Source organism: Chiloscyllium plagiosum, unplaced genomic scaffold, assembly GCF_037043375.1.
Source record: "Chiloscyllium plagiosum isolate Xiang-an unplaced genomic scaffold, Cpla_swu_hap1 HiC_scaffold_14, whole genome shotgun sequence".
Classification (NCBI taxonomy): domain Eukaryota; kingdom Metazoa; phylum Chordata; class Chondrichthyes; order Orectolobiformes; family Hemiscylliidae; genus Chiloscyllium; species Chiloscyllium plagiosum.
In genome coordinates, this window is record NW_028270152.1 from 28323820 (window position 1) to 28467998 (window position 144179).

General features: G+C 41.6%; 1 long non-coding RNA gene across 3 annotated transcripts; it reads left to right on the top strand.

The window, feature by feature from the left end:
• The first annotated feature begins 13567 nt into the window (after positions 1-13567).
• On the top strand, positions 13568-77618 carry LOC148147939 (uncharacterized). Of its 3 annotated transcripts, none has more exons than XR_015759384.1 (7): positions 13568-13639; positions 14509-14574; positions 59979-60041; positions 61867-62103; positions 66941-67026; positions 73465-73533; positions 76257-77618. It is a non-coding gene; the product is annotated as an uncharacterized LOC148147939 (long non-coding RNA). The 3 variants fall into 3 exon arrangements; XR_015759382.1 differs by having other exon boundaries at positions 61867-62018; XR_015759383.1 differs by lacking the exon at positions 14509-14574 and having other exon boundaries at positions 13602-13639; positions 61867-62018.
• The last annotated feature ends 66561 nt before the right edge of the window (positions 77619-144179 follow it).

Sequence of the window (144179 nt, forward strand, 5' to 3'; positions counted from 1 at the left end):
TCAACTGGGCCTCTGTTAATATATGGCATTTTGGATGGTAGCATGAATTTCAGCCCCTCAAAAGTAATATCCATGAATTAGTTGAGCCCATAAATTTAACTTTAAAATGTAGTCAAAACAATTTGATTAATATTCGAGTATATACAGTATATTCAATGACCAATCCTATTTTCCCTGAATTAGGAAATTACAAAGGTTGATCACCCTCTGAGAGAATAAATTTCTGAAGGAAAGAGTCATTGATAATTAAGTGGCACCTACTCAGCAGTAATCTGTTCATTGACGTTCATTTTGGGTTCCACCAGAACCACACAGTTCCTGATCTCATTACAACCTTGTTTGAGACTTGAGCAAAAGAGCTGATCTTCAGAGTGAAGTGAGGTTAGCTGCCGTTCACAACTAAGCAAAAGCCCTAACAAGGTTGGAGCAAGTCGGAATCGGAAAAACTCTCTGGGGTTTGGAGTCTACCAAGATCAATAGAAGGTGTTTGAGGTTGTTGGAGGTCAGACATCTCAGTCCCAGGTTATCACTGCAGACATTCCTCAAGGAAGTGTCCAAGGCTCAATCATCTTCAGCTGCTTCATCATGAACCAATAACCTTTCCTCCATTGTGCAGTTAGAAGGAGGAATGTTCACTGATGATTGCACAATGTTCAGCACCAGCAACCACTCCTCAAATATTGGACAAGCCTGTTTCAAGATGATATTCAGGCTTGGTTTGATAAGTGGCATGCAAGATTCATGCAATGTAAGTGCAAGGAAATGACCATCTCCAACAAAAGAAAATCTGACCATTTTATTTTGATATTCCGTGATACTACCATCAATGAATTCCCTATTGTCAACATCCTGGAGGGGGGAGGTGGTTCTAATTGACCAGAAACTCAACTGGAGCAGCCATATAAATACTGTGGCTACAAGAGTAAGCTAGGTGTTCTGTGGTGAGTAATTCACCTTGCATCTCTCCAGAACCTGTACACCATCTATACGACACAAGATAGGAGTGTGATAGATGAGTGCTGTTTCAACAAATTTCAAGAAGCTCAAAATCATCCAAGACAAAGCAGCCTGCTCAATCAGCATGTATAAAACATAGAACAGTACAGCACAGGAACAGGCCCCTTAGCCCACAATGTTGTGCCAAACAGGACACCAAATTAAACTTCTTCCTGCGCTTGGTCCATATCCCTCCATTTCTTGCATATTCATGTGCTTACCTAAAAGTCCCTATACTGCCTCTATCATATCTGTTTCAACCACCACCCAGACTCCTACCACTCTTTGTGTAAAAAACTTGCTTCTCATATCTCCTTTGAACTTCCCCCCTCCCACCTTAAATGCATGCTGCCCAGTATGAGACATTTCAACTCTGGGAAAAAGACTCTGACCGTCAATCCTATCTATGCATCTCATAGTTTTATTGACTTCTATTAAATCTCTCCTCAGCCTTTGCCACTCCAGAGAAAACAACCAGAGTTTTTCTAGCCTGTCCTTATACCTAATACCCTCTAATCCAGGCAGCATCCTTAGTAAACCTCTTCTGCACCCTTTTCAAAGCCTCCGCATTCTTCCTGTAATGTGGCGATCAGAAGTGAACGCAATACTCAAAGTGTGGCCTAACCAAAGTCTTATAAAGCTGTAACATGACACCCTGACTCGTGTACTCAATTTCCCGATCATTCCTGAAGAAGGGCTTATGCCCGAAACGTCGATTCTCCTGTTCCCTGGATGCTGCCTGACCTGCTGCGCTGTTCCAGCAACACATTTTCAGCTTTGATCTCCAGCATCTGCAGACCTCACTTTTTCCTCCCCGATCAATAAAGACAAGCATGCCATAAATCTTTTTTTAACACCCTGACTACTTTCAAGGAGCTATGGACTTGAACCCCAAGATCCTTCTGTACAACAATTTTGTTCAGAGTCCTGCCACTAACTGTATAAGTTTCTTGAACATGTGAGGAAAGAGATCAATCTGAGACTGGTACAGCCGAGAACAGAAATGAGTCAAACAGTCAGGGCAGGCAGGGACAAGGTAGGACGAATAAATTAAACTGCATTTGTTTCAATGCAAGGGGCCTAACAGGGAAGGCAGATGAACTCAGGGCATGGTTAGAAACATGGGACTGGGATATCATAGCAATTACAGAAACATGGCTCAGGGATGGGCAGGACTGGCAGCTTAATGTTCCAGGTTACAAATGCTACAGGAAGGATAGAAAGGGAGGCAAGAGAGGAGGGGGAGCGATGTTTTTGATAAGGGATAACATTACAGCTGTGCTGAGGGAGGATATTCCCGGAAATACATCCAGGGAAGTTATTTGGGTGGAACTGAGAAATAAGAAAGGGATGATCACCTTATTGGGATTGTATTATAGACCTCCTAATAGTCAGAGGGAAATTGAGGAACAAACTTGTAAGGAGATCTCAGCTATCTGTAAGAATAATAGGGTAGTTATGGTAGGGGATTTTAACTTTCTAAACATAGACTGGGACTGCCATAGTGTTAAGGGTTTAGATGGAGAGGAATTTCTTTAGTGTGTACAAGACAATTTTCTGATTCAGTATGTGGATGTGTCTCCTTGAGAAGGTGTAAAACATGACCTATTTTTGGGAAATAAGGCAGGGCAGGTGACTGAGGTGTCAGTGGGGGAGCACTTTGGGCTCACGACCATAATTCTATTAGATTTAAAATAGTGATGAAAAAGGATAGACCAGATCTAAAAGTTGAAGTTCTAAATTGGAGAAAGGTCAATTTTGACGGTATTAGGCAGGAACTTTCGAAAGTCGATTGGCGGCAGATGTTCGCAGGTAAAGGGACTGCTGGAAAATGGGAAGCCTTCAGAAATGAGATAACGAGAATCCAGAGAAAGTATATTCCTGTCAGGGTGAAAGGAAAGGCTGGTAGGTATAGGGAATGCTGGATGACTAAAGAAATTGAGGGTTTGGTTAAGAAAAAGAAGGAAGCAGAAGCAATGTAAAGACAGGATAGATCGAGTGACTCCTTAGAAGAGTATAAAGAAAGTAGAAGTATACTTAAGAGGGAAATCAGCAGGGCAAAAAGGAGACATGAGATAGCTTTGGCAAATAGAATTAAGGAGAATCCAAAGGGTTTTTATAAATACATTAAGGACAAAAGGGTAACTAGGGAGAGAAAAGGACCCCTCAAAGATCAGCAAGTCGGCCTTTGTGTGGAGCCACAGAAAATGGGGGAGATACTAAATGAGTATGTTGCATTAGTATTTATTGTGGAAAAAGATATGGAAGATATAGACTGTAGGGAAATAGATGACGACATCTTGCAAAATGTCCAGATTACAGAGGAGGAAGTGCTGGATGTCTTGAAACGGGTAAAGGTGGATAAATCTCCCGGACTGATCAGGTGTACCCGAGAACTCTGTGGGAAGCTGGAGAAGTGATTGCTGGGCCTCTTGCTGAGATATTTGTATCATCGATAGTCGCAGGTGAGGTGCCAGAAGACTGGGGGTTGGCAAACTTGGTGCCACTGTTTAAGAAGGGTGGTAAAGACAAGGATCCATTGGGGCCTTGGAGATAGGTGAGGAGGAGGTGTGGGTGTAAAGTTTGCACTTCTTCGGTTGCAGGGGAAGGTGCCAGGAGTGGAGGTTGGGTTGGTGGGGAGTGTGGACCTGACGAGGGAGCTGCGGAGGGAGTGGTCTCTCCGGAATGCTGATAGGGGTGGGGAGGGAAATATATCCCTGGTGGTGGGGCCTGTTTGGAGGTGGCGGAAATGACAGAGGATGATATGATGTATCTGGAGGTTGGTGGGGTGGTAGGTGAGGACCAGTGGGGTTCTGTCCTGGTGGCGATTGGAGAGACGGGGTTCAAGGGCGGATATGCGGGAAGTGGAGGAGATGCGGTGGAGAGCATCGTCGACCAAGTCTGAGGGGAAATTGCGGTCTTTGAAGAAGGAGGCCATTTTGGCTGTTTGGTATTGGAATTGGTCCTCCTGGGAGCAGATGCGGTGGAGACGAAGGAATTAGGAATATGGAATGGCATTTTTACAGGGGGCAGGGTGGGAGGAGGTGTAATCTAGGTAGCTGTGGGAGTCGGTCGGTTTGTAGTAAATGTCTGTGTTGAGTCGGTCGCCCGAGATAGAAATGGACAGGTCTAGGAAGGGGACGGAGGAGTCTGAGACGGTCCACGTAAATTTGAGGTCGGGGTGGAAGGTGTTAGTAAAGTGGATGAACTGTTCAACCTCCTCATGGGAGCACGAGGTAGCGCCAATACAGTCATCGATGTAGCGGAGGACAGGGTGGGGGGTGGTGCCAATGTAGCTGCAGAAGATGGACTGTTCCACATATCCGATGAAGAGGCAGGCATAGCTGGGGCCCATGCGGGTGCCCATGGCTACTCCTTTGGTTTGGAGGAAGTGGGAGGATTGGAAGGAGAAGTTGTTAAGAGTGAGGACCAGTTCTGTCAGTCAAAGGAGGGTGTCAGTGGAAGGGTACTGGTTGGTACGGCGGGAGAGGAAGAAGTGGAGGGCTTTGAGGCCTTTGTGATGGGGGATGGAAGTGTATAGGGACTGGATGTCCATCGTGAAGATAAGGTGTTGGGGGCCGGGGAAGCGAAAATCATGGAGGAGGTGGAGGGCGTGGGTGGTGTCCCGAACATAGGTGGGGAGTTCTTGGACTAAGGGGGACAGGACCGTGTCGAGGTATGCAGAGATGAGTTCGGTGGGGCAGGAGCAGGCTGAGACAATGTGTCGGCTGGGGCAGTCGGGTTTATGAATTTTGGGCAGGAGGTAGAAACGGGCGGTGCGGGTTTGTGGGACAATGAGGTTGGAGGCAGTGGATGGGAGATCCCCTGAGGTGATGAGGTTATGGATGGTCTGGGAGATGATGGTTTGGTGGTGGGAGGTGGGATTATGGTCAAGGGGGCAGTAGGAGGAGGTGTCCACGAGTTGGTGTCTAGCTTCGGTGCGCCAAACTATCACCACGCCTCCGTTGTCTGCCAGTTTGATGGTGAGGTTGGGGTTGGAGCAGAGGGAGCGGAGGGCTGCGCATTATGAGGGTGAGAGGTTGGAGTGGGTGAGAGGGGTGGACAGATTGAGGCGGTCAAAGTCACGGCAGCAGTTGGATATGAAGAGATCGAGAGTGGGTAAGAGGCCAGCATGGGGTGTCCAGGTGGATGGGGTGTGTTGGAGGCGGGAGAAGGGGTCGTTCCATTGGGGCCTTGGAGGGAGGTGTGGGCACAAGTTTTGCATTTCTTGCAGTTGCAGGGGAAGGTGCCGGGAGTGGAGGTTGGGTTGGTGGGGGGTGTGGACCTGATGAGGGAGTCGCGGAGGGAGTGGTCTCTCTAGAACGCTGATAGGGGTGCTTTTCAACTCTGGTCTCCAGCATCTGCAGTCCTCACTTTGTCCTGGTAAAGACAAGCCAGGGAACTATAGACCAGTGAGCCTGACGTCCATGGTGAGCAAGTTGTTGGAGGGAATCCTGAGGGACAGGATGTACATGTATTTGGAAAGGCAAGGACTGATTAGAGATAGTCAACATGGCTTCGTGTATGGGAAATCATGTCTCACAAACTTGATTGAATTTTTTTGAGAAGTAACAAAGAGGATTGATGAGGGCAGAGCGGTAGATGTGATCTATATGGGCTTCAGTAAGGCATTTGACAAGATTCCCCATGGGAGACTGGTTAGCAAGGTTAGATCTCACGGAATGTAGGGAGATCTAGCCATTTGGATACAGAACTGGCTCAAAGGTAGAAGACAGAGGGTGGTAGTGGAGGGTTGTTTTTCAGACTGGAGGCCTGTGATCAGTGGAGTGCCACAAGGATCGGTGCTGGGTCCTCTACTTTTTGTCATTTACATAAATGATTTGGATGCGAGCGTGAGAGATACAGTTAGTAAGTTTGCAGATGACACCAAAATTGGAGGTGTAGTAGACAGCGAAGTGAGTTACCTCAGATTACAACAGGATCTGGACAAGATGGGCTAATGGGTTGAGAAGTGGCGGATGGAGTTTAATTCAGATAAATGTGAGGTGCTGCATTTTGGGAAAGCAAATCTTAGCAGGACTTTTACACTTAATGGTAAGGTCCTCTGGAGTGTTGCTGAACAAAGAGACCTTGGAGTGCAGGTTCATAGCTCCTTGAAAGTGGAGTCGCAGGTAGATAGGATAGTGAAGAAGGTGTTTGGTATGCTTTCCTTCATTGGTCAGAGTATTGAGTACAGGAATTGGGAGGTCATATTGCGGCTGTACAGGACATTGGTTAGGCCACTGTTGGAATATTGCGTGCAATTCTGGTCTCCTTCCTATTGGAAAGATGTTGTGAAACTTGAAAGGGTTCAGAAAAGATTGACAAGGATGTTGCCAGGGTTGGAGGATTTGAGCTATAGGGAGAGGCTGAACAGGCTGGGGCTGTTTTCCCTGGAGGATCGGAGGCTGAGGGGTGACCTTATAGAGGTTTACAAAATTATGAGGGGCATAGATAGGGTAAATAGGCAAAATCTTTTCCCTGGGGGTGGTGGAGTCCAGAACTAGAGGGCGTAGGTTTAGGGTGAGAGGGGAAAGATATAAAAGAGACTTACGGGGCAACATTTTCACGCAGAGGGTGGTACGTGTATGGAATAAGCTGCCAGAGGATGCAGTGGAGGCTGGTACAATTGCAACATTTAAGAGGCATTTGGATGGGTATATGAATAGGAAGGGTTTGGAGGGATATGGGCCGGATGCTGGCTGGTGGGACTAGATTGGGCTGGGATATCTGGTCGGCATGGATGGGTTGGACCGAAGGGTCTGTTTCCATGCTGTGCATCTCTATGACTCAATGACTATGATTTGATCTCCCAAAGTTCATCACCTCACAGTTACCCGGGTTAAAGTCCAACTGCCATTTCTTTGCCCATATCTAAAACTGATCTATATCCTGCTGTATCCTTTGACAACCCTTTACACTATCCATAACTTCACCGATCTTTGTAACATCAGCAAACTTACTAACCTGCCGATTCACATTTTCATTCAAGTTGTGTATATATTTATCACAAACAGCAGAGAGCCAAGTACAGATCCCTGTGGAACCCCACTAGTCATGGACCTCCAGTCTGAAAAACACTGTTCCACCATTACCCTCTGCCATCCATGGGCAAGCCAATTCTGAATCCACATGGCCAAGTCACTATGGGATGCCATGCATCTTAATCTTCTGGATGAGCTTACCATAACAAACCTTGTTAAAAGTCAATGCAGACAACATCCACTGCTCTACCCTCACCTTTGTCACTTCCTCAAAAAATTCCATCCAGCAACTTCAATGTTCACTTTCTTCACCACCACGGATCCATGGCTACAGTGTGCATCATCTACAAGATGCTTTGCAGCAACTCATCAAGGTTCCTCCAATAACACTTTCCAAGTCTGCAACCTTTACCATGTAGAAGGATAAAGGCAGCAGGTTTGTGGGAACAATCTCAATGTTCACTTCCAAACTGTAAACCATCCTGAGTTGGAATTTTTCCGTCTTTTCTTCACTGACTCAGGGTCAGAACCCTGGGACAGTGCTTACTGATCCTTGATGTGATGTAAGTAGACAGCTCACCACCACCTCCTCCAGGGTAGTTGGGGATAACCAATAAATGCTGACCCAGCCGGCAATGCCCCAACACTGGCATTTAAACTCCATACAGAACTGCCCTCAAGAAGGTTTGGTGAATCATCTCTCTGAATCCTTGATTTAGCTGGAGTATTTTGATGGAATTGAACAGCTTGTTAGGCCATTTCAGAGAATGCATAAGAATCAATCATGTTGCTATGCATCTAGAGTGACAATTGTGTGGTCAATTTTCTTCCCTGACAGATTTGGTCTTACCAACCAAGACTGGTAATTTCATGATGATCATAAATGAATCTTACATTTCATGCCAAATTTATTATGATTCTCCAAAGGACACGGGCAGGGAGTATTTTGCTTGGTTAATTAAATTCCGGATAATCTAATGCTGGATAACATAGTTTAGGCAAGCATCAGGACCTTGCGATCTTGCCAGATAATCCAAATTTGGATAATCGGATGCTAGATAATTAAGTTTCCTCTGTAACGGAATTTAAGCTCCACATGTGCTACAGTGGGATTATGAACTTGCATCTCTAGGTTACTCGTTGAGGCTGCTGGATTACAAGTTTAAAAGTATTACTATTATTCTGCCAATACAAAAGGATGGAAATAACTAATCTGTTAGCTTCTCTCAGTTGTTATGTATCTAAGTGGCAAACTCAACCATTGAAAGCTAACCTGATGCTTGAGTATCAAACATATGTTTAACTAATGTGTAGAGCTCTGACTCTCCCATTGGACTATGCCTGTTCATTCTGCAGAACCAATCATTGAAAGCAGATATCAGGGAATGCTACAAGGGCTTATTTTGGGAGACTGGGCATAAGCACAAAGATGTGAGTCAACCAGAGGGTAACTCACTGTGAGAAATAAACCCAAGCAAAGCTAAAATACTCAAACAAAATACAGGCATTTTAATTAAAAACAATAATCACATTATTTGGTGTCAGTGTTGAAACTAACTCATAAAAAGAGTGTGGGATTTATTTCATTGTTGAGGTTACTTCCTGTTTCAGCAGAAATCCATCTTTGAGAACTATAATTAAGTATAATTAAATGGAAGTAGAGAATGTTACAAATGCATGAGATGAGTCAGCAACCCTAAAGGTCAAAGCTTTCAGTGAGCCCGGCAACACCTTGATTTTAAGAAATTCAAACTTATTTTTGTATCTTACCTTTCTGGTCTCAACCCTCCCTATAATTCTAAACTTCTTTAGTCCAGCCAGTTTGGAGATTACTGCTCACGATAATACTGGCTTTTTCCACAATGCTGTGTTTTAGTCCTCAAACATTAGTGTTTCCGCATTCAGTTATTTCAACCCTAAGCTCTGATAGTCCCTTTGTAAGCCTTTCAACTCCTCTATCTCATTTTCCATGATGCTCTTTAAAACCTTTTTCCTTGATTGGGATTTTGGCCATTTCTCCAAATATCTCATTATATGATTTGGTGACAGATTTTATTTCCTGCCCTGGGGTGTTGACCACCTTAAATGTGCGATATAGGTACTAGCTGTTTCTAATATTTTCTATTTTTACATTGAATTTTCAGGTTTTCTTGTTTTCCTCATGATTTTTCTTTCAGTTTCACAAAGGCATTGATATCTGGTTGTTAGATACTTCAAATGTTTCCAGTAATTATTATCAGTTTGGACAGTGAGAGTTAGAGACAAAAGAAAAGCTGCAGATGCTGGAATTCAAAGTATACAAGCAGGAGGCTGGAAGAACACAGCAAGCCAAATAGCTTGGACAGGACCGTGAGAGTTAGCAGTCCAATTCCATGACAGATTCAGCAGACAACTTGGTTCCAAGAAACTCAGCAGGTCTGTGGAGTAATGGCAGAGTCAACGTTTCAAGTCCAGTAACCCTTCCAGAGAAAGGTAGTACTGTACATATACTGAAAATGAGGGTGAGGTGGGGGTGGGGGGAAAGGGGTGGGAGGGTGTGATGTTGGGAGGAGTTAACAATAGGTGCACATAGAGCCCAGAGAAAGAGCACAGCAGTTGGAGAAACAAAGGAATAGATAATGGTGAGCTGGGGAGAAAGAAAAACTGTTGATGGGGCCCATTAGTGGGTAAAAATGAGTCAGTTGTGATGAAAGCAGACCATGTGATGACAAGGCCTGGTATGTGGAGATTCGGGTAAGGGCATGGGAGAAGGGGCTGAGGCTCTAGGATTATTGAACTCAATGTTGAGTCTTGAGGCTGTAGACTCTCCAAGCAGAAGATGAGATGCTGTTCTTTCAGCTTGTGCTGAGCTTTGCTGGAGCACGCAGTAAACCTGAGACAGAGATGTTGGCCAGGGAACACAGGTGGTGTGTTGAAGTGATAGGTAACAGGAAGCTCAAGGTCACTTTTACAGACAGAGCTTGGGTATTCTACAAACTGGTGGCCAACGTTTCATCTCCCTAGTGTGCAGCAGAGCACACTGTGAGCAGCGAGTACAGAAGACTAGATCGAGTGAATACAGGTCAATCACTGTTTCACCTGGAAGGTGTGGCTGGGGCCTTGGATAGTGAGGAGGGAAGAAGTAAATGAGTAGCTGTTACATTTTCTACAGTGGCGAGGGAAGATGCCATGGCGCTATGGGAATATGTTGGGAGTGGAGGAGTGGATCAGGGTGTCCTGAAGGGAATGGTCCCTGCAGAAGGCTGGAAAGGTAGGGGAGGGAGATATGTGTCTGGTAGTGGCATCTCACTGGAGGTGGTGGAAATGACAGCTAATGATCCCATGGATGTAGATGCTGGTGGGATGGTAAGTGAGGACCACAGAGATCCTATTGCTGTTGCGGGAGAGAAGAGTAGGAGTGAGGGTAAAAGTGCTGGAAATGGACCAGAAAGTCACCCTTGGTGGTGGGGAAGCCTCAGTTGACGAAGCAGGTGCACATTTCAGAGGTGCCCTTGTCAAAATTGGCATCATCAGAACAAATGAGATAGAAACAGAAGAACTGGGAGATTGGAATATAGTCTTTACAGGAAGCAGGGTGTGAGGATGTATTGTCCAGGTAACTGGGAGTTGGTGGGTTTGTAGTGGAATTTGGTGGCCAGACTGTCTTCGGAAATGGAAACAGATGTCGGAGAAGGGAAGAAAGGAGTCAAACATGAATCAGGTGAAGATATACAAAATTAAAAATCACACAACACCAGGTTATAGTCCAACAGGATTATTTGGAAGCACTAGCTTTTGGAGCACTGCTCCTTCATCAGGTAGCTGTGGAGAATAAGATTGTAAGACACAGAATTTATAACACCTGATGAAGGACCAGCACTCTGAAAGCCAGTGCTTCCAAATAAATCTGTTGGACTATAACCTGGTATTGTGTGACTTTTAATTTCTGCACCCCAGTCCAATACTGGCGTCTCCAAATTAGGTGAAGGTGAGAGCAGGGTGGAAATTGGAAGTGAAATAAATGATCTTTTCCAATTCTGGATGGAGAAAGGGAAGCAGCACTAATGATGTCATCAATGTACTGGAGAAAGAATTGTGGGAGGGACCTGAGTGGGATTGGAACAAGGAATGTTTCAAATACCCAGCAAAGTGATAGGGATAACTGAGCCCATGCGCGTGGTTCCCATTTGCAGCTGATTTTTCTCTCCAGCTCACCATTATCTATTCCTTTGTTTGTCCAACTGCTGTTCTGTCTCTGGACTCTATCTGTACCTACTGTTAACTTGTCTCAACACCGTCCCCCATCTTCAGCATACACACCACCTTTTCCTAGAAGGGTCATTGGATCCGAAACATTGACTTTGCTTTCCTACCACAGATACTGCCAGACCCTCCGAGTTTCTCCAGCTTTTTGTTTATTTAACATATTCACCATCTTTAATTCTTTGTTTTCTGTTCAACTTGGTTATGATTTTTGGAAATGGGGATACATGGAGCCAGTACTGATTCTATCTCCACATTTGATCTTTATATGTTTTTTTCTAGCAGAGACAGTTGACTAGTACTTAGAAGCAAGTATCACAGGCAAAACTTTCTACTTTAGAGAGGGCTGAAGTTGAATTTCTGTCATATAATTATCACAGAATAGACAGTAGCTTTTGGCTGAGACAGTAATCAGATCATGGAGGTAACTAGTCAGAATTGTGCAGTTACAATGCTTCTCCCAGTATATTTTAACCTTGCCTGAGTTCTTGAATTTTGATGAAATTGATAAGAATTTAATACACTTTGTTGAACAAATGTGCTATTATACACGACTTTATAGTAGTCATGGATAAAAATAATACTTCAGCAACTACATAGCACTCTTAAGTAGAAAGATTGGGCAGATTTGTCATCTTGACTAATCCCTACAAACACAGTCAACGTATCTGTAGCATGGCTTTTCTTCCTGCCCTGCACTGCCCCCTCTAGATTCCAGCATGTTTTATCCCTTAGCCCCCTACGGTATCCCTCATTTATATGCTGCTTAGCAATGCCATCCATTGGCATTATTCCTATATACCAGATGATGACACACATTTCTACCTCTTCATCGCTTTCCAGATTTCCACAACTGCTGCCATGCTCACAGCTGAGTCAAACTTTTCATTTGAACACCATTGATCATTGGGAAACTTGTCTTTACCATTTTCAATCCCTGCCATTAACTCTGCCCCTTTGTCACTGATTAATCCTCTCCACGAGTAATCACTCAAACTGAATCTGGATTTCCTTTTCTTCATGGAACTTATCTATCACCAAGATGTCTTGGCCTTCATTTTCTACTGTTACCCAGCCTCAAATAATGATATCTATACCCTATCATGACTATAGCACTCCTGCCGTTTCACAGTTGGATGCATGTTATTGAATGGGGAGATCAGACTTGCTGGGCTCTTTTCTCTCCTTGGAGGTGGTGAGAAAGGTGGAGAGATGGCAAATAATTTGGCAACAGACACAATCCAGGGAGATGCTTGCCCACTTCTTACTAATTCAGCAATTAAAGCTGGAGATGAAGGTCCATTATAAACCACCTCAACTTGCCTGCAATGAAGTCCCTAAATTGGTCAACTAACAGCTCTCAAGGGCCATCAGCTAGTTTAGCTGCCAAATTGATTGGCTTCCCCACTGGAACCTGCCTCCTGGGTTAGGGGGAAGGGACCTCATTTATTCCAATTTGGTGCCAAATAAGGGCAGCAAAGGGGAGCAAGTGTGTATCTGCTGAAAGCTAGCCCTTCCCTCACACACCCTACCTTGTGAGGCCTGAAAGAAAAGGACCTACCTTCTGGCCATCTGATCCTCTGAAGACTAGGCCTCCAACTCTTGTACCCTTTAGCTATCAGACTCAGATTAGCTGAGTTTCTTGCATGGTGGGACTCCAATGTCAAGCCAGTGATTTGCTGAGAAGCTCACCAGTCAGTTTCTAATTAGCTGTTCGGAACTCAATTTGGTGATCTTTTGGTGGAGGTGAAGACCCAGTCACCAATGAACATACCACTGCATACTCAGAAACTGTAGAATTAAGAATGGCCGAAGTTCCTCATATAATTTTCAATGCTTACCTGTTTTTGAGCCAAATGTTAAATTGATGATAAGGAGAGGGAATAGAATCAATACGGTAGTGATTGTAATGGGTCAGCCAGCTGGACCTTATAGACTATGAGTTCCCTAATTGGGGCTGTTGGTCTACTCCAAACAGAGAGAACTGTCTGACATAAAAGGGTGTATGTTAGGGATATTGGGCCCCCTGAATGCCTGATTCAGTGAGAGGCAGTGCAATTGTCAAAGGCTATGTATTTGAAAATAAGGGGAATTTATGCCAGGTTGCTGGCCTCTGAAGAACTCTTGCAAATACAATGTTCCTAGAACATGGAAAACATTCCATCCTTTTCTGATGTGCACTGCCAAAGAGGAAGTAAGTATACCTTGGTTGGTGATAAAGTCTGATTTGTTTTAACCAAAAGATCCTTCTTGCACTTTATTAACTTTTAAGACCTGTTGTGTCAATCAGATTGCGTGAGTCAATAGAAAGTACGTTAAGCATTATCAATTTCAGTTAATCATTTTAATAACAGTGTTTTCCTGTTTCCTGCTCTTCTGGTTTTGCAGCTTTATCCAAATCTTCTGTGAAGTCACCGGTAAGTTCTGTTTGGTGTTAAAAATTCCATTCAAGGACTGTCATAACCCCACACCTAATCCCACTGATATCTCCCACTTCTGGTTTTTCTAAGTGTTTATTCTCATTTTTAATTTCTCAGGCAAAAAATAATCTTCCCTCCCCATAACCTTAAGCTCATCCAAAATGTCACTTGCCATATCCTAAACCTCTAAGTCTCATTTAGCGCTACCCCTGTCCTTCTTGTCTTACTTATGGCCTGACAACATTTCAAGTTTAACATCCTGTGTTTTCAGATCCTTCCATTTTCTCTTTCTCTCCTTTGATATAGCCTGCAGTTCTACAAGCTTCTGAGACCTCTACACTCTCCACTGCTAGCTTTTGCACGTCCTCCATTGTAATTGCTTCATCCCTGGCTGCTCAGCCAACAGCTGCTTAGGCCTCAAAAGCCTTATTTCTCATCTGAAACCATACCTCCTCTCCAGCTCCCTCAAAGTTTACAAACAAGCTGCTGGTCACATTTTGTGGCAGGATGTCAAATTTTGCTTGATAGCAATCTTGTGCAATGCACTGGAACAGTTTATTATGTTAAAAATGCCTCTTAAAGTGTGTTGTTGTGGAACATTTCAATTGAGCCTCTAAACACACCCTTTAGGGGAAGGAAGTTGTACCTTTTCATTTTTTTGAAGGAGTGTTTCCTGATTTCACTCCTAAGTGACAAAGCTCTCAGTTGAACAACTAAATATTAAATCTATTTTAAACTGGCTGAAGGACAATTAAAGTGCGAGGGTGGGGAGGTTAAAAACGATTTATCTTCCTGCAACTGTTTAAGAGCAACTTTCAGAAAAATCTTCTTTAAACTGACAAAAAATTTTTTGAATTCTTTCAAAGGCAACATTGTAAATGTGGATTATGACCATCAAACTTAACAACTTCCTGGTCTGACAAGTCACACTGGTAACAGCTGTTTTTTCTACAAACTAGCCATTCAACTCATCAGTGTTAATACATTGTTAATTGCCTTTAGATCTTTTGCTAACTTAAAGGCACTGTAATAATTTCAAATTGTAGGTGTTAAATTGAGTCAGATATAATCGTGGGAGAAATTTTAGAACATTTTGCATTCAGTCTTGGCTCTTATAACACATACAATTGACAAACCTCTGCTAGTGGGCAAAGAAGAGGAGTGCATTAGGACTCTGTGACACCAGCTAGTATGACGGACAGGGTCTGGCAAGGTGAGAACCCCATGACAAGGGTGAGGTAATGTCATAGAGTCATAGAGATGCATGGCAAGGAAACAGACCCTTCAATCCAACTTGTCCATGCCGACCAGATATCCTGAATTAATCTAGTCCCATTGCTAGCACCTGACCCATACCCCTCTAAGCCCTTCCTATTCATATACCCATCCAGATGCCTTTTAAATGCTGTAATTGTATCAGCTTCCATCACTTCCTCTGGTAGCCTCATTCAAAACTCGCACCACGCTCTGCGTGAAAAAGTTACCTCTTAGGTTCCTTTTATATCTTTACTCTCTTACCCTAAACCTATACCCTCTAGTTAAGTAAAGCAAACAGAAAGATACTATTTTAAGGAAAAGGCATGACAGGACAGCTCAGCATGTGGAATGCTCCACTTGTGCAATGTGGGGAGACAGGGACAGTTCGAGTTTCCAAGGTGACGACATCAGCTGTGTCTCGAATTCTGTGTTTCAGATCTGGAATTAGCTGAAATCACTGTGGCATATCTACAAATTTGAGATTTTTGTGGGTAACACATGGTGTGGTGGTCACTTCGCAGGTAAAGAGTACAAAGTCAGAAATAGAATAGGTGATTATCAGAGTGTAAGCACTAAGCAGGCAGTGCAAGAATCCCTTGGGTCATCATTGTCATGCTAATGTATTTCCATTTCAGTTATGCTAGAAGACAGGATTTCTCAAGGGAAAGTAGTGAGAGTAGTGAGAGCTGGTAGGTATAGGGAATGCTGGATGACTAAAGAAATTAAGGGGTTGGTTAAGAAAAAGAAGGAAGCATATGTCAGGTATAGACAGGATATTTTGAGTGAATCCTTAGAAGAGTATAAAGAAAGTAGGACTATACTTAAGAGGGAAATCAGGAGGGCAAAACGGGGACATGAGATAGCTTTGGCAAATAGAATTAAGGAGAAGCCAAACGGTCTTTACAAATATATTAAGGACAAAAGGGTAACGAGAGAGAGAATAGGGCCCCTCAAAGATCAGCAAGGCGGCCTTTGTGTGGAGTCACAGAAAATGGGGGAGATACTAAGTGAATATTTTGCATCAGTATTTACTGTGGAAAAGGATATGGAAGATATAGACTGCAGGGAAATAGATGGTGACATCTTGCAAAATGTCCATATTACAGAGGAGGAAGTGGTGGATGTCTTGAAACGGTTAAAAGTGGATAAATCTCCAGGACCTGATCAGGTGTATCGGAGAACTCTGTGGGAAGCTAGAGAAGTGATTGCTGGGCCTCTTGCTGAGATATTTGTATCATTGATGGTCACTGGTGAGGTGCTGGAAGACTGGAGGTTGGCAAACTTGGTGCCACTGTTTAAGAAGGGCGGTAAAGACAAGCCAGGGAACTATTGACCTGTGAGCCTGACCTCGGTGCTGGGCAGGTTGTCGGAGGGAATCCTGAGGGACAGGATGTCCATGTATTTGGAAAGGCAAGAACTGATTAGGGATAGTCAACATGGCTTTGTGCATGGGAAATCATGTCTCACAAACTTGATTGAGTTTTTTGAAGAAGTAACAAAGAAGATTGATGAGGGCAGAGCAGTAGATGTGATCTATATGGACTTCAGTAAGGCGTTCAACAAGGTTCCCCATGGGAGACTGATTAGCAAGGTTTGATCTCATGGAATAAAGGCAGAACTAGCCATTTGAATACAGAACTGGCTCAAAGGTAGAATACAGAGGGTGGTGGTGGAGGGTTGTTTTTCAGACTGGAGGCCTGTGACCAATGGAGTGCCACAAGGATCGGTGCTGGGTCCTCTACTTTTTGTCATTTACATAAGTGACTTGGATGCGAGCATAAGAGGCACAGTTAGTAAGTTTGCAGATGACACCAAAATTGGAGGTGTAGTGGACAGCGAAGAGGGTTACCACAGATTACAACAGGATCTGGACCAGATGGGCCAATGGGCTGAGAAGTGGCAGATGCAGTTTAATTCAGATAAATGCGAGATGCTTCTTTTTGGGAAAGCAAATCTTAGCAGGACTTATACACTTAATGGTAAGGTCCTAGGGAGTGTTGCTGAACAAAGAGACCTTGGAGTGCAGGTTCATAGCTCCTTGAGAGTGGAGTCGCAGGTAGATAGGATAGTGAAGAAGGCGTTTGGTATGCTTTCCTTTATTGGTCAGAGTATTGAGTAGAGGAGTTGGGAGGTCATGTTGCAGCTGTACAGGACATTGGTTAGGCCACTGTTGGAATATTGCATGCAATTCTGGTCTCCTTCCTATTGGAAATATGTTGTGAAACTTGAAAGGGTTCAGAAAAGAAATACAAGGATGTTGCCAGAGTTGGAGGATCTGAGCTACAGGGAGAGGCTGAACAGGCTGGGGCTGTTTTCCCTGGAGCATTGGAGGCTGAGGGGTGATCTTATAGAGGTTTACAAAATTATGAGGGGCATGGATAGGATAAATAGACAAAGTCTTTTCCCTGGGGTCGGGGAGTCCAGAACTAGAGGGCGTAGGTTTAGGGTGAGAGGGGAAAGATATAAAAGAGACCTAAGGGGCAACTTTTTCACGCAGAGGATGGTACATGTATGGAATGAGCTGCCAGAGGATGTGGTGGAGGCTGGTACAATTGCAACATTTAAGAGGCTTTTGGATGGGTATATGAATAGGAAGGGTTTGGAGGGATATGGGCCGGGTGCTGGCAGGTGGGACTAGATTGGGTTGGGATATCTGGTCGGCATGGACAGGCTGGACCGAAGAGTCTGTTTCCATGCTGTACATCTCTATGACTCTATGACTCCATGACTCTGTGAGTCAAGTCTGTGGCACCTGGAGTGGAGAACGCATGCGAGTTGGGAAAAACAAAGGACAAGATCAAAATTGATATAGAATTCTATTGCAAAAGGAACAGATGGATGTTTTCATGGCTGCTGAGGTGACACCAGGCTGGTATGTTCTTTCCTTATTTCCATGTTCAAGGATGTTACTCAGCAACTACATGACATTCTAAAGTTGGAGGAAAGACGGTCAAGGGTCATGGTCATGTCGTTACCAACTGCATTGAGGGAAAACAAGGGATGAGGCCCAGCAAGCCAAATATAGGGAGCAAGAGAATATTTTAGAAAGGAGAAGCTCAAAAGACATAGTCTCAGGACTATTCCCAATGCCCCATGTTAGCAAAATCAGGATTAGGAGAATTACTTGGATGAATGCTTGACTGGAAGATTGGGTTGAGAGGGATTTAGGTTTTTCCAGTTTTGGGATCAATCCTGGGGAAGATGGGACCTATACAAGCTGGATGGTTTGCACCCCAGAATGACCAGAACCAACATATTCACCATGTGTTTGCTAGTACAGTGAGGGATGGTTTAAACTAGAGTGACAGGGGAATGGGAACCTAAGCATGGAGGCAAGAGTGACAGAAACAAAGATGGAAATGAAAGCCAGAAAAGTAGAAAGCAGAAGTGGAAGAGAGATGAAGAAAGGTATTGCAGCAAATAGGGGTGGAGTAGAAAAAATATATTAAACATCAAAAAGACATCTAAAGTTCTGAATATACTGCACATTCACAATGAGATAGATGAATTAACAACACAAATATTTGCAAACAACTATGATTAGATTGTGGTGTGGTGAAAGCTGGGAACTGAACATTCAACAGTATTCAATCATTAGATAGAGCAGGTGAAACAGAACAAAGGTAGTATGGTACTGTTAGTAATAGACAGTCAAAAGGCAATGTTAAGATTTAAATAACAAATGCATGCATTTCAGCAGCAGTGCATTCCTTTTGTTGAAAGAAGGCAATTGGAAAAGCGGTCCCACTATTTTTAACAAAATAAGTTATGGATAGTATTAGATCCAAAGAAGAGTTGCTCAAAAAAAGTAGTAATCCTGATTATTGGCAACAGTTTAGAATTCCAAAAAGAAGAACCATAAAGGTAATGAAGAATAGAAAAAAATAGAACAGAGGAGTAAACATGCAAGGAACATAAAAGCAGATGGTAAGAGCTTCTATATGTATGTGTGAAGAAAGATTTGTGAAGACAACTATAGGTCCCTTACAGACTGAAACATGAGAGTTGATGATAGAGAACAAGAAAATGACAGAAAGTAAACAATTACTTTCATTGCATCTTCATTGATGAAGACACAAAAACTTTCCAGAAGTTCTTGGGAAGCAACAATCTCTTAGGAAGAAGGAACTGAAATAAATTAATACTCATTTAAAAAGAAATGTGTGGCAAAAAAATGAATAATCCAAGGGTCTGCTAATCTACATCTTTGAGTAATGAGCTGGGCAAGGAAATAATGAATATTTGTTGTCATCTTCCAAAATCCTGTATATTCTGGAACATTCCTGCAGATTACTGGATAGCAAATGTCACCCACTGTTTAAAAATGGAGGGAGGGAGGAAACTGGAAACTATAGACTGGTCAGCTTAAAATGAGTATTAGGGAAAATGATTTCAGTGTATTATAAAGGATATGATAATTGGACACTTAAAATTACCAATGGTATAACATAAAGTCAACATGGATCTATGAAAAGAAAATCATATTTGACAAACTTAGTAAGATTTTTGAGAATGTAAGTAATAGAATAGATGAGGGAGAACTATTGGACATGGTGTATTTATGGATGCTTATAGAAGTTTTGATAAAGTCCCACATAAAATATTATTACACAGAATCAAAGGAGATGGGATTGGTGGTAATATACTGGCATGAATTCAAAAAATTGTGAGCAGATCAGAAACTGCAAGTAGGAATAACAAGTCTTTTTTGAAGTGGACAGAGGTGACAAATTGGATAGTGCAGTTGTTCAGATCTTTGACGTCAGCTTTTCACAGCAAAGATAAATGATTTGGATGAGGGAGTCAACGCTAATATTTCCAATGTTTGCTGACAACACAAAACCAGACAGGAGTATGATTACTAAAGAGGTTTCAGGGTGAGGTGGACACGTTGAGTGGACAAGTATATGACATGTGCAGTTTTACAAGGATAAATGTGAAGTTGCCTAGTTTGGTCAGAAAAAACAGAATGGCAAGTTTATTATTTAAATAGTGAGAGATTGGGAATAATTAGTGTGCAAAGGGATCTGGCTGTCCTTGTACCCAGTCATTGAAAGTAAGTATATAGTTGCAGCAAGCAGCGAGGAAGAAAAATAGTATGTTGGCTTTCATTGCAAGATAATATGAGTAAGATGCTATGCATGTGAACTGATTTTATTTTTAACCATCAGCTCTTAAGCAGTTTCAGGTTAGCCTAAATTGCTCTTTACAATTTCCCTGCACAATGTCTGTTTTTCTGATGTTTGAGCTGAGTGGGATGCTCTGGTTTAAGGAGTAAGACAGAGACTGGATTTTTTTCAGGGTCTCTGGTTAGCTGTTGATTGAGAGCTCAACTGGCAAGGTGTTACTGAAGGAAGGCAGCAGGTGAGGAGTGGAGTTCTGCAGGAGTCAATGTTGGGACCAAACTATTCGCATTATACATTAATGATCTGGACAAAGGAACTGAGGGCATTGTTGCTAAGTTTGTAGATGACACAAAGGTAGATGGAGGGAAAGGTAGCATTGAGGAAGTGGGGACCTGAGAAGGACTTTAACAGGCTAGCAGAGTGGGCAAATAAGTGGCAAATGGAATACTATGTTTGAAAGTGTGAAGTTACACACTTTGTTTGAGGCATACATTATTCTCAAAATGAGGAAAAGCTTCAGATGCCTGAAGTGCAAAGGGACATGGGAGCATTAGTTTAGGATTCTCTTAAGGTTGATATGTAGGTTAATTTAGCAATTAGCCCTCCAAGGCCCCAAGGGATCCTTCCATATCCGCCACAAATTCACCTGCACTTCCACACACATCATTTATTGCATCCGCTGCACCCGATGTGGCCTCCACTATATTGGGGAGACAGGCAGCCTACTTGCGGAACGGTTCAGAGAACACCTCTGGGACACCCGGACCAACCAACCCAACCACCCTGTGGCTCAACACTTCAACTCCCCCTCCCACTCCACCAAGGACATGCAGGTCCTTGGACTCGTCCATCACCAGATCATAGCAACACGACGGTTGGAGGAAGAACACCTCATCTTCCACCTAGGAACCCTCCAACCACAAGGGATGAACTCAGATTTCTCCAGTTTCCTCATTTCCCCTCCCCCCCACCTTGTCTCAGTCAAATCCCTCGAACTCAGCACCACCTTCATAACCTGAAATCTTCTTCCTGACCTCTCCGCCCCCACCCCCACTCCGGCCTATCACCCTCACCTTGACCTCCTTCCACCTATCGCATTTCCAACGCCCCTCCCCCAAGTCCCTCCTCCCTACCTTTTATCTTAGCCTGCTGGACACACTTTCCTCATTCTTGAAGAAGGGCTCATGCCCGAAACGTCGATTCTCTTGCTCCTTGGATGCTGCCTGACCTGCTGTGCTTTTCAAGCAACACATATTCAGCTCTGATCTCCAGCATCTGCAGTCCTCACTTTCTTCCCGTCTGACTATCTTAGGCAATATTACCTCAAACGCTCTGGAAGCAATTAATACAGAGCTGGCTGAACTCAGACTCCACACACAGCAGGCACATTACGTGGTCGATTATCAATTAGCACAACAAGGGGAATTTGGTACAATTATTGGTGACAATTGTATCACTCATGCCTCCTATAACATTACAGAAGCCATCAAGAATATCTGAGACCAGCTGGATACTTTTTGACAGGGAACCGCAATTAGAGACAGCTGACTAAATTGGTTGCTAGGTAAATCTTGGGGACCCTATTTTGTACACAGGATAGTTCTCCTCATTGCACTCATGCTGGTATGCTGTGTGGGCCTCGGGTGTTTAAAGCTCTGCTGTAACGCTCAACTGACGAGAACTGTACCAGCAGTGAGTGTCACCATGGAAGAGCCCAAATTAAATTAGGACTCCACGATACCTCTTGGGAGGAGGAGCTCCGAGAGATGACCTACCTCTACATGTGAATTGGGTAGTCTGCAGGAGATCTTAGAAGTTGCCTCTTTGAACACAAAGATGGGAGTGAAGTGGGAGATGGCACTGAGCAGGGTGACACCAGGCACATGCGCACACCAGATGGCTGCTGAGTCATAAGTTGGCCACTTGACACACAAGATGGCTGCTGGACCACAATATGGAGAGAGACAGCAGAGTGAACACAGACACTGCCCAGGGCCACCAGAATCCCAGCATAATGCGCTCACAACCTAGTTGATTAGTTTTGAGATAGTTGGACGAGAGAATGCACATGAGTAGTGTATACTGCCTGCCAAAGTGTCTGGGTTCAGCTAATACCTTTGATAGAAATGCTAACAGTCTGATATGGACTCAATACAGAGTGATAATAGCCAGGGTTGCAGTAACCGTCTTTCTCAGGATGAGCAATTAGCTCCCATTACTACAGCAATGGACTTCCGCGCAGACATTGAAACTGACAATGTCTGCACTGAAACTGAAAACGACCATGCTGAAATTAACAAAGGCTGCGCTGGAACTGACAATGACTGCATCGAAACTATTCATGATTTGCTATGCTTAGAATAAACAAACCATGTTACAGAGACAATAACTTCATCACTGACTTATTATATTACAAAATGTATAAAAGTATCTTGACATGTGCTCTGGGTTGAGAGAAGACTCGCAGCTGACCACTGTGCTGTTTGTGTCTTTTTCTCCCCAGAGCTCTGGTATTTCCTTGCACCATAAACTCTGTCATTGAACTCCAACTCTGACTCTGAGGCTGCCAATTTTCCCCACAACAACCTTCTGTTTGCTTTCAAAGCATTCACTCTGGGCTGCCACTGAGATTTTGCTGACAGTCACCTCACATAGAATGGACCCATTACAGTGTGAAACAAGCTATTTGCCCTAACAAGTTCACACTGAATCTCTGAAGAGCATCCTAGCCAGACTCACACCCCCCAACCCTACCATTTCCCACAGCCAATCCACCTTTCCTACACATCTTGGATGATGGGCAATTTAGCACAGCCAACGCACCTAACCTGTGCATCTTTGGACTGTGGGAGGAATCCAGAACATCTAGAGGAAACACACACAGACACAGGGAGATCACACAAACTCCATACAGACAGTCGCTCAAGAATTGAACCCAGGTCTCTGGTGCTGTGAGGTAACAATGCTAAACATGCCATCCAGCTTGGTGAAGGTAGGAAGGAATCCATGGTAAAATGGACCACAGTTGGGCCTATACATATACTGGGTTGCTGCTTCCCTTTTGAGGGTCATGGGGGGCTGCGGGATAACAGCCTGCCTAATACCAGTTCAACCTTAATTGGTGAGACAATATGATAGTACTCCCCAAACTTTTCCATTGGGCATGTTTATAGATGAGACCAATTGACATGTTAATGATGGCCAGTAATACTGCACCTAGCTTACTCGCTTTGTGTTTATTTCTTGCCAACCTGTTACTTATAATTGTCTTAAATCTATTCTGGCATAACCCAGGTAAGTAATAAAAATGGAAGAATTAAGAAATAGGAGCAAGGGGAGACTATTCAACTCTTTGAGCAGTCTCTACCAATCAATATGTGCATGGATGATCTTCTACCTACCAGACAACACCACTCACATTTTCCTTAATCATTTTAGCACTAAGAATTTAAGAGACAGGAGCAACAAAAGATAGTTTCCTTATTAATCCTCTGTCCGTAGGTGAACTTGATTTTTCCTGGAGATTAATTTCTAGCTGGAAGCCTTCAGTCATTCTGAGGAGCATAAGCACGATTTTATGGTCTTGTGAATTAGCAGTTAGTGATAGTTCCTGGCAGTCAAACAATGTTGTACTTTGTCAGTTTTGAGCAGCTCGGCCAGCTGCTGCGATCTTTAATGAAATAAGAACACAGAACAAAGATAAAATAAATAAAAGGCTGTTTCATTTCACTTGCCAATGAGTCTTTTGTGTGGTTTCCACATTTTTAAAAAGTATTTTATTACTTTTGTGTTGACAACTGACATAGTAGGCTTTTGCCATGTGGAGTGCTTGAATCTGTAAAATCCGTATTGAATTCTGACTGGTGAAACATTTTACCAGGATGTTGTTGGCAATGGAGTGTTTGAGATATAAAAATAGACTGGAAAGGCTGGGACTTTTGTCACTGGAGCATATGTGGTTGAGGTGCGACCTTATTGAGGGGCACAGGTAGGGTGAATGACAAGGGATTTTTCTCGAGGGTCGGGGAGTTCAAAACTAAGGAGAATATTTTTAAGGCAAGAGGAGAAAGATTTAAAAAGGACATAAGGGGCAACTTTTTTACACAGTGGTTTGTGTGTGGAATGAACTGTCAGAGAAAGTGGCGGATGCAGATGTTACAATGTTTTAAAGACATTTGGATAAATACACAAATAAGAAATGTTTAGAGGGATATGGGCCAAGTGCAGGCGTTTGAGATTAGTTTAGTTTGGGAACTTGGCTAACGTGGACTGGTTAGACGGAAGGATCTGCTGTATGAATCTAAGACTTTGACTCTGTGTCTTGCTCACAAAATACCTAAGAATGAGTTGAACACCACTCTTTCAGAATGCTAGAATAATGTGAAACAAACTTCATGTGAGCTATGAGTTTCTTGTTCCTTGTTCCTTTTAAAAGATTTATATCAGTATCTTTAATCCTTGCTCATTTTGCTCCTTACCCTGAAATGCTGTATTTCAATTGTTGATTTGACTGAAGATATGCACATTTTATTTCACAAAAATAAAAGCAACAGCAATAGGTAAGTTTGACAGGTTTAAAAACAACAAGATGCCAGCATCGCTCCCTACCCTATCTCTGTCCATATTGCTTATCCCCAACCTCCAACATATCGTTCGAGCCAGTGTGGAGGCTGGGGTAATCACCTAGACTGGGTTATAGGGAAGTATATTTCAGTTTAATCCACATGGTAAAAGCTGGTTCTCGGCTTAGAAACTGTGGAAGGAAAAGCAAACAAGCCACGGGAACTGGGAATAATATTGGACTGGTTCTTGAAGAATTAAATGGATTGGATTATTGGATTGTGTAACATATAGCCATAGCAGGAGATTTCTGATTGTGTTGTAGTGATCAAAATCATATCAGCCAGCTGGATCTCATAGAATGAGTTCCCTGATTGGACCAGATTAACAGCCCCAATCAGGGAGCCCTGGCTGACAAATAAAAAGGATGTGATGCCGGGAATGGAGTGCATTATTTCCCCCTCTATCTCTATTTTGATTTAATCCCTGCCCTCCCCTTCACTGTTTGATCAGTCAGCATTGTCCTCTACGAAGGGCACTGCTTGTCCCTGGCCACTCGGGTGTTTCCTTTCTTTCTGGTGGTGGGAATTGAATAAAGATTTGTACACCTGTTATCTTTCACTGTGTCTCACACCCGCACACACACACACCATGGGTGCTAGGGAAATATAACCACTACTGCAGTTAGGCCGTAATGTGGGGGTAATAATAAAAGACAAGGATGTGAGTCAGAAATACTGACAGTCTCTAGTATCTAGCTCTGAGGCAGTACCAAAGTCAAGAACTATGCATGTGTAAATAAACTGTGACTTCAGTGGCAACAGGAATAACTTTCTTCCTGAAGAAATTTGCTAACAAAAGTTGTCTTTGAGTTGGTTTAAACATTTCTTACATTATTCCTTTGTTTGTGAAGCTTGCCTCGTTTGACCCTGCCTTCAAGGACTGGACCCAGTATGTGGAAAGAATGTATTATATTTTCAGGCAAACAATTTTGTGGTAGATGAAATGCAACAAGTAATTCTCCTGAGACTTTGTGGAGCCACACCTATTTCTGTTCGGAGGCTAACTTTGAGGAACCAGATACTAACACCTTTCAAAAATTGACAGACAAGCGTTAAGAAATATTATGACCCAAAGCTGCGTCTAACTCTGCAATGCTATCATTTTTACTCAGTAATTTGACAACCAGAGGAATCCCTATTGGGATTTTTGATTTGGTTAAGAAACTGGCAGAAATATCTGCATTTGGTTTAACCCTTAAGTTCTTAGTCTACTAGCTGAAGCCCAACTGGACTTCAAACAGGTACTACAACTGGCTTTACCATTGGAAAGTGTTCAGCATAAGAGATGTGGGGTATTCCAAAGGAAGTTGACACCCTCACCAGTCTGACTGAGCTTATGGAACACCACTTGAGTGCGGGCAACTGCATGTCCTCACTCAGGACATATCCTGATCAGAGGAACTCTAGATTGGCCGACAGCAAAACTCCAAAAACAAAGCCAAGCAATGACCAAACTGTTAAAATCTCCTTCATGATCCAGGCCGGCAAGCGATTGTAGTTGCTGCCCATTTTGTAGACTTGAGACAGCTAAAGATGCTTACTAGACATAAATTGAGTAAGGTAAATCATAGGCCAGTATCCAAGAGGGTATGCTGGAGAGTGCACACTCTGGAACATCCTCCTATGTCTGGTTTGGACGAGCTAAATTGCTTAGCAACATCCAAATCAGAACTCCTAAAAGCAAACATCAGGTTAAATGGAAATCTGGTTTTAATTAAGGTTGGAACTACCATGGCGAAATCAGTGATCACTAGTTTTTAATAAAATTCACTCCATACTGCAGCTGTTAAGTTTGTGCAAGATCTTGGCTAGGTTGAACCTTTACAGACTAAGGCTATAAATTCAGTTCTGAAGAAACTTAGGAAAAGGAGCTGGTTCAGTTATCTCCGATTGTAGTAAAAGGTTTGGGCCCAGGCTTGATGGGGCGTCATTGGTTGTGAGAGATTCACCTAGATTGAGCAACACTTTTCAATTGTAAAAAGGCTGCTGAGTGAAGTCCTAATTAAATACATGGAAACCTTCCAGGAAGGTCTGGGTATCAAAGGAGCCAAAGCCACCTTGCATGCTGACTAGGAAGCAATTCCACGATTCTGCAGGGTTTGCCCAGTGCCATTTGGCTTATGGGCAAAAATAGAGGCAGAACTCAGGAGGCTGGCAAGTGAAGGAATCATCAAACCATCCAATTTTTGGAATGGACAGCATTGGTTGTACCAATGTTGAAGCCTGACAGGTCAGTCCATCTTAGTGAGGATTTTAAATAAACAGTACACCACTTTGTGCAGTTGGATAATTATCCAATCCCTTACATAGAGGACTTATGTGCAAAACTGGCAGAGTGTGCGGTCCTTTCTGAAGCTGGACACTAGCCATGCATACTTGCAGTTGTGGTTAGACAAGGATTCCCAGAAGTCTGCTACAATTAAGATCCCTAAAATCTTATACCAATGGATGAAACTACCATTTGGGGTATCCTCAGCTTTAACAATTTTGGGACGATGGAGAATGTTTCGCAAGGTCTACCTCAGGTCACTATTTTCCTTGATGACACTCTAATAAGTGGCGAAACGAACAAGAAACACTTAGAACTTTGATGTAGTCCTAAGACATTTTCCCAAGGCCATACCAGGGGAAAATGTGTGTTCTCCACATGACCTACTTAGGCTACAGATTCAACAAGACTTGGCTATATCCGTTGGAAGATAAATTGAGGGTGATCAAATTTTCCCTGGCACCCATGACAGTCCAGGATCTTACAGCTAGTAAATTATTACGGAAAGTTCATACATAATCTGGCCACCATACTGGCACCTTTGCATCAACTCTTTAAAAAGGATCAGCCTTAGAAATGTTTGCATAGACATGCCCTAGCTTTCAATGAACAGTTGTCATCTGTGATATTTGATATTGACATATGATGCCTCACTGTACAGCATCAGGGCAGTATTATGTCATAGGTGGCCCAATGGAGAAGCCTAATAGCATATGCATCCAGGACATTGGCTAACTTAGAGCATAAATACGCTCAGATAGAGAACGAAGAATTGGTGGTCATATTTGAATTCAGAAAGTTCCACCATTACCTTTATGGGTGAAATTTGTGATAATTATGGACTACAAACCCCTGCTTTGTTTCCTTAAAGAGGACAAGGCAGTGCTGCCCATAGCTTGGATCCACATTCAGTGGTGGGCACTAATATAAAATGCTTCTAGTTATGTGTTAGAGCACCATCTGGGAGGCCAAGTCGTGAATGCAGATGTATTGAGCCACCTCCCATTAGCAGATCCAACCAGTTGGTACCCCCCAGTTGAAGCGTCTGTAATAGTATTAAATTTTCGGGACACACTCCCAGGCACAGCTGACAATATCAGACCTTGAATGCAGAAAGATCGGGTCCTGGCAAAATAGAAACAGCTAGTAGTGATGGGGGAAGCCAAGGACTATTACATTTAAAAGATAAACCTTTTTGGATCCAGAGAGACCAGCTTACAGTGGAGGACAGCATATTGTTATTGGGAGAAAGAGTAATTGCCCTGAGCAAAGGTCGCTGCCGGATGCTGGCTGGATTCTATCTGGGCCTTCTAAGAGTTTCCAAACTGAAGATGTTGGCAAGAAGGGCTTATTCCCGAAACGCCGATTCTCTTGCTCTTCAGATGCTGCCTGGCCTGCTGCGCTTTTCCAGCACCACACTTTTCAACTCTGGTCTCCATCATCTGCAGTCCTCACTTTCTCCGAAGTTATAACTGGTGGTCAGGCCTGGATGTAGACATAGCGGTATGGGTGGGGCAGCGCCCAGTGTGCCAACAAGGATAAAAGTTACCACCAGCAGCTCCCCCCTCCCCCCATCAATGGGAATGGCAGGTAAACCTTGAGTTTAGTTGTACATTGAGTATGCAGGTCCTTTCATGAAATCAATGTTCTTAGTCATTGTAACTGACCACTATGCTGGACATGCATAGGGCCCATTTGTGAAATGGGATGATGATTGAAATACTATGCCCATCTTCTTTCAATACAGGAAGTCCTGGAAGTGTTGTTCACAAATAACATGCCATTGTTTACCAGCAGGGAATTGGGTATTTCCTAAAGTTGAACTGGGTTCAACATATAAGGACAGCTCCATACTTTCCATCATGCAATGGCCTGGCAGGAAGAGCAGTCCAAACATTGAAGGTTGACTTGAAGAAACAGCTTACAACCTTGCTAGGTAACAAGCTGTCGCTGTTCTTATTTGATTACAGGACCACCACACATGAAGCTACAGGGATAGCACCAGCAGAGCTGCTAATGGAGAGAAGACTTTGCCCCGACTACATCTGATCTTCCGGATCTGCGGGGGTAGGAGGGGGAGGTGCAGGGGAAGAGTGAGAGTGAAACAGAATTAGGAACACCAATCCCAGACCCAAGGCTATGCCAACTGAGAGACAGTTTGATACAGGGGATGAAGTTTGGTGTAAGAATCACAGAAATAGCTCCACATGAGTGAGAGACATGGTCAACCTGAGATCGGGTCGAGTGACGTATGTGGTTTGAATGACGTATGAAGTGGTGATCCTGAACAAGCACATGGATCACATGAAAGCTGCAAACTTGTAAATGGAGTGGGAGAAAAACATGCTGGCTCCTCAGAACACTCAGAGACTGTCGGATCCTGTTGGTTCCCCCTATCTGCTAAGCGTGACAAGTCCTCAGAATCCGAGATGGACATGACAGATGTAGCCACCTTTGCCACCAAAAGGAGGAAGTGAAATTCTACAGGGATGCCCCTGGTGCAAGCGGTTAGCTCCCATCGTTACACGCCACCCGTACAGAACCTGACCCAGTGCTAAAACACCCCAGGAGGCCCTCCAAAGCTAAGGATCAGCTTATATCCTCGGACTCAAAATGGACGTGGTGTAGTGATTATAACGAGGTCAGCCATAAAATGAATTTGCTAATTGGAGAAGTTAATGTGGTCTAATCAGGGAGCCCTGGCTGACAGATAAAAAGAGGAAGTTCTGTTCAGACACTGAACTGGCTGACACTGAAGAGGCAGTACTAAAGTTAAGGACTGTTCATATGTCAATGAATGGTCACTTGGTGACAGGATACTGGCCTTTGTGGAGTTATTCTAATACTATGCTTGAAATCTTGTTAAATGGTATTTTCAGTCAATGAAAATTTAAATAAACTTCTAATAAACTTCTCAGTGTATACAGACATCATAGCAAAGATCTGTTATGTTACAGTTAACTGTTGGCATCACTACCTGTCTAAAATTATCCTTGGCCTGAAATTGTGTTACATTGTCAGCTGCTGTGTTATGCTGTGACCAATGTAATTCTATGGATTGTGATGAATTCTGTTTTTGTTGTATCAGTTTCTGTTGCAGGAGCCAGCACTCAGTCAACATTTTTACATTCATGGCTTACCGACAAAGTCAAGAATGCTACATTTGACAGTTCGAAATATTAGTTTCATTCAATTCTGCCTAGCAATGATATGGAGATGCCGGTGTTGGACTAGAGTGTACAAAGTTAAAAATCACACAACACCAAGTTATAGTCCAACAGGTTTAATCGGAAGCACTAGCTTTCAGAGCACTGCTCCTTCATCAGGTGGTTGTGGAGTACTTTTTCTATAAATTCTGTGTCTTACAATTGTGCACTGTGAGAGCTGTTGCAAGACCTGTGTTGTCACTGAGGACAGTTTGGGGCCACCGAAGGGTAACTAAGGGTCACAATATCAAGATGGTCAGCAAGAGAGCTTGGAGTGAGCTGAGGAGAAAGCTCTTTACTTGGAGCATTGTTCGGGTTTGCAATACATCCTTGGAAAGTGGTGGAGGCTGATTCTGTAAGAGGTTTCAAAAGACAACTGGATACATATTTGAAAGTATGACATTAAAGGGCTAGCCAGAGAGGGCTGGAGAGTGGGAGTAGCTGGATAGCTCTTTCAGGAGCCGGTACAGATACAATGGGACAAATGGCCTCCTGTATTGTCAAATTATATGATTTTATAATTTGAACAGAGGTTCAAAACTGAGACAAGAAGACAGTGTGTAATGAGAGAGAAAGAAGCAGAGTCAACGTTAGGCAAGATTCCTGGTACCTGTACTGCTAAAGCAAGTGAACAACACAGATCCTGTGTAGTTAAGTGTCAGGGAAGTCTTAGAGCAGATGTATTGTTCTATGTGGTGACATTAAAGTTCAGGAAACCAATCAAGAGGCTTGGTGAAGCTTGCCATTTGTGAAAAGCCGGTGAGTAAATGCTGGAATTCAATTTCCAAGGATTGATATTCACAGGTGAGCTGCTGGAAGACCGGAGGTTGGCTAATGTGGTGCCACTATTTAAGAAAGATGGTAAGAAAAAGTCAAGGAACTATAGACTGGTGAGTCTGACATCAATGATGGACAAGCTGTTGGAGGGAATCCTGAGGGACAGAATTTACACATATTTGGAAAGGTAAGGACTGATTAGCGATAGCTGAAAATGTGTTGCTGGAAAAGCGCAGCAAGTCAGGCAGCATCCAAGGAGCAGGAGAATCGACGTTTCGGGCATGAGCCCTTCTTCAGGAATTATCGCCGACTGATTAGCGATAGTCAACATGGCTTTGTTCATGGGAAATCATGTCTCACTAACTTGTCTGAGTTTTTTGAAGAAGTAACAAAGAGGATTGATGAGAGCAGAGTGGTGGACATGATCAGTATGGGCTTCATGGTCCCTCATGGTAGACTGGTTACCAAGGTTTGATCTCATGGAATACAGGGAGAACTAGCCATTTGGATACACAACTGGCTCGAAGGTAGAAGACCAAGAGTTGTGGTGGAGGGTTGCTTTTCAGAATCGAGGCCTGTGACCAATGGTGTGCCACAAGGATTGGTGCTGGGTCCACTGTTTTTTTCATTCATATAAATGATTTGGATGTAAACATAGGAGGTATAGTTAGTAATTTTGCAGATGACACCAAAATAATGTAGTGGACAGGGAAGAGGTTACCTCAGAGTACAATGGGATCCAGTGAGATGGGACAATGGGCTGAGGAGTAGCATTTGGGGTTTTATGTAGATATATGTGAGATATTGTATTTTGGAAAGGCAGATATATACACTTAGTAGTAAGGTCCTGCAGATTGTGGCTGAGTAAAGAGACCTTGGGGTGCAGGTTCAATGTTCCTTGAAAGTGGAGTTGCAGATAGATAAGATAGTGAAGAAGGTGTTTGGTATGCTTTCCTTTATTGGTCAGAGCATTGAGTATAGGAGTTGGGAGGTCATGTTGTGACTGTACAGAACATTGGTTAGGCCACTTTTGGAATTGTATGCAATTCTGGTCTCCCTGCTATAGAGAGGATGTTGAGAAACTTGAAAGGGTTCAGAAAAGATTTACAAGAATATTGCAAGTGTTGAAGGGGTTGAGCAATAAGGAGTGGCTGAATAGGCTGGAGCTGTTTTCCTTGGAGTGTCAATGGCTGAGGGATGACCTTCTAGAAGATAAAAAAATCATGGGAGACATGGATAGGATAAATAGACAAGGTCTTTTCCCTGAGTGGGAGAGTCCAGAACTAGAAGGCATAGGTTTAGGGTGAGAGAGGAAAGGTTTAAAAGGGATTTAAGGGGCACTTTTTCACACAGAGGGTGGCACGTGTATGGAATGAGCTGCCAGAGGAAGTGGTGGAGTCTGGTACAATTGCAACATTTAAAAGGCATCTGGATGGGTATATGAATAGGAAGGGTTTGGAGGGATAGGGGCCAAGTGCTAGCAAATGGGACTAGATTTATATAGGATATCGGCTCAGCATGGACAAGTTAGACCAAAGGTCTGTTTTTGTGCTGTACATCTCTATGACTCGAAATTCAGGGAAGCATTGTCCCAGGATTTTTTCAATGTGACCGGTCAGTGAAACAGTCTGTAACAGAATCGCTTTTCAGGGAGTTAGTAAGGTATATTGTGATGTAATGAGCACTCTACCTGAATTTTGTTATGTGAAATTTGTGCATTGTATTCATTGTTGTGAATGTTGGACTATGCTGATGGTTTCATTATAACATGTAGATGTATTGCAACTGATCAGCACTGCAATAATAAAGGATCATAATCCCTTGCAAAGACTCATTAAGATTTCTTTACCATTAATGTCACTAGTCTCTGAGGAGGTAGAATTATTGCAAAAATATATGGAATCTGTTTGATCACATTTACTATTTGATGTATTCTGTGGCATATTCGACCACTGTTTGTTCCTTTATATTTATCTCATGTTAAGTTTAGAATATCAGAAGATGAACATGTCAGTCTTTGCACAGGCTAAACTTATTTTGTCAATAATCTTTGTATATTTGTTTGAGTATTCTTTCTTTGTAACCAACTAATTAAGACTTGTTGATGAAAGAATTATTTCTAATGCTAAAACAGAAACAACCTAAACTTTAGGTTTTTAGGAACTTAACTACTTGGGTTAAATTTAAAATGTGACCACTGAGGGAGTGAAACTAGAAAATTGGTGCATCTTCAAATCTCAGTTCTAACACCAGTATGCATTGAAAGAATTGCATTCAGAGGCATCACGTTACCAGTTAAGCTATCCCTAGGTGAACGTTTTTTTGAATATTACAGTATACTGTTGGGGCAGAAAAGCTCAGCGCTATGAGACTGTCTTCTGGTAATAGTGTCATGCTTTTGCCTAAATGTCCTTCATATCTGAGTTACATTACTGTTTATGTTGATGTTAAAACTGTTCTTACATCCTGGGAGATGAAGTAACATCTAAGTACAAATTTTCTAATCTATAAAAGTGATAAAATAAATATAAAATTGTAGCACTTTGTCTGAAGCTAATTTTATGAAGTTTGCACGTGAAATGCCAAGCATTCAGACTTCAACAATTATGTAAAGATCACAGCTGTATCCAAGGTCAAACCAAAAGCAATACATCTGCAAGTTGCCATAAAACCATCGACATAGCTCGACAATCACAACAATTAATACAATGCATACATTTCATGTAACAAAATTCAGGTGAAGGGTTCACTACATCAGATTACGGTATTATATCTTTGCTCTGATGAAATTTCTGCTTGCTATTCAACTGGATCGACAGCATATATGTACACCCCCCCCCAATAACCAGTCTGTCCTAGTTGAAAGTAGATCAAAATCCTTTGTTTAGAAAGCTGACCAGTAGCTTGAAAATAATTTCTGCAACCTCTACCAATAATAAAATTGGACCTTCAGATTCTTTTTATATTGCATACTGATTCCCAGTATAGCTGCTTCATTTCAATACTGTCAGACTCCCATTTGATGAAACATTTTGTGGTGAACGTCACACCATTTTTAGCAGCACACTAAAAATAGACCCATCACTTTCATTATTGCCTTTACTCAAGTGACTACCAAATGCCACTAACATAGGATGCAGCTATGTATGAGATAGCTCGAAATATAGGGGGTAAAAATATTATTAACAAAGTGCAAATCCCATTATTAGTTATTTTCCATTGAGAAGTTTTAGAGAGATTCTATCTGTTTATGCCTTCCTTTCTGATTTGTACTGAAAGTCACTGAAGAAATTATATGCCTATTGGCTCCAACAGGATAGCTTAACCTGATGCAACTTTCGTGATCCTTCAAAACATAAGAATTGGATATGGGCAGTGTGGTATTGAAAGATCCAACAGATGATTCTGTATAGCTCACTAAAAATCCCAGTATTACAGTCATAGGCACAAGTATTTCTGGGCAAAAATTAACCTTTTAGATTACAAATGAACATGCTTCCATGCTTTAAGTAGCCCAAGTTAAGATGGAGTCTTAGACCTTGATACATAATGCATACAGTGTTGACATGCGTGTCTCTTTTTAAAAAAAAATCATTCACAGAATGTGGGTGTCACTGTCTAAGTCAGTATTTATTGCCCATCCCTTCTTGACCAGAAAGCAGTCACAGTCTACTGGGTATTGTATTGATATGGGTCTGGAGTCATACGTAGGACAGGTCAGTGTGATGATGTTGCCCCTTTAACAAGGTTATGTTGTTGTTGGTTTTTTTTCAAGAGGGGTCATAAATTCAGAGGTTCAGATATGTCTGGAAATGGCTACTTGAAGACAATAGCAATGGAGTGGCCAGTTCTCCCAGTTCAGGTTTTTTATAGTTTGGTTTAGTTTTTAGCAGGGAGTCGGAAAAACTGCTGGGCACCGAGAGAAGCAGCTACAGGGAAAAGAGTTTCCATCCTTCAACAGAGGTTTGGCCTGAGTGTTCTCTCTGAAATCTCCCCTCCCTGTAAGAAATTACCTTTTAGGAGAAAGTGAGGTCTGCAGATGCTGGAGATCAAAGTTGAAACTTTATTGCTGGAACAACACAGCAGGTCAGGCAGCATACCTTTTGCCAAGGGATGTATTTACAGGATGTTTTAAGGATTGGAATTGCTTCATTAAGTTGTGCTATTGTGTCGGTTGCGTTTTCAAATACATTGTTATTCTAAATTCTGTTTTCTTTTGTGTTTCATCTGAATTGTTTAAATTGTTTTATTTAAAACTGAGTGCTTTGACCAGCTACATCACTTCTGGAATATCCACTTTACATCTGCCATTACAAAAGTAAAAGGTTAGGGTCTGGGCTACCTTCATAAAGTGTTTTGATTGAGTCTGGCCTGGTCCATAACACCAGCTAAGGAGAACAGTTTCCCTCTCAAATATGAGTTTTTCCAACAATCAACAGTGGTTTCACAAAAACCATTAGACCTCTAATTCCAGATATTTATTGAATTCACATTCCACCATCTACCATGGCAGGATTTGAACCCAGAACCCCAGAGCATTACTTGGGTCTTTGGAATAATAATCTAGTGATAATACCACATTGCCTCCCCAACAATGTACACTTAAATGTATACTGACTGACTAACTGTATGACATAACACAATACCCCCTTTCTCCAAAGATAGAAACATTATGCCCATCAGATGTGTATGTTTTTACATGGGCTTATATTGTCATTTCAATAAGTGCACAAACAGTTAAAAACAGACTTTACAAGACCAACAACCAATATTTCAATTTGACTCATTGAAGATTTGACGACTTATCCTGATCTCCTGATGATATAGCCATCTGAAGATATATCTGTTGCTCATGGTTGACAATTTGATTGTTTTGCAGCTGGTTGCAGTCACTCAACATCAGCATACAGTTATGCTTATCAGCGTTTGCTTCCTTGCTCTTTTTGTGGATGTTTTAATATGCCATCCATTGATCAGAGCTGGTTTTCAGCTCATTTGCAATGTAGTTCCATGTGCAGTAATGTCTTTGTATGATCTAGGCAGGTTGCATGTCCATTTGCTGGTATCCAATTGTTTGTATTTAACCTATAAAGGGCAAGATTTTAAGACACAGGTGTGCAGACACAAAACTTCACATTGAGAAAGTGAGGACTGCAAATGTTGGAGATCAGAGTTGAAAAGTGTGGTGCTGGAAAAGCACAGCAGGTCAGGCAACATCCAAGGAGCAAGACAGTCAACATTTCAGACATAAATCCTTCATCAGGAATGTGCTTAAATAAGGTCCACTGAGGTAGCATGACTGAAATTTTCTATTCAGCCTTCAGATTCCCAAGGACAGTTTATCTGGACAATAGACCAAGGCTGGGGAGTGCCCAATATTTCAGGCAGGCTCAAAGAGTCTTTCTGCAGTGGTGGTCTGTATTGCAAGGCTATTTCTTAATTTTAGGTTTATAAAATTTAATGAGAAAGCACTCTCTTTTCACGGGGGGCCTCTTCCTCACTTATTTGTCGAGGCACTACCTTTGGAACAGAAGCCCATTGTTTTGATTTCAAGAGCTTGCTCACAAGTGAATGGGATAACAAGACAGCCCTTTGTTTATTAACTGCTCTCACTGAAAAGAATCCTGAGTGACAGTGTGGGCTCCTGATTCCTGTTTGAGCTCTGATGTGGGGTTGAAAAGACTGCAGGAAAATCCTGTCCATAATTTCTACAAAATCTATGCCTTAGAGTAATTTTTTAATAATTGTAATGAATGTACAAAGGTAATCCTGATGTTATCATGGCATAATGATACAACTCTTCTTAACTCGGGATAACAAAGTGAAAAGTATTCTATCAGAAAAAGGACAATTTTTTAATGAATAAAATATACAGCTTGACAAGAACAAATCGAGCAATTATCAGCTGTTCTTATACATTTGCAACTTTTTAAGAACATTTTTAAGAATTTTGGTGAATGATGCATGTATCAAGATACATTATGCAAATTCAATATTTGCTAACATTTATCTTGCTGTAGCAGGCTTGGTGATGTGTTGATTTTCATTTTGTGATAGACAAATCATCAAGTTGATCTATGAAGCAACAAATGACTTTCAAACCATAGTGTCCCAAATGTTTTCCTAATGGGTTATTTGAAACTGTCATAACTGATCAAACAAAAAATACCCCATGAAACCTGGAGATAGTGCACTGGCTAGATAAACACCTTGTGTACTTTTTTTTTAGTTAGGTTTTTCTTTACCAATAGAGTAGTTAGGAGAATTACCTTTCACAAGTAGAAAAAGGCATGCTTATTCGGCTTAAAACAGCAAGATGAATTTTATCAACTGTGACAATTATATGGTCCCATAGTCCTGCCAGGGCTCTCTCATTAAAGAAATATAACTGGTAATGGTTTAATCTGAGGGCCACTAAGCCCCATACACATGGAGAGGTTGAGGCAACAGATGGTAACCTCAGCCAGTGTGAGAACTGAACCCAAAATAGTAATGTCACTTTGTATTGCAAACTAGCCAGCCAGCCAAATGAGCTAAGGGGCTTCCAATAACTGTACAGTATACAATGAATCATTGCATTGCATCTTGTACAAAATACTGCAGTCCAAAACTTGTTTGACTTAGTTGAATCATATGTAGGACAAAGGTCAACACAAACTGAGTATTACAGATGGTATGAGCCAGTACATTCATTCACCTATTGCTAAATTATAAATGCAGGCAGTTCTGTTTGTCTGGAATTACAAGCTAGAAATATTGGCATTTTCAGAAGCAACATCCTGCACAAAGTCAAAATAATTCTTATCAGGGCTGGTCCTTGAAGACTTCTAGCTCATTGCTAAAGCTGAATGACTGCACTTCGATGTTATCAGCAGCTACTTTATCTGTTGCGGAATGTTTAGAGTGGCCTTCAGCCAACCAGAGTTGCAAGCACGCAATGACTTGCAGAGTTTATCAGTGTGTGTGAATGAGGGAAGAGGTGAGAGAGGCATTTTGACGTCTGCATACAACATCAAGGGCAAGGCATTTTTCATTTCTATGAATTTCAAAGTTGAATTGTAAAATGATAAAGAATAAAGGGAAAGGTGAAACTTTCAGCTGATTAAAAATGCAGAAATCTCAATTTCTGTTCATCCTTTTCAACTTTTTTCCTTTACTATTACTCTCACTGAACTATTGACATTACTTTCATATATTCACGGAAACCTTCTGTTGTTATTGGATAAGGTCATTAAAACTTTCCCCATTAGCCCTTTCTGTGTTGCAAAGTTAAAACTCTATTCTAGGAGCAGAGAGTTGGATTTTATAGAATTGTTGAGCATGTGCACTGTTATTACAAATAAGTTACTTTACATTCTTAAGTCTCCAGTACAGCTGAATCTGAGTTCAAGGACTCTGATAATTTTGAACTTGAGAGAATCTGAACATTTAAAAAAAGTAAGTATATTTTGTTCCAAACAGACATTTGGCAGAATTTGTCATGCTAATTTTACTTCTGGTTGCCTCACTGAATGGAGAAGAATAAACCAGCTCTAATTTGGAGAAGATCAAAACTTAAAGCAGCACTGAGGCTTAAAAAGTCACCAAAGGAAAACTGAATATAAAACTATGGCTCCTTGGATGCTGCCTGAACTGCTGTGCTCTTCCAGCACCACTAATCCAGAATCTGGTTTCCAGCATCTGCAGTCATTGTTTTTACCTATGTGTCTAATAAGGATAGTGATTATGAAATAAGTTTGCACTAATAGCTTGTGATGCTGAAGTATGACAATTAAAGATCAAAACTCTGATTGGTTGCAATTACTTCAGAGAATGCAGCTATACTTGAAACAGTTACAATTTTGGGAGCTGACTATGGCCTTGACTGATTATTCATTATATAAGCACTTCTCTGTTCTTTTTCAGTATCATTTCCAGATGTTGCATTGATTCCGAGAAATTAAGGAGATTGATGGCTTGATCTTTTGCCTGGTTGAGATGCCCAGTCTTTAGGGGTGATTGAAAGCAGCTCAGAATTCACTCAGAACTTCCCTCCTTCTCTGTGAAGAAGGACCTGCCTGCTGGCCTGCTGGCAGGCCCAGTATTTACGTGGAGGCAGGAAAGGAATGAGGTGTTCTTTTATGTAGTTGGGAAACATTTGAAATGCCAGAATGTAAGGCAGGATCCTTTGAGAAATACTGATTGAAGGTGGAGCTGGTACAGAAAGAGGGCTTCGAAGCACAGCAGAGGAAAGACTGGAGAGATGACAGATCCAGTGACTTGAGTAGGGATGTTGAGCCCAGGTTTCAGGTTGAGAAAAGTTCATGAAGGAAGATGTGGTTACAGGGGTAGTGGAGGTCATTGTGAGGTGTAGCTTAGGTTGACATAGAGAGGTCACCAGGAATTGTGGGAGGTAGGCAGATTGGAGCAGGTTTAATTGAGGGTGAAGCATTTCTGCTTGTCTTGGACCACAAGCAGTGCTGGTAAAGCATTTATTTGTGACCATCTGATAGTCCAACCTTTTAGCAACTGTCAATTCCAAATTCCTGATGTGAGGATAGTACAAATTGTCAACAGAATACTAAGAATGTTGACTCACCTCTCAAAAGCTAGTTCTAATCTAACCCCAAACTCATCTCACCCTAACCAAATACAGGTATATTCACAAAGGGTTATGGTTCTGCTTTTGATCTTCAGCAAACGAATGCCCCATACCTTGACTGGGTTAGTGGCATTGTGGGTTGGAGAAACGGGTTGGTGGACATGGGTCTGAAGTTAAAAATGCACTTGCTGAGATTGGGCTTTCAGCGTATGAGAAAATTTATGTGCAAAGTGCTTCATTGCTTTTTATATTATGTGTATTTCACAATGACTGGATTTCATATTCATCATTGATCAACAATGATAAATGACAATGATAAAAAAATTCAAATAAATATGACAGTAATACTCAAAGGAAGCCATAATTCTAATAAACAGGAAAAAAGGTTTGTGGAGAATCGTGACTCTTTGAAGGTTCCACCCTCGAAAATTTCTTTTTCAAAAAAAGGGGAAACAGCAGCTGTGGAAATGCATAATCCCAAAATAGCTTAAAAGCAATAGACTCTCAAAAGCCTACAAAATCATCAACATCTTGAAGCAGGCTTTCACCATTTACCAGAAACTTAACTAACTCAGCCACAAATTCTCTGAGGCACGTCAGAGCCTCAGAATTCTGTGCCAAGTAACTCATTTCCTGACTTCCCAAAGCCTGTCTACTATCTACAAAGCACAAGTCAAGAACGTGATAACAACCCCGTCCCCAGCAGTACAGGGAGTCTCCATACATCCCAATCAGTTCACAAATGTAGCTCATCAAAGCCCTCTCCTGGGCAATTATGGGTGGCCAATAGATGCAAGTCTTGCTGGCAACACCCACATCTCACAAAAGAAAATAAAATTAAACCTTAAATATCATAAAACTTCCCAAGGCAGATCACAGGAGCATTAAACAACAAAATAACCTTGAGACACGTAATGAGATATCGGCCAGGTGACATAAAATATGATCAAAGCCACTAGTTTTAAGGAGTTTCTTAAAGGAAATATGTGAGATTGCAAGAAAGGCATTCCAGAGTTTAAGGTCTAGGCAACTGAAGACATGGCTACCAATAAATAACCAATTAAAGTTTAGAGTACACAGAATCACAGGAATATGGATATCTCGGAGGGTTTTGAGGTTGGTTTTGAAAACAAGAATGAGATTTTAAAATCAAGATGCTGTTTGACTGGTAGTCAGTTGAACTAACTCCACGGAGGCCAGCATCTTGTCACCAAAGTCACTCTTTATTTACACATGCATCATACGTGGACTCTGACCAGCCAGCTCAGAGCCAGTTCCTAGAGAAAGGAGAATCCCTGAGTTTATATCTGTCAGCCAGGACTCCCTGGCTGGCCCAGGTTAACAACCCCAATCAGGGAATCCATATTCAGTGAGATCCCCTTGGCCAACCTCATTCCAATCACTACAGTGCATGTCAGGAGGAAGGGGATAATATGTCATGAGACTTGCTGTAGGTTAAGACATGAGTAACAGAGTTTTGGATTACCTCACATGTATACAGGGTGAATGTGAAATCAGCCACAAAGTGCATTGGAAGATTAAACATAGTGGTATTAAATGATTGTTTCAGTAGCAGATGAACTGGAAGAAGGGTGAAATCAGGCAAAGTTATGGAGAAATGCCAAATGGTATAAGGTTAGCACCCAATACCAAATTAGCTGCTGATACTGTTTCTTTAATTTACTCATGTGACATGGCTGGGCTAGCATTTATTGCTCATTCCTAGTTACCTTTCAGAAGAGGATAATGACCACCTCTTGCAGCCCTTGGATTGTAGGTAGACCCACAATGCCATTAGAGAGACAAGTCCAGGTTTTATACCCAGCAACCGTGAAGGAACAGTGATATATTTCCAAGTCAGGATGATAAGTGGCTTGGAGAGAAACTCAGGTGATGGTGTTCCTATGTATCTGCTGCTCTTGTTCTTCTAATTGAAATTGAACATGGCTTTGGAAGCTGCCGTCTCAGGATCTTTGGAGAATTCCTGTGGTGCAACTTGTAGATGGTGCGAATTGTTGCTTCTGAGTGTTTGTCATGGAGTGCCTGAATGCTTGAGGATGCTTTGTCTTGGATAGTGTTGTTGGATCTGCACTTACCTGAACAAATTGTTAGTATTTCATCGACTCCTGACTTGTGCCTTGCAGATGGTGGATGAGGTTTGGGGTGTCAGGATATGAGTCACTCACTGCAGTATTCCTTGCTTCTTACCTGTTATGTAGTCACTGTATTTATATTGCTTATCCAGTTGAGTTTCTGTTCAATGGTAACTCATAGAATGTTGACAGTGGAGGATTTAGTGACGGAAACATAATTGAATATTGCGGGCAATAGTTAGATTCTCTCTTAATGGATATGGTCATTGCCTGGCATTTATCCGAAGTGAATGTTACTTTCCCCTTATCAACCCAAGCCTAGATATGGTCTAGTTCTTGCTGCATTTGAACATTGTCTGCTTCAGTATCTGAGGAGCCATGAATAGCGCTGAACATTTGCAATCATTAGCGAGCATCCCCACTTCTAACTTGTGATGGGAAGGTCATTGATGAACATAGAACATAGAACAATACAGCACAGAACAGGCCCTTCGGCCCACGATGTTGTGCCGAACATTTGTCCTAGCTTAAGCACCCATCCATGTACCTATCCAATTGCTGCTTAAAGGTCACCAAAGATTCTGACTCTACCACTCCCACAGGCAGTGCATTCCATACCCCACCACTCTCTGGGTAAAGAACCCACCCCTTACATCTCCCCTATACCTTCCACCCTTCACCTTAAATTTATGTCCCCTTGTAACACTCTGTTGTACCCGGGGAAAAAGTTTCTGACTGTCTACTCTATCTATTCCTCTGATCATCTTATAAACCTCTATCAAGTCACCCCTCATCCTTCGCCGTTCCAATGAGAAAAGGCCTAGCACTCTCAACCTATCCTCGTACGACCTATTCTCCATTCCAGGCAACATCCTGGTAAATCTTCTCTGCACCCTCTCCAAAGCTTCCACATCTTTCCTAAAGTGAGGCGACCAGAACTGCACACAGTACTCCAAATGTGGCCTAACCAAAGTCCTGTACAGTTGCAACATCACTTCACGATTCTTGAATTCAATCCCTCTGCTAAAGCAGCTGAAGATAATTGAGGCCAGGCATGCACCAAGATTAATTCAAGATTATATATCATTTAGATCAACAACCTCGGAACATATCCACATATTCTAACCATTATCATCCTTGTGGGATGAGTATGTTGAGAACGGACTGTCCTTCACACATTTTATTTAAGTTTATTCAAGAGATGCATCACTCTAGAGCTTAATACCGTTCTTATTTTTGAGTTCCTTGTGGGGTGTTTTGCTAGTGCTGTAGGGGAGGGTTTATATTAACTCAGCAGGAGTGTGAGAACTAGAAATATGAGAACCAGAATATTAGAAAATAATACCATTGTGCTTGAAATTGAGGAAGGTTAATAGCAGTGAACAACAAATCACAAATTAATAGGCAAAGTCAGAGTAAGGGAGAAAATAAGGCTAAATCAGGTTACACTACAGGCGCAGAGGATAGTTAATAAGACTGGGGATTTACAGGAACAAATTACCTCATGTGGGATTATGATGTGATCTCAATACAGAGGCCTGACTGAAGATAAGACATATTAAATATACTAGTTTTCAAGTTGCTCACAAAAATAGGAAAGGGAAGAAAAGGAAAGATGGTGTCTTTAGCTAAAGACAGCAGAGAAAGATGATATTCCAGAGGTCTCAAAGACAGAATTGATTTATCTAAAGGATACCATTGCATTGCTTGGTGTAATCAATATCAAGCATGTCAACTTCATTTTGGATAATGAGTAGTTTCAGATTTCTGTTAATATTCCACCGAGAAAAATTATAGCATGGACGAATAACTATAGAATCCCTACAGTGTGGAAACAGGCCCTTCAGCCCAAAAAGTCCACACCGACCCTTCAAAGAGTATCCCACCAAACCCATTCCCCTACATTTACCCCTAACCTTTACATCCCTGAACACAATGGGCAATTTAGGATGGCCAATTCACCCAACCTGCACAACTTTGGATTGTGGGAGGAAACCGGAGCACCCAGAGGAAACCCACACGGGCACGGGGAGAATATGCAAACTCCACACAGACAGTCACCTAAGGCTGGAATCAAACCTAGGTCCCTCGTGCTGTGAGGCAGCAGTGCTAACCACTGAGCCACCGTGCCACCCCATTAATAGCACAACTTGGATTTCAAAAGATAAGGATGGACATGAAAGCTTTTCAGTCAATCATTGTGCATGTATGGAATGAGTTGCCAGTGGAGGTATTGGAGGCTGGAACAGTTACTAAATTTTAAAGATATCTGAATAGGTATGTGACTAGGAAGGGTTTGGACGGATATGGGACAAATGCTGGCAAGCAGGACTTAGGATATCTGGTGGGCATGGGTGAATTTGGTCTGCTTCTGTGCTGTACATTTCTATCAATGAAGTTGAGCAGCAATAATAAATTTGCTTATATCAGGAAACATGCTTTATTGTTCAGAATGTCTGGGGCCCATGCCCAGCAATGATGCTTCACTTTGCTATTTGGAAAATGGATACAGGAGTGTTTCTAATGGAAAAAAAAACTGTTGCTTTCCCTTGGGAATGAAAGAGGAAAAACAAAAGCTAAACATGATTGGAAATCAAAATAGCAGCAAGCCTCTGTTGAAAGAATGAATAGCTTTCATAGCAACTGAAGGTTCAGGGATGTGCGGCTGTGATAAAAACAGAGGTTATTTTGCTTACACTAAATGACAGATTTGAAACTCATTACTAGAAACTACACAGAGCATTAATTGTGGTTTCCTGTCAGCTGTTTATTGCAGGGAACAGAAAATATACATTATGGTAGAACAGCTGAATGTCAGTTAATCTACCTTGCGTGGTTTCTGTGAAATAGAAGTTCCTTCATACATTTCTGCAGCTAGATGTAGATGTGTTCAATGATAACTAATTTGTACAGTTGGGTTTTCCCTTTGCTAGGCAAATGCTGAGACTTCCAGATGCTCCCCCACCCTGCCACCACGCCAACCCAGTTCCCTTGCTTCAATTGCCTTTGTGTGTTTGTCCTGGATCCCAGCCAATTTCTAACAATGGATAAGAATCCGAAGGGATCTCCAGGAAAATTGAGATACAGCAGCAAGATGACTGTGTCTGTTGTTGTATGTGTACCTGAAATGGTTAACTCTGAGGAGTCCTGTAAGTACTTCCAATATGATGATATCATAGGTAGAACAGTTTAGATCTTGAAGGAGTCAGACTTACTCACTAGTCTTCCTCTAAGCTTCTGTAACAATATCAATCATATCAATATAACCGGTTACTAGGTGCTAATATACAATAAATGAGATCTTGTTAAATAAATTAGACTCTTCAAGGTAGACCAAGGAATGGATTTCCTCTACCGCACTGGATTGATCAGGCCCTGTAAATTCCTACCCTTTAAAGAGAATGGTGACAGTGGCCTGATTCATGCAACATAGTGAGCTGACCTGCAGCGTCAGAAGGAGCCAAAGGCCAGAGGCCATACTTCACTTGAAGACTTTAGTCATGAAGCCATTGAAGTAATTTGAAGCTGGAGGAGTCTTCATTACATTGACATGTAGTCGGCAGATCAAAGGTTGGATAAGTGTGAGATGATTAATTGTATAACTTCAAAGGTGTTCGCCATGGGGAATGCAGGGTTACCTGATAGGATAGGGGATGGGACTGAATGAGATGCTCTGCAGAGGGTTCGTGTGGACTCAATGGGCTGAATGGCCTGCTTCCACACTCTAGAGATTCTATATTTAGATACAATTTCTGTAGGAAGCCTGTGAACTGTGGCCAGCGATGTGAGACTGAACTGGTAATGCTATATGTTGGTTTGATCCAAGTGATAACATAAGTGATTGACATTGTTCAGCTGGACCTCATTGTGCAAAGCTGTGGAAAAGAAAAGTGCAAATGATGTCAGAAAATGGTGGACACATCTGTTAGATGGGTTACCACTCAATCTTTCCACTTTGAGAATTAGAAGAATTGACAGATGGGATGTTTAATGCAGTACACAGTCTGTGCATTAGTGGTAGGATTTATATAAAAGGGACTTTTTCAAAGGTAGATTGCTGTAGTACAAGTGTGTTTTTGTTTGAATTAGTTTATTGATTACAAGAACCAGAATACACATGGTTAAAGTGGTTTCCTGTCAGCTGTTCATGAAATGATGTGAAAAATATGAATGACATCAAATGAAGTTCAGCTGAAATGTGCTAAGATGCTGATTTCTGTGAAACAAAGCTGGTTTCACATGTTAAAAGTGTTAGGGTTGGAGTTGGAAGTTTTTTTTAAAATTGACTCATTGGACTTGAGTGTCACTAACTGGGTGATTATTTATCTCCTGTTCCTTATTCTCTTGAAGGTAGTGGTGAACTGCCTTCTTAGAGTCATAGAGTCATAGAGATGTACAGCATGGAGACAGACCCTTTGGTACAACTCATCCATGCCGACCAGATATCCCAACCCAATCCAGCACCCGGCCCATATCTGTCTAAATCCTTCCTATTCATATATCCAGATGCCTTTTGAATGTTGCAATTGTACCAGTCTCCACCACTTACTCTGGCAGCTCATTCCACACACGCACCACCTTCTATGTGAAAACATTGCCCCTTAGGTCTCTCTTGTATCTTTCCCCTCTCACCCTAAACCTATGCCCTCTAGTTCTGGACTCCCCCACTCCAGGGAAAAGACCTCATCTTTTATGATTTTATAAACCTCTATAAAGTCAGCCTTCAGCCTCCGACACTCGAGGGAAAACAGCCCCAGCCTGTTCAGCCTCTCCCTATAGCTCAAATCCTCCAACCCTGGCAACATCCTTGTAACTCTTTTTTGAACCCTTTCAAGTTTCACAACATCCTTCTGATAGGAAGGAGAAGAATTGCATGCAGTATTCCAACAGTGGCCTAACCAATATCCTGTACAGCAGCAACATGACCTCCCAACTCCTGTACTCAATACTCTGACCAATAAAGGAAAGCATACCAAACACCTTCTTTACTATCCTATCTACCTGTGACTCCACTTTCAAGGAGCTATGAACCTGCACTCCAAGGTTCAGCAAAACCCCTAGGACCTTACCATTAAGTGTATAAGTCCTGCTAAGATCTACTTCCTGAAACTCTGCAAACCTACGATACTGTTAAGGACAGATTTCTGATTTCGACCCAGTGACACTGAAGGAACAATGATATATTTCCAAGTCAGGATGGTGATTGGCTTCAAGGGACATGTTTAAGTAGTGGTGTCCTATGTATCTGCTTCCCTTGTCCTAAATGGTGGTAGTCATATATTTGGAAGGTGCTGTCTCAGGAGTTTTGGTGCAGTTCTGCAGTACATTTTGTAGAAAGTATAGACTGCTGCTACTGAGTGCTGGTGATAGAGGCAGTGGATGTTTGTGGATTTGGTGTCAAACTTCTTAAGCATTGTTGGAGCTGCACTCATCCAGGCAAGTGGGGAGTATTCCATCTCACTCCTGACTTCAACCTTGAACACAAGGTGAGCTAGTCGCTGTACGATTCCTAGGCTCTGACTTGACTTTTTAGGCACAGTATTTATGTGGTTAGTCCAGTTCAGTTTCTAATCAATGGTAGCCGTAAAGGTTGATAATGGGGATCAGTGGTAGTAATGTCATTGATGTCAAGGGACCATGGTGACATTTTCTCTTATTGGTGATGGTCATTACCTGGCATTTGTGGGACATGAATGTCACTTGCCTCTTGCCAACCCAACCCTGCATATTGTCTTATGAAATATGCTGTGATGCTGGGGCCTCTGGAGGTGGCTGAGATGGACCATCCACTTGTCAAGGCCCAACCATCTTCAGCTATTTCATCAATTACCTTCCCTCTATCATAAGGTCAGAAACAGGGATGCCCACTGATAAATTGCACAATGTTCAGCACCATTCATGACTCCTCAGATACTTAAGCAGTCCATGTCCAATTGCATCAAGATCTGGACAATGTCCAGGCTTGAGCTGACAAGTGCTTAAAAATGTGTTGCTGGAAAAGTGCAGCAGGTCAGGCAGCATCAAAGGAACAGGAGAATCGACGTTTCGGGCATAAGCCCTTCTTCAGGATTTCCTGAAGAAGAGCTTATGCCCGAAATGTCCTTTGATGCTGCCTGACATGCTGCGCTTTTCCAGCAACACATTTTTAAGCTCTGATCTCCAGCATCTGCAGTCCTCACTTTCTCCTAGTTGAACTGACAAGTAGAAATTAACAGAACTGCCAGGCTATTGCCATCTCCAATAAGAGACAATCCAACCACGACCTCTTGACATTCAATGGTGTTACCATCACTGGATTCCTCAATATCAACATCCCATGGATTGCTATTGACCAGAAACTTAATTGGACTCGTCACATAAGCATGGTGGCTACAAGAGCAGGTCAGAGGCTAGGAATACTGCAGCGGGCAACTCCCCTCCAGGCACCACAAAGCTTCCCCAATATTTACAAGGCACAAGCCAGGAATTGGAGCTGCACCCACTTGCCTGGATGTGTGCAGCTCCAACAACACTCAAGAAGCTTGACACCATCCAGGACAAAGCAGCCAACTTGATTGGCACCACAGCCACAAGCATCCATTCCCTCTAACACCAATAGCAGCAGTGTGTACTACCTACAAGATGCACTACAGAAATTCACCAAAGATCCTCAGACAGCACCTTCCAATCTCATAACCACTTCCATCTAGAAGGTCAAGTGAGGCAGGAACATGGAACCCCACCACTTTCAACACCTCCCCCAAGCCACTCAAACTTGGAAATGCATCAGTGTTCCTTCACTATCCTCAATACTGACTCCAGACTCCATGATGTTCCCTGGCTCTGAGGACTTGGGCCTGCAGATTTTACCCATTTACCTCTTATAGAGTCAGAAAATCATACAACATGTAAACAGACGCTTTGGTTCAACTAGTCCATGCCGAGTATAATTCCAAGCTAAACTAGTCCCACCTGTCTGCACTTGACCCATATCCCTCTTAATAATGTACTTAACTAAAAATCTTTTAAACATTGTAACTGTACCTGCATCAACACTGCATCTGGAAGTCATTCCACACACTTAAAGAATTGCCTCATGTTTTAAGTCTTTTCTCTTCTCACCTTAAAAATGTGCCCCCTTGTCTTGAAATCCCCCATTCTAGGGAAAAGACATCTGAAATTCACTTTATCTATACCCCTTATTATTTTATAAACCTCTGTAAGGGGTCACCTCTCAACTCCTACACTCCAGCGAAAGAAATCCCAGTCTATCCAGCCTCTCCTTATAACTCAAATGCTCCATTCCTGGTAACATTCTGGTAAATCTCTTTTGAACCCTTTCCAACTTTATAATATCCTTCCTATAATAAAGGATATTATTATAGGGCAACCAGAATTGGACACAGAATTGGACACAGAATTCCAGAAGAGGCCTCAGCAATGTCCTGTACAACCTCAACATAATGCCCCAACTCCGATATTCAAAGCACCTGCAGTCCTCACTTTTGCCTCCTATAATCGAAAGTCTGAGTGATGAAGGCAAGCATGCTAAATGCCTTCTTAACCACCCTGTCTACATGTGATCAAAACTTCTTATTGAATTTCATGCGCTCTTGAACTTTCTTCAAATTTCTTTTCAACTTTCCCTTATGATTACTTGTAAACTATTGGTCTTGTGCCAGTATTTAGCTGTAGATAAAATGTACCGTTCATTTTAGCTGCATTCAGGAGCAACCTGACTCCAAGGAGACACCATTCCAATGAGCTGTGGGCTGCCACCAGTCTCACACTGTCCCCAGGCTAAGCCTCAAAACAGCATGTCCCTGTGAGGTTGAAAGTTGCTGATGCAAGATTCAGGAACCCAGGATGACAAGAGATATTGAAAGCATAGTCAAAAAGAAAAAGGAAGCATATGTAAGGTTTAGGAAACTGAAATCAGAGAAGGCCATCGAGGAATATAAAGAAAACAGGAAAGAACTTAAACAAGAAATTAAGAGGACTAAAAGGGGCTATGAAATGTCCTTGGCTAAGATAGTTTTACACTTGTGGAATGTAGGTGTCACTGGCTGGTCACCATTTATTGCCCCGATGGTTGCCTTTGAGAAGGTGATGGTGAGGTGCCTTCTTGGGCAGTTGCAATCCACCTGCTATGGGTTGACCTACAATTCCCTGAGGGAGGGAATTCCATGACTTTGACCCAGAGATAGTGAAGGAATCTAGCATGCCTGCCTCTACTACCTCTGCAGGAAATGTGTTCCAGGCACCTACCACCCTCTGTGTAAAGTACTTTCCACATATATGCCCCTTAAGCTTTTCTGCTCTCACCTTGAATGCGTGACCTCTCGTTATTCCATTCCTCACTCTGGGAAAAAGCTTATCTCTATCCACCCTGTAAATACCATTCATGATTTTGTAGACCTCAATCAGGCTCCCCCCCCACCCCAACTGCCTCAATCTCCATTTTTCTAATGAAAACAATCCTAGCCTACTCAACCTCCCTTCATAGCTAGCACCTTCCATATCAGGAGAAAGTGAGGACTGCAGATGCTGGAGATCAGAATTGAGAGTGTGTTGCTGGGAAAGCACAGCAGGTTAGGCAGCATCTGAGGAGCAGGAGAATCGACGTTCAGGCATAAGCCCTTCATCAAGAATGAGGCAATACCCTTGTAAACCTTCTCTGCACCCTCTCCAAAGCGTCCACATCCTTTTGGTAAATGTGGCGACCAGAACTGTACACAGTATTCTAAATGCGGCCCAACCAAAGTCTTGTACAATTTTAACATGACCTGCCAGCTCTTATGCCATATGCCGCCTTGACTGCTCTATCCACCTGTGCAGCCACCTTCAGGATACAATGGACCTGAACTCCCAGATCTCTCTGCTCATCAACTTTTCCCAAGACCCTTCCATTTACTGCATAATTTGCTCTAAAATTAAACTTTCCAAAATGCATCACCTCACATTTGCCTGGATTGAACTCCATCTGCCACTTCTCTACCCAACTCTCCAGTCTATCTATAGTCTCCTGTATTCTTTGACAGTCCCCTATGTTTTCTGCTACTCCACCAATCTTCATGTCATCTGCAAACTTATTGATCACACCACCAATGCCCTCTTACAGATCATGTATGTATATCGCAAACAACAGTGGCCCGAGCACTGACCTCTGTGGAACAACACTGGTCACCTTTCTCCATTTTTAGAAACTCCCTTCAACTACTTCTCTCTGTCTTCTGTTGTTTTATCCACCTAGCTATAACATGCTGCACACCATGTGACTTCACTTTCTCATTAGTTTACCATGGGGCACTTTATCAAATGCCTTACTAAAGTCCATGTAAATGACATCAACAGCCCTTCCTCCATCCATCAACTATGTCACTTCCTCAAATAACTCTATTAAGTTGGTAAGGCATGATCTCCCCTTGCACAAAACCATGTTGCATATCACTAATAAGCCCATTCTCTTTCAAATATAAATAGATACTATCCCTCAGTACCTTCTCCAACAAACTTTCCCACCCCTGAGGTCAGGCTCACTGGTCTGTAGTTACCTGGAATATCCCTACTACTCTTCTTGAACAGGGGGGCAACATTAGTAACTCTCCAGTCCTCTGGCACTTCACCTGTGTTTAAGGATGCTACAAAGATATCTGTCAAGGCCCCAGTTATTTCCTCTCTCGCCTCCCTCGGCAACCTGGGATAGATACCATCCGGTCCTGGGGATCTGTCCATCTTAATATCCTTTAGCCTACCCAACACGATCCAGAGTAAACAAACCTCTACCTCGAACCTCAACATTCATCATGTCCCTCTCCTCAGTGAACACTAATACAAAGTAATAATTGAGAATCTCACCCATTTTCTCAGGTTCGACACACAACCTTCCTTCCTTATCCTTTAGTGGACCAACCCTTTCTTTAGTTATCCTCTTGCTTCTTATATATGAATAAAAGGCATTGGAATTCTCCTTAATTCTGCTCGCTAAAGTTATTTCATGACCTCATTTAGCTCGCTTTTAAGACTGGTCCTACTCTCCCGACATTCCTCCAAAGGCTGTTTTGTTTTAGCTGCCTTGACCTTATGTATGCTTTCCTTTTCCACTTGGCTAGCTGCACAATTTCTTCTGTCATCCATGGTTCACGGGTCTTGCCTTTCCTATCCCTTATTTTCAAAGGGACATGCCTATCCTGCACAATTGTCAACCTATCTTTGAAAGCCTCCCACATATCAAATGTGGACTTCCCTTCAAATAGCTGCTCCCAATCCACATTTCCCAGCTCCTGGCAAATTTTGATATAATTGCTTTGGCTCAGTTTAGGACTCTTCCCTTAGGACCACTGTCATCCTTGTCTATGAGTATTCTAAAACTTACAAAATTGTTGTCAGTATTCCCAAAGAAACCCCCACTGCAACCACTACCACCTGCCCTTGTTCATTCCCCAATACCAGGTCCAAGATGGCCCTTCCCTAGTTGGACTATTGACATACTGCTCTAGAAAACTTTCCTGATGCTCCTTACAAATTCTGCCCCATTCAGACCTCTGACACTGGCTGTATCCCAGTCAATGTTGGGAAAAGTAAAATCTCCCATCACTACCACCCTGTTGCCTCTACATCTTTCCATGATCTGTTTACTAATTATTTTTCTACTCATGCTCACTGTTGGGAGGACTTTAGTACAGCCCCAACAATGTAACTGCACCCTTCTTATTTCTCAGCTCTACCCATAATGCCTCACTGCTCAAACCCTCCATAGATTCCTCCTTTAGCACAGCTGTGATATCATCCCTGACCAGCAATGCAACTCCTCCCCACTTCCCTCCCTGTCCTCAGCCCAGTTCCAAGTTTTAACCCTTCAAGCTTCTGAATCCACTCCTAAGACTCCAATCTCAGCCTTTGTCTCACAGCTCTCCATCTTCCAATCTCTGAAATGGAGTAATGAATGTCCTGTGGGAGTTTCAGTGTGTACTAGGCCGACCTCCCCCACGTGAGGATCTGACCCCAGGATTAACTCCACCTTTGGGATCTGAGCACTGTGGTTGGAGTGGTTGCTAGTGGGAGCACTTGCTTGTCCCTGTTGTCTCCTCCTGACTGGAAACTAAGCCTAGGAGAAACTCAGATTCCTCATGAAGAGCTTATGCTTGAAAGTTGACTCGCCTGCTCCTCGGATGCTGCCTGACCAGCTATGCTTTTCCAGCGCCACACTTTTTAACTCTGGAAACTAACACTGTCAATCAAACTGGCTTCCAGTTGGAGAAGCTGTTTGTGGCATCACATTCAAACTTAAACTTCATATGATCCCCGAGTTGGCTGCATGTATTCTAATGTCATCCAGCCCAGAAACTGCCACCCCCTGTCGCTGTACAAAGAACAAGAACATTTCAACTCATCAGCAAAATCTCCCATTGTAGTTTCCCGTTAGTTTTGAAATAGTTCCAGAGTTTTAGTTTTTTTTACTCTGCCGAAAGGCTTTTTCCAAGTATCATTGCCCACACTGTGAAAAATATTTCCTAAGTTATTTTCTTGTGTCCTCCCTTACCCTTTTCCCATAATTTAGCTACAAATTTAACATTCATATATAAGGCACTATTCTACATTTAACTCTTCCGTTGTCATTGATTATGTTCTCTGCCTCTTTAAGGAGCAACTCTCACACCTCTGTGGAAGCCGAAAACAGGAATCTGTCCTCAAAATTCAACAGTGACTGCTATTGGTCCCAAGGCAGGATTCACAGCTGCCCAGCAAAACTGTAATTGGGGGAGAATTCCGCAGCAGTGGTATCATACCCCAAAGAAAGATGGTTGTGGTTGTCACATTATCAAAGCCTTTCATCTTGCACTCGTCAGGATGTACAAACCTGCAAATTAGATACAGAAGTTGGTTATTTGGCCCCTCTAGCCTTTCCTGCAATTCAATAAGATCATGGCACATTTTACTGAAGACTCCAATTCAGATTCCTGCCTACCGCCAATACCCTTTTGACTCTCTTAATGTCAAGTATCTGTTTACATCTGCTTTAGACATTAATACTGTCTCAACTGTTCCCTGAGAAAGGGCTATCCAAAGACTTGTAATCCTCAGAGAAAAATTCTTCCTCATCTCTGTCTTAAACTCTTAACATTCACCTGTACCTTTGCTTTTGTTTTTGCCGCTGTTTACCTATTATTTACTTACCTATGCTACTTAACTCTGTGACCTGCCTGTACTGCTCACAAGACAAAGCTTTTCACTGTGCCTTGGTACATGTGACAATAAATTAAACTAAATTAAATTAAATTAAATTCAATTCAATTCAATTCAATTCAATTCAATTCAATTCAATTCAATTCAGTTCAATTCAATTTTTAAACAATTCCTCTAGTTTTGATCTCTCCCTCCAAGCATCCTTTGAGCAGTCCACAGCAATTTCCTTGAGGATCTTGCATGCTTCAATAAGATCGCCTTTCAGTCTTCTCCAATGAGTGATATATAGGATGACACCTATAGCCAATGGAAAATTAGAATTGCAACAATTTGTAAAGCATGCAAAGTGGGTTTTGATTGGGTGGCATGTGGATTGGTAGAGGTGTTGCTGCTCATAAACCACAACCTGGTGACATGGACATGCCAACTTTCTCTGAATTTGTTTTCATTGAACTTGTGTAGCTGAGTTCAATTTTAATGATATCATGTTCTCCCAAATAGGTAATGTCGCCATGGGAGCCCCTCTAACAACAGCTCTCAAGAACATCATCTTTGGTTTCCACAGGAAGTGTCTCTTTTATGCAGCAACCCCCACCCTCCCACCCCTTACATATTTCTAATAAATAGATGAAATATTTACATGTAGCCGCAGTTTCAAACAGAGCAAGAATTTCCTTACACACTTTGAATGCAGGATGGAGCCCATTAAATTCATCTTCAAAATGGAGCAATCAAGCAAATTCCCTTTTCTCAACGTGATAGTTGAGATTTCGACTGAATTGTTCTCTGCTGCCATCCACTGCACATCCACCCTCACTGGTTGCCTTTTGCATTAGGATTGTTAAAGTATCATGCACTGTAAGATTACCTTTACTAGTGATATCTTAACTAGACCCCAAACCATTTGCTCATCATGCAGGTCTGCAGTTGAAATAAGACACATCAAACCATTCTGTGGGATAATATGTACCATGGTCAGATTGCTGTATATTGCACAAGCTCATGAATGGGTATAAGGCTGCTATTTCCAATCATTAAAATTGCCCAGTCTACCTCAGAAGGAAGGTAACCAGGAAGTTAGTTCAAACAATGAGTGAAGCTAGAAGTTTATGGTACTACTATGCAACACAAAGTATTATCCAGTAACAGGACGCTGCTATCAAACCAAAAGACACTTTGCCTGCTACTGGTGTATGAAGTTTGAGACTGGTATGATCCCAGAAATGCAGGCTGTACATCCCAATGATTGGTGGATTGCCTCAATCAGCATATCCATTCAACTATCCATAACAGGATATATACTAATCTAACTCAACCAGGCCACACTTGCAAAATCTGAAACATTGCGTTGAAAATTAGATGTGCTTCCGCACTCACTAAATAATCCTGCTGGTACTAAGAAACAAAAGTTAGGTGTTAATTGTTCCCTCGTGCATTCTCCAAGGTAATGGCTTTAGCAATCAAAGTTCACTTGCCAAACAATCAGCACCCACTTCTCTTACAATATGAATTGCCCTTCTCTTTGAGATTTATTTGATTCTGGCTTGATGAGGTCAAGTTGCAAAGCTTTGACGTAGCTCCATTTTTCAACAGTTTTCAAGTTCTATACAGCCAAGTGATTATGGTGGTGGTTGTTGGAGGTCAGTCACTTCAGTTCCAGAGCGTTAATATAGGTGTTCCAATGGGATGCTCTGCAGCAACTCACTAAGACTCATTCAACAGCCCCTTCCAAATCCCTTGTTTCTTCACGGATGCTCTGTTAATCTGGGATTCCCTTCCTAACAGCACTATACATGTATTATACTACATCGAATGCAGTGATTCAAGAGAGTTGTTTACTTTCTCAAGGGCACTTAGGGAGTGGTAACAATTACTGGCTGAAATAGCTCCACAGAGGCTGGGATCTCATCACCAAGTCACCCTTTATTTACATGCGTAGTATGTTTGACACTGATTCAGCTGCCTCAGCCAGCTCTCAGAGTGTCAGGATGCTTGACACTCCTGTTTATTATTTTTAAATTCATTTTGCTCTTTTTTTTAAGCATTGTACAGCAGTTGTGCTTATTTTTTTCCCACATGCCCTGTGTTTGTGTGTGTATGCAGTGATTCAGTAAAAATGAACCGCTGTGTAACAACTTCATCCAATATTTCCACCACCAGTAAAAACACTCTTGTGCCCAGTGAACCATTAACAAGCAAAGCCCGATAAGGGCAATACTTATGTGAAGAAAGTGAAGGGGGAGGGGAGGGATTAAATTAAAATATAACTGGAGGGGGAAATAAAGCAATCCACCTCCCCACTATGCCCGCCTCTCCCTAAAGACATCCAGAGAATTGGTGGACACGGCATGCTCTCTTCCAAGGATACCCAGGCTCAAACATAACTGTGGAAGAGGGGCAGACAGTCAGCAGAGTTGACCCCCCCTCCTCTCCCCCACCCCCAAAACCCACTGCCTGGACCTGACGCTCCTGTTTATTTTTCTATACCTCTGGCATTTGTTTACACTCTGTTCTGAATCAGTTTTCCTGTTGATTCAGGCTGCTCCAAAGGCTAAGTATGAAATTGTGTCTATTTACCTCCTGTAATTTTTTAAAATTCTTAAATCGTTGTTCTGTGGTTGGGGTGGTGTTGAACATTTTAATCTACTCATTCTGGTTCCAATAGTAAATTATAGTTTGCTTGAAATATGAAGCAAGCCAAATGATTTGCATTGTCATGAGGCTACGGGTGAAATAAATCCACAGAGGTAGGTATCCTGTCACCAAGTCACCCTTTATTTACATGTGCACGGTACTTGACACTGATCCAGCTCCCTCAGAGCCAGCTCGCAGAATGAAACAAAGCTCTGGCACTTCTGTTTGTGTTTTTTTCTTCTTTTTTTTAGGGATGTCTGACACTCCTGTTTATATCTGTCAGCCAGGGCTCCCTGATTGGACAAGATTAACAGCCCCAATTGGGGAACTCATATTCTGTGAGATCCACCTGGCTGACCTTGTTATAATCACTACACTGGCTTAGGCAGTGTCAACCCCATTTTGTGAAAGATTATAGAACAGACTTTATCCGTTAAACCTTGTGGTATTTTGCTGTGCACTGCCTGGTATTTTAAGGCATGCTCCAATCTCTGGGGGCCATGAATACCTCTAGTTGGAATGACAATGATATCTGAGATTATACATAGAACCAAAAAAGTAACCACATTTAAAGCAACTTGCTTCCAGAGACTCTTCAGTGACTCTATGCAATTAATCTCTTGGTAGTGTGCTGTGCATTGCTGTCAGTGTCCAGGATTCCAATGTTTGACAACAGGACAACATTTAAGTATTATTGAAATAGGTTGGTGCTATAAGGTTTCTTTTCTCTTCTGTTTTGAAGGCAAAAAGTCAGGAATAATGCTTAAGACTAGTTATTTTCCATGCAAAATATTTAATCTGACATACAGCTTTTAGCAGAAAGAAAATAGGAGCTCTTTCACACAAAGATTTTCAGGCCAAAGATTGTTTAATTTCTTTGTTCTTGGAAGAAACAAATGACTCTATTCAATTTCACTGATACAAGTATTTTCTCTCCACAAACATCATGGACAATAAGCAAATCATGAACCTGATCCTGATCGAGCTGGCGATTCTCTATGTAGCACAGAGGATTAATATCTGGAATGGTAATAGCTAGAGTGCATTATTAGTGGTTATGTTAGACAATGTAACATCACATTGAACTGAGACCTGAGGGAAGAAGATTCTAATGGTGACCTGTGAAGCCATGTCTCTGTAGGTAATGTCAATTGTGTCATCAATGTTCATTAGTTTAGACGTATAGTTCCCAGCCCTCATCTGTCAAAAACATCCAGAATCCAGTTGTGATATTCATGCATGTTGGCATAGGTCTGCAAACTATTCAATGGGGATCCCAGCTAGCATTATGAAAGGGGTGAAGTGAAGAGCTGAGGCTGCCCACTTGACCAAATGCCCGCAGCAGTAATTGTCTTAGCAGTGAAGCCCACATCCCTGAATGCTACTTTTTAAGTTGTTACTGGGGCTTCATAACAGTTGACTAGAAGAGTGCAGAGTTATCAAGAACATCTTACCTCAGTCAAAACCTCTGAATCTCTAGAGAGACCTCAACAAAATTGAAGACTGGAGCAACATTGTCACTGATTCACTTGATACTGGACCCTGTCTGCACTCACTCGAAAGCCAAAAAAAGATCAGGTTTGAGTGCTTCTGTGTACAATTGGCAGCAGCATGATGCTATATTAAGAAGACAACAAACAGATGAATAAACTGCTATATATGGAAAGGTCATTGAATTCTAGCCTTTGATTCATATGTCCCAGGTAAACTTCAGATCACGGTTAATGCTTTTTCTTGCATCCCCAGAGAGAAGCTCACACTGATCTTACTTCATTGAGGACATAGAGGCCTATGTTTCTTTGTCCGCCAAATTCCTCCTTGCTTCCCTTTAGAAAGGGAAAGATATTCATGCAGTTCAGAAGATTGATGTGCACAAATATGGTAATCACCATTACATGGCTGGGCTGCATTGTCCTGCTAACTGCATTGTAAGCAAATATTTTGAACAGTTGCCTGAGTTTTGAAATTTTTGATTTATCTTCGATCTTGATCTAACTTTGTCAACAATGATCACAATCTCTTTAGACAGAACAGATCAACATTGGCTCCTATCAGCCAAAGACCTCTTTTGGCCTGGATTGACTATCAGATGAATGTGAAGATGTGCTGACCATCTCACTGGACTATTCATATCCTTCTCCAGTGGATGCACGTGTCCCTATCACTCCTCTGACAGAAATAAAGACACAGCCAGGCAGTTTGAGAACAAATGGACAATGGCCTAAGCAACTAGGACCCACGTAAAGGTCCTATAAGCAAGGCCTGATGGTTAAAAGCCATCAAGGATCAGCCCAGGCCAGTCTTGCATATTGAACAGAGGACTTTGACCTTAACAATGGGAGAGTTGTTATCATCTGAAACTCATTAAGAGGTACTCAGGACAATAGGAAGACATTATATTTGTATGTCCTTTAGTTTCAGCCACACTCATTGGCAGCATGGAGTAATCATATCTTTATATCATAAAAGGATTGGCACACCTGGGATGACCTGGTCCAAATTCATTGGGTGCTGTGACCCCTGCCCTGTGACCCTATTGGTTGAAGCCAGAGGACATATCAGAAGTGACAGCTGGTGGTCATTCACTCAGTGAAGACTCAGCTGGTGAAGACTCCATGTGAGACCCACTTTCACACCACGAAGACCCTCAGTGTACGTGATGATGGAGCTCAGCGAACTGGATCCAGCAGCCCAATCAGGTTCACAAGCGTGGGTGGGATATGTGGTTTTTAGGTAGTCAGCCAAGTTTGGGGACCAAGTTCATTCCGTATAGTGTCGGTATAGAATATTTCACAGGCAACAAGCTCACTCACAGCGATTTACTGCTCTGAATCAGAAGGGTCTGACATGAATTCAGAGGCGAACGTGAATACTGCAGATACTGGAGATCAGAGTCAAGATTAGAGTGGTGCTGGAAAAGCACAGCAGGTCAGCAGCACCCGAGAAGCAGAAAAATCGACATTTCGGGCAGAAGCCCTTCATCAGGAATTCAGAGGGTGAGGAGGTGGAATACAACAAAAATGTGATTTGTTAATGAAGTAACTAATTTTTGGGCAGAATAACAGACTCTGTTTCAGCTCACCTGCAGCTGAAGCCTGTTGTCATTACCTCTATAAATGAATATTCCAATGTTGTCTTGGCCAGTCACTCACATTCTGCTCCACAGCACCTTCTCTGGCCCTCCAGGGTATCTCTGGTCTTTTGAGTTCTGGTCTCTTGTGCATCTTCAATCATTATTGTTCCATCATTATTAGCACCAACACTGCCCAAGCCTCAAGCTCAGAAATTCCCTTCCAATGCGTGTCTACTTTTGCAACTCACTTTTCTCCTTTTTAAGATATTTATTTTAAGCTTATGTCTTGGACCTTGTGGTCATGTGATGTAATATTTGCTTAAGTGGCTTGTTATGATTTGTTTATAACATACCTTGCGATGTTGCATTACACAGAAGGACCAAAATAAATATGTTTTTAGTCATCCCGTCAAGTCCAGTTTGCATTTATGTCTTGTTTTGCTTTTTTACAAGCAACGGTTCGCATAAAGAGGTTGGGTCAGACATAAAAAAAGTTTGGAAAAGTGCAGTAGTCTACTTTCTATGTTTTACAGGAACAAACTACGTATTTACATTTCCTTGAAAAGGAGACTCACAACAACCTAAATATCTTTAAGGTAATTACGATCATTGTAATTTGCTTAATGCCACTGAAGACTGAATGATACTTCTATGTAACATGTAAACTTTAATGGAGCAGAATTTACAATTACCAACAAACTAGTGCCACCTGCTGGTGGTATAAATTTACTTTTGTCCTGTCAGGTTCAGTGAGCTTTGCATTGCAATTGTTCCAAATTACTGAACTGGCATAGCACTCTCTTTGGAACCTACATGAGCAACTATACGTTTATTCTTGGTCTTCAGAGCAGTGTTGAGTCAGAGCGAGAAAGTATCAGTCTCCTTAATCAGATGCAGACATAAAATCTCGAAGAGGATAGGATTTAAAAAGACAAAGTTTTGTAAAAAATGTAATATTTTAAAACTCTTCAACAGTAATTAAAATCTGAAGGATTCCCTTCTTGTATGTTAATTTTCATTGTCTGAGGTTTGGCAATAATTAGAAATGACTTGTGTTGTCAAAAGTGTGTTTGACTGTCATGGTCAAAACTATTTTAGGGTGGCATGGTGGCTCAGTGGTTAGCATTGCTGCCTCACAGCACCAGGGACCCAGGTTCGATTCCTGTCTCGGGTAACTGTCTGTGTGGAGTTGGTTCCTTCTGCCCGTGTTTGAATGGGTTTCCTCCAGGTGCTCCAGTTTCCTCCCACAATCCAAACCTGTGCAGGTCAGGTAAATTGGCCATGCTAAATTGCCCACAGCGTTAGGTGTATTAGTCAACGGTAAATATAGGATAGGGGAATGGGCCTGGGAGGGTTACTCTTTGGAGGGCATGTTTCCATACTGTAGGGAATCTAATCTGAAAAAACCAAACCAGAAAAACCAATGAATGGGGGGGGCAACGTTTTTACACAGAAAGGGCGGCACGGTGGCACAGTGGTTAGCACTGCTGCCTCACAGTGCCAGAGGCCTGGGTTCAATTCCCGCCTCAGGCGACTGACTGTGTGGAGTTTGCACGTTCTCCCCGTGTCTGCGTGGGTTTCCTCCGGGTGCTCCGGTTTCCTCCCACAGTCCAAAGATGTGCAGGTCAGGTGAATTGGCCATGTTAAATTGCCCGTAGTGTTAGGTTAGGGGTATGGGTGGGTTGCGCTTCGGCGGGGCGGTGTGGACTTGTTGGGCCGAAGGGCCTGTTTCCACACTGTAAGTAATCTAATCTAATCTAATCTATTTCTATTTAAATGTATTTTCCCTTCATTTATTCAATTTTGTCATTCACCTCATAGAGCATTTTATCATGAGAAGCACTCATAATATGTTTCCTTCGCTGAGTTTAATATCTGCTTTCTTAATTGAACGTGTTATGTCTGACCTATTTTCTCTAAAACCCAACTAGGTATAACTTTAATCTCATTATTAAATTTCTTAAATTACCAGAAACAGTTTTTTTTTGATTAGGGGTGTGGAAATTCTAAAATGGCATGATTAATTATGAGGCTATGGGCAAGGTGCTTGAAAAAGGGATTAGAACAGTTTTTGGCTGGCACAGATTTGATGGGCCAAAGGGCCTTTATCTGTGCTGACGGCTTCTATGACTGGAGTGGAAGTGTAGTATAAAGGGTTAATAGCAGTTACACTGATAGTTTGAATGCGTCATTAGTAAAATATTCTAATGGAGTCTTTCTGGAACATACCAGGGGAAGCAGTGTAAGTACTTAATAAATGTTTACTGTTTCCAACTCTCTGCTGTCAAAAACATTTAGGATCAGGTTGCGATAGGTATATATTGTATTCTTTTAACAATTGATCTAGGTTTTTAATTGTTATTTTAATCTGCTTTAAAATATGTGTCAAAGGTCCACACTGAAAAGTTCACCATTCTTCAGGTTGTTCAACTGACTTCCACTGGAAAGTTACGGACCTACGTTGCCCGGGCCATACTTGTTGCACAATGTCTCACCGTCCCATTGGCTGATCATGCTCCACCTCCAGAAACCGAGACATGAAAAAGTGGAGAATCTCCAGCCCATTGGCCCTGGTAAAGCCATCTTTACAAACTGGGTTCAGACAGCGTGGATTGCACCAACGAAGTGGAGCAGTGGAGATTGACAAAGGGCTGTCAAGTAATTTTTAGAGAAGCATTGGCTAGTTGTCTGAGGAAAATGCAAATGTCATTTTTAATTTGAAGCATAGACGTGTTTTAAAACTCACCTCTCTGGAAATGGATTACGAATTTCCCATTAACTAATTTAAACTTTGACCTTTCACACTTTCAGATATTTCTGTTTCTTTTTCTTCTAATGGAATTGATCAAACTCTGTGCAGTTTCCTGGATTCATATATTACATTTATATCTGCACACGTCCTGTGGGTTTTACACTGTGATTTAAGCGCCAAAACAACACATTGCATTCCACTGGTGTGTCTCTGTACATAGAACTGTACAGTGTAGGAATAGGCCCTTCGGCCTAGCATGTCCATGCCAATAATAATCCTTCCCACCTGCCTGGACCTGCCTGTATCCCTCACAAAAAAAACTTTGTCTCACACATCTCCTTTAAACCTGCGCCTCACCCCACCTTAAACCTATGCCCCCTGATATTTGACATGTTTGTCCAATGTGTGCAGGAGGGTTTCCTGACACAATATGTAGACAGGCCAACAAGAGGTGAGGCCATACTGGATTTGATTCTGGGTAACGAACCAGGCCAGGTGTTAGAATTGGAGGTAGGTGAGCATTTGGGGACAGTGACCACAATTTGGTGACTTTTAGTCTAGTGATGGAGAGGGATAAGTGTGCACTGCAGGGCAAGAGTTATAGCTGGGGGCAGGGAAATTATGATGCGGTGAGGCACGACTTAGGATGCGTGGCTTGGAAAAGTAGGCTTCAAGGGAAGGGCGCAATTGATATGTGGAGCTTGTTCAAGGAGCAACTATTGAGTGTCCTTGATAAGTATGTACCTGTCAGGCAGGGAGGAAAGGGTCGTGTGAGGGAGCCGTGGTTTAATAAGGAATTGGAATCCCTTGTTAAAGGAAAGAGGATGGCCTATGTAAAGATGAGGCGTGAAGGTTCAATTGGGGCGATTGAGAGTTATAAGGTAGCCAGGAAGGATCTGAAGAGAGAGTAAGAGCAGCAAGGAGGGGACATGAAAAGTCCTTAGTTGGTAGGATTAGGGAAAACCCTAAGGTTTTCTATAGGTATGTCAGGAATAAAAGAATGACTAGGGTAGGAATAGGTCCAGTCAAGGATAGTCGTGGGAAGTTGCGTCTGGAGGCTGAAGAGATTGGGGAGACATTGAATGAATACTTTTCGTCAGTATTCACTCAGGAACAGGACATTGTTGCCGATGTGAATACTAAGTCACAATTAATTAGAATGGATGGCTTTGAGGTATGTAGGGAAGAGGTGTTGGAAATTCTGGAAAGGGTGAAAATAGATAAGTCCCCTGGGCCTGACGGCATTTATCCTAGGATTCTCTGGGAAGCAAGGGAGGAGATTGCAGAGCCATTGGCCTTGATTTTTATGTCCTCGTTGTCTACAGGAGTAGTACCAGAAGACTGGAGGATGTTCAAGAAGGGGAGTAGGGATAACCCTAGTAACTATAGGCCAGTGAGTCTCACTTCTGTTGTGGGCAAAGTCTTAGAGAGAATTGTAAGGGATAGGATTTATGAACATCTGGATAGGAATAATGTGATCAAGGATAGTCAGCATGGTTTTGTGAAGGGCAGGTCATGCCTCACAAACCTTATTGAATTCTTTGAGAAGGTGACTAAGGAGGTGGACGAGGGTAAAGCGGTAGATGTGGTGTATATGAATTTTAGTAAGGTGTTTGATAAGGTTCCCCATGGTAGGCTACTGCAAAAAATATGGAGGTATGGCATTGAGGGTGAGTTGGAGGTTTGGATTAGGAATTGGCTGGCTGGAAGAAGACAGAGGGTAGTAGTTGATGGTAAAGGTTCATCTTGGAGTGCAGTTACTAGCGGTGTTCCGCAAGGATCTGTTTTGGGACCATTGCTGTTTGTCATTTTTATAAATGACCTGGAGGAGGGGCTAGAAGGTTGGGTGAGCAAGTTTGTGGGTGATACGAAAGTTGGTGGAGTTGTTGACAGTGAGGAAGGATGTGGCAGGTTATAGCGGGATATAGATAAGCTGCAGAGCTGGGCAGAAAGGTGGCAAATGGACACCAGAGGGATCTTGGTGTCCATGTACACAGATCTCTGAAAATTGCCACCCAGGTAAATAGTGCTGTGAAGAAGCCATATGGCGTACTGGCTTTTATTGGTAGAGGAATTGAGTTCCGGAGTCCTGAGGTCATGTTGCAGTTGTATAAGACTCTGGTGCGGCCGCATCTGGAGTATTGTGTGCAGTTTTGGTCGCCATACTATAGGAAGGATGTGGAGGCACTGGAACGGGTGCAGAGGAGGTTTACCAGGATGTTGCCTGGTATGGTAGGAAGATCGTATGAGGAAATGCTGAGGCACTTGGGGCTGTTTTCATTGGAGAAAAGAAGGTTTAGGGGTGACTTGATAGAGGTGTACAAGATGATTAGGGGTTTAGATAGGGTTGACCATGAGAACCTTTTTCCACGCATGGAGTCAGCTATTACAAGGGGGCATAGCTTTAAATTAAGGTGAGGTAGGTATAGGACGGATGTTAGGGGTAGATTCTTTACTCAGCGAGTCGTGAGTTCATGGAATGCCTTGCCAGTAGCAGTGGTGGACTCTCCCTCTTTATGGGCATTTAAACGGGCATTGGATAGGCATATGGAGGATAGTGGGCTAGTGTAGGTTAGGTTGGCTTGGATCGGCGCAACATCGCGTGCCAAAGGCCTGTACTGCGCTGTATTTTTCTATGTTCTATGTTCTATTTCCACCCTAGGAAGGAGATTCTGAGTATCCATCCTATCTGTGCCTCTCGTAATTTTATATACTTCTAGCGGGTACCCCCTCAGCTCTAGGAAAAACAATTCAAGTTTGTCCAACCTCTCCTTATAGTTAATAAACTCCAAACCAGCAACATCCCAGTAAACCCCTTCTGTACTCTCTCAAAGCCTCCACATCCTTCCCTTAAAGTGGTGACTAGAACTGCACGCAATACTCCAAATGTAGCTAACTAAATTTTTATACAGCTGCAACATGACTTGGCAACTCAATGCCCTGCCCGATGAAGGCAAGCATGCCGTGTGCTGCCTTTACCACTTTATCCATTTGTGTTGCCACTTTCAGGGAGCTGTGGATTTGAACCTCAACATCCCTCTGTGTATCAATGCTCCTAAGGGATCTGCCATTTACTGTATACTTTCCTCTTGTATTTGACTACCCAGAATGCATCACCTCAGCAGAGCAATTATGAAGGAGGGTCATTGGACTAGAAATGTTAACTCTGCTTTCTCTCCACAGACACCACCAGCCCTGCTGAGTATCTCCAGAAGTTCCTGTTTTCATCTTCTTTCGAAGCATGGGTTGCTCCTCCCTCCTCACTGTTCCCTCATACTTAAAACCACTAACAACGGGTATCAGTCTTGTTATTTCTCTCTGCTTTATGTCTATGGCTTGACCTCTCTTATTTGACTACTGTAATAGGACACCCTATTGAAGACAATGTGAAAAACTTGCTAATTATATTCTTCCATACAATTCAGCAATTTATCTGAGTAAAAACATGCTCTTGGTGACCTCTTTAGGTCAACATGTGTAACAGCAGGCAGATTGGAGCGAGGGTATGCTTTTGTGTGACACAAACCACAAAATCATAGAATCCCTACAGTGGAGAAACAGACCCTTCGGCCCAACAAGTCCACACCCACCCTCTGAAAAGTATCCCACCCAAACACTTTCCCTATTACTCTACATTTACCCCTGATTAATGCTGAAGAAGGGCCTGTGCCCGAACGTCAAATCTCCTGTTCCCTGGATGCTGCCTGACCTGCTGTGCTGTTCCAGCAATAAAGTTTCAACTTTGATCTCCAGCATCTGCAGACCTCACTTTCTCCCCTGATTAATGCACCTGACCCACATACTCCTGAACACTATGGGCAATTTCGTATGGCCAATTCACCTAACCTACACATCTTTGGATTGTGGGAGGAAACCCATGCAGACACAGGGAGAATGTACAAACTCCACACAGACAGTACCCCAAGGCTGGAATCCCTGGCCCAGTGAGGTAGCAGTGCTAACCACTTAGCCACCGTGCTGCCCCAAAAATACTGTTTAATTACCAACCTAAATGGATAGGAATGAAAAGCCATGCATTAAATAGTAAATACATGTCTCATATTAGAGAGCTGTTTTACATTCAGGTCAACTCTGTGTTAGGCCATAAATTCTGATGCTTAAAATATCAGCACAATGTATTTTCCAGTTCAATGCATAGTTATCTGCTGTTTGGGGAAAACAAATCACACACACAAACTGAACCCAAGACACAGCAAGGAAGTAGCTAGTCAATGCAAGTTCACAGAGAATTGACAGCTGCTTTTTCAATAATCTGATCTTATTCCGAATGAATTTCCCAGAACTGTGGTTCAAACACTTTTTAGAGGCTGGTTTCCTGACCTTATTGTTGGTTTGAAATTGAAAATCCTGGCAATATTTTCCGAGCAATGGGAAATAAAAATGCTGAAAATGTGGGAGCTGATTTTCTATCAGCGGATCTTATGTTGCTTTCATAGTTCACCCCCAGAAGGTGAGGGATTTAACAGGTCGAACATAGCATTCCCTTCAAAGGTACAGACAAAAATAAACCATTCTTGAAAGGTTCTATCCAGTAAGAATGACGGAATGGCAAGAATGAAGGAAACCATTACAGAACTGTGTAATTCAGGTTGCATTTCTTTTTGTGTGATGTAAAACAGTATTTGTGTTTTTTTTGCAAATTCTGCCATGTGCTGCTACATGGTGATAATGTGCTAAACTGCACCCAATCTTGTCATATACTTCTCTCTTTTCTCATTACAGACACACACCACTACTTTCTGGAGCTTTGGGGTCTCACGCCAGCCCTCAATATCTTCAATGTGTGAATCATCAGGCAATGTCATCAGGTGTGGCATCAGAGAAACAATTTTGCAGGTTCTGGGGCAGAAGGAGATGGCCAGTTAGCTCCTGTGAGCACATAAGGGTAGATATGGACCTTGAATCATGACTGCTTGCCTTTGGAGGGGTAGTAATTTATATTACAGTATTTATTGAATTGCTTTGAATCCAGCCTCTCAGAGATGGGAAAGCAAGCGTACATGACAAATGGGTGCACCAGCTGCTCTCCTTTGATCACACCATGTTAAAAACCGAGGTTGATAACAGTTACAACTTCTCACCAATTGGATATAGTCAGGAATAAAAGGTTCTCGGCTCTCAGAGGTGCCAAGAGAATGCAGAATACAGTAACAGTAAGGATGAGTTCAGGTAGGCAGGTTGGAGAATATAACTGGAGTGAATGAGGTACTGAGTGCTACACCCAATGACACAATAATAGCTGGGTTCAGTAGGTGAATGGCTAGACGAGGGATACTGAGTGCACCAACAGTGCACCATTCTATTCAAGCTGAGCAGTAATCCATGTATAAATGTGGCCTCTGGCAGGGACATCTCATCAGAAGCACAGGAAGGGAATGGGTAGTTCTGGAGTTCCTTCAACTGAATGCTGTGTATTTGTGTGGGCTGTGCCACTCTATTTATGTTATAATTATCTTGTGGCTATTAAATTGGCTTAGTGTTTGAAGATATCACAGTTCACATTGGAAGGCATTACTTCAGTTGATTCTGGATGTGACTCCGACAGTATCATGTTCCACTTTATCTTCTGTCCCTGACTCTCTGATTCTTTTTCAAGCAGTGATAATGTACATTCTCCATCCATCTCTGGGGCCTTCTAGCACTTCAACACATTACTGTTAGCAAAATATCATGGTAGGGGACCAAAAACATACATATATTCCTATGGATGAATAAGGAATCCTGCAAACCAGCTGCACTAATGCTAGAGTCAGCATTTGGCAAGGCAACTGAAGCTGCAGCTGGGGCATTATCATTGCAGACTTCATTGTAAAATTACAGTATACAATCCAAGCTTTGACCAGTCAAATCAGACGAAGATTCCTTTACATGACCAAAGGACAGTAAATAATGCCTCTGAAAATAGTTCTTCAACATGCCAACCAGGTTTAAGCTGGAGGTAATATAATTCAAAGAACTTCAGATACTAGAGATCTGAAACAAACCCAGAAATTGCTGGAGGAGCTTAGCAAGTCTGGTAGCATCTGGGAGGAGAGAGTAGAGTCAATGTATTGAGTCTGGTGACTCTTCATCAGAACAGATTTTCTGAAGAATGGTCAGTGGACTTGAAACAATAACTCTGTTAGCTTCAGAACACCATGCCATCTTTGCCCCCTGGTGGCTGGGGTAATGGGCATGGATAAAGTTCCGGAACTAATTGCTACATTAAAGATGATAGGTGGAATCTTATAGGGGTCTGAGAATTTAGGCCATACTGAGATCTGTGGCAGATTCAGACAAGAAGACCAGCAAGGCTAATCTTGACATCAAGAACACCTAGTTCTAGCTATTATTTCGCAAGCAGCAAAGTTTTCGCAAGGCAGCAGCAAGCAGCCAGTTAAGAGGGATTATAGCTTGGCCCAGCACACCTTTCTAATATCCAGATTCCTAGCTTACCAACACTCAATGTTGGAATTAGAGCAGGCACTTGGTCAATTCAGCTTGCCAGTTTTTCCAAAGAACCATAGGGTGAACATTGGGCACTAACATCTCAGAGCATGCTCCATGGACATTGACATTCGACATGTACCAGCCTCCAGGACCCCCCTCATGGCACATCTCTGATTCACTTACAGGATGCTTCTGTACTTCCTTGCTTACACCTCAGGCTGTGGCAGCAGCTCCCATTACAATGATACAGCCAGGACACTGCACATTTGGAGACTCACACCAACTTATGGACTAGTACATTCATCCCCAGCCTCTTCTCTCTCTGTCAGAGTGCTGACTCACTCTGAGCCTACCAGGACACTCACAGCATCCTTGCCTTGCATATTTGTGCTTTGCGTCCTCAGCCAGCGATACCAGCCTCATTATCATTGCTGTCTTGCAGTGCCATTTAGCTCAGACACAAAGCCAGGAAGCTTGTCATTGGTTGACAGCATGCCTTCATCAAGCTGGAAAGTCTTTGGTCAAGGTGTCCTGGCACAGTGAGACAAGGGAAGCCTGTGGTACCATTCCTGGAGCTTGGTCTTGGTCATTCAGGATGGTCAGATACTTTCTACATAAGAAGTAAGGAGCCAAAGGTCAGGCAGCCCAACACCTGCTTTGACTCTTTCTGTCTATTGTAAGTTGGAATGAGGCAGACATTAAGGGAGATAAAAGTGGGTGGCATTGATTTTTTGGTATTAGTGAGAATGGTGGAGCATGGGTCTCAGTGGACAGTTGATAGAGTAGCAGAGAAAGATTGAGTATGAAGTATTAGAGAGGAGATGGTGGCACATACACTGGTTTCATGGAGAAAGTGCATTCCTCCAGACAGCTGAGATACCACTGACTCAGGCTGAGAACCTCAGATCTGGCTGACATGGTCTCCACTGCTTTTCCTGGGAGAGAAGAGGAGATCCTGTGTTTGCACTACCTATCTAGCAGGACCTCCAGGTCCCTGCCTCCAAAATGAGGCAGCGATTTCTCCTGTCTGTCATGCCTGGGACAATGTCAGGAATCATGAAGGGCAACATCACACTGACAAATTTTGTCCAGGGTCTTGAGGGGCTTCAACTATGTTGTGGGAAAAATGCATGCCGGAGAATTTTGTGATATCTGCTGAATGGCAAGTTGTCCTGGGAATGGCATAAGATGGGGTTGGAATTGGACTTAGCAGATGACATGGGGTGGATTGGAAAGTTAAGAGATGAGCTTGGTCCAGCACGGTGAGAAAATCCCACTAGGCCTTGTGCTTAAAATCTCTTATCAATTCAACATCACTGAGAAAACGAATGATTCTTTTGTTATATCAATGATTGCTCTTGCATCAAAAATCCACTGAATCCACTCTGCAGGGAAAAACCTCTGGAAATGTTTGATGTTCACTTTTTTTGTCAATGCAAACTTTACGTCACCAAAGAAGTCATTGCTTTACTCTGAAAATATTTTTATCTGATTTTACTTAAGGGACATGGAATTTAATTATTACAATTTAATTAGAGATGTACATAGAGATGTACAGCATGGAAACAGACCCTTCAGTCCAACGCGTCCATGCTGACCAGATATCCCAACCCAATCTAGTCCCATTGTCCCTTGTTATTTTTCAAAAATCTAATCTCAGTCTGTATCATGGTTAAAATGAACATTTTATTACTTACAAGATCGTCTCTGCAGCTCTGATGTCTGTGTGGATGTTAAGAACAGCAACAGCTGAAAGAAATGCAAAGAACTTCCAATCATCCAATTATTCATAATATATTGAGGCAGCAGAATGATACTAGAGTCATAGAGTCATAGAATTGTACAGCATGGAAACAAACCCTTCAGTCCAGCACGTCTATGCCGACCAGATATCCTAACCTAATCTGGTCTCATTTGCCAGCAGTTGCCCCATATCCCTCTTAAACCCTTCCTATTTATATACCCATCCAGATATCTTTTAAATGCTGTAATTGTACCAGACTCCACTACTTCTTCTGGCAGCTCATTCCATACAAACATCACACTCTGCATTGAGAAGTTACCCCTTAGCTCCCTTTTAAATCTTTCCCCTCTCACCTTAAACCTATGCCCTCTAGTTCTGGACTACCCTATCCTGGGGAAAAGCCATTTTCAATTTACCCTATGAACGCTCCTCATGATTTCATAAACCTCCATGAGGCTTATATCTCAGCTTCTGACACTCCAGGGAAAATAGCCCCAGTTCAATCAGCCTCTCCCAATATCTCAAACCACCCAAGCCTGGCAATATCCTTGTAAATCTTTTCTGAACTCTTTAAAGTTTCACAACATCCTTCCTATAGCAGGTGGACCAGAATTGCACACAGTATTCCAATAGTGGCCTAACTAATGTCCTGTACAGCTGCAACATGATCTCCTAACTGTTATACTGAATGCACTGACCAATAAATGCAAGCATACCAAATGCCTTCTTCACTGTCCTGTCTATCTGTGACTCTACTTTCAAGGAACGATGAACCTGCACTCTAAGGTCTCTTTGTTCAGCAACACTCCCCAGGACCTTTAAGTGTACAAGTCCTGCCCTGACTTGCCTTTCCAAAATGCAGCTTAAAGTTTCCTAGGGCTTAAAGTTTCTGATTATGAAGGCACATTTCATAAAGCTGACTTGCAGTCTCTTGAGTTAGGTAGCTAACAATGCAATATATAGTGGAAACTCAAGTTGAGTTGAACAAAATGTACAATGTCAACATTGCACAAATTGTACTGAAAACACCAAAAGAACTGATCAGAAATGCCAGGCCAATTAGTTTAAAGTAATAAATGAATTCAACTGGGCATTTTTTCAGGCGACAAAACCCAGGACAAGTGGACCTAATCTAAAAATGAAAGCTAGGCCTTTAAAATTTTGATTCAGGAGCCACAGATACCTAAGGTAAGTCATTAGCTGTTTGTAAGTAATTCCCTACTTTATTAAGTTTATTAAGGAATAGCAGTTTAGATATGATACAGTAAAATATTATTGAGAGGAAATATATTATAAATATTATAGACAGGAGTCATCACAAAAGTTAAATATTTTATACAAGTTCACAAAATTCACTAATATACCTTTTAGACCCAAGTTAACAGTAAGCTTGGAGCAGGTTTCTGTTCCTAACAGGAAGGCCTATTTGTTACAAATAAGTAGATCCTAGCTACCGATAAACAATTACAAAGTGTTGACATATATTTCTACTAGTCAAAACTCTAACCTCCTTATAAAACTCCCCTACACACAGATACAGACAGACACAAAAGCATAGGTGTTATGAGCAGATGGAAAAATTGGGAAGGCAGTTCACTGATTGTCCACTGAGATAAATCTTTTCATAAAGTCATAAAGTCCCTTTGGTAGAGAAGCAGGCCATTTGGCCCTTTGAGTCCATACTGACCCTCTGAAGAGCATTCCACTCATCCCAGCCCCTCCCCCTCCCTATCCCTATAACCCTGCATTTTCTCTGGCCAATCCACCTAACCTGCACATCTTTTGGCTTTGTCAAGTCCTGCTGTTTCTCGATCTTCCTTCTTCAGGCACTTTCATGTGCTTGCAAGAGTCACAGAGCGACTAGTTCACATTTATAACTAATTGGACAAACGCAGCTTTTAGCAACTGATGAGGGAAATAAACTGGCTTTCTTCAGGTTTGAGTATTTTTTTTCTGCAGAGAATGGACAGCTACTTTCTTTCTGGAGTCCAATGGCTTTTAACCAAACATTCAAACACAAAAGTTGTTCAGCTACCTGGGAACCAATCACATAGTTGCTGGCAGGAAGAAGGTCATGTCATTGAGAACAGGTCACCATTACCCAATCCAATCAGCTACTTGTTGCTGACTGAATTTCCATTAATACACAACCATAGACTCCAGCTCACCTCTAATAGCCTCTCTCACTGCTTGAACAAACAGTAATGCAAACAGTATGGTTGGATAACTTGTTTTTTAAGAAGTGTAGCAATTCTTTCCATAATCTTTGGTTTTAAAACTCCTTTCCCATTTCAGGCCACAATCAAAATCAGAGCAAACTAAATGAAATAAAGCTGGAATCCCGTCACCAATCATCCTTTATTTACAAATGCATAGCCTTTGACAATAGCACTGTCTCTCACTGAGTCAGGCATTCAGCGGATGAATATCCCTGACATTTATCCTTTTATGTCAGCCAGGTTTCCCTGATTGGATCAGATTAACAGACCCAGTCAGGGAACTCATATTCTAAGAGCTGACCGCATAACAATCAAAACACTAAACACGTACAGTTTTTATATTACAATCCACAGCAGTTTGGAGCGATTCACTGATATCAGAGTTAGAATGGCCAGTTGGCACAGAGAGTGTTGATCTCTGTTGCTTGCAATGGCATCATCCTTCTTTCTAGCCAAAGTCTCAGGTTATCTGTCCTGGGCCTTCCCCCATCTTTCTCTTCTCTTCGTTTTCCTTCTTATCTTCTGTCCATCTTCCATCTGAAGAAGGAAGCTGCCTTACAAGTACTGCCTCTGGACAAAGGCATCACGCATCTCGAGGCCGCTCTATGGTTTGTGCAATGCTGTGGCATTTACCAGACTCTTATCTTGATAAGAGTGTACACAATCTGTCATCGTACAGACTGAGAAGCTTAAACTAGAAGACTCTAACATTTCTAAGAACTTTTCATGTGCGTTTCCAAAGAGAAATAAAAATGTTTCATTGAGGTAGTCTTGTGCTCTGCATATCAATTTTTATGAAGTATTGAATTGTTTTTCTAAGAAGTGTCATTTATTAAAATTCCTACTTCTTACAGCCACACTGGGGAGAATCAGGAACCACTTATTCACACAGTTCGACACTGGAAATCGAAACCTCTTTCCAGGTGGGATAGCCAAATCATTAAGCTCCTGTGGCGAGGAGAGTGGACCGGCTTCTCTACATTACTTACCTATCCCTTCAGATGGGAGGCCTGTCTAAACAGGATCACTCCTCTGTGGATCTTTCTCCCAGAACAAATAACTTTCTGTTTTAAAAGGAGTCAATTTAACCAAACATTCTTGTGTTTGCAAAAGAATGAGTTTATTATTTTCTAAATGGGAGAAAAAAGAAATGGCACTTCTTATCGATAGTCCATGTGAATGTTATTAGTCTAAAAAAAGTTTAAAAACATAAATTTATGGGTCAGTCTCTGAGTAGATAGTTGAACGTTGCAAGGTTACATTGCGTTAGGGCAAAAACTAATTAAAAACTGAGGAAGAAATTTAAACATGGAGACTACTGGCATTCTGAAAGTTTATGACAGTTGCTTTACATTCCTTCCCAGAAATAAACATTTCCCTCATTACTGACACTCTTATTCTTCCCTTCCCTTTTAAGTGTTAGGGCTGCCCATGGTTTTAAGTTAACATAAAATGGCCGCCTGTCATTTTTAGTCAACATAAAAATGGTGAAACAAAGTTGTTTGCTGAAGTAGTAATTTACATAGTAGGAATTGTACTCATACCAACCAGGTAGGATAATGATGTGTGTCATAGAAATCACACAATAGGGTCTTATTAAGAAGAATCAAAAATGTAGCTATTGTTTAAACTCTCGGTTACAGACAAAAAAAAACTGTAGATGCTGGAATCCAGCCCCCTCCGCCAATACCCTCCTCTGCCTTGCCGAACAGGTCCTCACCCTTAATAAATTTTCCTTTAACTCCTCCCATTTTTTCCAAATCCAGGGGGTGGCAACAAGAACTTGATGGGCCCCAGCTATGCCTACCTCTTTGTCGGCTATGTTAAACAGTCCCTCTTCAGTACCTACACAGGCACTGTGCCCCAACCCTTCCGCTGTTACATTGATGACTGCATCCGTGCAGTGTCCTGCACCCAGGCTGAACTGGAGCAGTTAATTGACTTCGTCAACAACTTCCATCTCACCCTCAAATTCACTTGGTTCATCTTGGACACCTCCCTCCACTTTCTTGACCTCTCCATTTCCATCTCTGGCGACAGTCTCCAGATGGACATTTACTACAAGCCCACAGACACTCACAACTACGTGGACTACACCTCCTCCCACCCAGTATCCTGCAAGAGCTCCATCCCATTCTCCCAGTTCCTCCATCTCTGCCGCATCTGCCCAGGCAAGGAGACATGTCATTCACGAGCATCCCAAAAGTCCAACTATTTCAAACACCGTACTCCCTCCATTCCTCGTTCCACTGCTCTAAATGCACTCCCTCCAAACACCGTAAAGACAGAGTCCCCCTTGTCCTCACCTACTACCCACCAGTCTCCGCATCCAATGCATCATTCCTAAACATCTCTGCCAACTCAACTGGACCCCACCACCTAGAACATCTTGCCCTCCTCACCCCTCTCTGCCTTTTGCAAGGACTGTTCCCTTTAATAGTCCTTGGTTTGTGCCACTCTTCCTTTGGACAATCCCCACCACAAAACTGTCCCCCCCTTCCCACCCCCACTCCCACAAAGCCACAGGTACCTTCCCCTGCAACTGGAATAGATGCAAAACCTTCCAATATACCACCCACCTCACCTCCATCCAAAGCCTCAAACAGTCCTTCCAGGTGAGACAGAGGTTCACCTGCCTCTCTTCCAACCAAATTTACTGCATCAGGTGCTCCCAAAGTGGTCTTCCCTACATTGAAGAGACCAAACGTAAACTTAGGGAAGCATCACCAAGCATCACAGCCAGGCCCACAGGGGCCAACCTGACCTCCCAGTCATAGCCCATTTTAATTCCCCGTTGCACTCCTCTTCCGACATGACTATCCTTGACCTCCTCCATTGCCACAACGAAACAAACTGCAAATTGGAGAAACAGCACCTCATCTTCCACCTGGGCAGCCTACAGCCCAGAGGAGTCAACATTGAGTTTTCCAATTTCTGATAACCTCCCTTCCCTTCCCATCCCATCCCATCTTTGGTGAGCCTCCAGATGAAGCATTGCTGATGATTCCTGCTTTCTATTTATATGTTATGGTTTTTTTGGATTGATGATGTCATTTCCTGTGGTGATGTCATTTCCTGTTCTTTTTCTCAGGGGGTGGTAAGTCGGGTCTAAGTCAATGTGTTTATTGATAGAGTTCCAGTTGGAATGCCATGCTTCTAGGAATTCTCGTGCATGTCTCTGTTTGGTTTGTCCTAGAATGGATGTGTGACCCAGTCGAAGTGGTGTCCTTCCTTATCTGTATTTAAGGATATTAGTGAGAGAGCAGCATGTTGTTTTGTAGCTAGTTGATGTTCATGTATCCTGGTGGCTAGTTTTCTGCTTGTTTGTTCAATGTAGTGTTTATTTCAGTCCTTGCACCAGTATTTAGTAAATGACATTAAGTTTGATTGTTGTCTGTGTAGGGTCTTTCAAGTTCATTAGCAGCCATTTTTGTGTGTTGGTGGGTTTGTGGTGCCATGATGCCAAGGGGTCTGGGTAGTCTGGCAGTCATTTCCGAGATGTCTTTGATGTGGAGCGGGGGGAGTGGCTAGTGTTTCTGGACATGTTTTGTCTGCTTGTTTGGGTTTGTTGCTGAGAAATCTGTGGACTTTGTTCATTGTGTATCCGTTCTTTTTGAAACCCGTGATTTTCCTCTGTTCTGCATAGTTCCTCTGTGCTGCAGTGTGTGGTGGCTCGTCACCACAGGAAATGGCATCACCAACCCAAGGAAACCCAAACAAATAAATAGAAAGCAGGAATCATCAGCAATGCTTCATCTGGAGGCTCACTGAAGATGTTACCTAGTATGAGGATGAAACGTCTGAACACATGAACCTTCCAGCTCAGCGAGCAAACCTATATCCATACAAGGTTAAAAATCACACAACACCAGGTTATAGTCCAACAGGTTCAATTGGAAGCACACTAGCTTTCGGGGCATCACTCCTTCACCTGATGTGCTTTCAATTAAACCTGTTGGACTATAAACTGGTGTTGTGTGATTTTTGACTTTGTACACCCCAGTCCAACAGCGACATCTCCAAATCATATATCCATACAGTAGTAGTTTTAATGTATCCAATGTGAAGGGATTTAATTGGATTCCTGTAGAGTCAGCTTTGAAAAACCTTGATAGAGGCTCCTTTTACCAGGTGGCTCAATGTTTATTATTTAGTAAAGATCAAGAAAAAGGCTGATCCCACACTAATTCAGGCTTTTTTAGATAACTATCACAACATGTTATATCTATATCAGTACAGTGAAGGTCTAATGGGTGGCAAGGTGGCTAAGTGGTTAGCACTGCTGCCTCACAGCACCAGGGTCCTGAGTTTGACTCCCACCTGTCTGTGTGGAGTTTACACATTCTCCCCGTTCCTGCGTGGGTTTCCTCCGGGTGCTCCGGTTTCCTCCCACAATCCAAAGATATGCAGGTCAGGTGAATTGGCCATGCTAAATTGCCCACAGTGTTAGGTGCGTTAGTCAGGGGTAAATATAGGGTAGGGGAATGGGTTTGGGTGGGTTTCTCTTCGGAGGGACGGTGTGGATTTGTTGGGCCGAAGGGCCTGTTTCCACACTGTAGAGAATCTAATCTAATCTAAATGCAACCAACAAACTAACATTAGGGGATTTAACTGAATTTCTGTGGACAGAATGCTTTAGATTGTATATAGAGGCCTCCATTCTACTTACAGGGAGAATTGGATACCAGTTGCAGAAGTCAACGATATTGGAATATGATTGAATAAGGTGTATTGTGAAAGCACAAGGATGGGTGATAAAGATGTCTGGTATATTTTGTGAGGTCATGGAAGACCTGGAGTTGTCTGTCATTGACCATGCAGCCACGCCATTTCTCTGATTGGATGTATATGTAATTAATTAATAATACCATTGTTTTACATTAGTCAAAGGTGGGCTGGAAGCAAATGTATAAAAGTTTACATCTTTCCTTAGTTTAATGGAGAATATCTGCACCCCCAGCAGTTTGTTCTCATTGATGTAACATTAATAAAATCTTTGATATTGGGAGTAGACTCCGGCTGTCAAGTGATTAAATTGGTCATTCTGCCCTAACACGTTAGATGATATCAGTAATATATTGTCTTAGTCAAACAGTCAACTTTGAGATTCTAAGCTTGGCAGGTTGATTGATATTCTTTTGTTCTTTTTCCTTTTGATGGTGGCTGGTAGCACTTAGAGGCCGATAGTAACTTTTCCTCTCTTTACCTGCAATGAAGAGATGTTTAATTAATGTTTTTCAACTGTGACATTCAGAGATACGAGTTCACATATTAGTACATCAGGCACTAAGATCAGGGTAATAGTCAGATTTAAACTCTCTTATTGCATATTTCTAGAAAGGTAGAACACAAGCATGTCATTCTCATTGACCTTTCCTTTCCAATCCTTCTCTTTAAAGTTTCCCTGACCTTGTACAGGTGTGACATTTCACGGGTCCACAGAGGACTCTGCCAGACAGTCTCTGAATCTACATCCATGATCAGCTGTCTTGGCTTATCAAAACAAAATGTGATTAAAAAATTCAACCTGTACATTAGTGCTTTGGTCTTCTGATCTGTGTGTGTGCACACACAGTTCAGGGAAAAACAACACCGAAGTATGAAATTGGCAATTTCACTAAGTTTTTAATGAAAATGACCTAGTGGCAGAAGTAGGTAATTAAACTTTTTTTTGTCTTTTTAACTAAGAAACACAGTTAGACCGAGATAAAGACTAAGCTACAAGTCCTGATCACTAAGGAAGGTGGTGGTGGTGACCCAATTAGTTGTGTTTAACCAATACTGACCTTGGTTCACCTCTAATGGGCATACTGCAAGCTTGCCTTGATGGTTTTAACACAACAGGGTCAGAAACATGTTGACTTTTCAGCTTGGGTTTTCCTTTCCACAGCCTGCTTTGTGGATGCAAATTTAGTGAAGGAGGAAGAGGTAAAAGGGTTTGTATGTGATTGACCCAAACACACTCACATACCCATTCCCCCACGCACTCAACCAGCCACACACTCAACCATTCACCCCAGCACTCATCAACTACATCCCTACTCAATAAAACTCAACAACTGACTCAGTCTCCCCACAGCCTGCTTACTCATCCTCATTCACTCATCCTCACTTAATCACACCCTCACTCATTCACACATCCCACTCATCCTCTTATCTTTACAATCACCCACACTCAATCAGTCATTATTCACTCATTCACAGACACACTCACTCACCCACTCAAACACTTAGAAACACCCAATTTCTCATCAACACTTACTTACTCAATGACACATAGTCAAGCTCACTCATTTACCCACTCCCTCCCACACTCATTCACTCACGAATCCGTACACACACCCATCCAGACTCACTTACTCTGCAATACTGATTCATTTTGTCACCCAGGCTCACTCTCTCATCATCACTCACTTACCCACAGTGACTCATTCACACACTGTCAGTCACCCTAAATGCTCACCCACACTAATTCACAATCATTCACTCATCCATGATCATACTCACACTCACTCATTCACTCACCCACGTCTACTCACATTCACTCATTCACTCACTCATATCTACGCACGCTCACTCATGCTTACTCACACACTGGGAAGTTTAGTGATTAATATTACTGAAGTGCAGAATTGGACAGCTCCAAAGGTTTCAACATCAGCTGTCAAATGCTTCAGGGTGAGATGTTGCTGCAAAACACTCTCCTTTTGACCTCCCTCTCCCAGCAGCCTTACTCTCATTCTCCTACTCCCTGAGCCAATACCTCCCTAAAACCTACTCTCCCTGTCAGATTGCACACTGCCATTGTTCCAAGCCTTGAGCTGAGTAAAATGACTCATGATAAACTGATCGGCACTCTTCCTATCACTGAGCGTTTCTCAGTATTGAGCCTATCTGCAAATAATGATGGAGAGAGATGACCTCTAACTGAAGGAGCAGCTCCTTAAAAAAAAACCTCGCTCCACTTCCCTAGGTTTTGGAGTTTGGTCTTGTGCGACACATGGGAACATTCAGTGAGCCATATTGTGGTCTACGACCTGTCTTTTAGACCAGCCTGAACTAATTGAATTGGGGAGCAGGCTCAATGAGTCTACTCCTGTTCCTATGAAGTGGAAGCTCTGTGCAGTATGTAAGAAATCAGAAGAGAAAGAAAGGATTGAATTTTAAATATTGAGAGTATTTAACAAGCCTTTCTACATCAACGTAACTTTTCCACTGTCCTATCAAGTCGATGATGTCACGTAGTCACAAGAAATCTGTGCAGTCAAAAAATATGAGTAGGGATGTTGAAATTATTTGCATGAAATTCTGTGACACTGTGAGAGCTTTTTGTACTTGATGCATGTGACTAGGTTTGTTGTGCAGGTCCCAGGTCAGTGTGCAAAGTGACAGGGCAATGGGAGCATAAGTTTCTGAGCAGATCTGGCAATTAGCTTCTTCATTTTCCAATTTCAATCTCTGAAGCTGTAACATGCAGCTGTTTAGAAGGACCTATTTATTAACACAGCGAGAGCTGAGGTAACAGAGGAACAAATATGACAAGTATTTCCTCTGCTGATGTGCTACCAGAGAAGCAGAAAGGATGACAACTCAAAAGCTGTAAGCAAGCAGTATTTTTGATGACATTAACAACATATCAGCACCTTCTCCCACTTGCTGAAAGTGACAGGAAAACAGATGAAACAGCCATTTTCTTAGCATTTACTAATGATTAAAATGTAATATTTTTCAGCTTCTTCCATGCTTCAGGTCGGTAAACAGGTTAAAAATGTTTACACGATTAACGTTTCAAATTTCAAGGTAATATCTTGGAGTTTTGTCAGCCTGCCCTGATCACTCAGCCTTGTGGAGAATTATGCTTTGCTTTGGGTTGCACTTGTTTGATGACCTGGTGTCTTGCTGCTGGTTGCTGTCACTCAACATCATCCAGACAATCATTATCATCAGAGTGTTCTTCCTCACTTTGTTCACGCATGGTTGATGTACCATAATTTTGTCTGAGGTGGCTACTGCTCCTTCACGATGTAGCACATGACCTGGGAATGTTGCATATTTTAGAAACCTTTATTTTTGTATTTCCGTCTCACAGCCGTACCCAGTGTGCTGTTCTCTACCTGCAAGCTCATTGTGTATTATTTTGATTCCCCTCTGTCTTTACAGAAGAATGTCCTAGCTCTCACAATTAGTTGCTCAATAATGTCAGTTACACTTGACATCTGAACATACGTTGCATGAGGAATGGTAATTCCTTATCCATTGGGCTGCATGAAAAGGCTGCAGCGCAAATTTCTTACTTCGCAGCTTGACACTTATTGATCATTTCTTTGACATAATGTATTAGGCATTCTGAAAGACAATACAAACATATACAATGAGAATGTCATGTGGATCACGCCCAACTTAGTAAGCAAACTTGAAATGGTATATGCCAGTGTGTTTTCAGACATTATCTCTTACTGGATACTGAATAAACTGAGATGAAAGATTATCAGGCAAGAAAATTTAAAATCTGATCAGCCATGATCTTAATGAAGGTGGAACAAGCTCAAGGGACTGAATGGCCTAATCTTGTTGCATATTTGTATGTTTGTATATTATAACCTATAGAAACTGTAACCAGGCATGTTTTCAATAATCTGGAACGTCTTGGTTAACTGGGAGCCCAATGGTAACTATTCAAATAGAGTCATAGAGATGTACAGCATGGAAATAGACCCTGCGGTCCAACCCGCCCATGCCGACCAGATATCCCAACCCAATCTAGTCCCACCTGCCAGCACCTGGCCCATATCCCTCCAAACCCTTCCTATTCATATACCCATCCAAATGCCTCTTAAATGTTGCAATTGTACCAGCCTCCATCACATCCTCTGGCAGCTCATTCCATACACGTTACACCCTCTGTGTGAAAAAGTTGCCCCTTAGGTCTCTTTTATATCTTTCCCCTCTCACCCTAAACCTATGCCCTCTAGTTCTGGACTCCCTGATCACAGGGGAAGACTATTTATCCTATCCATGCCCCTCATAATTTTGCAAACCTCTATAACGTCACCCCTCCACCTCCAAAGCTCCAGGGAAAACAGCCCCGGCCTGTTCAGCCTCTCCCTATAGCTGAAATCCTCCAACTCTGGCAACATCCTTGTAAATCTTTTCTGAACCCTTTCAAGTTTCACAACATCTTTCCAATAGGAAGGAGACCAGAATTGCATGCAATATTCCAACAGTGGCCTAACCAATGTCCTGTACAGCCACAACATGACCTCCCAAACTCTGTACTCAATACTCTGACCAATAAAGAAAAGCATACCAAATGCCTTCTTCACTATCCTATCTACCTGCGACTCCACTTTCCAGGAGCTATGAACCTGAACTCCAAGGTCTCTTTGTTCACTCCCTAGGACCTTACCATTAAGTGTATAAGTCCTGCTAAGATTTGCTTTCTCAAAATGCAGCACCTCGCATTTATCTGAATTAAACTCCATCTGCCACTTCTCAGCCCATTGGCCCATCTGGTCCAGATCCCGTTGTAATCTGAGTTAACCCTCTTCGCTGTCCATTACGCTCCAATTTTAGTGTCATCTGCAAACTTACTAACTGTACCTTTTATCTCACATCCAAATCATTTATGTAAATGACAAAAAGTAGAGGGCCCAGCACTGATCCTTGTGGCACTCCACTGGTCACAGGCCTCCATTCTGAAAAACAACCTTCCACCACCACCCTCTGTCTTCTACCTTTGAGCCAGTTCTGTATCCAAATGGCTAGTTCAGCCTTTATTCCATGAGATCTAATTTTGCTAATCAGTCTCCCATGGGGAACCTTGCCAAACGCCTTACTGAAGTCCATATAGATCACATCTACTGCTCTGCCCTCATCAATCTTCTTTGTTACTTCAAAAAACTCAATCAAGTTTGTGAAACATGATTTCCCACGCACAAAGCCATGTTAACTATCCCTAATCAGTCCTTGCCTTTCCAAATACATGTACATCCTGTCCCTCAGGATTCCCTCCTAATGGGCGGCACGGTGGCACAGTGGTTAGCACTGCTGCCTCACAGCGCCAGAGACCTGGGTTCAATTCCCGATTCAGGCGACTGTCTGTGTGGAGTTTGCACGTTCTCCCAGTGTCTGCGTGGGTTTCCTCCGGGTGCTCCGGTTTCCTCCCACAGTCCAAAGATGTGCAGGTCAGGTGAATTGGCCATGCTAAATTGCCCGTAGTGTTAGGTAAAGGGGTAAATGTAGGGGAATGGGTGGGTTGCGCTTCGGCGGGTCGGTGTGGACTTGTTGGGCCGAAGGGCCTGTTTCCACACTGTAAGTAATCTAATCTAATCTAATCTAATCTAAAACTTGCCCACCACTGAGGTCAGGCTCACCGGTCTATAGTTCCCTGGCTTGCCTTTACCGCCCTTCTTAAACAGTGGCACTACATTTGCCAATCTCCAGTCTTCCGGCACCTCACCTGTGACTATCGATGATACAAATATCTCAGCAAGAGGCCCAGCAATCACTTCTCCAGCTTCCCACAGAGTGGCTTCCTAAATATTGTGAACTCTTGAGCTATTTCTGCTGAATGGGCAGACCAGTACCAATGCTTTTCATCTAGCTTTGACTGTTCCAGCCTCAGTCCATTTTGTGGACAACTTATAGGTGGAAAATTTAAGGTACCTGTACTGATGGTGTTATCTTTCTTTAAAATGCACACAATGCAACTACATCATTCTGTGTGCTGGGCAACTTTCTGAATTATGCCATCTCACTCCATTTCATTCCATACCACTTGAAGCTTCTGCATATACACATTGCACTTCCTGGGGGGGGGTTCAATAAATGAGGGGTTGCATCATTTTCAAGATGTAGTGCTGCACCTCCCTTAAAATTATGGATTGCATCAAATCAATCTATGTTTAGATGTTTAAGTTTGTGACTGATTTGATTGCATCATTTGTGGGCTGTTCCACCACGGTGGGTATGGTTTGAATCCCATTAATGATGAGATCTGATGAGATCTGTAGTTCTGCCATGGCTGAACTTGTGGTATCTGTGAGGTGTAAGATTTTTAGAAGCCAAGACGATCTGTCACATTGGCACTGCAGTTCAGATTCTGTCAATGCTTTGGAATTGATGATTTCTTATACACTGAGATAGTTTCTCCCAGGCTTTACCATAAAGTGCTACTTGCTGAGGTACATATCTTTATTAATGGTAGTCATATGTTGGCACTGGCTCCTGTGCCAATTTTAAGATTTTCTACGTCTCCCTGCCTTTTCAGGACATGATATTAAGCTTCTATTTGCCTTATGCCATTGGACATGGTGTGTAAGGTTAACACATGGAAAGCGTGGACATCTTCTGAAGTTTGCCTTTCATTGGTTGACTCTGGCCCTCATTGATGTGTTGTTTCTGTGTAGCTTCCTAACACTTTCCTTGCAGTCAGTTTTGTGGTGTTGTACCATCTTTTTTAGTCACCAGTGTTTTTGGGCTTGTATTTGCTGCATATGTCTATCCCTGGGCACATCAAGATAAGCTGGACAGCTTTTGGGTAGGTTTGAGAAACAGCATCTGTTAGAGATTTTGTTAACTTATTGCGCTTTCCTGACATAGAAATGGTGTTGGCCTAAGCATGTAATTGCTGCTAGCTAGCCATTATGGTTTCACTCTTGCATCTCAAGTGATACATCATTGGTATGGACCATTTTAATGTCCAACAGATCTTTTCTAAATACGTTAGTTGGTATGGAGGACATGGTTAATTCATTGAGCCTTTCCGACAGTTCCTAATTGCAAAAGACACCTATACATTTTACTGTGGCATCATCTGACAAAATGCCTCTTGGAGTTACTGTCTGGATGACATGAGTTAGAGTTTTTTTATTCTGAAAGTATTTTTTATCTTCTGCTGGTTTTTGAGTGTCCCAGGTCTTTTCAGGAATTTTCTGATTTCCCACAGAAAGATGGGATGTGTGAATAATATGAAGCCAAGGGCAAGCAAGGTATTCGGAGCTCTTTTCTTCAGATGGCCTTTCACTCGATCTATGAAATAGAGTAGCCCAATTGTTTGAACAGCTATAATTCAGTAAAAGTATCACTGGATATTTCCCTATTTATAAAGAGATTGAGCTATCAATGATACAGCCTTAAACACATTGGGCTCCACCTTTAAACATGTGAAAATTAATAAAAATTGTTGACTTTATGTCAGTGCAAATTTAAAGTGTTCCTTCTTTAAGAACCAGCTGTTGTGAAAAATGCTTATTTTTGTATCAACTGTATAAGCTTTCAGCTCAAAATTGGACTGAAACTTTGTTTATTTTAAATTCAGGTGATCTTATAATATTCCTTTCTCCTGAAAGCATAATCAAATCAAAAGGAAATTAGTCCTGCCGGCTTGATGGTCAATGACCAAACTGTAGATCTGTACTCACAGAAACACAGTTCTGAGGAAGGGTCACTCGACCCGAAAAGTTAACTTTGATTTCTGTCCACAGATGCTGCCAGAACTGCTGAGCTTTTCCAGCAATTTCTATTTTTGTCACAGAAACTGATGCTATTAATACCTGAATTTTCCAATGTCCAGAGCTGATGTTTGGTTTATCTTCAATTAGTTTCTCAAGTATCTGCTACTGAGATTTTGAAGTTGTTATTGTAGGCAACTTCCACTGTTAGCTATGATATGATTTTGTCTTCAACAGGATACTTCACCTGATGTGACAATGCATGTGTCATCTGATATAACATAAGACGCTAGGTGTGGATGTTGTGGCATTGAAGAATCCAGCAGACATTTATTACAGCTTGCTATAATATTCAAACATTATATTTTTCAATCTATCTTTCATTAGCTGTTAAGTTTCTGCAGCACAGCATCAAGCAACATGTTCCTAGCAGCATGCCATGCTTCAAGCAATCCCAGGTATGATGGAGTGTGAAAGTTTCATACCCTTAGGTTACATACTATGATGTAGTGATGTTGTCGTAAACATCACTCTTAAAGTAATACTGCCATTCTGTTCATGAGACATAACACAACACCAGGAAACATGAACTAAGGCTTTTCCAGGGTAAGAACCTTGTGTGGATTTTCTTTTTGGTACAGAGTTCAGTCATCTTTGATTTAAACATGCACATATAATGCTGCCTTTCTCTGAAACACAAGTATGTCAGTCATATGATGGATAACTTTGTGGATGAAGCTGTTTTGTACCTTGAATGGGAATGCAGTGCTGATGAGGAGATTTTGATGCTGGCTGAGACACCACCTTCCATGTGTAATGCTGCATACATTTAAAGTTGCCAATAGCATGAAACCTGTTTGTGTAAAGGTTGGTCAGGGAATATATAGTCTCAATGTTGCAGACAGGAACCTTTGCTATTGCAAAGGCTGTGTTTGTTACTTTGTGGATTGTAATAGTATATGGGTCTATGGGTCTAATTGTGGTCCCACTGTTTCAATGATGCAGTCTGTTTCAGTTGTCCATCCTGAGGAGCTGTATTGACATTTGAAGGGGTTATGGCAATGCAAAGAATGTCAGACTCATTGTAAGCAATTAGTTACTAATGCATGGACCAACCATACTGGGCCATCTTTATGAACACATTTTATATAAAATGCTTTTTACACTTATGCCAATATCGGTTTTGACATATAATGCGCTCTCTCCATTCCTTTTGTGGAATATCACCTAGATGGAGAGAAGAGCTTCACATTTTCTGATGGCATCATGTGCTGTGTCAATTTAACTATACATACTCTCTGGCTTGTGTCTGTAAGCTGTGTCAAGGTAGATACCTCATAGCCTTTGGTAAAATGCTTGTGTGGCATGTGTGGAACCTTGGACACAATCTAGACATTGTTCCTTGGTTAACTATAACACCTTTCCGATTGTAGATGCTTTAAACATAACAAGCATCAGAAACTGCTTAGACTGGTTTGACTGTAGATGCTGAGAGGCTTCTTTCTTCAATAGTTATTGAGTCTGGAACAGGAGGTTAGAGCCTTGGGATAAGAAATCTGACTGTTTGGAATAAAATGACAAGGAATTCCTTCACCAAAAAGATTGTGAAACTTTAGAATCCTCTATGCCAGAGGGTCATGATGCTCAGTCATTGAGTATAGATGTGACAGAGATAAACTGAGTTTTAAGAGCGAAAGGAACCAAGTGAAAATGAAGAACAATTGAGAAAATGCTGTTGAGGGAAGACCATCCAGGATTTTATTGAATCGCAACAGGTATGAGGGGTTATATCATTCACTATTTCTTATGAGGCCAGGATAGGGAAAAATCAATCGGCTTCATATTCTTGTTAACTGTGCCACGAGTCCTATTGTAAAGTTTAAATCAGGTACTTGTCAGCAAATAGCTTTCTGATGCTCTGTCTCGTGTGAGATATTTGAGAGGCACTGGCACTCAGGGAACTGTTTCCTAGCAAGAAGGAGGAGAGGCCAAAATGTAAATTCTTCAAGTTTTCTCAATGTATTAGTTAATGTTATTTTCAGGAAAAAAAATGTTGGTAGTTACAATTTTAGCCAAAGTTACCTGAATAGGCCCTTGGCACAGATGCGGCCTTGTTTTTCTGGAATGCTATAGAATATTTTAACAGCAGGTGGTGCTGCGGAGACAGAAATCATTGAATACAGGCAAGTTCACTGCTTTTTACCTTGTTATCCAAGAATTATTTTTTTCCAAATGAGGATGTTATTAAGACGCACTGGTGAGACATGGGAGACAAGGTATTATCTTATGTTATGTAATTCAGTGGTTTTCATGTGCCAAATATCTAACAGAATTTTGCTCTAAAATTTCCTGATTTGTTATCATGTCACTACAATTTGATATAATTTTCTCTTATTTTCTGTGTACTGCATCAAACAATTGACCACTTAGGTTAACACAAGACTGGAACCTGCCTGGAAGCCAGTTGCCATGGCACTGATTTCTGTCAGGAGGGGCAAAAAAAGACCTCCCAGGGATTTAGTTCAATGTCAAGTGGGGAATCTCTGGACTCAGTGGGAAAAACACAGAACATAGACTCATGAATTGGTAACAACAAAGGTAAAGGCCTTAGGCCTGTCATGCCTATGTCAGCTCTCTGCAAGAGCTACCCAACTAGTCTCACTCTCTTGCCCTTTCTTCATTGCACTCCAAAATTCTCATCAGATAAGGTAACCAATTTCCTTTTGGAAGCTATGATCGACTTGACTTCCAGCATACACAAAGGCAGTGCATTCAAGATCCTAACCACTTGCTGCATAAAGATGTTGTGGCACAATTTGACAAACAACCTGGAGACTTAGGTATAGGTTTCAATAATTTATTCAAACATACGCTAAGACAGTCAGCGTTAAAACCGTCTAACACTGAATTCTGGAAAAACCGACAAGTTTGCATCTCTATTCCCCTTAATCTGGTCAATTTATAATCATCTATTAAAAGATGTAATTTATTTATTTTCCAAGTGCATATACCAGGTATTATTCTTATCCATCTAGGTCTTCCCTTTATCCTGCCTATTAGGCAGTACATCTGTCATCTTTTCTATCACCAACTCATTGACCTGGTTGTTTGCTGTAATCTCATTTTTTATCCTGTTTAGAGTCCATCTGCTAATTGTCTGTTTGCTCTTCTCTGCTTGCATTTACTGCTTTACCTTACTTTTTAATGATAAGATGAACTGAAACCGTTTAATCCTTTCAAAGTTTTTCCTCATCTCATCTTTAGTTCTTTTGCAAAATGTGTTAAATCAATATTCTTTTATTTCTTGATCCTTCTGACAATTGGACATTTTCTCCCTGTCTATTCTATGCAGACTCTTCATGGTTTTGAATATCTCAATCCAATCTCCTCTTAACCTTCTCTATTGAGGACAGATCCAGCTTCTCCAATCTATCTGAGTAATGAAAACCCCTCAACCAAGTTGTCCAGCTTTCTGCATGCCCTCAAATGCCTTCACATTCCTAAAGGGTCATACCCCAGTTCAAAGAACAAAGAACAAAGAAAGTTTAAAGCACAGGAACAGGCCCTTCAGCCCTCTAAGCCTGAGCCGATCCAAATCTCCTGTCTAAACCTGTCGCCCAATTCCTAAGCATCTGTATCCCTCTACTCCCCACCTACTCATGCATCTGTCCAGATGCATATTAAATGAATGATCAGTGACAATTTTTCAGCTGAGGGTGAAGTAGGATTTTTGAAAAATTGATCACAACCTTTGCCTTTTTGTACACTATGCTTCTAGCTTTAAAGCCCAAAAATCTTATTTGGCTTCTTAATCACTTTTTTTCAACCTGCTGTATGACCTTCGACAATTTGTTAATAATGTGTGAGGGAAATGTGTCATAGATGGTAAAATGAACATATCACTGGACCACTGCGGGCGACTGTCTGTGTGGAGTTTGCACATTCTCCCCTTGTCTGCGTGGGTTTCATCTGGATGCTCTGGTTCCTTCCCACAATCCAGAGATGTGCAGGTCAGGTGAATAGGCCATGCTAAGTTGTCCCATAGTGTTGGGTGCGTTAGTTAAGTGTAAATGTAGGTAGGGGCATTGTCTGGGTGGGTTACTCTTCGGAGGGTTGGAGTGGACCTGTTGGGCCAAAGGGCCTGATTCCATACTGTAAGGAATCTCATCTAATCTAATCAAGGAGCAAAGGGCTCTAGAACCATGGGTGAAATTTAAAGCAATTAATAGGAAATAATTCTGTAATTGAAATCTCATTCCATACAAGAGAACCTTACAAACATATCTTATATATTTGTGGGGTGTGGTTGTCACTAGCTAGGCCAGCATTTATAGTTCAATCTCTCATTAGTAAGCTGACTTCTGGAAATGTTGTAGACCTTGGGGTGTAGGGACATGCATAGTGTTGTTAGGGAGGGATCGCCAGGATTTTGACTCAGATACAATAAAGGACCAGTCATATACTCCCATCTCAGTGATTGGCTTGGAGGAGAACCTGTATGTGGTGGTCTTCCCATACATCTGTTGATCTTATTTTACTGTGTGGTTGAGCCCCTAAGCTTGGAAGGTGATGTCTCAAGAGTCTGATTTACTTCAGAGCAGATTCTAGATGCTACATACCACTGCCATTGTACAGCAATAGTGAAGGGATGGTATTGAGCTTTTTAAACGTTGTTAGAGCTGAATTTGTCCAGGATTGTAGGTAGTATTCCATCACACTCCTGACTCCTGCTTTGTGGGTGATAGAATGAGTGAATATCTAGAATACTGAGCACAGCATTACATTTGTTATCTGAGGAATGATTTGGTTGTTTCAAAACTTGTGCAGAGAAGGTTCGCTAGATTGATTCCTGAGATGAGAGTTCAGTCCTCTAAGGAGAGATTGAATAAAATGAGCTACTACTGCCTTTCGTTTATAGCATTAAGGCTGAAGTTAATTGAAGCATTAAATGAAGGGGTTTGATAGGCTCCACACTGAAAGGTTGTTTTCTCTGGCTAGGGAACTTGGATGGGGTCATTGGCTTTGTGATAATGAATCCACCATTTAAGACTGAAATTAGGATAATGTTCTTCACACAGAGAGTGGTGAATGTTTGAAATTCTCCAGTCCAGGGAGCTGTAGATGTGCAATGTTTGAGAAAATGCAAGGATGAAATTGATAGATCTCTGGACTAGTGGATGATCAAGGGATCTGAAAGGAGTGAGAAAGTAGTGTTGAAGTCATATCAGCCACAATTTGATTGACTAGTAGAGCAGACCTGAGGGGCCATATTGGCCTATTCCTACTCCTGTTTGTTACGGGTTTATATTCTTACATTTTACTTACCCAAAGCAAAGCAATATGTTTTTCCATGATGTCTAAAGTCTTAAATTGAATGCTAAAATTCCAAAATGCCACTCAAATAAGTGTGATACCTTATTCTTCCAAGAATCATTATACCATTCATCCATCATTCACCGATAAAGCAGGGAACTTGTGCTTAGAGACAGAGGACGTGGGTGAGATCCTAAATGAGTACTTTGCATCAGTATTCACCTAGGAAAGGGATATGGAGGATAATGAGATTTGTGTGGAGCATGCTAATGTGCTAGACCATTTTGAGGTCAAGAAAGAGATGTATAGGAGTTGGGAAATCGTGCTGAGGTTGTACAGGACATGAGTGAGACCTCTTCAGGAATACTGTGACCAGTTCTGGTTGGCCCAGTTATGGGAAGATTATTATCAAGTTGAAGAGGGTTCAGAAGAGATTTACCAGAATGTTTCCAGGTGTGGAAAGTTTGAATGATAAAGAAAGGTTGGCTAGGCTGGGACATAGGAGGTTGAAACAAGATCTCATGGAAGGTTATAAAATAATGAAAGGTATAGGTAGAGTTAATGGTAGCTGTCTTTTCACTAGGTTGGGAGATTTCAAGACTAGGGGCCACATTTTTAAGGTGAGAAGAGAAAAACTTAAAATGGATAACACAGGCAGATGTTTTACACAGAGGGTTGTTCATGTGTGAATGAACTTCCTGCAAAACTGGTGGATACGGGTACAATTATAACTTTTAAAAGTCATTTGGATAGATACATGAATAGGAAAGATTTGGAGAGATATAGGCCAGGAGCAGACATGTGGAACTAGTTTAGTTTGGCATTATGTTCGACATGAGAAAAGCACAGCAGGTCAGGCAGCAACCGAGGAGCAGGAGAATCGACATTTTGGGCATAAGCCCTTCATCTCTCCTGCTCCTCAGTTTCTCCTGCTCCTTGGATGCTGCCTGACCTGCTGTACTTTTCCAGCACCACACTTTCGACTCTGATCTCCAGCAACTGCAGTCCTCACTTTCGACTCATTATGTTCGGCATGCACTGGTTGGATGGAAGGGTCTGTTTCCGTGCTCTATGACTCTATGAGTAAGTGTTGTTGGATCCCTTGAAGAGCATTAAGTCGATAAGCCCTCAGTATCTACCCCAGGTTACTGAGACAGGCAAGAGATGAGATTCCTGACGCCTTGACCAAGATCTTTGTATTCTTGCTGTCACTGGAGAAGTCCCAGAGAACTGGTGAGTAGCTGATATTGTTCCTCTATTCAAGAAGGGAAACAGTGATAATCCAGGAAACTATGGATTGGTGAGTCTTATATTGATAATTGGGAAGCTATGGGGAGAATTCTTAGGAATAGGATTTGCATATGCTTGAATAAGCATGGCCTAATTAGGACAGTCAGCATGGCTTTGTGCAGGGCAGGTCATGTCTTACTAACTTGATTGAATTTTTCGAGGAGGTGACAAAAGTGATCAATGAGGGTAGAGCAGTGGATGTTGTCTACATGGATTTCAGGAAGGCTTTCAACGAAGTCCCTCATGATAAGCTCACCCAGAAGATTAAGATGCATGTGATCCACAGTGACTTGGCTGCATGGATTCAGAATTGGCTTGCCCATGAAAGGCAGAGGAGAATGATGAAAGGGTGTTTTTCAGGTCCATGGAGGTCCATGACTAGTGGTGTTTTGCAGTGATCCATACTCGGATCTCAGCCATCTATGATATATATAAATGACTTAGATAGAAATGTAGATGGGCTGGTTAGTCAGTCTGCAGATGATACAAAGATCGGTGGAGTTGTGGATAGTTGTGCAGAAGACTGTCAAAGGATGCAGCGGGATATAGATCAGTTGCAAATACAGGTGGAGAAATGGCAGATGGAGTTTAATCAAGGTAAGTGTGAGATGCTGCAGTTTGGGAGATCAAATGTTAAGGAAACTTTTGCAGTTAATGGCAGCACTCTCAACAGCATAGATGGACAGAAGGATCTTGAGGTTCAAGTCCATAGCTCCCTGAAAGTGGCCATGTAGATCAGGGGGTAAAGAAGGTGTATGGCATGTTTGCCTTTATTGATCGGGGAATTGAGTACAAGAGTTAAGATGTCATGTTGCAGTTTTTTAACACTTTGGTTAGGTGATGCTTAAGAGTATTGCATTCATTTCTGGTTGCCACATTACAGGAAGGATTTGGAGGCTTTGGAAATGGTGCAGCATGGGTTTACCAGGATGCTGGCTGAATTAGAGGGTATGAGCTATAAGGGGAGGCTAGAAAATCTCAGGTAGTTTTCTCTTGAGCAGTGGAGGCTGAGGAGACATGGGGTGCAAGATTTTTCACACAGGGCATGGTAGGAGTCTGGAATGCAATGCTGGGGGTGGTGGTTGAAGCAGATATAATAAGGGCATTTAAGGGATTTTTAGATAAGCATATGAAGAGGCAAGGAATGGAGGGAAATGCACCAAGGGCAGATAGAAGAGATTAGTTTAATTTGGTGTCATGTTCGGCACAACATCGTGGGGCCAAGGGCTCATTCCTGTGCTGTACTGTTCTATGTCCTATGTTCTAATTCATCATATTAAGGGCTAATGTTAAGTAACAACCTTGGTCCTTTCTGATATTTCTCTGAGTCACGCAGATTTGTGATTGGTGCCTGAGTTGTGAATTAATGTGAATTGCTAAATATCAATTGAGGTATTCGTCTATGTTTTGTTTTGAAGTGTCCCAAAAATACCAACATGGGAATTAATAATCCCCAGATCAAAATAATCTTGGAACTCAATGAATCAATGGGCCTTGACAGGGTGGATGCTCAGAGAATAGTTCCCTTGGGGAAGTATCTAGGACCATGGGATACCATTTAAGATAAGGGGTCTCCCAGTTAAGATGGAAATGAGGAGGAATGCCTTCTCCCAGAGGCTCATTCATGTTTGAAATTCCCCAATGAGCAGTGAAGCTGGGCCATTGTATACGTTCAAGAATGACTGACAGACATTCCATTTCCAAGGGGGTCAGGCTTCGGGTGGTCAGACTTCTACTTGCAACATGGATTCTTCTCATGATCACTTTACTTCAATCTTTCATGTCTCCTGGTGGGCTTGGTATGCACCAACATTATATGCCATGACCCTAGTAACAACAAGCAATAATAAGTAATAGTTTGTTCCTCTTTACCTCTAGCCCTCAATGCTGTGTTATTTTATGTAGAATGCAGTGCACACAAATAAGCTGTCAGCCTTCATTGTTGAGCTACTACAGGTGACTCCAGAAACTTGGCTTCTGTTGTTTTTACTTATGCCAGTATCACTGACTAACACCCTAACATCAATATTCTGCCAAACCTTTAATGGGTATTGCCATCTTAATGAGCTGCCAGAGGAAGTGGTGGAGGCTGGTACAAATGTAACATTTAAAAGGCATTTGGATGGGTATATGAATAGGAAGGGTTTGGAGGGATATGGACCGGGTGCTGGCAGGTGGGACTAGATTGGGTTGGGATATCTGGTCGGCATGGACGGGTTGGACCAAAGGGTCTGTTTCCGTGCTGTACATCTCTATGATTCTATGTCCACTGAAATAGTAGCCCTCATAATGCAAACTTTGAAATGGGAATAATCTGAAGATGGGCCTCAGAGATTATAAGTGATGGGACTGCATTTATTTCCTTTCAGCAGCTTGCTGTGGGTTTGTCCTTGGGAAGAAAAATTGTTTGAGACACTGTCTTGGAAATAAATGGTCTTTAAGCTCATGCAGATGAATACTTCATGTTTTATCATTGCTAAAGGGCAGCCGCTGTCAATTCTTACAAATCCATTCCATATTTTATAACACATGGCTATGCAAGATTCCCACAAGCTACTTGTGTTCTCCAGGACTGGATGAACAAGCAGTTTGTAACAAGAGATGAACATTTTGAAGTTGTCACTACAGGAGTGAGGAAAGGGGCACTGGCAGTGAAGATTGTTAGAGATGGGAATATATCTCCACTGTGAATGGTTGGAGCAAAGAGCATGTATGATAAAATTGGCCAATAATCAGAGTCAGAATGATTGTGAGGAGAACAAAGAAGAAATTAATTTTGAATCTATCTAGCAAAGAGCCAATTACAAATTGATTAGCTTAATTCTATTAGTAACCTTGATCTTTTTACAATATGCTATAAGGTTTGGTTCTTGTAATGTCCTTCACTTGTAAAAATAAAAAACTTGGCTGAATTCTCTTTTTTAATAGCTTGCTTGAAGTAACTGTAAAACATCACAGCTGTCTCTTCAAAAGGAGTTTTAAGTTAAATTGCTGAATAAGATGTAATTAATTATTGGTAGTGGCCATAAAGTGGTTTTTTACTGAATGACATTTGGTAAGGGAATTTTCTGTTCTGCAACTGTTTGAGTGTAACAAAAGCTGTGGTAAATAATATTCAAGTTATGTGGAAAACACAAGATTGGATTAAGTTGGATTTTCAGTAAGGCACTTAAGAATTTGAAGTTCTGCTCAAGATAACAGTATTCAAATACTGGATCTCCATTAAGTAGTATGTGGAGTTCTTGATGTCTTTTCAATGATGCAATATTTGTTTGTTTCCTTCTTTCCATCCTTTTGAACATAGGGTGCTAATACAAGGAGCTCTCAGGTCCCAGAGAGCTCAGTTAAATGCAAAGCCTCTACTAGTCTGCTGTAATAATATGTCTCAGGCTCCCCACCTCAGAAGAATCCACATGACATATTTCCTTTTGCCTCAACTGCCATCCTGTAGCCAATTAAACACAATTGACAGTCTGTGCCACATTGGGGGAAGGTTAAAACTATTCAGCCAATCTGATTAGGAATTGCATTGAGACTGCTTAGATGTATTTCAGCAAGATCCTTACAACCAAGATGCTGCCAAAGTATTTATTCTAATGGTCTGGGCAGAGTCTCCCTGTTTGTACAAAATAGCCAGCCACAATTGTCATTCTCAAATGCTCTTCCACGGGTTCAGAGGCCGAACATAAATTTCAGCATTTGGTGAGGAACAGGTATCGCTAGCTAGTCAGCAGATGAGAGGAGAAAGAATTAAAAGGGACCTGAGGGCAGCTTTTTCACACAAAGAGTAGTTTGTATGTGGAATGAGTTGCCAGAGGAAGTGATAGGTGCAGACACAGTTACAACATTTAAAAGACATTTGGACAGACACGTGAATTGGAAAGGTTCAAAAGTATATGGGCCAAATGGCTCTGGTTTAGTTTGGGAAACTTGGTTGACACGGATGAGTTGGACTGAAGGTTCTGTTTCTATGCAATATAACTCTATACTCTATGACCAGAAATTACCTGGTTCCAGCAATAGCAATTCACCCTTATGGAACAATTACTTTGTACCATTCAATTTTATCTCAGAACAATTACAACTGATTAATCATTTGACAGGATTTAGGGGGGATGAAATGCCTTTTTAAAATTTATTACATTTTCTTTTTATTTTTCTGCTAGTCATACTAGATTATTTTTTTTTAAAGGTGCAACAGGAAAGTACAACCATACCACTTGTTTGCAGCACACAATCCAAACTATTAGGTTAAAAGTAGTATCTGAGATTTTGATGCAGGCTATTAACATCTCCCATATAAAGTCCAGCCTTACTGTTCAACTTGAGAATTTAGTGCAGGGGAAGCAGGGGGCGGGGGTGCGATCTACTGTGATGAATTTCAAGTTAATGGTTTGCTGATATCTAAATATAAATGTCATTTGTCATGGTCATTAGATATGTAGATGTCTGGAAAATAATTAGCCTGAGTCAAAGCAAATGATGGTTGACTGTGAGAGTGCAGGCTGTGCAACTGATTGCAGAACTTATACCGTGCTCTGTAACTCTGTGATGAAATCCCTATTACAGCATCCTTGTGCTTTCTGTTCTGAGAACTGCAGCCATATCCTCCCAAAGCAGCCCATTTCCTGAATCCAACCTCTGTAATCTTGTTTGCCAAAACTCCACATGTAGGGTGAACAATTCATGAGCATTAATGTTTTGTTGGCATCTGACCAGTTCATTTTAGTGATCTATGTACATGGACCCCTAAATCTCTGTGGACCACCAGCCTCACTAGCTTTTCAATATTTACATAGTACTCAGAATTATCTCTTTTTGTACAAAAATAGAAGAGTTTATATCTACCTGCATTGAAACCTCTCCACTACAGATTCACCCACACACTTAATCTATCAATGTCACTCTGCAATCTTATACTTCTGTCTATGCTACTTATTTTACCATTAATCATTATGTCATCATGTTGTGGTGCACTCTGTGAAGCATAAATGTGTTGCCAGTTGTCAATATAATAGAATACATTGGCCACCAGTGGGACTTGCTGCTCCAAATATTTTCTGGAGGCTATAGAATCAGAGAACATAACATAACACAGCATGTTGTTACACAAGAGAAGGTACTCCTGACATCCTGCAAAAGTAGTCTAATATTGGTAACACATTCTTTCATAGGTTCTTCCTTTTAACTTTAATTGTCATTTTCTTTGCCATAAGTTCTGATGGTTTATTCTTTGTTGTAAATTTTTAGTAGTTTAATTCATGCTGCTCAGCGGCCAATAAGAACTTTTAGTGGTTTGAATGTTTAAGCAGAATTACTACTGAATATTACTCCTGCTGATGCATACCAAAATATTAAAGATAAATTAAATATGAATGCATATTTTCTATGTGATTTTTTTAAGGTTATTCTAGATGCATTTACCTCGTTACTGAGATCACAACATTCAGAATGTGCTTCCACTTGTAGACAAAAGTCTGACAGGACCAAACATCCAGTCTTTGTCCTTCAGTGACTTGTTCAGCCATTTCAGAGGGCAGTTAAGAGTCAACCCATTTTGCTGTGTGTCTGGAGTCGCATGCAGGCTATATGGTAGGAAAGCAGATTTCCTTCCCTAAAGGACATCAGTGACCCAGGTGAATGTTTACAAGAATCGGCAATTGTAATTGATTGCTGTTAGACCAGGTTTAACTCCAGATTTTTATTGAATTCAAATTTTACCATGTACCATGGCAGGATTTGAATTCATGTGTCCAGAACTTTAGCCTGGGCTTGTGCAAGAACAAGCAATTTCATGTTGAGGTTATGCAGGACATTGGTGAGATCTCTTCTGGAATACTGTGTGCAGTTCTGGTCGCCCTGCTATAGGAAAGATATCATTAAACTGGAGAGGATTCAGAAAAGATTTACCAGAATGTTGCCAGGATGGAGGGTTTGGGTTATAAAGATAGGCTGGGACTTTTTTTCACTGGAGCATAGGAGGTTGAGGGGCGACCTTATAGAAGATTCTAAAATAGTAAGGGACATAGAAAAGGTGAATAGCAAAGGTCTTTTCCCTAGAGTGGGGGAATTCAAAACTAGGAGTTCTTCATTGGGAGAAAAAAGATTTAAAAAGGACATTTTTTACACAGGGAGTGGTTTCTGTGTGGAATTACCAGAGGAAGTGATGGACACAAGTATAGTTATAAAGTTTAAAAGACATTTGGATATGTACATGAATAGGAAAGGTTTAGAGGGATATAGGTTAAATGCAAGTAAATAGGACTAGTTTAGTTTGGGGCGGAAAATGTGTTGCTGGAAAAGCGCAGCAGGTCAGGCAGCATCCAAGGAGCAGGAGAATCGATGTTTTGGGCATGAGCCCTTCTTCAGGAAGAAGAAGGGCTCATGCCCGAAACGTCGATTTTCCTGCTCCTTGGATGCTGCCTGACCTGCTGCGCTTTTCCAGCAACACATTTTCAGCTCTGATCTCCAGCATCTGCAGTCCTCACTTTCTCCTAGTTTAGTTTGGGAACATGGTCAGCCATGGACTAGTTGGACGGAAGGGTCTGTTTCTGTGCTGAATATCTCTATGAGTCCCTGATAGCTGCATTTACAATTAGATCAGATCCTGAATCATTTAATGGAAGCAGGTGTGCAAAACACCTATGAGCACAAAACATTCTTCATTGGATCCCGAATGCAAACCTCAAAGACTGCAGAATAATTAGCTGACAGCATTCATACAAATAGTTAGGATTTCTGGATAGGAGAATAGAAATGCTTGTTGATTTTATTTTCTTGGATTGGCTTTTCTATCTCAGTGGCTCATTGTGAAGTTTATCTAACTACTTGCTACTTTAGAAGGAGCAAAGTGTGAAATATAATTAAAGAGCTGAATAAAAGCTGAATAACATATTTATGAAATTGCACATTAGCTTGTGCTGATGTCAACATAAGGCAATAAGTTCAAAAATATTGGTTTTCATTTTCCACTGTTTAGATAATCAAACAGTTTGGCATTGATCTTTTGATTGTCAGATTTCTTATGATCCAGGACCCAACCAGTAAATTAATGTTATGATCTGGCAAAGAACCAATAATCTTTATTTAGACATCAGGTAAGATCCAACAACTTATTAAGAGAATAAAGCTGAAAGATTTCATGGTTTTGAACAAACAAAATTAGGACAGTGATGCAATCTACAATATCAACAATTTGTGTTCTAACATTCAATTAGAATTAACCTAAGGAAGATATAGGTTATAGACACACACTGTGCGCAGGGTAAGCTTGCCAATTGGACACAAAATTGGCTTACTGGCAGGAGCCAGAGTGGTGGAGCATTGTTTTTGGACTGGAGGCCTGTTACCACAAGGATTAGTGCTGGGTCCACTTTTGTTTGTCATTTATATAATTATTTTAGATGAGAATATAAAAGGCTTGGTTGGTGAGTTTGTGGATGACACCAAAATTGGTGGTATAGTGAACAGCGAAGATTGTTATCTAAGATTATAAAGAGATGTTGATCATTTGGGTCAATGGGCTCAGGACTGGTAGGTGGAGTTTAATTTGGATAAATGCAAAGTATTGCATTTTGGTAAAAAGAACAAGGGCAGGACTTATACAATTAAAAACAGGGCCTTGGGTAGTGTTGTAGAACTGAGACACCTAAGAGTTCAGGTACATAATTCTTTGAAGTTTGCATCACGTGTAGGCAGGATGCTTAATAAGGCATTTACCACGCTTGCTTTCATGTCTCAGATGTTTGACTATAGATTTAGGACATCATGTTGAGGTTGTACAGGACATTGGTAAGGCCTCGTCTGGAGTACTGTGAGTAATTCTGGTTGGTCTGTTATAGAAAGGGTTCAGAAAAGATTTACCACGATATTGCTGGGAATAGAGGATTTGAGTTATAAGAAGAGGCTGGATAATCTGGGACATTTTTCACTGGAGCATGGAAGGTTGAGGAATAACATTATAGAGGTTTATAGAATAATGAGGGATACAGATAAGGTGAATTGCAGGTGTTTTTCCTACGGTGAGAGATTTCAAGACTAGGGGGTCATAATTTTAAGGTAGAGGATAAAGATTTTAAAAAGACATGAGGGCCAGCTTTTTCACAAAGAGAGTGGTTTGTATGTGAAATGAACCTCCAAAGGACGGGGTGGGTGCAGGCACAGTTGCAACATTTAGAAGACATTGAATAAATACATGAGTAAAATATGTTTGGAGTGACATGGGCTAAGTGCAGGCAGATGGGACTAGTTTAATTTGGGTTTATGATCAGCATGAACCAGTTGGACCAAAGGGTCTATTTCTGTGCTGTAAGACTCTATGACTCTAAATAACCCATGGCTTACATCAAAGTGCAAATACAGTCAACAGAACCCATGGATTTCTCAGGAACCTCCAGATGACTCTATGACTCTATGTTAACGAGACTGTGAGACCCCAAATGCATTTAAATTCCTTTTCAAAAGTTCTAATTTTCTACTGGTGGAGACCTAGTTTCAGAACTCCTCAAAAGGCCACTCATCATGGATGCCCTCAATGATTGCTCATGTTTTACTTGTTCACACTCCCAGTCAATCCGTACTCCTTAGATTCTGCACATGGTGCTCCAGCAGATCCTTTGATGAATGGACTTCTAAGGAGTTGCTATATTTGACGGTTCCAAGATATTAATTATGTACAATACTGTTAGGGAACAAGGGTGGGGCTTGTTTGCAAGGTTTTCAGTGAAACAGTCAGAATGGTTCAGTCAGTTTTAGTCAATTAGATGAATGCGGTCAGAGCAGAAGGTTGTTCCCTTTATACTCAGTTATTCAGTTAGGTAGAAGACTTGGGAAGGTAAGACCTGGTTGGCCTAGATGATGTAAATGTCAATCACATAGATAGAAGTGAGTTTGTGGTTGTGCTGAGGAAGTATGGAATGCTATGGATTAAATTAAAGAGGATAATGATCTCCTTTTTAATAGTCTCTGGGAAATGGTGCTTTAGGTACAGGTAAACCTTCTATTATATTTCTTTAAAACTGTTTTAAAACCCAAGTTTTCCAGTTTTACTTCCAAATATATTGTTAATGCTTAAGTCTATTCACTGATTGTTTTCCCTCTCTAGGCATTGTTTACACCAATCAGAGTCAATTTGCCTGCTTTAAAATTGAAACAAAGACTTTAAGTTAACTAGCAATCATCATTTACTATTACATTCTCCATGCCAATGTCCTTACCAACTGAAATCCACTTGTCAACTAAGCTACAGACTCTTCTCATAGAGTATAAATGCTGGTTTTCCACTTAAATTGGTATTCTTATGAATTGGTTTGATGAGTGCAAGGTGAAAAGCTTTGACAAAGTGTGGATTTTGACACATGAGGAACTGCAGCTAGTCCTGATGAAAGAGGGAGCTGTACCAGTGGAATGCTTTTCACTTAAACTATATTGGAACTGGTGCTCCATTGAGTCATATAACTAGGGCCTATGGAGAGGGCTTTACACTAAATAGTTTGGGAGGAGGTGAGTTTACTTAAAAGTAAATTTAAAGAGAAAGATGAAGACCATAACACTGCATAGTGGTACAGAAAATGATCACAGAAGTATGATAGGAAGGGACAGAGAATTCAAAGGTAAGTGCACCAATAAATGAGCTCAGGGCAGGGAAAAGGCTGAAAACATCAAAGTAAAGGTTCTTTATCTGAATGCACACAGCATTTGTATCAAGATTGATAGTAAAATTCCAATAAATAAATGAGTCTCAAATATATGCATTACAGAGACTTGGTTGAAATGTGACTGGGGCTGTTATTTGAATAGTCAAGAGCATTTGACATTTCAGGAGAACATGAAGAATGCGAACAAAGGTCAAATGGTCCTGTTAATAAAGAATAAAATCACCACTGGAGTGAAAAATAATCTTGGTTCAGAGGTTCAAAAGGTAGAGTCAGTTTGGCAAGAAATAACTAAGGAAACAAGTCACTGGTGGGAGTGGTTCATACATCTCCTGTCAGTAGCCACACTATAGTGTTAAGTATAAATCAATAGATTAAGAAATGTTCGAAGAAGAAAGGTGCTTCATTAGTTGTGGAAGGTTTAAATCTTTGTCTAGATTAGACTAATCAATTTGGCTAAAGTAGGCTAGATAAAGAGTACACAGAATGTACTCACAACAGTTTCTTTCAACAGCACAGTTTAGAATCAACAACCTGGACATAAGATATTTTAGACCCGATAATGTGCAATGAGAGAGGATTAATTAATTCAATTACTCTTAGGTAAGAGTGATTATAACATGAGAGAATTTCATTTTTCGTGTAATGATGACAAATCTGAATCTAAAAGTAATGTCTCAACATTGTTAAAAGGAATTTAAAAGGTATGAAGTCAGAGCTAGCTAAAGTAGAATGGGAAAACAGATTTAAAGGTAAAATGGTAGAGAAGCAGTGGCAGATGCTTAAGCAGATATTTCATGATGCACAACAAAAATATATTCCACTGAGATAAAAGGCATGAGGATGACGCACTGCTGATGGCTAAGTTAAGAACGTTAAGGGTGGTATCAAAATGAGAAAAAGAACAAAATACAATGCTGCCTGGATTACTGGTAGCCCACATGATTGGAAATATTTTAGAAACCAGCAAAGATTGATTAAAACAAAAGGGAAAATAAGAATATGGGAGAAAATTGGCAAGAAATGCTTCAGCATGTTTCTAAAGAGGAAGGGAGTAGCTAAATTAACGGTTTGTCCCTTAGAGGGTGAAAGTGTTTAATATTAATGAGAAATAAGAAATGACAGACATTAAACATTGTCTTTGCACTAGAACACAGAGAAAATATCTATACAAAAAGGTTGAAAATCTACCAACAAAAGTGAAGGAGGACCTTAAAACAATAACCATTACTAGAGAAAAACTATTAGTAAAAATCTGTTAAAGCCTGAAAAGTCCTCTGGACCTAATGATCTACATCCTATGGTCATAACAGAAGTGGCTGAAAACTATTGGATGCATAGGTTGTGGTCTTTTAAAATTCCCTAGATTCTGGAAAATTCCAAGTGCATTTGAAAATTGCAAAAATTAACACCAGTATTCAGTAAAGGAAGGAGACAGAAAGCAGAGGATTATAAACCAGCTAGTCTGGCATCTGTTGTTGCTGCTTCAAACTGTTGCAGGCCCCATTGGTGAGTCAATCATTATAATTTGCCTTGAGAATGTGGCGCTGGGAAAGCACAGCCGGTCAGGCAGCATCCGAGGAGCAGGCGAATCAACGTTTCAGGCATAAGCCCTTCATCAGGGATTCTCTCGACTCTGATCCCATTATAAAGTTAAAAATCACACAACACCAGGTTATAGTCCAACAGGATGAATTGGATGCACTAGCTTTTGGAGCTCTGCTCCTTCATCAGGTGGTTGTGAAGTACACAATTGTAAGTTTCCACAACCACCTGATGAAGGAGCGGCGCTCCAAAAGCTAGTGCATCCAGTTCATCCTGTTGGACTATAACCTGGTGTTGTGTGATTTTTAACTTTGTACAACCCAGTCCAAAACCGGCATCTCCAAATCATGTCTCCCATTATAATTTGCCTATGTGTTGTTCACGAAAGTGAGCATTTTCAATACTTTATCCCAAGAACTACTCGCAATAGAAAAAAAGCATACTGGACAACATTAGTGGAAAAATGCTGGAATCCACTATCAGGAGGACACTTAGAAAATCATAATGTAATTTGGCACTGTCAACATGTTTTTGTGAAAGGAAATCCCATTTGAAAAATTTATTAGCGCTGTTTGAGGGCAAGGTGGACAAAGGGGAACCGGCAAATGTAATGGATTTGAATTTCCAAAATGCATTTTATACGGTGCTACATAATTGTAGAAGGTGGTATGGTGAGGGGAAGTTAACATGATCAAAGATGAACTAAATTATAAGAAACAGGAGTTGGGATAAACAGGCCATTTAAAGTTGCCAAACTTTAACTAGTGGAGTGCTATAGTAATCAATGCTGGGGCTTCAATGTATAATTTATCTTAGTCGCTTGGAGGAAAGTAAAGACTGCATTGTCAGGAAGGTGCTGATAATACAAAGTTGGGTAGGAAATCAATTACTGAGGAGTAAAAAAAAAATCTGAAAAGACACATTGGTTGCAAGTGATCAAACATTTGACTGATGGAGTATAATATTGGATAATATGAGATTGTCCACTTTGGTAGAAAGAAGAGAAAAGCAGAATATGATTTAAATGGAAAGAAACAGTGGAAGTTTGCAGTCTCTATCTATGGTCTCCATTTTTAGGGAAGGATAATCTTGCTGAGGAGGCAATACAGTGACGGTTTGTGAAAATGACCCTTGGGATGTGAGGCAAAAATGTTTGGTCTCATAAAGAATCAAGGAATATGTAGAGTGGACATTACAGTGGAATTGAAGCCCCAGATCAACCATAATCATATTGGATTGTGCACAAGACACATCAGGCCATATGATCTACTCCTGCTCTTATTTCATGTATTCTTTAGACAGTGACTAAAGGATTACATGTTGACAATGTGGAAATCCTTGCATTTGCAGAGAGACTTTGTGTTGTAACCCTTGAGATTATACGCAATCAATGGCACAGTTGGAACATTAGTTTGGAGCAACTATAAGAATTTGGAAAAACTGAAAAAAAAACTATAGAGGCTGTAAATCAGAAACACAAACAGAAATTGCTGGAAAAGTCAGCAGTCTGGGAGCATTTGTGGACCAAAATCAGAGTTAATGTTTTGGGTCGAGTGACCCTTTCTCAGAGCTGATTTCTCTTCAAAGATACTGCCAGACTTGCTGAGCTTTTCCAGCAATTTCTGTATAATGTTTTGGATTTATGTTGTGTCTTTAACATGGGGAAAAATACCAAAGTGCTGCACAGAAGTGTAATGAATTAGTAATCAGTGCTGAGTCAAAATAGGTTAGGATTGCCAAATGTTTGGTCAAAAAGAAGGATTTTAAAGAGGTCCATAAAGCAGAGAAGCTTGCAGGTAGCTAATGTTAGGGCAATCAATAGCAAGGTGAAAGAAGTGAGTGTTGCATGAAGGCTAGAGTTAGAGGAGTACTGAGTTTTAAGAGAGTGAGAGGAATCTAAATGGTTGCAAATGCATGGAGGAGGAAAGCCATATAGGGCTAGAAGCCAATCCTCCCATGAATTTAGATTACTTACAGTGTGGAAACAGGCCATTCAGCCCAACAAGTCCACACCGACCCACCGAAGCGCAACCCACCCATTGCCCTACATTTACCCCTTTTACCTAACACTACGGGCAATTTAGCATGGCCAATTCACCTGACCTGCACATCTTTGGACTGTGGGAGAAAACCGGAGCACCCGGAGGAAACCCCGCAGACACGGGGAGAATGTGCAAACTCCATGTTGATTGCAAATGTTGATTGCAAATCACTTATCAGGAAATGACAATTCTCTTCCTTTGGTCTTTGAATGAATTTCTGCGTGTGAAGATAACACATTGTGGCGGAGCTCTTTGTTGGATTTATTGATGTCCCACTCACAATTCACAATAATGTCCCTGCTGGCATTGGCTCCATAATCTATCCTGTAAGCTTTATTAGGTGAATGTTTTTATGATCACAAATTGACTATGGAAGAATTTAAGCAGAGCCCTTATTACAAAGAAAAATCAAAAACAAAGTATTATAATTCACAGTGAACTGGGGATTGGTATACATACTCTGATATACACCTACAATCAATGCAATCCAGAAAAAAAACTAAAACGTATAAATGATGCATACTGGTCGAACTCACCATATACATCAAAATAGAGCTCTAGTATGACCAATACATTCATTTCCAAGCATTACTGCTTTTTTAAAACCATGTTTTCCCTCTTGGATATGTTGTATGTCAATTCATGCTGAATGTGTACATGCCAAACCATTCAATACATTTTGGACATTACATCCTATGCCATTCTTTTTGTAATATCCGTGTCAACTTATGTTTCATTGTTTCTTCCTTGGGGAACCAGAACTGTGAATGGAATTAGTAATATTTTACAATGTTCCTACCTTTGTGTTAGGACCCTTTAGACTTCCTGTTGTCAACCACAGCTTTGAGGAATGCCTAATTTGCACCATATCTGAAAGCATGGTACTGTGGACAGGCAGGACTGCGTAAAGTGACTGCTAAAGCCTAGATTAATGTAGAACGAAACAATTTGTACTTTGTTTCTGTGGGAAAGTTCAGCTTCCCAGCAAGAGGACTTCTTTTTATAACCTGTTTGGGGCATTTTATCTGTTAAGAACGTTTTTTTTAGTCAGCACACAAACACATAAATAACACCATATTTAGTAGAAACATTGGGGGGGGGGGGGAGAAGTGATGCAGTAGTGAAGCAATTGAATAAAATTACTGTAGTTTTCTTAAGATGACTATACTATATTGTTTTGTACAGATTCAGGTATCTTCTCTAGTCTAAAGAGAGCCTTCTTAGGAAATTAAAATTCATTAAAATATTCATATCAAGCCTGGCAATGTTGCTCATATTATTTTCATTATTTATCTTACAGCTGTTTGGAACAAGAAAGTGAATTCTCAAACTGGTAATTGTAGCCATACCACTGGCACTTAGCATTTACATGAGTGGACGTGCTTGGAATATTTTGTGTGCGCTAAGCCAGCTCCCATAGCCTGATAGAGCTTAAAACTGAATAAATTCAGGACCATGCACAAGCTGATTTCTCGAAAGAATAGCCTACTGTGTTGAAGCTGACTTGAATCATGCTGGCTTTCCTTTGCAGAGCTGAGGTGGAGGTAATTGACAGTCCTTTAGAAATGGCCAACACTGGGGCTTTTTTTAGAGGATTGATTTTAAAATTGCACTGCCCTGAGGTCCTTGACAGCTGGGTTTGAAAATGCAGCCTTTAATAGTTGGTGTAATGAGATCACCATACCTTATAGTTCCAGCATGGGTATCTTGGATGTGGGAATGGCATGGGAAACTATGAAAATGCGCCCCGAAAGTAATCCGTTTCATTCGATAAAGGAGTTCTTGTTTGGTGTGATTTGCTTTTAATTGTTTCGCCCTTCCTGAGGACTTTAGCGAATGCTCACCAAGGGCACCAAGTGCAGTTTTATAAACCAGCAAAGGAGTCAAAGTGGAAACATTGATATTGGACTGAGATTTCCCTTTATTCCTTTTATATTTACTCATCCTGTTTCTTTTTCTGCTGTCTCTAGCCTGTGTGTGTGCATTGACCGCTTACTTACTGACTACCACAGGCATGACCTAAAAGCTGAAAGCATTTAACTCAGTTGATGAAGGGTTGAGTTGTACCTTTGCAGTTTCAGCCACACTGAAAACAGCTGCAGAAATGGCATCATGTCTCACGATTATGATGAATGCAGCAACCAAATGAGTTACAATCAAAAATAATCTTGTAAGGGGGGAACTGCCATACCTAGGGGTGGAGAGCATCATTGCCATTTCAAATAATACTGCAGATTTCTTAAATCACCTCCTGTTTAACTTTATCAATTGTTCTTTTCTTAGAGAAAGATTATGGTCGATTTCTGTTAAGTACTGGGCTTGCTCACTACCTGCGAGTCTAGTGATTTTATCTGGTTGTTTCCTTTGATTGGATCAATGTAAAAATGCCCACAGATAATTAGTTTACGCTATCACTATTGTTTTGCTCCATTGAAAAGCTCAGAATTGCAGCCTTGACTTCATTGCATTAATAGAACTGGGAGTTGTTCAGGTAATTGATACTGAAGCGTAGCATTTTCAGATAATTGCTCACTGATATCCTGTAGTCTTTAATTATATGCCTTTCACCAGAGATCCCGCACAATCAGAGCATCTACATTTGCATAAATTAACCTTTGGTGACATAGGTCAAAACACACTTTTTGAGGTTTGGAAAGTCTAAAAAACCCACCTGTAATCTAAATAGACTGCATATTTATTCGAGGAATACTAGAAAGTAGCAACTCCAGCAAATACTCTTCTTCCGTGAATTTCTTCTTTCAGAAAGTATAATGTGCATGCTTTTTTATACAACTTTCATATTTGAATTCCATGTTAATGTATATCTGCTTTGCAGACCTTTGTAAAGAACATTTTTAGCAAGCAAAACTGAGTAGCCTACTTTTCTTTGTAATGTTGTTCCTGCGTAGATATATAGCTAATAACTTAACAGGCCCTTTCAACTCTCCATTATCATTGACAATGGAGTTAATATGGAGAGACTCCATTTCCCACACCATTGCAACTGATCTATAGTTCTAATGCTGTTGATTTTAGCAGAAATTGAAGCTACACTTGGTCCCTGATGACAGCCATAGCATTTAAATACAGATAGATGAGTCATGATATATCCTAAACGTGAGGGTTTGTCATTTGGACCTCTGCTGTTTCAGGCTTCTCTGTACCAGTTATGAGTTCCTGAAACCCACACTTGTCCACAGTTTACTTTGGTGCCTGTAGCCTCTTTCAATGCCTCAAGGCAGCTTCCGGGTCACCTGAGGTTTCTCCTTACTCTGACCAGCTGCTAGAAATGAGATTCAAATACGCATGAGCAGATAAATCCACTCTAATCCAGGGTAAAATCAGCTTCTTATATTTTGGCTGTGGCACCCTGCGTAACGTTTAACAGGAATTTGTTTGCATTTTGCTGATGTCCCTGACGTCATGTTTCAAATCAACTGTGAAAAATTATACTCCGAACTAATGAGTAGGAAAGCTTAATGGCCTCATTCACGACTGCAAAGAAATGCAGTAGAGAGAATGGAACTGAAGGCAAGTTACAATAAAGTGAGAGAATGTAATTCCCCTACACGCATTTGCCTGCAAATAATATTGCACTCTTCAAATGTCAATACAATGAACATGATTGAGACCGTTTCATTCCTTTCTTTGGTACATTTATGCAAAAGTTACACAACATAAATGATGCAATGAAGTTATAGAAGGGAAAGTTGACATTTATTTTGTGTATTTAAATGTATCACATTGTGAGAAACAAAGCTCACACACTTCAATAATTGCAGTCCGAGACAAAATCTGAATCAGTAGTGTCCTTTATTTTACTCTTGCAAGAGGGTGTGATGTCCATTGTCTACAAGGCAAGGGACACACACACCAAATTCAATTAATACACGATATTTATATAATTTGTTTTTTTTTTCATTGCTCCTCCCCTGTTTACATCTTCCACTTCCCTAAGACCGGCACCCATTGCTCCTGTTTATCTCTTGCCTTATCCGGCCTTGTCTGTGACAAAATGCTTATTTCTGGCCTCACAAGACCGTTTGACCTCATCCCGTTGTGGGTCATTGTTTGGCATATCCTTTCTTCACCATTATCTACTCCCTCCATCTGTACCTTCCCCTACCATACTGATCCTTATGACCCTTTTAATTGGGGTTTGTTCCTGTGTTTCTGTAAAAGTGGAAAACAGATGTTTATACCTACTATTTGTACAGGCGTATCTAGCTTAACTTCCTCCCCTCACAGCATCTTATCTATTTGCCTGTAATATCTACCATTGTTTTGCAGTCACGTTTCATTCTTACATACAATTTTAGCTAATACAAAAACAATTATGTATTTCCTCCACATAGTTTCCATTCTTGTTGACTCAGCTCTTGGCTAAAACAATTACATACTGGTGTCAGTTCATTTATTTTGTATAAGTAATTAGAATTGCAGAAGTAACACTACTTTACCTATATCTCACAACATGTTGACATACTTTTATTTTTTTAACAGAAGATCACAGTTTGGCTCTCACGATCCGCAACAATGTATGTTATAAATATATCTCATGTGATTGCTTTGCTGAATGTCTTTGTTCAATCTTCAAATCTTCACCTGGAAATTTAGTTCTCCATCCCACTCTCAGTATAGTCTCTGTCCTTGGCCTACAATATCAGTTCCAAAGTTTGACACAAACTTAAGGAACAGTGCCTTATCCATCAGCAAAACTTCCTTTTTTAATGGACTTATGGGATATGGCCAGCATTTATTGCCCGTTCCCTAGTTGTCCTTGAGATAGTGATGGCGAGCTTCTTGAACTACTCCAGTCCATGTGCTACTGTTACTGTACCACCACAACCCCCATTGGCTTGGACAGTAGCTAGCTGCTGGCAATATCGGATGGCTACACTAGTCACTTGAACTGAAGGAAATATGAATATGTGCTATGTGGTGTACATTAATACATGGTGGCCACCTCTCAGTGGCTCCTGCTGCCTTTATCTATCGCATACCTGGGCATAACATCCTCTCCTCTTCGCCAAATTTTCCATACTTTCCTTCCATTTGTTATTCAGCGAGGACTGTATATACGTTCTCAGTGCCAGCTCTTATTTTTTAATTATCCCTTTATCACCTCCATTCCCTTCTGCCTGCCACCATCATCCATTTCTCATTTAATTGTTCCACTCCTTTACCCTATAACATACTGTATTCCCCCACCCTGCTTCAACCACCACACCCTGTCCCTTGGCATTGTAGCATCTTGAACACTTTTCATCTTTAATATCCTCTACCTCTGGTGAAAGGTGATTGACATTTGCTGAATCTACTAAAGATTGATGCCCTTCAGAGTGTTTCTCTAATGCATTGAGTTTAGTATTGAGGCCGATAATGGGAGTGAAGAAACATAATTGAAGAAACCTAAAACTTAATAGCATAGTGCAAAGACATGCAAAAACATTCATAGCGAACACCCAAGAACCGAAATTGCTGGAGAAACTCAGCAGGCATGGCAGCATGTCTGGAGAGAAAACAGAGTTAATGTTTTGGGTCCAGGAACCCTTCTTCATAACTGATAGCTGCTAGGAGCAGGTGGTGGTCATGCAGGCTCTGAGCTTCCAGTTCCCTGCCACTTTAACACAGCACCATGTTCCCTCGCCAACACTTCTGTCTTTGAGTGGGTGGATCAGTGAACTGAGAAAGAGAAAAAGTCAGGCAGACAATGGGATTGTTGAAAGTAAGCCAGGGAAGAACAAACACCAGGTAAGTGATCGTGGAGATTATGGTTCCCACAGTCCAAAAATGTGCAGGTTAGGTAGATTGGCCATGCTAAATTGCCCACAGTGTCCAGGGATGTGTAGGTTAGATGGATTAGCCATGGGAAATGCAGGATTACAGGAATGGGGCGGGGGAATTGGTCAGACTGTGATGTCCTTCGGAGGGGTGGTGTGGACTCAATAGGCCGAATGGACTGCTTCCACATGGTAGGGATTTTATGAATCTATGATTCTATGAAAATGGATTGGTTATGCTAAAAGCAATCCATGTCACAACAGTGTGTGGATGAAATTCTCCAGCAATTTCTAATTTTGTGTGTTTCAGATCTCTAGCATTCGCAGTTCTTTGTTTATTACTATGCTCAAAACAACCTTGTTTGTCTCTCAAGTAAAATTTAACAAAATCTGCTTTTTCAGTGTGGGACAAGGTAATGTTTTATTGTACAATGCAGGATCCATTAAAAAATTATCGTTCCAACATGAAAATTGATTAAATCTTCCTACAACACAAAAATGTCTTTAAAGCATTAAAACCCAAAGTATCAGAACAAAAGACCCTTTTGGCTTCTTGTTTAGGCTTCAGTTTTTACTTAGTGAAATCTAGTTCAGTCACATAAATTTAGGTAGCTCTTATTTTAAGATACTTACAAAATGAATTAAGGGTGGGTGTGGCAGGAAAGGGCAATATTTTACTGAGGATAAAATACAAAGTAAGTGAACTTAGCTTAAATTATACAGCACAAACTGTGTGGAGAATTATCCATTGGCAATGGTATATACGCCATTTGGATCAACCCTAACAATGTCTAGTTCAATGAGACCATAACTAACTATTGAAGTTGGTTAAGCAAGAATAGCATGAATATTTTACACCTTTAACGAAGAGAAAACTTAATAACTTTCTCTTTTTTTTAATTGAGAAGGAGATTAAATAGGGGGTAGAAGTATTTGGTTTGGTGCTTGTGTTCTAGATTTTACACGCATTGTTGAAGACCCAAGTGCAGGAAGTGGTTCCTGTTCCCATGGGGAGCTAAGAGGTCCCTGGGCACACAGTTATAAGGAAATGGAAGAGGACAGCAAGTGCAGTCAGTGTTTCCCCAAGGATCTAGATACACTGCCAGAGATGGTTAATGACTTCATGAGTCATAAGAATACTTCAATCCATTGACTCTGTATTGCCAAAACACATCCTCCTACCTACACTAGTCTCACTTTCCTGCTCTAGGCTCTAGTCTTCAATGTTCTGATATTATAATGCTCATCCAAGTACTTTTTAAAAATATTCTGAGTGTACCCACTTCAGCCAGCCTGCCAGGTAGTCTACCTCAGACCCCCACCACCCTCTGGGTGAAAAGTTTTTTCCTCAGATCCCCTCCCGCCTATCAAATTAAAATTGTGTCCCCTTGTTTTTGACCCTTTGACAAAGACGACAGCTGCTTTCTGTACATCTTGTCCATCCCCTCATAATTTTATATGACTCACTCAGTGTCCCCTCCTTCTCTGTTCTAAATTATCAACATTCTCTAACAAACAAACTTACACCTTTGTGGTAATATCTCCCTCATACATTTATCACTGCTGCAATCCCCACATCCACATCACATGCACATAATGACAGAATCATTGAATCCTTACAGTGTGGAAAGAGGCCATTTAGCCCATCAAACCCACACCACAAGAACACCCCACCCAGACCCCTACCCTATCCTCGTAGCCCTACATGTATCATGGTTAACCCACCCAGCTTACACATCACTGGAAACTAAAGGGAAATTTAGTATGGTCAATCCACCTAGCCTGCATACCTGTGCTAGGTAACCCATGCAGACTTGAGGTCAATGTGCAAACTCTACACAGCAGTCACTCAAGGCTGGAAGCAAAGGCGGGTCCCTTGTGCTGAGAAGCAGTAATGCTAACCACTGAGTCTCCATGCCATCCAAATTCAAGGAATTATGGCACAAGTTGATACCTGGCCACCAGAGTGATTGTTGTGCCCTTGCACAATGCTTTGCATTCCACATACGTTTTTGCTGTATTTCATGTTCTTAAACTGAAGGGTTCTTGTTATGACTGATTGCTCATTGAAGACTATTACATCATCTATGACAGGAAGGTACTTGTTCAAAGTATCCTTCCAGACACATTATCTGATTTGAAGGCAGTATTCACCCCACTCTTGGGCTTGACATATCTCTTGCAATTTCCTTCCAGTAGGTTCTCATTGATTAAAGGGGTGTTTGCTTCAAATTCCTCAATGACGTCCAAGTCCTCCTGCTAAATTCCAATTGATGGTCTCTTCAGAAGTGTGTCTACTGTTGTTTGGTACTTTCCCTGTATATATTTGGTGACTTGGTCATACTGTATGAGGCTTAATCTGAATCATTGGATTCTGAATGACATGTTGCAGGGATGACAGTGGAGGAACAATGGCAGATATTTCTGGGTATAATACAGAAGATGCAGGATCAGTTCATTCCAAAAAGGCAGAAAGATCCTATGAGGAGGCAGGGGTGGCCGTGGCTGATGAGGGAAGTTAAGAAGCATATAAAGTCAAAAGAGAAAAATAGAGCAAAGACGAGTGGGAAAACAGAAGACTGGGAAGATTTTAAAGAACAATAGAGGATTACTAAGAAGGAAATACACAGAGAAAAAATGAGATACGAAGGTAAACTGGCCAAAAATATAAAGGAGGATAGTAAAAGCTTGTTTAGGTATGTGAAAGGCAAAAAAATGGTTAAGACTAAAATTGGGCCCTTGAAGACAGAAACAGGGGAATATATTAAGGGGAACAAAGAAATGGCAGAAGAGTTGAATTGGTACTTCAGATCTGTGTTCACTGGGGAAGACACAAGCAATCTCCCAGAGGTAACAGTGGCTGAAGGGCCTGAACTGAAAGGAATTTATATTTGCCAGGAATCGGTGTTGGAGAGACTGTTAGGTCTGAAGGCTGGTAAGTCCCCAGGACCTGATGGTCTACATCCCAGGGTACTGAAGGAGATGGCTCTAGAAATCGTGGATGCGTTGGTGATTATTTTCCAGAGTTCGATAGATTCGGGATCAGTTCCTGCGGATTGGAGGGTGGCTAATGTTGTACCACTTTTTAAGAAAGGAGCGAGAGAGAAAGCAGGAAATTATAGACCAATTAATCTGACCTCAGTGGTGGGAAAGATGCTGGAGTCAATTATAAAGGATGAAATTACGACACATCTGGATAGTAGTAACAGGATAGGTCAGAGTCAGCATGGATTTATGAAGGGGAAATCATGTTTGACTAATCTTCTGGAATTTTTTGAGGATGTAACTCTGAAGATGGACATGGGGGATCCAGTGGATGTAGTGTGCCTGGACTTTCAGAAAGCCTTTGATAAAGTCCCACATAGGAGGTTAGTGAGCAAAATTAGGGTGCATGGTATTGGGAGCAAAGTACTGACTTGGATTGAAAATTGGTTGGCTGACAAGAAACAAAGGGTAGAGATAAACGGCTCCCTTTTGGAATGGCAGGCGGTGACCAGTGGGGTACCGCAGGGATCAGTGCTGGGACCGCAGCTTTTTACAATATATATTAATGATATAGAAGATGGTATCAATAGTAACATTAGCAAATTTGCTGATGAAATGTGAGGAGGATGTTAGGAGATTACAGGGTGATCTGGACAGGTTAGGTGAGTGGACAGATGCATGGCAGATGCAGTTTAATGTGGATAAATGTATGGTTATTCACTTTGGTGGCAAGAACAGGAAGGCAGATTACTACCTAACTGGAGTCAAGTTAGGTAAAGGGGCAGTACAAAGAGATCTGGGTGTTTTTGTACACCAGTCAATGAAGGCAAGCATGCAGGTACAGCAGGTAGTGAAGAAAGCTAATAGCATGCTGGCCTTCATAACAAGCGGGATTGAGTATAGAAGTAAAGAGGTTCTTCTGCAGCTGCACAGGGCCCTGGTGAAACCACACCTGGAATATTGTGTGCAGTTCTGGTCTCCAAATTTGAGGAAAGACATTCTGGCTATTGAGGGAGTGCAGCATCAATTCCTGGAATGGCGGGACTATGTAATGTTGAAAGATTGGAGCGACTGGGCTTATATACCCTTGAGTTTAGAAGACTGAGAGGGGATCTGATTGAGATGTATAAGATTATTAAAGGATTGGACACTCTGGAGGCAGGAAACATGTTTCTGCTGATGGGTGAGTCCTGAACCAGAGGACACAGCTTAAAAATAAGGGATAGGCCATTTAGGACAGAGATGAGGAGAAACTTCTTCACCCAGAGAGTGGTGGCTGTGTGGAATCCTCTGACCCAGAAGGCAGTGGAGGCCCAGTCTCTGGATTCGTTTAAGAAAGAGTTGGATAGAGCTCTCAAGGATAGTGGAATCAAGGGTTATGGAGATAAGGCAGGAACAGGATATTGATTGAGGATGATCAGCCATGATCATAATGAATGGTGGTGCAGGCTTGAAGGGCAGAATGGCCTACTCCTCCTATTGTCTATTGTCTATTGTTGGCAATTTCCTCCATGTTCAGAAAACAAATTAATTGTTTATGCTTTCAATTTTGCCAAGTAATCCCATTTCATAATCTGAAAACGTTTCACATATCCACGCTACTGCTAAAACATTTTTCTCAATTGTAGTATCACACTATTCTGTCTCTTAATGACCTTAAGGCATAGAAGACCGATTGACAGTTGCCTGGTTTGCACTTTGTTGAAAATGTATTGGCTCAGTTCTGTGGATGATGCATCTGCCACCAAGACAGCCAAGAATTGTGGATCATCCTGTGATAAGATTTCTGAAGAATTTAGGAGTTGTTTAATCTTTTCAAAAGAAAAGATGTTGCTGGTTCAATTTCCAGCACCATTGCTGACTCTGTTTCTTACACTTACTACATGAACAAATATCCAATTCTATTTCCTAAATTCCGCTTGTCTCACCATTTGAGTTACATTCTCAGAAGTTAAGTTGTACCTAATGTGCAAGAGGACTAATGCGTCTCATCTGCGGCCCCATGACAAACTGTTTGTGAATTAATTCTGCTTTAACATTTTCCTAAGTGCAGTTCTCTGCCATTGCATGGAGATCATTAACAGATAAATTCATACTTCCACCTTACCTTTGTTTCCAGCTATTAAGCTTTGCTTGTTCAATTATTAAATTCAAACAAATGCTGAAATATATGTAGAATGCCTGTGGTACCTTTTTATTTAAACTTTTTCAAGGGGCCAGGGTGTCGCTGACTAAGCCAGCAATTATTGTCCAACTCTAATTGCCCACATCTGAATGTAGGAGTCTTTGAAAGGCCAGTTTTAAGGGTAAGGATATAAGGATAGTAAGGATAGTCAGCATGACTTTGTTTGGGGGAGGTCTTATCTCACATATTTGAATTTTTTGAGGGAGTGACAAAGATGATTGATGAGAGGAGGGCAGTGGATATTGTTTACATGGACTTTAGTAGAGCATTTGACAAGGTCCCTCAGGATAGATTGATCTAGAAGGCTAAGTCACGTGGCATCCACGGTGAGTTGGGAAGTTGCATACAAAATTGGCTCAGTCTTTGTAGACAGTGTTAAAAATCACACAACACCAGGTTATAGTCCAGCAGGTTTAATTGGAAGCACACTAGCTTTCGGTGGTTGTGACCACCTGATGAAGGAGCGGTGCTCCAAAAGCTAGTGTGTTTCCAATTAAACCTGTTGGACTATAACCTGGTGTTGTGTGATTTTTAACTTTGTACACCCCAGTCCAACACTGGCATCTCCAAATCATTGCAGACAGAGAGTAGTTGTGGAGGGGTGTTTTTCTGACTGGAGGTCTGTGACCAGTGGTGTTCCACAAGGATCAGTGCTGAGGCCTCTGTTGTTTGTAAAATGTATAAATGATTTGGAAGAAAACATAAGTGGTCTGATTAATAAGTTTGCAGACAAAATGAAAATTGTTAGAGTTGTGGATAACAATGAAGATTATTAAAGATTCAGCAGTAAATACATCAGTTGGACAGTTGGGTGGATAAATGGCAGGTGGAGTTTAATCCAGACAAGTGTGGGGTGATTCATTTTGGGAGGTCAGATGCAAGATGAACGTATTCAATAAATGTAGAACCTTTAGGAGCATTAATATTAGCAGGATCTTTGGGTGTAAGTCCATAGCTCCCTGAAAGTGTCAACACAAGTAGATAAGATGATTAAAAAAGGCATTTAGACTGCGTACCTTCATTGGTCAAGGTACTGAGTATCAAAATTGTCACATCATGTTGCAGCTGCATAAAACTTTAGTTAGGCTACTTTGGAGTATTATGGGCAGTTCTGGTTTACCAGACGATGGGAAGGATGTGAAAGCTTGGAGAGGGTGCAAAAAAGGTTTACATGGATGTTGCCTGGATTGGAGTGTACTAGCTATAAGGAGATGTTGGACAAACCTGGATTATTTTTGCTAAAGCATTGGAGGCTGAGGGTGATCCAATAGAAGTATATCAAATTATGAGAGGCATGATTAAGGTGGAGATTCGGAGTCTTTTTTCTCAGAGTAGAAATATCACATACTAGGGGGCATAGGTTTAAGGTGAGAGATGCAGAGTTTAAAGGAGAGGAGTGGGGCAAGTGTTTTTACAAAGAGGATGCTTGGAACACACTGCCAGGAAGGTGGTGGAAGCAGATACTAAGGTGGTGTTGAAGAGGCATTTTGTTATGAACCAGACCAAATCCCCTCAAAATATTTTAAGAAGGTAGTCTAGACCCAAATGTTTTCTTATTTTAAAGGCAAGGGTAAAATGTTTGTTCCAGATGCAATGAGACTGTTAACGTGAAGAGAACCAAGTTTATTTAAATACTATAGTTAAAATACAATCAAAGAGAAAGGAATTTAGAATAACTTAACTCTATTGGAAGCTCAACAGAATAAAGATACAATAACTGTTATTAATCAACTATTCCAATATGGTAACATCCCAGAAACACACCTCTTAGAAATAAAGGAAATTCCAGATGCACATTCTCACATGCAGTTCTCCACTCCAGGAGGGAAAAACCATCAAGAGAGAATTCAGAGAGAGTAGCAGCCAGGAGACATTCACTGAAGCATCCAAATCCATTGAGACCCGAAAAGCTCTGATGCCACTGAGAAACTAAAACCCAGAAATCTGGATCTGAGAGCTAGCCACACCCAATCAGACTGTTTTTCAAAACAAAAACCAAGGTCTTGCAAGCTGTTTACTCCAGTGATTTTGGTGGACAGTTTAGCGCCTCTGCCTGAAAACCTCTCTTAAAAATAACAGGAAATAGTAACCTCTTAAAGTAGCAGCATCATCACAATTTAGACAGACTCATAACAGGCAGGTGAGATTACTTCAGAATGGCATTGCAGTTGACTGAAGGAACTGTTTCTGAGCTGCATTTATTGGCAGAAGTACACATTCTAGATATGCCTTCTCGAAGTGTCAAATGCCAGCCTTTACCTATTGATAGTACTGTTTTGTCTAAACAGGAAGATTGTGGTCCAAGCCTGTTCTGGTAATTGAGTATATGATTTGGGTTGATACTTTACTGCTGAGGGAATGCTACAGTATTAGATAAGCTATTCAACTGAGGTCTTCAGTTGAATTTTTCTAGCCCTTGAGTGGCATGGGCAATGATAAGAAATTTGGGAAAATGCAGAGAGAATAAAAAAGAAATGAAATTCTCAAGACCAAGAAAAATAAATCTGATCTCTCCTTTAAGATTTTAACAGCTGGATGAGAACCTTACTGTTAACTTACTTAGAAAGACAAATGAAATTGAATTAAACTTGGAGTTACGTGGATGAGTAGAAATGTTAAAATTAGACTTAGAGACATTTTCCAACTTTATAACGCAAACAAAAATTTAGTCTAACTGTGGAGGAGAAACTAAGAGATTTCACAAGAATCCAGGATAGGAGTAAGCACAGATAATATACTTGTCAAGCTTGCTTTGCTACTTAATATGATTGTGACTGATTTGAACACAAATGTGACCTTCCTGCTCATTCCCAGTATCTCTTGATTCCCCAAAACCAAAACCCTGTCTATCCCAGCCTTATTCAGTGGAGCATCCACAACCCTTCAGGGTAAAAATTTCCAAAGATTCACAACTCTCTGAGTGAAATAGTTTCCCCTCATCTCAGACCTAAATGATTGGCCTCTTATCCTAAGCCTGTGTCCCAATGTTTTAAATTCTCCAACTGGCAACAACAAACCTCTCAGCTTCTGCCCTATCGACCAGCTTCAGGGTGTTGTATGTTTCCAATGCAGTCACCTCTCATTCTTCTCAACTCCAGTGAATGTAGGCCCTATTTATTCAGCCTCTCTCATCCCGATCACCCCAGGGACTAATTTAGTGGAGCCAAGAGTGTAGTGTTGGAAAAGCACAGCTGGTCAGGCAGCATCCAAGGAGCAGGAGAATTGACATTTCGGGCATAAGCCCTTCATCAGGTCTCATTCATAATGAAGGGCTTATGCCCGAAACCTTGATTCTCCTGCTCCTCAGCTGCCTGACCTTCTGTGCTTTTCCAGCACCGCACTCTCAACTCTGATCTCCAGCATCTGCAGTCCTCACTTTCTACTAATTTAGTGGACCCACAATGTACAGCCTCCAGTACAAGTATATCCTTTTATTTCTTTCTATATTTTTGACCATTGAGACTTACAGATTTTGCACCTTTTGAAAAATATTCTGCCCTTCTGTTCTTAGCAACAAAGTAAATAACTTCACAGTTTCCCCACATTATACTCTGTCATCTTGTTGCCCATTTATTTAAGCTCCGTCTATATGCAATTCTTTGCAGCTCCTCTGTGCCCTCCCCACAGCTTACCTCTCCACCTGGCTTTGTATCATTAACAAATGTGGATACATCATTCTTTGTCTCTTCATCGAAATCATTCATAAAGATTGTAAATAGCTGAGGCTCCAGCACTGATCCTTCAGACATTCCACTATTTGAAAATGTTTCATTTTACTCCCACTTTCTGCTTACTATCTGTTGACCAATCCCCTATCCATGCAAATATATTACCCTAACTCCATGAGCACCCTCCTTGCATATGAAATGTTTAAATGACATCTGTCCACAGATGCTGCCAGACCTGCTAGGGTTTTTCAGTAATTTTTTTTGTTGTTAAATATTATATAGAATCCTTGGCATTGTTAACAGAAGGATACATGCAAAAACACATAAGAGTCTATTCTAAACGTCTATCAAACACTGACTCAGACTCAATTGGATTTTTATGTCCATCAATGAGCACTATGTATTAGGAAGGAGGTCAAGATCTTGGAAAGGGTGAAAGGTTTCCAAGAATGGTACCAAATATGATGGTTTTAATTTGTATGGAGGCATTAGAGAAGCTGAAGTTGTTCTCTTTAGAGCAGAAAGAGTTAAATAGAGATTTAATGGAGCTGATAATGTATGGTCTTGGGAAAGAGAAACTGCTTCAAGTGGCAGATGGATTAGGAAAGAGATGGTGGGAATTTCAGATAAACAAGGCGGAGGTTGCTGGAGAATCACAATGGGTCTGGACGCATCTGTGGAGAGAAAAGTAAAGTTAACATTTCGTGTCCCGTGAACCTTACTCAGAACTGAAAATAGCTAGGAAAGGATGGTATTTATGGCGGTGTTGGAGAGTGAATGGAGTATATAGAGATGGGGCTCAGAGATATATATATAGAGAGAAGGGGTAGGCAACCAAAGAGATTGTTAATAATAATCCGCGAGAGATAAACATTGCTATTGAGAAGTGTAAATGGGTTGGTTGTGATGTGAGCAATCCAATTAATCCTTACTCTTTCCTCATTATCCTGTAAATGTCTCTTTTTCAATATGTCCAACTTCCATTTTGAAAATTCCTCATTAGTAACTATAAAACATATGAACAGGAGTAGGCTGTTCCAGCCCTTGGACCTCTCAGCTATTCTAGATCTTGGCTAATCATAGAATCCTCACAGTGCAGAAAGAGGCCATTTGATTGATTTATTGATTTGATTTATTGTCATGTATACCTAAGTACAGTGAAAAGCTTTGTTTCTGAGCAGTACAGGCAGATCGTAGTAAGCAAGGACATACAGATCATAGGGTAAAAAAAAACTTGAACAGATTAAGGCATACAGGTTACGACGTGTGCTAGGCAAGATCACATTAGCACAATCAGCATTATTTGTAGTTAGAGAGTCCAATAACGGTTGGGAAGAAGCTGTTCCTGAATCTGTTGGTGCATGTGTTGAGGTTTCTTTAGCTTCTGCTGAACAGAAGAAGTTGTAGGAGAGCAGTACCGGGTTGCAATGGGTCTCTGATGATGTTGGCAGCCTTTTCACAGCAACAAGGCATGTAAATGGAGTCCATGGATGGGAGGTTGGCTCCTGTGATGGTCTGGGCTGTGCACACAACCTGCTGTAGTTTCTTACAGCCCTGGGCAGAGCAGTTGCCATACCAGGCCATTATGTACCCAGACAACATGCTTTCAATGGTGCACCTGTAGAAGTTGGTGAGGGTCCTTATGGACGTACCAAATTTTCTGAGCCTCCTGAGGAAGAAAAGGCATTGTTTTGCCTTCTTGACTGTCGCATCTACATGGGATGTTCAGGACAGGTGGTAGGTTATTGTCACTCCTCGGAACTGACACTCTCAACCCTGTCAAACCTCTGCTCTGTTGATGTAGGTGGGTCACATTCTCTTCCCTTCTTTCTGAAGTCAATGACCAGTTCCTTAGTTTTCTGACATTGAGAGAGAGGATGATCTCATTGCACCACGTCACCATCTCCTTTCTGTATTCTGACTTGTTGTTGTTCGATATCCATCCTACCACAGTGGAGTTGTCAGTGAACTTGTAGATAGTGTATGTTTGGAATTTGGTTACACGGTCATGGGTGTACAGGCAGAACAGTAGGGGTCTGAGAACACATCCTTGGGGGGCTTCAGTGTTGAGTGTTATTGAGTAGGGGGTGCAGTTGTCTACCTTTACTGATTGCGGTCCGTGGGTCAGGAAGCTGAGGATCCATTTGCAGAGGGCAGGGCTGAGACTTAGGTCTCAGAGTTTGAGCTCAGTCTTGTGGGAATCGTGGTGTTGAAGGTGGAGCTGTAGTTGATGAGCAGGAGTCCGATAGAAGTGTCCTTGCTGTCCAGATGTTCCAGGGATGAGTGCAGGGCGTGGGAAATTGCGTCCGCTGTGGACCTGTTATGTCAGTAGGCAAATTGCAGGGAAGTGAGGCAAACCCATTGAGTCTGCATCCTAACCCTGTGACCCCACATATGGGCAATTAGCATGGCCAATCCACCTAACCTGCACATAGAGTCATAGAGTCATACAACATGGAAACAGACCCTTCGGTCCAACTAGTTCATGCTGAACATAATCCCAAACTAAACTGATCCCACCATTCTGCTCCTGGCCCATATTCCTCCAAACCTTTCCTATTCATGTCTCCATCCAAATGTCTTTTAAATTTTGTAATTGTACCTGCATCCATCATTTTCTCAGGAAGTTCATTCCACACGTGAACCACCCTCTGTGTAAAAAAAAGCCTCTTATGTCTTTTTAAAATATCTCTCCTCTCACCTTCAAAATGTGCCCCCTAGTCTTGAAATCCCTCACCTTAGGGTCTTTGGATTGGAGCACACAGCGGAAATCCACCCAGATCTCCAATTTGTAGTAGTGTACTGACAGAGAGGGTGGGTAGAACTGTGAGGATTCAACAGTAAAGTATGTACAAAGGGAGAAGTGTAATTTGAGGAAGATAATTTATAAAATTTGAATTGAACTTCAATAGAACAACACAGCCAGAATTTCAACCTTATCCAGAGGTAAGGACAAAAAAAATAGACTCCACCTTTTTCCCTTTTTTAATTTCCCTTTTCTTGTTATACAGCTAAGGATTTCTTAGGTTGTAGAATTGTAGTATTGTACAGCACAGAAGAAGACTTTCAGCCCATCACAGTGGATCAGTCTTTTGCACTGCTGCCTCACAATGCCAGGGACCTGGGTTGGATTCTAGCCCTGGGCAATTGTCTGTGTGGAGTTTGCGCATTCTCTCGTGTCTGCGTGGGTTTCCTCCGGCTGCTCTGATTTCCTCCCACAGTCCAAAGATGTGCAGGTTGGGTGAATTGGCCATTCCAAATTTCACCATGGCATCCAGGAATGTGCAGGCTAGTGGATTAGCCATGGGAGATGCAGGATTACAGGAATAAGGTAGGGGGCAGGTCTGGTTGGGATGCTTTTCAGAGGGGCATTGTAGATTTGATGGACTGAATGACCTGTTTCCACACTGTAGGGATGACTGTAATGCCAAAAATACACTTTCTCTATATTAGCCACACTTTCCAGCACTTGATTGATACCTTTGAATATTAGAGGAGAAAGTGAGGACTGCAGATGCTGGAAATCAGAGCTGAAAATGTGTTGCTGGAAAAGCGCAGCAGGTCAGGCAGCATCCAAGGAACAGGAGAATTGACGTTTCGGGCATAAGCCCTTCCTGAAGAAGGGCTTATGCCCGAAACGTCGATTCTCCTGTTCCCTGGATGCTGCCTGACCTGCTGCGCTTTTCCAGCAACACATTTTCACCTTTGAATAGTAGGACACTTAAACTGCTCATCTAAGTTAACTATCTTATTAACCTGCCCTGCTGCCTTCAGGGGTCTGTGGATGAGCGCCTCAGATCCCACTGTTCCTCTGAGCTTCCTAGACTCCTGCCATTCATTGAGTGTTCCCTTGTCTTTATACTTTTTCCAAAATGCATTATCCCACATTATTCAAGGTTAAATTCCATCGGCCACTGATCTAACCATCTGACCAAATATATGCCCTCCTGTAACTTAAGACCATTTTCCTCTCTGTCAGTGACCTGGTCAATCGTTGAGTCATCTGAAAACCTACCTATCATAACCTCCCGGATTCTTATTTAAGTTGTTTATATATGTCACAAACAATAACAGACTCATCACTGATTGGGACAGATGGAATAAACTGGGGCTTTTTTCTGTGGAGCATTGGAAGCTGAGAGGTGACATCATTGAGGTTTATAAAATCACAAGAGGCATAGATAGGGTGAATGGCTAAGGTCTTTTTCCCAGGTAGGGGAGACCAAAACTTGAGGGCATAGGTGTAAGGTGAGAAGGGAAAGATTTGTAAGGGACCTGAAGGGTAACTCCTTCACACAGAGGGTGGTGTGTGTATATGGAATGAGCTGCCAGAGGAATTGGTGGAGGCGAGTATGATTACAACATTTGAAAGGCATCTGGATGGTTATATGAATGGGAAGAGTTTAGAGGCATATGGGCAAAATACTGGCAAATGGATCTAGATTAATTTAGGATACCTGGTCAGTTGGAATCCCCTACCTTAGAAAAAGACCTTGGCTATTCACCATAACCTTGTGATTTTATAAACCTCATGAGATCACCCTCAGCCTCTGACTCTCCAGAGATAAAAGTACCCAGCCTATTCCGCCTCTCCTGATCCCGCACCAAAGAGTCCGTTTCCAAGTTATGTAGCCCTATGACTGTAAGTGGCAAAGGCTCTACTTGAATAGCTGAGTAACTCATATGATTACTTACAGTGTGGAAACAGGCCCTTCGGCCCAACAAGTCCACACCGACCCGCCGAAGCGCAACCCACCCATACCCCTACATTTACCCCTTTAACCTAACACTACGGGCAATTTAGCATGGCCAATTCACCTGACCCGCACATCTTTGGACTGTGGGAGGAAACCGGAGCACCCGGAGGAAACCCACGCAGACACGGGGAGAATGTGCAAACTCCACACAGTCAGTCACCTGAGTCGGGAATTGAACCCAGGTCTCTGGCACTGTGACGCAGCAGTGCTAACCACTGTGCCACCGTGCCGCCAATATGAGCTAATCATAGAATTGTACAGTACAGAAGGAGGCCATTTGACCCATTTTGTCTGTACCAGATATTGCCTCCTTTCCATGCAGTTTGTGATTCTCTTGGGTATGCGTGAGAAATTCGATGGTACTAATTTTTGATTTTAAATTCTGAACAGTTATTGGGTGGGTGCAGCTCACTGGCATGTCCTTCGTCTTCCTTCTCAAGGGATAAAAGGGAAATTATCTTTGCATCCTGCTCAACTAATACCTAACTTGATGAAAAATGTAGGCAAAAATGAGGACTGCAGATGCTGGAAATCAGAGTCTAGATTAGAATGGTGCTGGAAAAGCACAGCAGGTCAGGCAGCATCCAAGGAGCAGGAAAATCAATATTTCCATCAAAAGCCCTTCATCATTTCTGATGAAGGGCTTTTGCCCGAAACGTCGATTTTCCTGCTCTTCAGATGCTGCCTGCCTTGATGAGAAATGTGTCTATTTATTTGAATTGATTTATTATTGTCACATGTACAGTGAAAAGTTTTGCTTTGCGTGCAGAATAGGCAGATCATACTATACAAAGATCATCAGGTGATAGAAGATAGCAAGGAATACAAACTTACAAATGCAAAGAAGGTGCACAAAAAGCAAGAATAACATTTATAAGTTGACAGGTGCTTTTAGTTGTTGTTTGTGGTATTTGGTATCTCCTAAATGACTCCTGTATTTTCTTTATTCTAGCTGTGACTATAGACATCAGAGGTACTGTATCAACTTAAAGTCCTTTGAGACACCATATGGTCATAAAATGCACTGTGTGATTACAATACAATTTCTTTCTTTCATTTCCAATTTAATACATTAGCTGATCAATTGGAGACTTCAATAAATTATAATACACTTGAGTGCTTTTTCTTTGTCACATGACAATGAACTGCAAATGCACCATTAACTTCAACAGCCGTTCTGAGATTTAATTGAGGCTATTTCTAAAATCCAGTGCTTTGACACATTCTGGGTGCAGTTTTGGAAATTCATCATTGGTGCATTTTGATTAGTTTACTTTGGAAAGAATATGCTTTCTATAAGAAGTTGTTCTTGTTATCAATGTCTGAAATCATTCCATATTGACAGATAGAAATGTCCTTTTTTCTCTACCTTATACATTTTTAAAAGTGTTTTCCTAAGGGTGGGAGATATTGGATTCAACAACAATTCTGCAGGAAATAAAGCTTTCTCTAGGGGGCAATGTAATGCAACAGATTAACACACAGTTGCAGAAGGTACAGGGCTCATTTTGGTTGCCTGAGCTTAGGAACAGGGAAATAGGAGTAAGCCATTCAGTCCTTTCAGTGAGATCAGAGCTGATCTAATTCCATTTACCTGCCTTTGGTCTATGTCCCTTAATTCCTTTGGTTTAGCAAAAATGTATCTATCTCTGATTTAAAATTAATAACTGATCTAGCAACAGCTACCTTTTGGGGAAGAGAGTTCCAAACTTCTACCACCCTTTGTGTTTAGATGTTCTATCCAAAATCTCTCCTCAACAGTCTGGCCCTAGTTTTTAAACAATGCCCTCTAGTTCTAGAGTCCCCAGCCAGTGGAAATAGATTACCTTTAGCTACCCTGATCTTTCCTGTTAATATCTTGAAGTCTTTGATCCGATCAACCCTTAAGCTTCTAAATTCTAGGGAAAGGTATAACTTGTATAATCTCTCCTCACATAATCTTTAAAGTTACAGTATCTTTCTTGTTAACCTATCGATCACTAAACCTGTAGGCCAATGCATTCTTCTTAACGTATGGTGTACCTTTGGCTGAACAAAAATTTATCTATCTCTGATTTAAAATTAACAACTGATCTAGCATCAATTGCCATCTAGGGAAGAAAGTTTTTGTCTCAAACCTTGATTATTTTCTTTATCTGTTTATGGCATTTTAAAGATGTAAACATAGAACATAGAACAGTACAGCACAGTACAGGCTCTTTGGCCCTCGATGTTGTGCCAGCCTTTTATCCTACTCTAAGATCAGACTAACATACATACTCTTCATTGTACTATTTTCCATGTGCCTATCTAAGAGTTGCTTAAATGTCCCTAATGATTCTAACGGTACTACCACAGCTGGCAGTGCATTCTACGCACCCACCGTTCTCTGTATAAAGAACCTATCTCTGACATCTCCCCACAACCTTCCTCCAATCACCTCAAAATTATACCCCCTCATGATAGACATTTTCACCATGGGAAAAAGTCTCTGGCTATCCACTCTATCTATGTCTCTCAACATCTTGTACTCCTCTACCAAGTCACCTCTCATCCTTCTTCACTCCAATGAGAAAAGCCCCAGCTCCCTGAACCTTCTTCATAAGACATGCCCTCCAGTTCAGGCAGCATCCTGGTAAATCTCCTCTGCACCCTCTCTAATGCTTCCACATCTTTTGTATAATGAGGTAACCAAAACTGAACACAACATTCTAACCAGGGCTCTCTTGAGCTGCAGCATAATCTCGCAGCTCTTAAACTCTATCCCCCTGCTAATGAAAGCCAACACATCATACGCTTCCTTAACAACCCTATCAACTTGGCTGGCAATTTTGAGGGATCTATGGACCTCGACCCCAAGATCCCTCTGTTCATCCACACTGCCAAGAATCCTGCCTTTAACCTGTATTCTGCATTAAAATTCAACCTTCCAAAGTGAATGCCTTCACACTTGTCCTGGTTGAACTCCATCTGCCACTTACCAGTGCAGTTCTGCATCCTGTCAATATCTCACTGCAACCTACAACAAGCCTCCACGCTATCCACAACTCCACCGACCTTCATGTCATTGGCAAACTTCCTAACCCACCCTTCCAATTCCTCATCCACATCATGTATGAAAATCACAACGAGCAGAGGTCCCTGTGGAACACTGCTGGTCACCGGGCTCCAGGCTGAACACTTTCTGTCTACCATCACTCTCTGTCTTCGATGGGCCAGCCAATTCTGTATCCAGACAGCCAGATTTTCCTGTATCCCATGCCTCCCTACTTTCTGAATGAGTCTACCATGGAGAACCTTAAGAAAAGCCTTGCTAAAATCCATGTACACCACATCCACTGTTCTACCTTCATCGTGTTTTGTCACATTCTCAAAGAATTCAATAAAGTTTGTGAGGCATTACCTGCCCCTCACAAAGCCATGCTGACTATCTCTAATCAAACTAGGGCTTTCCAAGTAATGATAAATTGTGTCTCCCAGAATCTTCTCCAATACCTTGCCCACCACTGACATGACTGACTAGCCTGTAATCCCCAGGATTATCCCTATTTCCTTTCTTGAACAAAGGAATAATATTTGTCATTCTCCAATCATCTGGGACTACTCCAGGGGACAGTGATGTCACAAAGATCATCGCCAAAGACGCAGCAATTTCTTCCCTCACTTCCTGGAGAAACCTACAGTATATCCCATCTGGCCCAGGGGATATGTCTATCCTTTTATTTTTCAAAATTTTCAGCACATTCTCCTTCCTAACATCAACCTGTTCTAGCATATCAGTCTGTTTTATACTGTCCTCAGAAATGTCAAGGTCCCTGTCTGTAGTGAATACTGAATACTGAAGCAAAGTGTTCATTAATGACCTCCCCGACTTCCTCCGACTCCAGGCGCAAGTTCCCTCCACTAACCCTGATTGGTCTTACCCTTACTCTGGCCATCCTCTTGTTCCTCAAATAAGCATAGAGTACCTTAAGGTTTTCCTTAATCCTACCTGCTAAAGCTTTTTCATACCCCCTTCTAGCTCTCCTAAGTCCATTCTTCAGTTTCCTCCTGGCTAACTTGTAACCCCCTAGAGCCCTGTCTGATCCTTGCCTCCTCAACCTTAAGTAAGCTTCCATCTTCCTCTTGACTACATGTTCCACATCCCTTGTCACCCAAGGTTCCTTCACTCTATCATCGCTTCCTTACGTCACTGGGACAAACCTGCCCAGCACTACCAGCAACTGCTTCCTAAACAACCTCCACATTACTCTCATGCATTTCCCTGAGAACATCTGCTCCCAATTTAGGCGTCCCAGTTCCTGCCTAATAGCATTGTAATTTCCCCGCACCAATTAAATACTTTCCCATACCGTCTGCTCCTAAGCCTCTCCATGAGTATAGTAAAGATCGAGGAGTTGTGATCACTATCACCAAAATGCTCTCCCACCGAGAGATCTGACACCTGGAATGGTTCGTTGCCAAGAACCAAATCCAACATGGCCTCCTCTCTAGTCAGCCTATATAAATATTGCATCAGGGACCCTTTCAGGACACACCTGACAAAAGCTGCTCCATCCAAACTATTTGAACTAAGTAGGTTCCAATCATTGTTAGAGAAGTAAAGTCACCCATGGCAACAACCCTGTTACTTCTGCACCTTTCCAAAATTTGCCTCCCAATCTGCTCCTCCATGTCTCTGTTGCTATTGGGGGGGCTGTAGGAAATTCCCAATGAAGTGACTGCTCCTTTCTGACTTCCACCCATACTGACTCTGCAGACAAACCTCCTCGATGACCTCCCTTTCTGCAGCTGTGATATTATCCCTGATTGGCAATGCCACTCGCCAACCTCTTTTACCTCCTCCCCCCTACTCCTTTTGAAACATCTAAACCCTGGAACATCCAAAACCATTCCTGCCCTGTGAAATCAAAGTCTCTCTAATGGCCACAGCACCATAGCACCAAGTGCTGATCCATGCTCTGAGTTTGTCACCCTTATTCCTGATACGTCTTGCATTAAAATAGACACACTTCAACCAATCACCCTGACTTCTCCTTTGCCCGATCAGATGCCTATCCTCACAGACTCTCTGCATGCTATATCTGGCTGTTCACTACCTACTCCATCATCTGATCCAAAGCTCAGATTCCCACCTCCCTGCCAATCTAGTTTAAAGACTCATGAAGAGCTCTAGCAAACCTCCTGTCCAGAATATTGGTGCCCTTCCAGTTCAGGTGAAACTCTTCCTTCTTGTATAGGTCCCACCTTCCCCAGAAGGTATCCCAATGATCCACATATCTGAAGCCCTCCCTCCTATACCAGTCCTGCAGCCATGTGTTCATCTGCACTTGCTCTCTATTCCTAACCTCACTAGCACATGGCACCGGTAGCAATCCTGAGATTACTACACTGCTCATCCTGAATTTTATGCATCTGAATTCCCAAGTCTCTATGGAAATCCACTGTATTTAAATCATTGCTGTCTGGAAATTACTCTGACCAATCCTTTCTTGGTCCAACATAGATAATTTCACATTTATTTATGTTGAATTCCATCTGTCACAGTTTTATACATTCACCTAGTCTATCAACAATCCTTTGTAATTTTGTGTTATCATCTACACTTTCAATTAGGACAGCAAAAGTGGCTTCATGCTTCTAGATTTGGTACGCGGGATAGATCAACCAGATCTCTCAGTTGTGAGTGAATTTTGCTCTAAGTGTCATTGAGCAGACAGTTGTGGTCTGGCTTTGTCTAATGTACAATAACAATTTGCATTTATATAGCACCTTGAATGGAGCAATCTCACAAGATTCATTACAGAAGGGTTATCAAACAAATTTGAAACTGAGTTGTTTAGGGAAAGAAAGTTGGAGAGGTGGAGATGTTTAGGGAAGGAATTCCAAAGCTTTGCAACTAGGCAGCTAATGGCTTTGCTGTCAATGGTAGAATGATGTTAATTGAGGTTTCTCAATAGGCCAGAATTGGAGGAGTAGAGAGAGAGCTGAAGAAGGTTAAAAAGATCAGGAGGGTAGGGGTGTGTTTATGAAGGGATTTGAAAAACAAGTCAGTCCATTTTACAACTAAAGCACAGCCAGACTGGGAGCCAAAGTAGGTCTGTACCATAGCAGAACTGGGCAAACCAGACGTGGCACAGACTTTGGTTGAGCAACTTGTTGCCAGGTACACTTAATACATTCTCACTGTGATTCATTAAACAAAATACCTAATGTCTGTCAGGTTTTTGATTATGTCACTAGTGGGAATTATTAGACTTACACATGAAAATTGTAATTTAGAAGGATATGGGAGATGTTCCACATGATGTATTAATAACATGTTGAGAGTGTGTTGCTGGAAAGGGCTCCGGCCCGAAACATCGATTTTCCTGCTCCTCGGATGCTGCCTGACCTCCTGTGCTTTTCCAGCATGACATTCTCAACTCTGATCTCCAGCATCTGCAGACCTCACTATCCCCGTACTAATAACATGATCGAGCTGTGGATATCTTTGACAGAAAAGGGCTGGAGAACATGCTAATAGAAACCAGTGAACATTTAAAGACTATTTCCATTCTTGACAGAGATAGACTTCATCAGGACCTTACATTAGAAATAGAAAATGCTGGGGAAACTAAATAGATTTGGCAGCAACTGTGGAGAGAAAAACTGAATTAATATTTTGAGTCTGATATGACTCTTCATCAGAACATTCTGAAGAAGTCATATGAGATTGAAAAGGTTTCTCTCTTCCCAGATACTTCCAACCCTGCAAAATTTCTCTTGCACTTTTTTATGACTTCAGATTTCCAGCATTGACAGCGTATTGCTTTTATTCCTTTTGTTTCAAGTGATCTTACATCATCTGATACACACCAGCTATTAGCCTAACTGCTGTCAACCCCTCATGATCCACGTGGAACCATCACAGGGTCTTCAATAATGAGAGAATATGTGTTGAAAAAAACCCAACATAAATAATGAAATGGTAGTCCTCAATTATCTTTCTCTTTTCCCCTCGCTCTACTTGCTATTGTATTAAATTTAATTTAGTATTAGGAGGGTACCTGATATCTTTCATTCATTCAATACTTTCCTTAAAAGATAGATTCAAGTAGTCACTGGAGTGGAATTTATGCAAACTTACGGACAGAGACTTTGTTCCATCCCCGGGGGTGGGTGGTGACGGGGTGGGATTTCCATGTGATTGTCAAGGTGCTTGTGAAGGTGCTAAAACAGTCCCTGCTCCAATATATCTATCATGAATGGATTCAATGGGCCCATCCTGGGGAGGGGGCAAAGCCAAATAATAAACAAAATTCTCACAAAAATAATGAAAAGCACTAGTCAGACAACACCTAGAATAAATTAGCAGTTTAGGTCCACTTGCGTAAAGAAAATTATGCTGGCATTGGAGGGAGCCCTATGAATATTCCCTAGGTTAGTCCTGGGTGGAGAGTGATTCCCTTCTAAAGAAAGGTTGAGTAGGTTGCAGTTCTACTCATTGGGGTTTGGAAGATTAAGAGGCTCCCTTACTGAAGCATATAAGGTTCTTTGTGGGTATGACAGCATAGTTGTGGAAAGGTTGTTTCTTCTGGTGGGAGACTTCAGGACCAGAGGGCATAATCTGAGAGGAAGGGCCACGCATTTAAGATAGAGAAGAGGAAGAATTTCTACTTTCAGAGGGTCATGAATCTGTGGAATTCTTTACAGCAGAAGGCTGGCAAGAATGGGTCATTACATATATTCAAGGATGAGACAAACAGATTTTTAATCAGTAAGGGAATCAAAGGTTATGATGGAAAGTCAAGAAAGTCGAGTCAGAGATTACCAAATCAGCCATGATCTCATTGAATGGCAGAGCAAACTCATTGGCTGAATGGCCTTTTTAAAAGTTAATTCAAGGGATTAGATTATATTAGATTAGATTACTTACAGTGTGGAACCAGGCCCTTCGGCCCAACAAGTCCACACCGACCCGCCGAAGCGTCACCCACCCAGACCCATTCCCCTACATTTATCCCTTCACCTAACACTACGGGCAATTTAGCATGGCCAATTCACCTAACCTGCACATTTTTGGATTGTGGGAGGAAACCGGAGCACCCGGAGGAAACCCACGCAGACACGGGGAGAATGTGCAAACTCCACACAGTGGGTATTGCTGAATGAACCAGCATTTATTGCCCATCATTGTCCACTTATTTATTGCCCTTCTTACTGGCCTTGAGAAGGTGGTAGTGATCTGCCTGCTGGAGTCATTGGCATCCATTTGCTTTAGCAATGCCCACAATGCCGTTTGGGAGGTAGTTCAGAACTTTGACACAGTGACAGCGATATACTTCCAAGTCAGGATGGTAAGTGACTTGGAGAGGAACTTGCAGGTGATGGTGTTTCCATTTATCTGCTACCCTAGTCCTTCCAGATAGTGGTGGTTGTGACCACTCAAGCAGGAGAAAAGAAACCAATAGGCAACTGAAGGCCGAGGTGCAACAAAGTATCTCTGACCTAAAGAATAGATGGTGGGTGATCAGAGTGCAGAACACTCAAAAACTCACCAGTAACCATAACATACAGGCTTCTTCACACAATCAATTCTTCATTGCATCCTTACAGTGTGGAAGCAGGCCATTCAGCCCATTGAGACCATACCAACCCTCCAAAGACCATCCCATCAAAACCTACCGGGAGAAAGTGAGGACTGCACATGCTGGAGATCAGAGTTGAGAGTGTGGTGGTGGAAAAACACACTCGTTTTGGGCCTAAGCCCTTCAAATGCCATCCCTCATTCCGAATTCCTCTGCCTCCACTGCATCTGTTCCCAGGATGACCAATTCCACCTTAGAAAATCCCAGACGGGCTCCTTCTTTCAAGATTGCAATTTCCCCTCCCACGTGGTTGACATGAAGGGCTTATGCCCGAAACATTGACTCTCCTGCTCCTCAGATGATGCCTGACCTGCTGTGCTTTTTCAGCACCACACTCTGAATGCTCAGACCTACTCCATACCTCATTACCCTACATTTCCCAAGGCTAATCCATCTAACCTATACATCACTGGACACTACTGGCAATTTAGCATGGCCAATCCACCTAACCTGAACATTTTTGGACTGAATGAGGAAACCAGAGCACCTGGAGGAAACCCATGCAGACATGTGGAGAATGTGCAAACACCACACAAACAGTCTCCCAATGGTGGAATCAAACCCACTTCCCTGGCACTGTGAGGCAGCAGTGCTAACCACTGAGCCACCATGATGCCCTTCATTGCCGTGATCTGGAACGAAGAGAGTATATTGGGAGATTAGATTAGATTAGATTAGATTAGATTACTTAGTGTGGAAACAGGCCCTTCGGCCCAACAAGTCCACATCGACCCGCCGAAGCGCAATCCACTCAGACCCATTCCCTTACATTTACCCCTTCACCTAACATTATGGGCAATTTAGCATGGGCAATTCACCTAATCTGCACATTTTTGGACTGTGGGAGGAAACCGGAGCACCTGGAGGAAACCCACGCCGACACGGGAAGAATGTGCAAACTCCACACAGTCAGTTGCCTGAGGCGGGAATCTCAGAGAGGCTGTAATTGTGATCATCTTCAAGAGACAAGACAGGTTCAACTGTGAAAATTACACAGGCTTTTCTCTTTTGTCCACCACAGGAAAGATTAATATGGAGAATCCCAGTGGCTGAAAAGCTTCTGCCTTTGCTCATCAAGAGACATAATGGACATAATTTTCAGTATGCGACATATCAAAGAACTGGGCAGGGAACAGCACTGACCTTTGTACATGGCCTTCTTCATCTCACAACGGCCTTCGACTCTGTTAACTAAGAGGAATTATGGAATATCCTCCTCAAATTTGGCTGTCTGTAGAAATTCGTCATCCTTCTCCATATTCTTCATGGTGACATGCGAGCTATGATCCTCAGCACCGAATCCACTCCAGACTCAATACGAGTGCAAAGTGGGGTCAGACATGGTGGGTGAGAGTGTGTTGCTGGAAAAGCACAGCAGGTCAGGCAGCATCCGAGGAGCAGGAAAATCGGCGCTTGGGCTGGAGCCCTCTCCTTGGATGCTGCCTGACCTGCTGTGCTTTTCCAGCAACACACTCTCAGCTGACCTCATTGTCCCCTCAGATATGGTAGTGTCATCTCCCCAATACGGTTCCCCATCATCCTTGTTGTAACACCCCACCTCCATGAAACTCCCCATAGATGGAGATGTCACTAGTAGTGACAGTGATATATTTCCAAGTCGGGATGGTCAGTGGCTTGGAGGAGAACTTGAAAATGATGGTGTTTCCATGTAACTGCTGCCCTAGTCCTTCCAGATGGTAATAGTTGTGTCATCCCAACCTCTATCATTGGGCTCCAGTGCATAGCTGAATGCCTGTGTAAGTGTCAAAAAATGTAGTGCTGGAAAAATACTGCTGGTCAGACATCTTTTGTAACTCGCACACTCAGAGGTTGAGCAGTAAACCATCATTCATTGAGGTGTATGAGAGAATGGGTCTCAGATTAAAAATTTGGAAAATATAGGTTCTCTACCGGCCTGCCCCTAGCACGTAATGTTGCCCCATGAGCATCAAAATCCACAGAGAGCTTCTGGGCAATGTGGATCATTTCCCAAACCTCAGGAGCCTCCCCTCAGTATGAGCAGATTTTGATGATGAAATTCAGCATGGAATCCAAAGCACCAGTGCAGCCTTTGGACACTTGAGGAACAGAGTGCATAAAGTCCAACATCTGAAACCCAACATCAAGCTCATGGTTTTCAGAGCAGCTGTGTTCCCTTCTGTATGCATCAAAAGCCATGGACCATGTACAGCAGACACCTCAACTTCCTGGAGAGTTATCACTGGTGTTGCCTTTGCAAACCCCTGGCAGCATAAGTGTACCAATGTGAGCAACCCTCCCAGGCCAGTATTCCCATTATTGAGGCAAGGGTCGCTCAAGGCTACCTGCAGATCACCTTGACCCACACGTCTGACACAGGACTCCCGAAACAAGTGCTTTATTCTGAGTTCTGCAATGGTAAGTGAGCCTTAGGAGGTCAGAGGAAATGTTACAAGGACACCTTCAAAGCCTCCCTAAACAAGCTTGACATTCCCACTGACACCTGGGAATCGCATGCCCTAAAATTCACAAAACTGGAGAAGAAACATCCACAAAAGCAGCAACCGTTTTGAGCGTCACTGAGTGGGTCACATGGAGGCCAAGCACAAGCATCAGAAAGCGGGTGTAGAATGTAGAGACACCCACACCCAAACCCAAATCCTCCTCCTCAAACACCACAGCCCCACCTGGGCACAATCTGCAGCTCCAGGGTCAGACAATCCAGACACAACAGAACACAATCCACCCCGGAGTGGAAGCAAGTTATCCCCACCCCTGAGAGACTGCTAAAGAAGAAGGAAACCTTTTAGTCTACTCCTCTTTAACATGTCATGGTTGTATAGCAGTTAATAGAGCAAAAATACACTTGCATTAGGATAATTGCAAATTGATTGTTTAAATTAAGCAATACCTTGGGCTTTTCCAAGGCTTGTAATGACACTCACATTGGATTACAGTGGGGAAAGTTCAGCTGTAGGTTTATTGGTTATTTACTGGAAACTCTCTTCAATGACCTGACAATATGAGGGTTGATAGGGTGGAAGACCTTCTCTGTCACACCACATCTTGATTCAGAGATCCAGATGGAAATAATTTCATTTCAGTCTCCAACTCCTCTTAGCTGACTCGCCCGTTCTATAGCCTGTGATTCCAGATGGTGCTTCTGAAAATCTATTTTGCTTTTCAGTCTGATGGATCCGAGTACTTTTGGAAATGAGAGCATTATTGACTGATCAGTTCTTTAATTTTCTCCCATTTTCTTCATTCTTAGGGGATGGGATTGGATGCTCCCCAAATGAATAGGAATTTGTGTCACCTCATGTTATATTCTCATGTCTAAACAATTACAGCATATAGCAAAATGAGTCATGTGTGACTCTGGAAATGCAGTTGCATGACACATCCATCACATAGCAAGGGTTAATATATTGGCTTTCACTTTGCAGACTGTGGATTGTCCCATATATAAATGTATCTCCATCTTTTCCCTCTAGATTAGAGTGATGACAAAAGGCAGCCTGAGGTTAAGTGGTTCAGACCTCCGTAATGAAAGAGTGATAACATCTTAATCTACAGGGAGAGAAATGAAAATGACATTATGAACAAACTATAAATCATCCACTGTCTCAACATATGATTCATTTTTATTTCTGTTTTGAGAATCGTAATGGGGGCAAATTAATTTTTAAACCTGATCTCAACTCAATATTATTTGGCAGTCCATTTAAATCATATTTTAAGCTTGTCCATTCTTGGCTACTTTTATAAGCATGATGAAACTTCTCAGAAGTTAAAGCAGAATGATTTAGTTTATCCATCATTTTATTATGACGCACAGTAAGCATATTTTAGTGTATAATTCTTCTTAATATTACACAGCATGTTTTTAAATCATTGCAAACAGCATTAATATCCAAAAGGGTAAAAGTTTATTGGATGATAATAACTTCCACTCCCAAATGACACATTCTGGGAAATTTGAGTATGCAGGTTTGGAAGCTCAGAAGGACAAATATATTGAAGTAAAATATGCAAAAATATGATTTACCAGAATTGGAGAGGAAGTTAGAAATGTGCAGGTGCAAGGGAAATGTTGCAGAAATATTTAAACATTTTTCATTTTGGTTAAAGCTTTTAAATCAATTAATAAGACTGATAAGGCTACTTATGATTAATGTAATGTGAAATGATGAAGGCCATCACCCAAAGTCACTACATATCACAAACAATGCTGAGTATTACAAACAATAACAGACCCAGCAATGATTGGGACAGGCTGAATAGGCAGGGGCTTTTATCCCTGGAGTGGTGGAGGTTGAGGGGTGACATTTTGGAGGTTTATAATAACATGAGGGGCACAGATAGGATGAATAGCCATGGTCTTTTTCTAAAGGGTAGGGGAGTCAAAAACTAGAGGGCATAGGTTTAAGGTGAGAGAGGAAAGGTTTAAAAACAACTGAAGAACTAAAAAAGAAAAGCAACTTTTTCAAGTGGAGGGTGGTGCGTGTGTGGTACAAGCTGCCAGAGGAGGGGGTGGAAGCTGGTACAATTACAACATCCGAAAGGGTACATGATGGGTACATGAATTGCAAGGATGTACAGTGGCATGAGGCAAATTTTGGCAAATGGGACTAGATCAGTTTAGGATATCTATTCAGCGTGAATGAGTTTGACCGAAGAGTCTGTTTCTGTGTTATATAACTCTATGCTTGGGGTACTGGTAATCTCACAGTGTTGATTGGATGGGAGCTCCACGGTTTTGACCGAGTTATAGTATAGGAATGTTAGCACAATTCCATGTCAAGATGGTGTGTTTCTTGGAGAGGAGCTTCTGGTAGTCATGTCCATATGTATCTATTGCTCTTCTCCTTCTAGGTGGTAGAGGTCACTAATGCAGAAGCATCCATCAAAGGTGCCTGGTAAATTACTGACATGCATCATATAGTGGGTACAAATTGCTGCTCCTGAGTATCAGTGGTGGAACAAGTGATTGTTGAATGTGATGGAAAAGTGTCAATAAAGCAGCCCGGATGAAGTCAAGCTTCTTGAGTGTTGTTGAAGCTGTACTAATCTCAGCAATTTTTAAAAAATTCATTCACGGGATGAGGGTTTTGCTGGCTAGACCAGCATTTACTTCTCAATCCTAGTTGTCCAGAGGGCAATAACGAGTCAATCAAATTGCTGGATATTAGTGATGGTTGTTTTCCCCCAATAATTGGCATTGGATTCATAGTCATCATTAGACTCTTAATTCTGGATTTTTATTGAATTCAAATTCCACCATCTTGCCATGGCAGAATCCAGAGACCTGGGCCCCAAGAACATTACTTGGGTCTCTGGATTAACAGTCCAGTAGCAATACCACTAGGTCATTGCCTCTCCATTTCAAGGAGGTTTCTCATCACAACCTTTGCACAGATAATTAGGGAAATAAATGCCAGAGAAACCTTATCCCATAAATGAATAAATACATCTACATAGTTGAAACTTGTTGGTGTTGAAGCATGAATCACCATTTTTGTCATTTTTCAATGTTTGAATATTGCATTTTTCAACAAAGTAAATAATGGACATGGCTGACAGCACAAGCCATCCTCCATAATTATCATTTGAGGAGAACTTATCTGTTACAAACTGTGAGACATTGCTTGCATGCTTTCAAACTGACAACTGTCAGCATATAATTACAAAGCTTGATGCATATCTGAGTGAACAAAATGATGCTTTCGAAGTGACCACACGGGAGATCAGTAAGTAAAAAACTGAAAAAGGAAATGCGTCTTAGTTTTTAATATTTATGTGCATGAATTTCTTTAAACCATTTATGGTGTAGGTAGTGAATATTTCATTTGCAGTATTGCAAAGCGATTCAAATGACTTGATATCCAGAACAGGACATCACATAGGTTTTTAAAGTAAAGTTTAATTTAATTTAAGTTTAATAGTGGCTCAGCGGTTAGCACTGTTGCCTCACAGTGCAAGGGACCTGGGCTCGATTCCCACCTCGGGTGACTGTCTGTGGAGTTTGCACATTCTCTCTGTGTCTGCGTGGGTTTCCTTTGGGTGTTCCAGTTTCCTCCTACAATCCAAAAATGTGCAGCTTAGGTGAATTGGTCTTGCTAAATTGCCCATAGTGTTCAGGGATGTGTAGGTTAGGCGCTTTAGTCTGGGGTAATTGGGAAGGGGAATGGGTCTGGATGTGCTACTCTTCATAGGGTCATTGTGGACCTGTTGGGCCTGAGGGTCTGTTTCCATACTCTAGGGATTCTATGATTTTTATATAATACTTTGCCAGATATGTTGATAATTAATCTCATCAATGTTTTCATGGATCTGGCCTGTCATAAACTTTTTATAGAACTCCTTCAGTGTGGAAACAGGCTCTTTGACCAATAAATCCACATTGACCCTCTAAAGAGTAACCAACCCAGACCCATTCCCTAACTACTCCCCGTGTCTGCGTGGGTTTCCTCCGGGTGCTCCGGTTTCCTCCCACAGTCCAAAGATGTGCAGGTTAGGTGAATTGGCCATGCTAAATTGCCCGCAGTGTTAGGTAAGGGGTAAATGTAGGGGTATGGGTGGGTTACGCTTCGGTGGGTCGGTGTGGACTTGTTGGGCCGAAGGGCCTGTTTCCACACTGTAATGTAATGTAAAAAAATGTAAACTACTCTATATTTACCACTGATTTATGCACCTAACCTACATGTCTCTGAATGCTAGGGGCAGTTTAACATGCAATTCACCCAACCTGCACACGTTTGGACTGTGGGAGGAAATCCACACAGACATGGGGAGAATGTGCAAACTCCACACAGTCAGTTGCCCAAGGCTGGAATCAAACCCGGGTACCTGGCACTGTGAGGTAGTAGTGCTAACCACCGTGCCTCTCCAACTTTTGGATTTCACTGACTCATCTTTTAAATTTGGGTAACACGATAGTTGCTGCATGTGAGAGAAAGCAAATAAGACCCAGTTGTGGTGCTGAGAACATATTGCCAAATATAAGGGAGAGTAACATTTGTATGCATACAAAACACCGTTGTTTGTTCAAAAAATGTTAATATTTTCAGGAATGCAAGCAAGAATGGCTTTGTCAAAACTTTAAAAGGACCTTCAATTAAGTCCAATGAGCTTGACTGAACACAGTTACTGGAGATAAAGGGAAGAGATTTACTTGCGTGGGCTCAGTGCCTATATTGTAGATGATATTTAACAGTGTAATCTAAAAATAACTCTATGGCTTTGAATTAGGTTTTAAAAAGCTGGAAATCAAAGTGAAGGTAGTGAAAATCCAGGGAATACAATCCTGGCAGTTCCTGCTGGCTTCTCCCCTTCAGGATTGGTCTTTGCACATTCAGGAGCAGTATACCCAGGGACTGGTGAGCACATTTGCAGGGTTGGAGCTGTTCCATGCAGATAAAAAGATGAGCTACATTGTGATGAGATTTGTTCCTGGTGCCCAGAACATCATGCAATCTTTTGTCCTGTTGATTTTTATCACAGCTACTTCGACTGGCTTTTTGGTTTAATAACTACAGGTTTGTAATGGTAGGTTTCTACCTTTAGATGGCATTCATTCCAAATAAGGATTGACAAGGAAAGAAAATGATGGAACATACCAAGGTCAGGATGGAGGTGTGGATTCTCAGTGTATAATACCAATTTTCTCATTTTATTTTAACTGCACTTTCTTTCAGGAGAAGTTTGGAACTATGGTCAATTTTTATTTTTAAAATGGAGAAGTAGTAATGACATTTATTGATGATTGCACAAGGTTTGACACCATTTGCTACTCCTCAAATATTGAAGTTGCCTGTGACCCTGTACAGCATTACCTGAACAACATCAGCTGGCTGATAATTGGCAAGTAACACTCATACTATATAAGTCTGAATAACACAAATACAAGGCAGTAATGATAGGGAAGCTAACAAGTGAGTTCCACACTATCACCATCCTGGGGGTTACCATTAACAAGAATATGAATGGGACTGATCATCTGAATATATTTTTAAAAACTCATTCACGTGATGAGGGCATCACTAACTAGGCCAACATTTATTGCCCATCCCAGAGTGCAATAAAGAATCAACCACATTGCTGATTGGTACCCTGTCCATAATATTCAAAATTCACTACTCATACTATATGGCAGCATTGTATGTTATGTACAAAATGCAGTGCAGTAACTCAACAAGGGCACTTCAGCACCACCTACCATCAAGAAAGGCAAGGGCTGCAGAGGCATGAGAACATTATCACATGCAAGTTCCCCTCCAAGCCACTCACCATTCTGACAATGGAACAATGTCACTGTGCCGTCACTATCGCAGATCAATATCTTGCAGCTCCCTTCCTAACAACACTGTGAATGTCTGTACACCCAAGGACTGCAGTGGTTTGAGAAAGTAACTGACCACCTCTTCTTTGGGGCACTAGGGCAATAAATGCTGGCATGGCCAATGATCCCCACCATTCAAGAGGAACAAGATAAATGGTTTTCTTCTTTTGAGGATCAGTCATTATATCGTCACTATTGACAATGTGTCCCAAAAATTGAATGGACTTTTTTGTTTGGAGAATTCACACTTGTCATTAGGCATAAGCCATACTTCTTATAAATTCTTTAAGACTGAATGCACTCTCTGATCATGCTTTTCAACCATCGCTCAATGAATCAGTATTGATGCCATCTGGAGATTACTCTATCAAATCTTTCCAATATATTTAAAACATTTCATTAGAAAATTCTTTTGGGCAAATGTAATTCTAAACAGTAGTCAGAATTGATATTGTGTCGAAGGAGGCTATTCAGCCCATTATGCTTGCACCAGCTCTTCAAATGAACAATCTCATCCTTTATCCATCATTCCTTTGTACATTACCTTTCTCCAAATACTGTAATCATCCAATGTCCTCTTGAGTGCCTCAATTAAACCTGCCTCCATGAGATTTCCAAACAGTGCATTCCAGACATTTGGGTTTATGGGGAAAAATCAAAGATCAAAGTCACTCTCTCCAGTTGGCGATGAATCTTTTGCTTTTGTTCTGAAGACATGTCACTCGACCTGAAACGTTAACTCTGCTTTCTCTCCACAGATACTGCCAGACCTGCTGTATTTTTACAGCAATTTCTGATTTGTTCATTCTTTTGTTTATACGTTCATTATTTGCTTTGTCTAGTCTCTTCTGTCCAAGATATTGCTAGCAAGGCTCAGGCATTGTGATTAGAATATGTAAAACCTGGACAGTGAGCACATTAAGATTCTTTGAATGGTTAATAACTATTTGAAAACTTTGGTTTTAAAGTCAAAGAAACTTATACAAGCTTAAAGTTGGATTTGTATTTTTATATTGTGTGCTAAGAAGAGGAGACATAGTTTTAGTTTAATTTGTGGGTTCTGAGAATGGCTGAAGGAGTCTGAAGTTTTGTCTACATTTATCAAAATGTGGTCTTTAAACCCCTTAAGGTGAACAGCTCAATGTATTAGAAACAATAAAGTGATACTTTTGCCCATCACCAATGTGTCCACATCTCAAGGAGGATAGAAAAAAAACAGCCATGCAAAATGTCAGATAGTGTTAGCCACCTCTAGTGAATATGTTCAGTGGCTGACAACCATGGTAAACAAAAATAAAACTTATATTCAATCAAGCAAAGTTTCTCTTTGGGATCAGACTTGTCCAGTATTTGAACCAGCTGGAATCATAACAATGTTCCGTTTGGTGGCAGTATCTGGTTGAATCTAGTGTCTCTAACAGGACTTTTATAATCTCTGGGCTACCCAACTAGTTACACTAGTGCAGATCCAGGGTATATTCTTGTCAGAGGCCTCAGGGTATACTCCTCTTGGTGACAATGATGAGGAGACCAATAAACTCATGATAAAATTCAGATATCACATTGTTCAGATCACTTTTTTTTTATCAGATTCTCTAAAACAGTCCCAGTTGGCTTTGATCAAGTGCCACAGTAATATTCACTTCAAAAGACTCACAGGGATTTCAATGTCAATGTGGGTGAGGATGGGCTTACTTTGTCTGTTGAAGGCATTGAGTAGTATTTTGTAAGATGAGTGATGCAAGCTTTCACTTTAATCTTTGGAAATGATGGTCAAGTCCAAGTTGTAATCCTCATGCTGTTTAGCAGTGTAGAAAGTCTTTCACTGTTTGGGATCAAAGACCAATTGCAAAAGTTACAATTTCCCCTACCCACATGAGCTCACTTGGCCGTGTCCTGCCTTACTGTCAAGGGCAGGGTTATATTGTTTTTTAATAAAGAGCTCGGACCTAATTGTTGTGTGAATATATATCTGGCAGGGAGAGGTGCCAACGTTTATTGTTGCACTGCAGAGTTAAAAAAGTTTCATTCTATTAGCAACATGGACAACAATGAAATATACTTGATGACGCTGCAACATTTTGAGTCTTAAGAGTGATATTTCTAATTCACAGGCACCTGAAAGACATAACAGGGAGTTACTATCATCTAACACTGGAATTCAGCACTTGTAACCATGTTTGAACTGTCTGTAATGAGCTTTGGCATCAGGTGATCTGGGTGGATCCTAAACTAAACATTGATTAACTAACTGTCAGATAGATGGCACTTGATGGCACTGTCAATGACACCCTCCATCACTTTGCTGATGATTTATAGAAAACCGATAAGGTAGCAATTGTTAAAGTTCAATTTGTTTTACTTTTGCAGACAGATGCACATGGACAATTTTCACATTGCCTTGAATTGTAAATTTACAATCATGACCTGAGTCATCTGAGAGAGATGGAAAATGTCAGAAGCTCATATCTCTCAAGGCTAACTATAAATTTCCCTCCGTATTCGAGGTTTGGTCCATCATATTTCCAGCTGTGGTTGTTGGGTTAGAAAACATAAAGTCATTCATTATGTACTTTATCCTTTACCAATAACCATGAAAAACCCTCCACAGCAGTAAATCATAAATCCAGGACACTCAATATATGTGATATAAGGTTTAATTCACCATTCCACCCACTTAAAATACCTTGTTATGAAGCGTGATAATTTAATATGGAATTAGATAAACAAGTTTACTTATATGATGTAATCTATAACAATTCAAAAATGCCCGAATGGGTATGGGGATGCATGTATGTGTGTATGATTATGTAAAAGGTTCTGTGGAAATTAGTTAAGTTGACAGTCAATGCAGAACAGTCAATGTTCAGAACACAATTACCCTGCAGCTAAAGCAAACCTTTGCAGAATAGGACTTCAGGCAGAAGTGTCTCCAGACTAAAATGTTATGATTGATTTCAGGGAAAC